This window comes from Aulonocara sp. 'chitande type north' Nkhata Bay, linkage group LG22 (assembly GCF_057382095.1).
Source record: "Aulonocara sp. 'chitande type north' Nkhata Bay isolate Kocher_YH1m ecotype deep benthic linkage group LG22, A_spYH_male_GT1.1, whole genome shotgun sequence".
NCBI classification, from domain to species: Eukaryota; Metazoa; Chordata; class Actinopteri; order Cichliformes; family Cichlidae; genus Aulonocara; species Aulonocara sp. 'chitande type north' Nkhata Bay.
In genome coordinates, this window is record NC_141364.1 from 35,436,197 (window position 1) to 35,580,375 (window position 144,179).

A 144,179-nucleotide genomic window follows, 5' to 3' on the forward strand; every position below is an offset into this window, starting at 1 on the left:
GAAGGCTATCTGGACCATTCAGAGCAGGATCCCATCAGCCCCACTGTCTGAGTTATGGTGACACTTCCAGACCACTGCAATGTTGTAGCAATGAGCCTGCTGGGGATTTATTAAAGCGCAACCCCCCGCCCCCACCCGCCTTTTTCTTTTCTGCTCACCTCCCTGCCCCGTCTGTTCACTGCCAGAAAGGATCCTATCTGTCTATCCACAAACCAGAAACACATGCTCAGCATCTAAGCAGGCTTCAGTCACCTTGACTCGCTTCTGCTAGCATGGTGAGCAGATACACAGAATGACATACAGAAACACGTAAACACACAGCCATGTTTAGGAGGAACTGTCCTTTGGGTGAGTGGCACTGGGATAGCGTGTTTATTCGAGTTTCATTTTGCTTTGGTTTTCTGCAAAAGTTTATTTTCATTGAATCTTTTACCTGCGATATGCTCAAACAGATTTAAAAAATCGTACAGTTTTAATTGTGATTTATTTGGAAGACTTTGGGTAATGTTAAGAATACTAATAAACTGATGCATCCCTAAGGAATAATAATAATAATAAAAATAGCAGATTATTCAAAAAATACAAGTGTATTCATTTGTATTAGTAATATTACAGAAGAAGCTGTAATGTAAATGTAAACTTTAGCTATAAAATGTGTTAAACTAGATTTTATACAGTGAAAATCTGAAGCCTTTTAACTTTTAATTTGTTCAGTCAAAGTAGTTTTGGTCCCTTTTTCATGTTGATTTTTGTGTTGTTGCCATGCTTGAATTTAAATTGCATTTAAATAAACAGGATGGGTGTTGAACAGTGGTTGAAAATCTTTTTAAAGAAGACTGCTAACAGCAAATATACAGGAAAAGGGGAAATTATAAACAACAGCTACAGTGCTCTGTTTGTTTAGGTTTGAGGCTCCCTTGTTGAAGGGGGGCTGCCTAAAGTTATTGGCATCATAGTTCAGAATGTCCACTCATTCATCTATATCAGACGCACAAACCACAACCAAGGTAACCAGCATTTTCTCCACAAGCCTCTGTTACAAAACACGAGAGAGGGAAACTTAATGTTTCCTCACTACATCTTGGAATTTACTCCCGTTATTTTCCCCCCTGCCTTTTTTGCTCCCCCTCATCTCGTCCCTCCCCCCTAGAGCGAGAGTCTCCCTGGTTGTGTTGTAGCAGCGCGTTATAAAGCAGAAAGCCTCGCCATTCCTTTCAGATCGGAACGCTCCAACCGCTGAGCGTGCTGTCCATTAGACAGTCAAGACCTGAACGTGCTCACAACTATGACCCTCCTGCTCCCTCTACCTGGATTAACTCTTAAGTAAGCGCTGGTTGTCGCTACCTGGTCCCTCTAACGTCAAGCCGCGGCAGCAGCCTCACCGGCCGATCGATCCTGTTCCCAATCTGCAACTCTCTGCTTTGTTCTCTTGCCATGGGGTTCGTTGTTTCCTTGTTGCCTGGGCAGCTGATGGGCTTGATTGTGCTGTGAAGTGGATACAAGGTGGATTTATGGTCGTCAAAGCCGAAACTACCATCCGAGGGAAATTAGTGGAAGTTTGAGCTCCGGGAGGATGCAGGTGACGTGTTGGTGCGCCGTGTTCCTTCTGACGCCTGCGCTTTACCTGGTGAGTTAGATTTTTCTTCTAGTTCAACTTTTCTGCACTTCGGTTTTATTCTGCCAGGAAGAAGAAAAGCCGTGTTTGTTGTTGTTTCCACACTGTGTGAGGTCTGTTACCCTTTCAAGCGTGCGTACTCCAAATGCATTTACATTGGCGGTGAGACTGGCGACTGTTCGGGGGATTCCACCTTATATTGCACTGCTTAAAGTATAGAAGTGGAATTCAAAGTTTAGATACACACTTTATTATAACTATGGAACAGTAGGACTTGTGACGGGTGTGCCTTACGCTCAAATTCGCTGTGCGTAATATGCGCGAAGGAAATTCCCTCAAATATATTACATGGTATGTTTTAAAATTATACTTTTCATTTTGAACAGGTACAAATTGTAACACCTACATGTTCGATTGCAGACAGACACAGCAGTAGAAATGTCTCATGAGGGCGCCCTAACAAACCAAAACTCCCGATCAGTCGGGTCGTCTTACGCAAACTGTGGAGCCTCTTAGGCTGGAAAGCAACGAGAGACGGAAGTTGGAGTTTGGGATCGGTTTTGAGAAATGTGACAAATGAGCTTTTCTGCATACTTTAGAATGATTTCTTTAGCTACTTAATAAATAAATAAATAAATAAATAAATAAATAAATAAATAAATAAATAAATCCTGTGAGCAGATTAAACAACTGAAACGTATTTCGCAAAAAACTAACAACGTGTTAGCTTGAAAAGACGCAATTCAGCTTCGGGTTAATATAATACAAGTCTAGTCATAAGTGGGGTTTTTATTTTGAGATAGCAAGAAAACAAAACAAAACAACAAACAACAAACAATAAACAAACAAACAAACAAACAAAACCAATACTGATTTAGGCTCATCTGGCCGCACAAACGTGATTTAACAAACTGTTGATGATTGTCTACTTGGAAAAGAGCGAGATATAAGCTTTATTCTCGGGCCTGATATTTCGTATAATTTGAGAAAACAAAAAGTGGAAACATAAATTTGATTCTATTTCATTTTTTTCTTCGTCTTCTATAACTCTTTAATTTAGCCGAGCAAATGCCATAACAGTGGAGTTACATATATATATTGCAGACAATATTCCGTTTCATTGAAGCAGAGCATTCACGGGGTAATTTCAGGTTCTCTGAAAACAGCTGTAGTCATTAAGAAATCATAATTCTTTTTGGTTTGTTTGTTTTAAATAAACAATGACCAACTAACTAAACACACAGCCGTATTTAAGTAACTTTCCCTTTCTTTGTCCCGGATAATATCTGTGTATCAGTTTTGCGGCGGTATTATGGGTCGTATCCACACACCCCCCTTCCCCCCCTTCCCCAAAATACACGACTCATTTATTTAAAATAAAATAAAATAAAATATAGGGGAAACATGTTTCGGAGGGGAGCTGGCCAAGGTGCTGAAATCATTGAGCGCACACTCTGAAGCATACACAGAAACACGGAGACTTCACAGGAAATATAACAGGCCTAAACACAAGATTATTTTAAAATTCAAATTGAAATGTTCACTGTGAACTAAACTTAGAAGCCTGTGTTGTGTGACCACTTTTTGACACCATTCTCTTCTTGACATTAATTTGCAAGTGGACTCCAATCTTTGGGGAGTACTCTCTGAAATCCCCCCTTAATATTTCCTTGTCCTGTTTCTGTTTCAAATTTTGAGGCATGGTATCAGTTATAGTAATTAAAAAAGATTGTGAATTTATTGTAGAATTGTCACACATTCCACAATATCCATTTTTAAATATTGTGGAATGGTAATGTCAATTCACAGTACAATAAATCCTGTTTGGCATGTTGAATTGAGTATGGAATGAACACACACACACACACACACACACACACACACACACACACACACACACACACACACACACACACACACACACACACACACACCGACAACTCGGCTAGGATAAGCAGAGCTTATAATAGAGCCCGTTAACTATCAGCCTTATCCACCGCAACGAGGATTAGAGCTGAACTTTGATGGTTTTATTTTGTGTTAAAGGCTCTTGTCTCTGCTTAAGCCTCTTGTCTGAGAGCTGTGCCTTGACCCTGATAACAACACAGTCTAGGTAAACCGCTGCACATGTAAGACACAGCAGAACTTTTACTTAAAATGACCACTATTTAATTTTCACGCGTCTTATTTCCATCTTATTATTACAATTATTTATGTAAGTGTAGTGTTCACATTGATTTATTTAAACAGTTGTTATGGATAATATTTTGAAGCTTCATTCTGTCTTTCTTTGACACCTTATGAAACGGTAATCTAAAACTATATTTAATTACAGTGCATTCATTTCATTAAAGTGTCATAGTTTCTTCATTACTGTTTAAATATGTCTACACACCCATCCTTATTGTCCACTTATGCAATTCAGGGACCTCACCTATGCCCGTTATTATATTATATTATATTATATTATATTATATTATATTATATTATATTATATTATATTATATTATATTATATTATATTATATTAATTACACAACCTTTCCTCTTGTGGTAATGATCTTATTATCTTGCTGGAACATTCTATTTATTTTAATTTTGTCTCATGTTGTATTATTATTTGATGCTGTAGTGACTCTTTTTTGTGGTTGGATGATCTCATCAGTTTGTCTTGTACTTATTTTTATAGTTAATAGATAGAAATTCTGACAACATGAGAGATTTAAGGATTTGAGTCACTGACAACAACTTAAATACCAAACTGGCCTCGAGACAGGATACTGTCAGACAGTGAGGTCTTTCGGGTCTGTAACTCCCACTGTCACCACTGCTACTGCCCCCCAATCCCCTGCTCCCTTCCCTCTCACCCTTGGGACTAAAGGATGCAGTGGTCCCATTGGCACCAGTCGTCGTAGTCCTATTAAAGTGTTATTATAAACCAGTGCATTGGATCCTACAATGTCAAACTGTCTGTATGGGAGGCAGGAAAGAAAGTCCCACTGTGATGACTACAGCACACCTTACACAGTGTGACCAGCCTTTTATCACTACCTCCACCGTTCTCCTGACCCCCTTCTCAGCACAAACTTCACATCTACATTCCTCTATAATCCCCCCCCCCCCCCCCCCCCAAAAAAAAAACAAAACAAAACAACAACAACAAAAAAAAAACCCAATATACTTTCGTTGAGCTGTTTGAAGCTTAAATCAAGAGCGGGCCAGCATTAATTGAATTATATAGCAAATGGATTCTTGTAAATGCCCACATGCTGTGCAACTGAAGATAAATACACACATACACACAAGTGGACAAGTGCATTGTGTGGTCATCAAGTAAGAGCTGCTGAATGTGTGAAGCTTTCCTTTTTCAGTCCAGATGTCGACTAAGTGAACATTTCTCTCAGTTCCTTCTTCAACCTTTGTGCTACTTAGCTTTTAAAGCAGCATGGAGGCGTCACTTTAGAGCTATGAGAGCTTGGCTGCTGGAAAGAGCCAAGTACAAAAGGGCTCAGAGTTCAGTCTCAGATAACAACAATGCAATTCCCCCACTGCTGCTGTTCCTGCCGCTGCCTTAGTGGTCTCAGCTCAGCCCAGCTACCCAGCTCTGTTACACTCACTGGTTTTCATTTAGTGACTCCACTGAGTCTTTAGTGACTAGTCACCAGCTGCTGTGAATTATTTCATCTACATCAGGGGTTTGCAATGTGAAGATTCACGAGGAGGTTTGGATTGTTCGGAAAAACGTTCCATTTGTTTTCGGAGAGGTTGAAGAGTGCTTCTGTAGGTTTTGTGGGAATTTAGTCCTTTATTATTTAGTCCGTTATAGTCCTTTTGTATTCTTACTGACCACTTGAAGGGCTTTAGTACAAGCCACATTCATGTAGCATTAATATACATCTATGGTCAGTTTAGAATCCTCAACAAGCCAACATGCAGGTCTTATTGGAGAGAACCCACGCGAGCACAGGGTGAGCACGCAAACTTCATACAAAAGAGGTCCCTGCTTGGATTTGAACCCAGGACTTTCTTTCTGTGAGTATTCATCCTATCACCATGCTGCCCCTAACCTTTTATTTTAAATGACAGAAATAAAACCTCGTGTTTTTCATGGCACCAGTCTCAAAGCACACACGTTTTGATAAGCCTTTGATATTTTGATCTTTAGCAGACAGGAAAATTTGATCAGTTTATCACAGTCGGTTTCATTCTTGTTTATACTGTCTGTCCTTCCAACAATAACACAAATCAGAGATGATTAAAATAAAAATCAGCACTATTTCTTTTTGCTTAATAAATAACTGATTTGAGGAATTTTAAAACCTTTTCCCCACTCCCCACGTTGTTATTTAGAATTTCAATTGGCATCAAGAAAGATAATTATTATGGTAAAACTGTATTCATTAGAGAAGGTTTAAAAGAATTAGTAAAACTAGATATATCTACCCATTAAAATTTCAAAGTAATCTATGAGAAAAGCAAACAATAAAAATATTCTTCTGGGAAAAAGATAATCGAAGGATAGAATCAAACTGTGATTCAAATCCAGACTTTTTCTCTGTTGTTTAAAAATGAAAATAGAAATAAATAATACATAAAGAAAGCTCGCAAATAAATGACTCACTTTTTCATAATTATTTTCAAGCCTAAATATATCAAATTCTTTATGAATTACTTCATGAAATTTATGAATGACCAATCTAATACTTTTGCCTTACAAGTTTATTTTATTCTACGTTTGAGATATTAGGCTGCATCGGTTTATTAGTCAAACAGGACAGTATTTTCATTTTTATGTCTATCAACCATTAAAATGACATTCAGCAGTGGTAATGAAATGGTTATTGGAGAATTTAGTCTATTTTATATATTGGAGCCAGTTTTACATCTTTAAATGAATATCATACAAATCACAAGATCTTGTGATAAATCATTGTTGTTATATATATATATATATATATATATATATATATATATATATATATATATATATATATATATATATGTATATATATATATATATATATATATATATATATATATATATATATATATATATATATATGTAAGGCCCATGCTAAAACAACTAGAAAATAATCTTGGAACCTCATGTGTGGAGTTCACCTTTGACCTTCAATCAGGACACTGCTGTGCGTCTGGGCAGGCAGACTGATTGTGTAGAACTTTAAATTGATGCATCAAGGAGACTCAGTTTTCACACTGCATGAACTGTAACCTCTGTGATCCTGCCTGTGAGTTCCGGATTGTCTGAGCTCAGACAGTTTTCTCCCACAAACAGTCAAAACAGCACTTGACCTTGGTGTTTTACCATAAAGTCAGTGGTAATCGCACCTACTGTGGTGCGTGGAATCGGCACTTAAGTCCGTTGCTTATTTCTTTTCTCTGCATGCACCATCCAGGGATGATTATTCACATCCAGATGAGGGCAAATGAGGGATATGTGCCTTAGATTTGCATCTCTGTTGATGTTAAAGGAGAGAGGAATCAACCTTAAATATTCCCACAACAGCCCCGCAGACTTTGCAGCCATAGAAAATGGTAGTATTGTCAATGTGTGTGTGTGTGTGTGTTGCTAGTGCATTATGTTTGAAATGGTAAGAGTGTGTGATTAATGACTACAGCCTCTATTCTCTGCTCCTTGCATTGCTCCAGATTTTCAATCGTGTTCGCAGTTCAAAGGTTAAAGCTGGAGCTGATCGTTGAAGGGTGTTGTTCTGAAAAATCCAGCCCTGCTTACGACCTGGGTTTGATCCTGAGGGAAGCCTCAACCCACCCCCCACCCAGCACTTGCTCCCCTCTCCACATAGAGCAATCCTTTTATGGCGAAGTGTGTGACACCTTGATAGCAGCACTTTGAAGCAGCCCATGAAGCAAAGTGTTTCTAAAGGAAAGAAGGGACTAGATAACCTCATTCCACCTGCTTTACATTTCCAGGTATTCATGTAACTCTGGAGTCTGCCATGTGTTTGGTTCATTGCAGCTAAAGAGATAGCACAAACCTACAGCACTCAAACTGAAAACTGTTTCACTTGGGTTGATTCAGATTTGTTGATGGTTTTTTGGGCCCAGCATCCAGGAGCTCATGTCACAGAGCTATAAATGGTGAATACAGCATCATACCTGTTTGTTAGATGCATCTCTTCTGCTGCCAGGTCATTCACAGTAGAAAAACAACAAAACAAGCTGTTAATGGTTTAATAAAATCAATGCGAAAACAAACAGCAGCCATGATGACCAGTGAAAGATCTGCATGTACAGAACTATCAATTATTTAAAATAAATGTTTCAGTTTCAATTTCAGTAGCAAACTGAAGTCAACATTATTCGTTACTTGTGTTATATATATGTATATATATACACATACATCCTTGAGCACAGGTCTTCTGCCAGAGGCCTGGCAGCTTGAGGGTCCTTGCTCTTCCAAGGACAGTGTTCTTCTAGACAGAAATCTCGGATGAAAGCAGGAGAATATGCAATTTGGTGTGTCATTTTTACTATTATTATTATTTATTATATTATTATAATAGATTAACTTTATCTATACAAATGATTTATAATGATTTATTTTATTATAATAAACACATTTCAAAGTATTCCAAGTTTAAAATGTATTAAGAGTTTAAAGTTTTATAGATTAGTTTTATAGTTTATAGTTTTATATATATATATATATATATATATATATATATATATATATATATTATAGTTATTATAGTTATTATAGTTTTATAGTTTAAAGTTTTATAAAGAGTTTTAAGTTTAAAATGTATTAAGACACTATTGAGACATCATGATCACAACATGTGACCTGATCACAGGTGGATATGGTACACACACCCACACACCCACACACGCACACACACACACACACCACAATTTTGTCCATATATACTTTATTAAAGATATATATATATATATATATATATATATATATATATATATATATATATATATATATATATATATATATATATATCTTTCATATATAGAAAATAAAAGGATAAAAGCAGAAGGAAGAGGAGAAGTGGTGGAAATAGTTAAAATGGCTGCGTGTGTGTGTTTGTGCTGGGGGGGGATGCTTCCCTCCACTGCCTCGGCAGTGATGGATCTGCCATCTGAGCTCTTGTCTGCTGCACAGTCCAGCAGTCACAGCATCCACTGATGGGAATTACGAGCCATGTCCGTTATCTTCTACTTTAGATCTTTCCATCCTGTTGGGATACAGTGCTCGAGTATGTGGGTGCTGTCACTTCACTGCAGACACATGTATAGATGACTTGTGAAAAAAGTGAGTGAGTGATGAATACCTATGTGTGCTCTCAAAACTTGGGATTAGCCCCATATATTGCTTGACATTATTGCACTATTTGTGTGAAATCATTACAGCAAAATCAGGGAGGATTTTACTTAACAGTGTAAAATCTAAGGAGCTGTTAAAGAATTGTGTTCATCTCAAAGTCAGTAGAGATTTTTATTTTTAAGCTGTTTTCTATATTACAACTTATTAAACCTCTAAGACACTCCTAAACTTATTAGAAAAACAAACAAACAAATGTGTTAAGCAACCTTTGACACAACCACATTGTGAGTAAACCATTTGAATCAATTAACCCTTAATAATCCTAACTCACTCTTCTTCACAAAATAGTCCAATCAAATGGAAGTCTTCAAATTAAAAAAGTTGTTTTCCCATTTTTAAGTCTCCCATTTATCCAGTACAAAGCTCCACTGTCCACAGGGTACTCATCCACTGAACTATCGGATTAACTGGTCTCATAATGACAACTCGTACTTAACTTTGATATCATCGGTAATCAGTTATGGAAATCAAAACACCATGGTGTGCTAATTGTTTATATTTAGAGGTAAGTCCTTTAACCATATCAAGCTTCCAATTCTGCCAGCAACAAAGAGAAATAGATATAGATGCAGGCAGATATAATGTGATATAATGTGAATGTGTGAGTATCATATAAATTAATGAGCTAGCCAGTTTCCGTCAAAAGATGATATACCATGCTCTGACTGAAGGATAAATAAACAGCAAATAAAGAATACATAGATCTCTCAAATCACTTTGGATGTAAATAATGACAGAAACAACAGCAGGTTTCTTTTTAGGGTTATTGAAGTTGAGCTAGTTTATACATAATGGTGTGCTACCTGGTGGGTAGAAAGGGAAATGTAGTGGGAGTCACATAGCACAGACAGATTAATGAACAGTCAGCAAGCAAGAAAAAAGAGAAGAAGAGAAAAAAATTGAACATATAATACACAATATGTAAAACATGATATAATACTCAAGGGTTTTAATTACAACATATTTCATTTCTTAAGCTTAGATACTCTTTTCTGAACTTTGCCATTAAGGCTGCACACAGGGCAGCTGTGGCTACAATGTAGCTGCCATCACCAGTGTGTGAATGTGTGGATGACTGAATGTAGTGTAAAGCGCTTTGGGGTCCATAGGGACTAAGTAAAGTGCTACACAAATACAGGCCATTTACCATTTAGGAGGTGTTAAATTTAGTATTTTGGAGTGAGAATTTGCTGGTGTGGATAAGAACCTTTCCAAGAATTATAAATTAATTAGCAACAACTATCACTGTCCTTAAGAATACTTTTATCTATACCCAATAGTAGGGCTGCAACCAAAGATCATTTTGGTAGCTGACTAATCTGCCAATTTCTTGTTTTGATTAGATGATTATTTCAGTAACTCTTATCTCCGCTTCCGGAGTTTTTCCTGCAAAGAGGCTCATGCACCTCTCAAATGGCTGAAGTCATGACAGAGAGCATCTTTAGTGTGGTTATCAGCGGCTGGGAACATCATCTGGAAGATCAGAGCAAGCCTCACTCCTGAGCATGTCTACTGCAATCGTGAATTCATGAACCGAATCATCTGTAAACTTTGGAAACTTTACAACTTTGGAGCCAGCCTTCCACTGGTGGTTCGGAAACCACTTACTGCTAAAGAGACAGAGTGAAAGTGGACAGCATATCGTTGATTATTGGTTCTGTTATTAGTTAGCTAACATAAATTAATATATGCCTATTGACCGCAACCAACCAACCAACCAACCAACCAACGAGGTGTTGTAATGTTCCGTACTGACAGAAGATGGCACTAAACATGTTTTTAAACTTGAAGCACTCAAATGTAGCTTCACAGACAGAGTTACATCTGTGTCAGTTTCTGAGAGCTGTCGTGTAAATGGTGTAAATTAACCTTTATATGTGTATTGTTTCAAGTCCTGTTCAAGGATATTTTAATCAATCACACTTGATCATCACAATTATTAAGAGGAGAAAAATCAAAAGTTCTTAAGGTTCAGTTAATGATTCTAAACGAGACTGCTTTTCATGGGATATTATATCTATATCTATTATTCTTCTCCAGTATTTATATTGAATCAAAGCAAAACCCTGGCATTTAATCTCCAATCACAACAGAACTGCTTTTGAAACCCTTGGTTCAGTTTCTGTAGTGTACAGATGAAACAAGAGAAATGTGAGTTATGGAGAAGAAGAGGAAAAGGATAAAGGGAAGAGGCTGCTTCATGAGTAAATGGTAAATGGTAAATGGTAAATGGCCTGTATTTATCAGTTCCAAATAAATAATTTACATTAAAAATTTAGTAAATTAAAAACAAATTCTCTCTCTCTAAGTCTTCAACAAAATGCCGAACATACACTATATCATTTCTTCTGTATAGGTTCAACTACATTAAATCCTTGTGTAACAACCACACAAATAAACTGACAACAAATAAACATTCTGTATTCAAAAAAAATTCAAGAAACTTTTAAATGGAAACAAAAGAGAAGAAAAACAAAACTGACATATCAATTCAACTGTGGCCGGCTTCAAGGGAAGCAATAAATAAACTTTTTTTTTTTAAAAGGCACAAGAAGTGTAGCACTGTCTCAATGAAGTGTGCAGAGAGGCTCATATATGGCTGGGTTGTGCAACTTGAACACAAATCCAATATGGCAGTGAAATATGACACAGCTGTCTCTCTACACTATTGTAGCTGGGAGGTGCCATCTGAAGGTAATGTTTACGGCCCACGAGGTAATTATGTTAATCATGCTCTCAAACTTGACATTTTTAACTGTGCTTTTACTGACATCATGGATTCCAGGATGTGCGTCTGGGTGAAATCACTGTGCCCTCTAGGCTGAATTTTATTGACACACTATTTCACCTATAAGTTACATTAGTTCAGTTTGGTAATGAAGAATTTAAACACCCATATCATTGACAAGTTTTTGCAGTGCAAACTCAGTTTAATCATTCAATTAACTGTAATTTAGTGTTTCTGGTAACCAGCATGACTGACGAGTACACTGAACAGATGAGCGTATGCAAGTCAGACTTTGGGAAGTAGCCCTCAATGTGTCTTTGAAACTAAAACGAGGTCATTCACCAGCTTGTGCAGCTAGTTTTAAAACATGATGCTACTTGTGAATTTCAAAACAAATGTAAATGTGTCGATAACATTCTGTGTCAGCAATCATTTATCTGCTTCTGTAACCAGAGAAAAGCTCTCTCCTGTTCGTCCAAGATTAAGTTTTAAAACATTTACATTTCTTCATGTGCTGCATTTCTTTATGAGTGTACTACGCATGTGGGCTTGCAATTGCATGTTTGTGCCATAAAAGATATATATATATATATATATATATATATATATGTGTGTGTGTGTGTGTGTGTGTGTGTGCGTGTGTGTGTGTACCATCTCATCTATCTATCTATCATCCATGCAGGATCTCAAGATGCAAGATGTCCACCGTCACCAAGAATACAATTTGTAAAACAACACCAAAATGGATTGAAATCTTGCGGTGCCTACAAGTGTCCTGTGTTCAAAAAGGCATATGTGCTGGCTCATTTTGCCAGTGAATATTGAAATGATTCAGAGAAGGCTTGGGAGAAAGCACTGTGGTCAGATGAAACCAAAATCAAACTTTATTGTATCAGCTCGACCCACCTGGTTTGGAGGAATAATGCTGAATATAACCCAAAGAACACCATCCCCACATTAAGCACAGAGGAGGAAACATTATGCTTTGGGTTTGTTTTTCTGCTGAGGGTACATGACAACTTCGTCACATTGACGGGCCAATGAACCAGGCCGTGTACTATGAAAACTAGGATAAGAATCCGTCAATCAGAACACTGAAAATGGGTTTTCAAGTACAACGATGACTCAAAACATACCACTAAGGTAACAAAGGAGTGACAAAAAAGATGCATGTCAAGGTCATGCAGTTGCCTAGCTAGTGTGCAAAATACTAAGGGAAATCTGTGGAGGGAGCCAAAGCTTTGAGTTGCCAAGTGGCAGCCCAAAATCCTAATCCCTTTATGGAATTTCTGTAATGAGGAGTGCACCGAAATCCCCTCCTGAGATCTGTGCAAGTGGTGGATATCCTGTCTCTCTCCATTAATATGAAACTACACACACACACACACACACACACACACACACACACACACACACACACACACCCCAGGGTGGCACTGTTGCACAGTATAAAAAAATTATTCAGTGCAATGGAATGATAAAATCAATGTCACTGCACACTTAAAAGTTGTTTATACTGCTTCATTAATCAATACATTACAGGCAAAGACATTTGTGTCCCTTTTGCTATGTGGGGCAAAGGGCTGTTGTGATGGAATAGGCCAATGATTGTCCTTATCAGGTCCCCATTGCAGCAAATGACAGTGCTTCATTACTTACTGCAGCCCTGAAGATTGTGGCCATATTGATTTTTAGATTTGATTGCCTCTGAATGGCTTCCAGTCACAGCAGAGGGGAGAAAAAACAGGTATGAGGAGTGTTTTTCTGTGGCTGACAGCTGTCAGTCAGCACAATGATATTCATCCTTTAAAGGAAGTAGAGCAGGGGACCTTCTGTTCCTTGCTTATCTCTATTCCTTATTTATCGACTCTCAGACTCCTTGTCTTGTTATCTCCTCTTCTGACTTTCTATTCGCCACACTCTCAGAGCCACATGAATAACTTCTTATCAAGATGACCCCTGACTTCAAATATTCCTTTCCTGCAATCAGATGTATTTCCCCTCATTGTTTGCCATATAGCACAAAAACGCGACAAAATGTTTCACTCACTGAAAACGTTACATCCAGATGACTAGAATGTAACTAGAAACTAGAAACTTTCAAGAAAGTGGATCGAACATTGCTGGACTCGGACATGCTGTCAGCTGCCCAGACATGAGAAGGCCACGGTGAGGAAGATAAGGATGACGTGGAATGGTGGAAGAGAGGGACATGAAATGCAGAATGCAAGATGAAATGTTGATGTCCATCTTGGTCACTATTCAAGACGGCTTCCTCATCGGCTTTTATTGAGTTTCTTCAAAGTCGGCTTGTGTGCTGGACCTAATCACATGCTGTGTCACGTGCCTATGCTGGCCACAGAGGGGCTACATGGGCATGGTTCCTGGAAAAGTCACGGGCTGCTGTGTTAGCACGTGTGTTAGTATGAGTATGTGTGTATGTGTAATTTGTGTATTTTGTGCTTAAAGGAGATTCAAACTTAAAGTATAGTACACTAAAAATAATAAATACATCAAAAATAATGTTACACTCAGCAAAATAGTTTGATTACACTGCAATTACATCTTCCAACAAATTAGTTCATTCTCATAAATTTTCATTTCATTTCCTTTTCAATTCTCTTAGAATTCATCCATTAAAAATATGTAGGAATGGGTGGTTTGTGGAAGCTACCATGTGACCCCACCACATTGAACACAGTGGCCGAGACGGACATTGGCATTTTGCCTAATTGTGTTTTGTTGTGAGATACCAGCTACTGTTGTCGTATGTCTTATATGTTACTTTACTGTAAAGCTAAAAAAAAGCTCTTTCAAACCACACTGCTCACAATAAAATAAAAATATAATGAATTAAAGGAAGGTTGGACATCAGACTGGTCATAAGTGATATGATGATCCAGCTCTGGAAGGAGGGGCACTATTCATCATCTCATTTGGAGCATGCCCTGAGGTTGTTAGGTATGCAAACAAGCGCATGGGGGGCATACAAAATACTGAGTGCCATTTTAAATTTCTGCTATAAAATTTCAGCCAAATGGATTAGCCTGCCATGACAGTTTTTCACTTTGATTTTTGGGGTGTCTTTGAATTCAGCCCTTTGCAGCTTAATAATTTTCATTTCCATCAAAAAAGGGGCATTCCAACACATGCCCCCGTCGATACAAATATCCATTATCATTTTTTCACATGGAGAGCTACTTTTTTCCAGGGTTACTTAGTTGTTTTAGCAGCAACTTGAGAATATTCATTTGATTGATGCATTTTCGAAATCCATAATCAAAATATTTCAGTTAGCAATAGCAACAAACATAATACAAAGTAGAAAAAAACGTCTTAAAGTGTTGAACTAAAGATAAGCAAGTCCTCTTTAGCACATGTTCCTTGTATTGTAATGTTTCTCTGTAAGGTTTGGGAAACTTTACAGAGCAAAAAAGGGCAGTTTCTGGCACACAGCATTGTGCCGCTACCTTTATCTCTCATTCTGTGTATGCTACAGCATTTATAAAATCAATTACTGCTGATGGGAGTTCCTCTGAACAGGTAGTGAGGTGTCTCTGCACTAATTCATCCTGTCGCTTTGATGGATTTGCTCACCTCTCTAAGCGGTGTGTCCGAAGCGCCGAGAGAGCACGGCCGATCTGTCAGGCTTCACAAGTCATTACTTAAAACATGAACAGCTCAGGACGCAGAGAGCAGCCCCACCATGATGATCTGCTAAAGACATGTATGTTCTTGTCTGTGAGAGTGGACAGCAAGCAGACTGGTGCAGTAGTTGTGATGCGTTGGGAATATGTATGAACCGGGAGATTTGGGTTGGACCCTTAGGAATACATTCAGTTTTCCCAGTGGTAGTGAGAAACCTTTGTTGAAGCTGCATCAAATTAGAATGTCACAGCTGTTAGAACAGCCACGCTTATGAGCCAAGGAAAGCAGGAAAGTAAGCCATATAACTGTGTTTAAACATTAGTTTAAAACCAAACATTTTGACCTGATTCAGTATTTGCTCTTAAACTGATCATTTTGCTCTTTGAATTCCTCTGTCTGTGTATCAGTGTTGCAAGTCTGTTAATTTAATCCTTATATAAGGTTTTCTACAAACATTGGTACATATTAACAAAATACTACTAATACTCATAAATCTATTAGGGATAGTCCGATCCAACTTTTGGGATTCTGACCTAAAACTTTGGCTATGAGTATCTTCCAATACAAAGTATAGATCTAATATCAGTGTTAATAATAATCAATTAATTATCGGTTTCCTCACTGTGGGGAAGTGTTTATGTGTAAAGAAACCTTGAACTTGACTTAAACAGCTTTCCTTATACTTTTTAATATTTATTAAAGATTTAACAAATAAAAAGAGTCCTGTGATACATAATGAAAAAATAAATGAAGTCACAGTAGCTTCTCCTGTTACACATGCAGGTGTGGAGCTGACAGGGTCAGTATTGGACCAATATCAGATAGATATCCTGGACATACAAACACAGATAGATAGATGTGCAAAGCAGCCAGTTTTTGTATTTGTTGAGGGGGGAAAAGTATTTGTATTTGAGTAAAATTCAAAATAGGTGTAAAAATCCAGTTTTTTTGCGTTACACTTCTAATTAACATTACAGTGTGAGTATTCTTTAGTAGTGGTGCTGGTGGGTACCAGGATTACGATGCTTTAAGTGCATGTGATTATGCATAACAGATGTTGACAGATGTTTGATATAACATGTTTGATGTGGGGTGGCTGTAGCTTAGGTGGCAGAGCAGGTCAGCCACTAATCAGAAGGTCGGTGGTTCGATCCCAGGCTGCCTCCTGGCTGCATGCCAAATATCCTTGGGCAAGATACTAACCCCGTGTTTGCCTACTGGTGGTGGTCAGAGGGCCCGGTGGCGCCAGTGTCCGGCAGCCTCGCCTCTGTCAGTGTGCCCCAGGGCAGCTGTGGCTACAATGTAGCTTGCCATCGCCAGTGTGTGAATGTGTGTGTGAATGGGTGAATGACTGAATGTAGTGTGAAGCGCTTTGGGGTCCTTAGGGACTAGAAAAGCGCTATACAAATGCAGGCCATTTACCATTTACCATAACTGCCTCTGCTGATCTGACTTTTGCACACATTACATACCAGTTTGGTTTCATGTGCAGCACTGAGTGTAAAATGCTTCCACACAGAACTTGATCAAGTTGTTTGGGCTGGTGCAGGACCAAGAGGTGGCTCAGCAGCAGCAACACTCTTTTCTGTTTGGCCAAATCCATGTGGGAAGTTTCAGCTAAGTTAATGAGTGACGGGAAGCTATGCTAAGGTTAACTAGCCTGTAGCCTATATCTTGCTGTCTGCAAAAGACAGAGTAACTTAAATGTACCATATAACTCCCACAAGTGCATACAATTTGACACAACTACAGAAGCATTGTTTTATCCTTTTAAACTGAACTTTAACGTTACTCTGTCAACATCCTATTGTCCAATTACCAAGCTAACAGAGCTACGTAAACAGAGCGAACATGAGAGCACCCGACGGCAGACGTCATTAATGCAGCGTAATTGATTAATCTCCTGATCCTCGCTAAAGTTATAAACTGCCTCTGGAACCCAGTTAAGGTACAAAAAAATCTATTTAACAAAAATAGTGATGTAGTTCAGTCTTTTACCGCTCAGCTGAGTCTTCTCTGTTGCTGTGTGGAGCAGCCTGTGTCATTCACCTTTTACACGTCACTCACTCATCTGGGCATGCACTGCGGTCTAATAAAGAAACTCAGCTTTTTGATATAAAGTTTTTCTTGTAAGTATTTGTTTGAAATAAGTATTCGTAAAAAAAAACACGATATTCGTGCCTATCTGAATACTGTATTCGGGTTCAGCTCCACCCCTAATCGATAGATCAATGAAGTACATTTTTAATAGATTTACAAACCACTCCAAAGCCTTTATTTTCTTGTTTTGCGTACAGAAAATAGCTGTGTAACACAATGTCAAAGCATGAAAAAGTATTTTTAATAAATAATACAACCAATAACTAATGTACAAATATGCACAAAAGTGAGTGAAATCATATATTTATTATGTTTTACACAGTCTTTTAGCAGCTGGTATAAAGGACCTCCTGAGGTGCTCAGACTTGCACTTAGGCTACGTCCACACGTACACGGGTATTTTTGAAAATGCAGATTTTTCTATGCGTTTGAACCGTTCGTCCACACGTAAACTGCATTTTCGGTCACTGAAAATGGAGATTTCTGAAAACGCCTGCCAGGGTGGATATTTTCGAAAACTCCGTTTTTGCATTTATGTGTGGACGAGAAAAATGGAGAAAACGCAGCGTCAAAGGTGTGCGCCTTTTTTGACGTCATACTGTGCGCCACGTTATTGTTTCGGTGAAATGAAGTTCTACAATGCTGTTACTGTTACTCTCTGCAGTGTTTAAATGCTTACATATACACACAGTTACTGTCCCTCCACACATACGACTCGGTTCTGCTTCTATGCCCCATCATTGTTTACTATTTCCCACCGGGGCTTCTAGACTTCTGATTGGCCAACATTTCTACACGGTTAGGAATATATCGCCACCTGTTGCTTTGGCATGTTCATAGCAGCGTTTTTCTTCATTTCTGCATTTACGTGTGGACGGGATTATTTTTAAAAACGAAAACGGAAAATCTCCGTTTTCAAAAATACCCGTGTACGTGTGGACGTAGCCTTAGGTGCAGCCAGTCTTTAACTGAAGGTGGTGCAGTTGATAACCTTCAGCTTTGAGAGCATTCTTTTCTCTGCAGCCTGCTGGGCTGTCTCAAGTTCAGACCTGACCACAGAGCTGGCTTTCTTAAAGTGTTTGTCTGCTCTATCCCAGTATGCTGCTGGGACATCTTCTCCACAGCAGATTGCTGTAAAAAAGAAAGCACTGGCCACCACCATGTAGAAGACACTGCATATGTTAGAATGTCCCTCTATACCTACAATGCTGTGAAGAAATATTTATCATCCTGATTCTAGTGTCATTGTTAAATTATGATTTCATTTATTATGGGAAAAAAAACTATCCAGAGCAACAGAGTAATGGAATGCAGTGAAGTTCTCCTGGACAGTAAACTGTAGTAAAATTGCTTTCTGAGCGATGACCCAAACACTAAATAAAGCTGGGCTCTACTGAGTGTCTCCTGCAGTTTCACATTACCCAGTAAAACCTAATTTATTAACCTTAACCCAGCTAAAATTTAAAAAACCAACAACAACAAAAAACTATCTGGCTTAAAGTTTTAAGTTATTGGCGCATGCAATAAAGTTGTAACTTTCCCCCACTACAGAAAAAAAGGGTTGTGACATTATCTGAATGTGTTGGAGTTAGCAGACTTCTTTTAGGTGCTCTCGCTGGTTTTATAGGTTGAGTCCAATGTCTTTTTTCTTCCTCATCTTTTCTTTCAGGTTTAGGTGGCAGTAGAGAGGATAGGATTGGAAATAATATTTTGATGCTTCTGTAATCATGAGAGGAGACCGATTTCCTTACAGTCCAACAATGTCCAATAATGAATGATGTTCTATCATTATTAAGACACGAGCAGACATTTTAAAAATTCTATACCCTGAAGGAGAATTTCTGTACTTGGCTGATATATATCCGTTATGGTTTCAGTTATCCCTCTCTCGCTCATCTCCGAGGTAGGCTTGGTTAGCTCGGACGTCGCCAGGATTAACAAGGTCCGCATCAGGTGTTGAGGAACTGGGACACACTGATGAAACAAGAAGGCAAAAGCTAATACGCAAGTAACCCCAGTGAACGGTGTTATGCAAACAAGACTAGAGGCCAATAGCACAAATCATCATCATCATCAAGTGTGAGATTTACCAAGGAGATGTCCTGTCCCCACTGCTATTCTGCATAGGCCTGAAACCCCTCATTGAGATCATTGACAAGAGATGCCACGGACAAATAGAGCGATTGTAGCCCACCTCTTCACCATTAGCACATCGGAATGTCATTCGGACTGGAGAAGTGTAGTCGGATGGTATATAAGAGAGGGAAGGTAGTCAGAATACCTGCAGCGGGTCAGGCAAGTCCTGAAAAGTCAGTAGAATGGAAAGAACAAGTTCTCCTAAGAACATAATTCCTAACTCTCAAACCCACACCCTAAGGCAGATAACTCGAAAGCAGGAGTGGAATGGCATGTCACTAATTTAAAAGATCAATATTTAGCCTGAAAAGCCATTTCCTGCTCTATAAAAAAAAGCCCAATGTAAAGCTAGAACATCTTACTATTGAACATCTTACATTTTTGTAAGATATCCTACAAAAATGTAGGATATGTAGGACTGCTTCCATCTTCCATCTGTACAATATCTCCAAAACAATTAAAAACATCCTGTCTCAGAGCAACATTAAAAAGCTAGTTCAGTTCGTGCATTTATTACTTCTAGGCTGGACTAGATCTACTTTCGCTATTGTCAGGATGTCCTAAAGACTCCATCAAAAGTCTTCAGTTGATCCACAATGCTGGAGCATATTTCTCTTATATCATATTGCCAATATTCATTGGCAATTTAAATCCAGAGTTCAGAGTCAAAATTAAAATCCTACTTCAAATCCAGGCCCCATCTTATCGTAATGGCCTTATAGTACCATATTACCCCATTAGAGCTCTTTGCTCTCAGACTGTGGGCTTAGTTGTTTTTCCTAGAGTTTTTAAAAGTAGAATTGGAGGCAGAACGCTCAGATTTCAGGCCCCTCTTCTTCAGCTTGCAGTTTTCATCTCTAAATCCTCTGTTCTGTCTTCAACCACTCACCCCCAACCATTCGCGACAGATGGCTGCCCCTCCCTGATCCTGGTTCTGTTGGAGGTTTCTTTTTCTTAAAAGGGATTTTTTTTCTTTCCACTGTCGCCATATAATTGTTGGGATTTTCTCTGTTTTCCTTGCATTATTGTAGGGTTTTTACCTTACAATATAAGGTGACTTGAGGCAAATGTTCTTGTGATTTGGCGCTATGTAAATAAAACTGAATTGAATATTTATTTATAAAATTCTTGTGCAGGTATATGTAATATATACATGTCATATGCATATCTTGTAAAAAGCATCAGATACTTGTTTGAAAGGTTGTATTACAAATAAAGGAAATATCGGAAGCCCTTTTGTTGTTTTTGTTGACTAATAAGGGTATTTAACACATTTATTGTAAAAGCCTTCTGTTAAACCACTGCATTTGTCTCATTGTTGTGCTATTTTGTTTCACTTTCTGTGAGACATCCTGTCACAGGGTTAGCCTGTTTATGCTGTTGCAACTATTACATTCTTCCAGACACATCTACCAATCTGAAATGGATGGGTGACTTTTCTCAGGTATGGTACATGCCTTACCTCAATAGAGTGCTTTGATACAATGACATTACGTGACCATTCTGCCATTTTAAAGCCACTGAAGTGCTCTAAAATGACATGGAATTATAGAACCAATTAGCTGTCAGGTAATGGATAACAGTTCAGTTTTCTCTGCTGCTTGGCTTTGATGAGGTGGAGAGAGAAAAGCAGATGTGGAAGCATCCCTCACTTAACAGCCTACACCCTCTGGGTTCAAATGCAACACTCGCCTTTGATTTTCCCATTAGCAGCCAGAAAAGAGGAGCCATCACCTAAACCAACCTGGCTTGTGCTGTTGAAAAAAATGAGCAGTGGAAACAGCATTGACATAACCCTGCCTCCCTTCCTCCTTGCCGCTCACACAGGGGCTTCAGTTAGGGTGATAAGAGCTAATCGTAGCTAGCTGTTGTTCATTTACAGCTAAAGTCCACAAGAATTCAAATAATTGTTGTATGGCAGTGTCTTAGTCACTCATTTTATCCTCTGATGATGCTGCAGCTCTGAGAAGAAGACCAGCACTTATTTGGATACACTTAGTTGAAAATGAACTCTCAGCACAGTAGTGTGTTTTAAGCAGAGGTAGGAAGTAACGAACTACAAATAGTTTGTTACTGTACTTAAGTCGAATTTTCAGTTATCTGTACTTTACTTAAATAGCCATTTTTCTGACAACTTTTTAGTTTTTCTTCCTATGCGTTTAAACAAATATATGTACTTTCTAGTTTTTATATTTTCAAAATGCCCTTGTCACTTTTGGTTTAATGGATTTGAGCAGTGTTATTATTCGTCACTACGGGCCTTCAAACATCAGAATGATTAGAGCCTAAACAGTAAAACATGACTATTTGTTAATTACCAGGGGATGTTGCATAAAAAGAGATGAAAGAGGCAAAACCATATGCTATAGTCAGGGTTTAAAGTGGGCCATTTTTGAAGAAGGCACTGCTCTCACAGCTAGAGATTGGTGAGGTACAACATAAATGCTACGGCAAGGGGGAGCCAGGACTCCAGGTCAGCCACCCGAGATTGGGTACCAAGCTCCAAGTGCGATTGAAGAAGGATCATTGAGTGTGAGAGGAACTGACCTGAAAGATATAATCACGGCATGTGAATGCAGCACTACGATACCTATCGCCACCATTACCGAAACTAACAATCTATACTACTACTCAGTGAGATGCTTGGCTATAAGTTGAACCTCCATGAAGAAGAAGGCTAGAGGGCAAGATCAAAGTAGCAAGGAGGGAGGTTAGCCAACTATCGGAGTTGCAGAAAGGTGCGACAAAGAAGGTGCATAACAAATACAGCAAGCTGTCCATACATGAGGCCGTGGAAACTGCCAAGCAAAGACTCACAGCCTTGGCCAACCGCTTGAGGAGAAATAGAAGACAGAAGAATAAACCAGCTGTTCTCCACAGAACCAGCCAAGGTGTACTCTCAGTGGCAAGGGAACAATACAAGAACGGCACCACCAAGGCTGGAGAGCAATACTGGAAGAGCATATGGGAGAAGGATGCAACCCATAACTGCAATGCTCAGTGGCTAGCGGATCTGAGGCACAAAACACCAGCTACTGGTAGACAGAACAGTCAGCCGAGACTGCAAGACCAGGCTGACCAACCTGTGCTCTGCCGGGATTGATTACAAGGAGGCCTATGACTCAATGCCCCACAGCTGGATACTGGAATGCCTAGAATTGTACAAGAACAACAGGACCTTATGAGCCTTCATCAGGAACTAAATGGGGATGTGGCGTACAACACTAGAGGCCAACTTCAAGCCCATAGCACAAGTCACCATCAAGTGCGGGATCTACCAAGGAGATGCTCTGTCCCCACTGCTGTTCTGCATAGGCCTGAACCCCCTCAGTGAGATCATTAACAAGACTGGCTACGGATACCGACTACGGAACAGAGCAGTTGTCAGCCACCTCCTGTACATGGATGACATCAAGTTGTATGCCAAGAGTGAACGAGACATCGATTCACTGATTCAAACTACCAGGATATACAGCAATGACATCGGGATGTCATTCGGACTGGAGAAGTGTAGTCGGATGGTAACAAAGAGAGGGAAGGTAGTCAGAACTGAGGGGATTGAACTACCAGAAGGCAACATTGCAGACATAGAGGACAGTTACAAGTACCTAGGGATCCTGCAGGCAAATGGGAACCATGAAGAGGCTGCTAGGAAAGCTGCAACCACCAAGTACCTGCAGAGGGTCAGGCAAGTCCTGAGGAGTCAGCTGAATGGTAAGAACAAGATCCGGGCTATCAACACCTACGCCCTGCCCGTGATCAGGTACCCTGCTGGGATAATAAGCTGGCCAAAGGAGGAGATAGAAGCCACTGACATAAAGACAAGAAAGCTCCTTACCATGCATGGAGGGTTTCACCCCAAGTCCAGCACCCTGAGGCTGTACGCTAAGCGGAAGGAAGGAGGCCGGAGACTGGTGAGTGTCAGCACCACAGTCCAGGATGAGACAACGAACATCCAAGAATACATCAGGAAGATGGCCCCAACTGACCGAATGCTCAGTGAATACCTCAGGCAGCAGAAACCCAAGAAAGAGGAGGGAGACGAGGAACCATCATGGAAGGACAGGCCCCTGCACGGTATGTACCACCGGCAGATAGAGGAGGTGGCTGATATCCAGAAATCCTACCAGTGGCTGGACAAAGCTGGACTGAAAGGCAGCACAGAGGCACTAATCATGGCAGCACAAGAACAAGCTCTGAGTACAAGATCCATAGAGGCTGGGGTCTATCACACCAGGCAAGACCCCAGGTACAGGCTGTGTAAAGATGCCCCAGAGACAATCCAGCACATAACAGCAGGGTGCAAGATGCTAGCAGGCAGGGCATACATGAAACGCCATAACCAAGTGGCCGGCATAGTATACAGAAACATCTGTGCCGAGTATAACCTGGAAGTTCCGAGGTCAAAATGGGAGACGCCCTCAAGGGTGGTGGAGAATGACCGAGCTTAGATCCTGTGGGACTTCCAGATACAAATGGTGGTGGCTAACCAACCAGACATAGTGGTGGTAGACAAACAGATGAAGACAGCTGTAGTGATAGACGTAGCGGTTCCGAATGACAGCAACATCAGAAAGAAGGAACACGAGAAGCTGGAGAAATACCAAGGGCTCAGCGAAGAGCTCGAGAGGATGTAGAGGGTGAAGGTAACGGTGGTAATTGGAGCACTAGGTGCGGTGACTCCCAAGCTAGGCGAGTGGCTCCAGCAGATCCCAGGAACAACATCAGAGATCTCTCTCCAGAAGAGTGCAGTCCTGGGAACAGCTAAGATACTGCACAGGACCCTCAAGCTCCCAGGCCTCTGGTAAAGGACCCGTGCTTGAAGGACAAACTGCTCGCAGGGGCGAGCTGGGTGTTTGTTGTTTAAATATATATATATATATATCGTTAGCTTCATAGCATAATTGCCTAAGTCATTTGACTAAGTCAATGACTTAGGCACTTATGCTATGAAGCTAACGATATATATATATATATATATATATATATATATATATATATATATATATATATATGATTAATTCGTGAGATTAGGGACAAAACTGGTTTTAATTTTTCGAAAAAATATTTTGTGATTTTTCAAAAACGTTTGTAGGGTTGCTGAAGTTGGGCTAGCTGGTATATAATGATGTGTTATGTGACTGCTAGCGACACAGATGTGTTAGCATAACATAAACACAGTGAAGCTGGAGGATGAACGCTAACTTTTTTCTACTTGATAAAAGTTAACACGAGGGTTTCTGATTGTTAGGCCAACAGTGATCACTGACTGTTTTTAGGGGCTTGTTAAGATTAAATAGAGCAAGATACAAAGCATTAAAACATGTTAAAAACACAACAGCTTTAATAAACACAGAGTAGTTTGGGCCCAAAAGCAGGATTTCACTTAAAAGACCAGATCTCAGGGCAGAGATAGCTCAGTAGATAGAGTGTTCACCCCATGATCAGAAGGTTGGGGGTTCAAATCCACCGAACAGCAGCTATCCTGATGTACCCTTGAGCAAGGTAGTGTCTCTATACCTCCCCAGGTGCTGGATTGGTAGCTGCCCACTGCATCACTGAGTGAATGGGTCAAATGCAGAGGACTAAGCAACAGGAAGTTGTAAAGGGGTCCTCAGAGTGTAAGCTACCCACAATAATTCCTGAATTTTTTGTACTTTTAAAAAAAATCTGATGGTGTTGACAAAAACTTTAATCACTTTAACTTTAATCACAATTTTAATCACTTAAAAAATATGTACAAATAAATTTTCAATTGCATATTTTGGTATATTATATAATATATTTTTCTGTATTTTAATATTATCACACCTACTTCTGGACAATGGACTTTTAAGGACATTTAAAATAAATCTATATCTATATAAAATGCAAAATCATACTTTTGTTGTATAAACATTGCCTTGGTTTGTCTTTTAGTCAGTTGGGTTAGTACTTGTATGCATATTTTTAACCCCCAAATTGGGTTTTATCTGGCGGACATGTTTTGTCCCTTATCTCAAGAATCACTGATATACATATATACTGAAATAAAATGAACTATGAATAAGTGCAATAGTATTGTATTTGAATAAAAATACAATAAGAAATAGAAAAGAATACATAGATACAATAGTACACAGAATAAATACAACAGTACACAGAGTGGAATACTGTAATACGGAATAGTGCTAGTATTGGAAGTGAGAGGAGAGGGTTATGTACAGTGTAGTCCAAAGAAGTGTGTGGAGAAGAGAGTCCAGTGTGGAGGAGGGCCGAATAGTGTTCAGGAGCCGGACTGCTTGAGGGAAAAAACTATTACACAGTCTCGCCGACTTGTTTCGTGGGTCTTTCAGGTCTTTCAGTGAGGAAGTCCAGGATACATTCCCAGGTGGAGGTGTTCTTGTGCTTTATGTAACTCAGGACTAGCCACTCAAAGCACTTCATGATGATTGGAGTAAGTAGTACTGGGTGCTAGTCATTGAGCTCCGAGGCTGTAGCTGTCTTTGGTACAATTGGTGGTTCAATTTAATTTTCAACAATTCAGAAATGCCGGTACCTGTGAGTGGTAACACTTAATGACAAGGGTATGAGTAACTGTTGTAGTGCAATATTATGCTTGTTTCTTTAGATTTGTTTTGTTTGATTTGTTTCTTTGTTTTTTGTAATGGCTATGAAGGTAATACACTGGTGTAACTGTCACTCAAGATCCCTGTTTTATTCTCTGAGTATATCCACCCTGTATCTTCACTGACTATTAACATTCATTAATAGATGTTAATTAGGAATTCCTGATTTAATGAAAGTATCTTAATTGGTTATGCATATGTATATCTGCATATGTTCATATGGATAGTAACAAACTGAAAAGCATTTTCAAATAAATGAAAACATCAGAATGACCCTCATACAGTGTGTGTTGGACTCAGCTAAGTTATTCATGCCTTCAGCTCCTATATCATATTGATTACACCCAGTCATAGGTTTGAGAAGGGGTCCTCTGGGGTCATGGAAGTATAAATGGTGGTTTATTGGATTATGGGATTAATTTCACTGAAGGATACAACTCTGCATAGTAATAAGATATGGCTGTGTTTGTGTGGCTTTTCTTTGCCTGACCGCTGCTTCCACCCAATCTTAAGACAGACTCCAGGTCAGCTCCAGCCACTAAATCCAGCTCTCTAAAACTCTGTACTTGAAAGAAAAACAAACAAATTGATGTTCATAAGAAAGGGTCAAATAAAACATTAGACTGGATCCTGTTGGTGAAGATCTCATTTGCAGATTGTGAAAGCAGGAAGTACGAACAGAAGTTTGAGGTTTGACATGGACAATATACCGGGGCATTTTTTCAGTGCTGTAGTGCTGATGGAATCTACTTGATTTTTCTTTTGATAAATAAAAGACATTTTAAATTTGCAGTTCAGTTATGCTGTGGGTGATGCAGAACTTTGTCTTATAGAATACAATACAGCTTTATTTATATAGCACATTTAAAACCAAAAGTACACCAAAGTGGTTTATATCAAGACAACAGGTTAAAACATAACAGATATAAGACCATAACAGAGTACAAATAAACTAACATTAAGAAACACTATTAAGGCAAACAATAGAGGTAAAATACGAAATAAAACATCTGAGCGTAATAAGAAGATAAAATCACTGAGTATTCATACGTATAAGGTGGGTGGGATTTATACAGTGTTACATCAATAGAAGGTAAATAACACAGAGATAAAATGTAGGAAATATGCACTAACTAACTGAAAATGCTCGGTCAAATAGGTACGTTTTTAATCGTGATTTAAATGAATGAATGGAATCAGAGGCGCGAATAGCAGCAGGAAGATTGTTCCAGAGGTTAGGGGCTGCCAGGACAAAAGCACGATCACCTCTGGTCTTTAGCTGAGATCTAGGCTGCACTAAGAGTGATTGTCCTGGTGATCTTAGGGCTCTCCTCGGGATACACGGACTAAGGAGTTCAATGAGATAGCAAGGCGTAGTATTATTATGATTTTAAAGGTAAGCAACAAAATTCAATGCGGTATTTGATAGGGAGCCAGTGCAGGTCAGCAAGGACTGGGTTGATGGAGGCAAACCTTCTGGTTCCAGTCAAAAGGCGTGCCGCAGCATTCTGGACAAGCTGCAATCTATGAAGAAGGGCAGAGTGGAGACCAAAGTAAAGGGAATTACATTAGTCTAGCCCTCCTGCTGTGTGCACCCCCACCCCTTCCTTTAGTGCTCCAGTCACAATTGACTGTTTTAACAGCTCATAAATTAACGTAAGAAACATTTTTCACCACCAAATTCAGTTCAGTGGGTGGTTTAGTAGGTCGTAAAGTGGGTCTTCATTTCATTCGGCGGGCCATTCAGTTGGTCAAAGACTGCTGGGGGGGGGGGGGGGGGGGGGGGGTTCTGACCAGGTACGCCACAGATGTAACAAAGTTGATTAAAACACTCAAGATTCTACTAAAGAGGTGCTCATCACTTTTATATGTTCAAGTGCATAATGTGAAGGATGTCATAAGGCCTCGAGGCAATCGCATGTAAAACACAATATTTATGAGTTTTTTTAATTTGTAAAACGGAACATGACAGGAAGCCTGGTGTCGAGGTCACAGAGGGATGGATAAGTATCTTGATTATATTCTTACTCTTTTCTCAAAAATATTGTAAGCTAGTCTTCAACACTATTAATTTATAGGTTTGCTGTGAAAGAAATGAGCAGTCTAATTTTTCTGGTAGTTTAATTTTAATGGAGAGAGACTGAATATGTCCAAAATAAATCCAGAAAAAAAACATCATATAAAAATTATAAATATATTTGCATGTCACTGAATGAAATAAGTATTTAATCACTAAGCAAAACATGACATTGTATTTGGTGGTGAAACCCTTGTTTGTGGTGATAAGAAGTTTATTGCAATTGGTCACTGGGTTTGCACATATCTCAGGAGTGGATTTTGGCCCACTCCTCTACTCAGAAATTCTTTAAATCCTTTCTTGGCTGCGATTTGACAACTCAAATCTTCAGCTCCATCCACAGATTTCTATGTGCTTGTGGTCTGGAGGCTGACAAGAACACTCCATGACCTTAATTTGCTACTTCTTTATTTATTGCTTATGTGGCTAAAGAGGATGTTCTGGTTGTTGCTTAGTAGTAACTGCCATGCTATAAGACCCATCTACAACCCAACTTCAGTTCAGAGTGAGGGAAGGAGATTCTCGGTCAGCATTTTACAGTATGTGGCCTGTATTGGGCCCTCACTGTCCTGTACCCTTAGCATACTCAGTCACCCTGTTGCAAAGAGCTCAATTTTGGTTTCATCTGACCACAGGATTTTCTCCCAAGGTTTCTCTGAATAATTTCAATGTTCACTGGTAAAATGAGCCTGTGCATGTGCCTTCATGAACAGAGGAACTTTATAGGCACTGCAAGGTTTCAGTCTATTACAGCATAGTGTGTTACCAGTGGTGTTCTTGGTGGCTGTGGACCCACCTGTCTTCAGATTATTAACGAGCTCCTCCTGTGTACTTAAGGGCTGATGCGCTACGTTTTTCATGAGGCAAGATCCAGCATTGAGCTCCAGACCAAGGGTGGCCAATGGTCATTTCATATTTCTTCCACTTCCAAATCACATCACCAGCGGTCATCTTCAATTTAATTTAATCTTATTTATATGGCGCCAAATCACAGTAACAGTCAACCCAAGGCCCTTCTCAGCATGCTTCTGTAATCTCATCCCTGATGTCCTTTTGAGGTCCTTGTTTTTGCCTATGGTGGTAGAGAAGTTGGAATGAAGGAAACTGATTCTATGGACAGGCTTATAGATATGATCAACTGTAATTAGAAGTATCTGTAATTGGCTGATTGATTGACTGTAATCTCCCAATCAGCCAATGTTTGGAAGCTAAAATTCAAATTCAAATTCAAATTTTATTTGTCACACACACACAACCATACACAGTATGACATGGGGGTGAAATGCTTGTAGCTGTACAATGCCCGACCATTAAATGACAGAAGAAAAGTTTTACAATATTTACAATTTACAGTTTACTACAAAAATTTACAAATTAACTTAGGAATTTACAGTAAAGAATGTGCAAATAGCAGAAGAGATTATAAAGATAAGGATTATAAATTATAGGAATTTTAGGATTATAGGAAATGTGTGGTGGTGCGTGTGGTGACGTGTGTGAGAGTCCAGTCTTATAGTGACGTGTTTGGGAGAGTCCAGTCCTACACCTGGTTCAGGCCCCAAATAGCCTGGGCGAAGAAGCTCCTCCTCATTCTCTCTGTTTTGGCCTTAAGGGAGCGGAAGCGCTTCCCAGACCTCAACAGTGAGAAGAGTCCATTGTTGTGATGGGAGAGGTCCATCATAATCTTCCTAGCTTTGGACTTGCACCGCTTGGTGTAGATGGGCAGCAGGTCAGGGAGCTCTGATTGAATGATGCGTTCTGCCGAGCGCACCACCCTTTGCAGATCTCGTCTGTCCTGCTTGGTGCTGTTCCCAAACCAGGTGCAGATTTTTCCCTTCAGAACGCTCTCGATGGTGCAGGAGTAGAAGTTCTTGAGCACCTTCAGTGGCAGATGGAAGTCTCTAAGTCTTCTGAGGAAGAAGAGACGCTGATGGGCTTTCTTAACCAGGGTGTTGATGTGACAGGACTATGACAGGTCCTGAGTGATGTGGACACCCAGGTATCGGAAACTGTCCACTCTCTCCACTGGCGTGCCACTGATGATGAGGGGTTTGTAATTCCTCGCCTGCTTTGTAGTGAAGTCCACGATCAGCTCCTTAGTCTTGCTGATGTTTAGGAGGAGGTTATTCTCCTGGCACCAGGTCTCCAGGTTCCTAATCTCCTCCAGGTAGGCCGTCTCGATGTTGTCGGAGATCAGGCCCACAACAGCAGTGTCGTCAGCAAACTTGACAATGGAGGTGGTGTCGGATGTGGCTACACAGTCATAAGTGTACAGTGAGTACAGCAGGGGGCTTAAAACACAGCCCTGAGGCACTCCAGTGCTGAGTGAGATGGAGGGGGAGACTTGTTTTCCCACCCTCACTGATTGGGGTCTGTCTGTGAGGAAGTTGAGGATCCACTGACACAGTGATGAGCTGAGTCCTAGATCCGTCAACTTGGTGAAAAGCTTAGAGGGAATTATTGTGTTGAATGCTGAACTGTAGTCCACGAACAGCATCCTAACATAATTCCCTCTGCCAGTGTCCAGGTGACTCAGGGATGTGTGGAGCAGGTGAGCTATGGCATCGTCTGTGGAACGATTAGTCCGGTAAGCAAACTGAAGTGAGTCTATGGTGGCAGGAAGTGAAGAAGTGATGTGATCTCTCATCAGTCTTTCAAAACACTTCATCACAATTGAAGTCAGTGCTACTGGACGGTAGTCATTGTGGCAAGCGGGCTGTTGTTTCTTTGGAACAGGGACAATAATGGACTGTTTGAAGCACGTGGGAACCACAGCTTGGGCCAGGGAGAGGTTGAAGATCTCCGTGAACACCGGTGCTAGTTGATCAGCGCAGGCTCTAAGGACCCGGCCAGGGATTGCATCTGGTCCTGCTGCCTTCCTGGTGTTCACCCTCCTGAAGGTGTTCCTCACGGCATGCTCTGTGATGACGAATGCATTTTCTTCACTGGTGCACTCCGAGCGCGCGCAGCCGTTTGTTGTTTTAATTGCTGCGGCGTCGAAGCGAGCATAAAACGTGTTCAGCTCATCAGCTAGTATTCTGGATGGGTTATGAGGGATTAAATACTTAAAGTATTTCACTCAGTGACATGCAAATCAATATATAACTTTTATGTAATGTGTTTTTTTCTGAATTTTTGGTTGGCACTCTTTAAATTTGTGAAATTACCACAAAAATTTTGAGATTAAGATTTAGATTGTCCCCAGAAATCGAGAAACCAGGTTGGCTGGTTGATAGTGAGGAAGAAGCATAGTCATAAACAGAAGCCCCCAGTACACTACCCAATTCACACTTCAAATAGTTTTCCCCCACTCATTAACATAACCTGCCGAGGAACAATTGACAATTCTGCAAACACATGAAGTTAGAGACAACAACGACTATACGTAATTGTCTTCCAGAGGCCAGAGCATGAGGTCACTAAAATTAATACTGATTTTTTTGTGTAACTTTGCCAAAATGATATTGTACTCTGTAGGTTTTTTCTTTTTGGTCCCCTCATTTAACTATTTTATATAACCTATTCTTTAATAATTCACATTTAACTGTGTCTAGGTCCTCAGTCATCCACATCTTGGTAGTCTAAGGAGCTTAAGCAACTGGACCTCTGTAAGTTTTTTTGTTTTTTTTGAAGATGTTTGACATTTCATCTAAGAAAAGAAATGTCTTCAAAAACACTTGACTTACGTAGACTAAAGAAGTTGCTTTCTTTCCTTAAAAAAATACATCTCATCCTTAGGTAAATGATTTAGTAATTGATCAACAATTAGTTTAAATTAATTAACACCTTCAAGTCATATTAAATCTCAGAATCCTTGAAACACAGGCCATGGTTTATTAATCAACTTTAATAATCAAATCCATTCCAGTTAATGAAGTACAAATATGTTATTACTGTACTAAAGTAGAATTTTCAGGTATCTGTAGTTTACTTCAGTAGTTTTTTTCTGACAACATTTTGCTTTTAATCACTACATGTATAAAGAAATCTCTACTTGAGGGTCTCTACTTTCTAATCCTTAGCTTTTCAAAACAGGCTCATTACTTTTGTTTTGACACATTTGAGGGGCGTTATTATTTCATGTCACTGCGGGCCATCAAACATCAAACCGATTTGAGAATAAACAGAAACACATGAAATGAAATCCTACCATTTTCTTTCTCTTCTGTTTTTTGGTACAACACCGGATAGACTAAAGATGTCCATAAGTTGTGGTTGCAGTACAGGAAATTATTGTGCATTATGATTACTTTCCCCACGCAGAGCCATTTCAGTCGATTTTGGGTATCCCCCACGTGTTGAATCCCACTTAAACTCTTCTCTTCTCATTTTGTGGTTAGAGTCAAAGTCACCCTCTACGACATAAGCAACAGAAAACAGAGCTACATTTTCCTCCTTTTTCTCTGCTCATGTTCTGCTTATCTGATAACAATATTTATTAGAATTACAATTTAGACCAAAATAAAGTTTGTTTTCTCATCTACTAGTACTATTTATTATTACATTAATACAGCAAGGTTCAGTTAGGTTTGCATAAAAATAGCTGGTAGAAACGTCCACCAAAGAGCTTTCTTACTTTGAGTACATGTCAGAGTCTGTACTTTTTCACTTTTACTTGAGTTAAAAAGTTGAATCAGTACTTCAACTTTACTGGAGTACTTTTCAACACTAGTATCTACACTACGACTTAAGTACAGAACAACTACCTCAAGCTCTACTCCCACAGAGGTAGATTATCTTTTATAATAGCGTTGCACCTCTAAACAGCATCCTCATTGTGTACTACTCTGGATACTGTGGCTTCTATTGGAAAAAACCTCAAATCAGAAGTATTTGACTCCCTGGTATAACTCCCAAACATGTACCTAAAAGCACATGACCCATAAGTTGGAGAGGAAATGGCATCTTGCTATTAAAAGATGTTCAATTACTCTGGAAGAGTTTGTTGCTCTATAAAAAAAAAAGCACCTTGTGTAAAGCTCATTTCACAATTTTTTCACTGACTGAAAAAAAAAAATAATATAAGAACAACCCCAAGTTTTTCTTCAGCCCTTTAGCCAGAAGGACAAAGAGTCAGAACTCTGTTGAGCCAAGGTTTCTTTTAACCTTAACTAGAAATGACTTCATGAATGTCTTCACAACTAAAATGAATGTAACCATTCATAAGTATCTCACCATTCCTATACAAAGGAATGGTTTATTTTCCGTTACGTTTCAGAACTCATCACAATATAGAAACAGTGTTATCCAGTGTTACAAATGATCTTGTTGTGGCCTGTGATAGTAGTCTCATCTTTAGACCTCACTGCAGCTTTGATAAAATTGACCATAATATTTTATTACAGAGATTAGAGCATGGCATAGGTTTAAAGGTACTGCACTGCAGTAGTTTGAATCATATCTATCTATCTATCTATCTATCTATCTATCTATCTATCTATCTATCTATCTATCTATCTATCTATCTATCTATCTATCCTTAACCCTAACCTCTTTTTTCCTACTTTTAAATTTAGATAAAAATGTGGTTATTGTACTCAACCCTAAAAATTCCAGTAACACTGTGAGGAATCTTGGAATTACTTTTAATGAGGGTATGTCCTTCAGTCGCACATCAAACTAATGCAGATGCACTGCATTTATATATCACTCTGCATTTAATCATTAGTTATTATTGATTTCTGGCTTTCTTCAACAGTGTTTCATGTTCTGTCTCCCTCCCCCTCAACTGCAGATGGCCCCGCCCCTCCCTGAGCCTGGTTCTGCTAGAGGTTTCTTCCTGTTAAAAGGGAGTTTTTCCTTCCCACTGTCAGCAGGTGCTTAGTCATAATGTGTTGTCTGATTGTTTTAGGATTATTTACCCCTATGTAAAAACAGTTACCTTTTAAATATTATATATGTAGCACCAAATCCTACTAACAATAATCTCTTACACTGCAATGCAGCCATTCACAAAATCAAAATTGCTGAACCCACTTAAAAAGCATAAGATCCAACCTAATCTTAAATCTTCACTTTACAAAGACGTAACTGTACACACTTTTTCAGATTGAATTTCTGTTATTACTACGGCCCACTAGTACCTTTTCAGCACACAAGGGGGCCCAGCCCCAGACTGAAAAGCACTGCTGTCAGATAAACGAGAGAAAGAGCAAGGTGAGGTTTTAGCAGTGCAGTGTTTTTGATCTCCTGCCTTCTTTATTTCACTTCAGTTCTGTCCTCAGTGCAGTTTCATGGTATGTTGTGCAAGTCACTTGATCAAATATCCCATGTTTAGCAGAGATTTAATTCACTAACATGAAAAATTTGAATAAATAAAATTTAATTTTTTAAATGTAATTATGAGACAGTGTTTTTCAGCTATTGAAACATGAAGGTAGTATAATGAATTACTTTCTCATTGGAGCAATTAAGTAATGTATTACTTTTAAGAAAAGTTTTCTGTGTAATGTGTGTAATAATTAGTTTGAGTACAGAAAAGAAGGAAAATACCTCCAACATGCAAAAAAATTTGACCCACTGCATGAACTTAATCTGCATGGATATAATGTCTTTGATATGCTGCTTAGCAATGGTGGAACCAAATGACAGTCGATAAGAGAATCGACAAGGAAACAAATCAATAAGTGATATTGAGAATGAAATTGAAATCACTATTACAATTTATTATCAATTCCTATCCCTAGCCATGATGTTAAGTAACTTTGAATATAACTTTTCACAAAACTTAGAACAAAAAGTACAGAGTGACAGAAACATACATGATACCTGTATGTTTCTGCTTGGCTCAGAAACATACAGGTATCAAGGCAGACTAGGAGATGTGCTAATAGCTTCCAAATTGCAAATTACCATGTTTATTCCATACAAAGGAACAGATTCAAAGCAATCTAAAAAAAACAGCATAAAATAACTTTAGACATTGTTGAAACTCGTTCGATTTGGGTAAGAGAAGAAAGCAGACTGAATCCAGGTAGGTGGCAAAAAATAGTGATCTTTATTTACACACTTGCGCAGAGTGTGGGAAGAAACTTTTCAACAACAATCTTCTTCGAGCAGACCGCTCCCCATCCTTATATTACCCTGATGACGTCACAGTTAGATCTTACTGGAAATGATAACAGTTCCCCACACTCAAAAAGTTCTCCTTATATAGACATCAGATGCCACTTTAGAGACAAAGTTCTCCTTATATAGACATCAGATGCTACTTTAGAGACAAACAAGTGTGTGATATGTTGTGCAGTTTTGTGAGACTGTGTGTCCAACAGAGAGACTGTCCTGAAACGACCTCCCTGTCCTTAATAAGTGTGTGTGTGAACGTGCGTGTTTTACATAATTCTATGTGCATGTTGTTATAGGCCTGAATATGTGTGCAAGTGAATGTAGCAGGCCCTACTGGACCCACAGCTTCAAGAGGTGTGGATACAATGATGTGAATACCATTTGCAACAGCTTAAGCAGATAGAAAGAATGATACAGAACAACAATAGACTGATTAAAGTGATGATAATCTGTGTACATTAATATTTGCTCAGATTAACCTAGATATAATTCAAAGATTATTCTGTCAACTGATTCGACAATGATGAATGATTGATCAATGATAGTTCTGATTATAAACTGTCACCATAAGAATACAGAATAAAATATCTCTTGTCCACAACATGCATAAATTTAAAGAATTTGTTTATTTGCATTCTGTTGATATCGATATCAGAAATTAATTTTCTGGAGGCAGTTACAAATTAGTACCTTCAATTTTTTTTATACCTTTACCTGCCACACTCACCTTTAAGCAACATGAAGCCTCCGGTATGTCTGGGCCTATGTCTGCGATGACAGACCTAAAGAGCACCAAAAAGACACAGAAAACCACACCAATACTCTTATAACCTCTCTGCAAATGTGATATTTACAGAATGGATCAGTCAGCAGACAACCACTAGGCCACGTCCCATCTAAAGTCCAAACATTACTACACTTTTGTTTCATGCTCTTACCAATGAGGCACTGATGACCTCCTAAGTCGATATGTTACTGTAATTACCTGAGAGGAAGAGAAGGTGAAATTCCACAGATGAAGGACTGGAAAACTATATTTTTGATCATAAGTTGTCATTTATGGTTGAGGAATGCTGGCATGAAAAATTCATGTAACAGCTGAGGAAAGCTTGCTAACAGGGTGCCGTCAGGACATCAAGATGTTACCATGTTAGCTTATGTAGCTGACTTTCCATCTTCTGTATCTTGTATTCTCAAATTACTGGCTTCAGGCAAAGTTCATGCTCTGTTGTCAAGAGACAATTAACAACTGAAAACTAACACACCTCAAATGATCTCCAAGCTACCTTATTGGTGCCTCCAGGATGGGGTTGCAAACAGAGAGAAAAAGCATCTGTGATGTTTCTTAAAAGCATTCAATGAGATGGTGAGGTAAATGATCTGATGTCTCACCAATGAGGAAACCACATAAACACTACTGAATCTACCTCTGGGTCATGTAGAGACCTGTGTAATGCAGGCAAAGCAGTAGACTAGGTTCCTCTGTAATGCTGATGCACAACGACAAAGGGTATTGTCTGGGTAGTTAAACTAAAAACTTTTGTGATCACGTAGTTCTTGTAATAAATTAAGTCTAAGGGTTACAGAGTGGGCACACTGATGTGCAATGTCAACAACAGTTAACTTGCAAAACAGCTCATGGAGAGGCCATTATGGGACAATGTTACAAGTGAACAGTGTGGAATTTTCAGTCTTTTGGAAGCAAAGGTTAAGACTTTTTGTTGTTGTTGTAAATAATCAGCAACAAGTCTCCAAAAGTTGATTCTGTTCATCTGGACGTAGCGTTTTGTGGGAGAAACGTTTCGTCACTCAAAATCAGCAACAAGGGAAAATTCCAGGGAGGCAAGTGTACCATTTATAGTTTGGACCAGAGATAAGATGGTAAATGGACCGTACAAGTTAACGTCTGGATAAGCAACACCCTGGACACAGGAAGTTGTTGTTGCAAAAACAATGCTAATTTTGTTGAAGGACAAAGGACCTTTCACAATCAGAAGGGGAAGAATGGAAAACACTGTATCTCCAAGGCAAGTATACTAAACTCAAGTTCATTAGCATTAGCATCCTAATATACGACACTGCCTTTGCTCCAGCTTAGCACCAAATCTCTATGAATAGTTATAAAGTTAACAGAGGTGTCAGCTAACTATTATTAAACTATAAACCAACTCTTAGTGCTAGTGATTTTGAGAAGAAAATGGGATTGCTAGCAAAGCTAATTACTGAGGTGATGCTAGCATTTTTAGCTTTTCCACACTTGTTAGCATTCAGTACTTTTTTGGATTTAGTCTGATTTATCTATTCAAGTGTCCACTGCATTCCCAAAGGTTTGCTTTTCTTTCTTTCAGGGGATTCGTTATATGGGTTGTTGGTGTACAGGGGCGTTGTAAAAAGGTGGGTTTGCAGCATAAGCATTTTAAGGATGTTCAGAAATTACACTTGTCATAAATGTGGTTTTTCTGTGAAAACCCTAACAGGTTATCTATGTATCATAAAGTATGTGTGTTGTATAGCAGTTAACTTCAAAAGAACAATGCTTTCAAATGTCTTGTTGTCACTATCAGCTTTCATCTTCTGTGTCACAATGTGAGACTTTTCATGGGCACTTTATAGATACATATGAAAAGTTCTTCTCGTCGTGTTCCTTCTATGTGGCCCTTCAGTGTTAAGTCCATCTCTGTGACTTCCTGTCTCAAATGATTCATTTTCTGTTCTCCATATAGTCATCTGTCTCCTGTGTGTTGCATTTAGTTTTGCTCTGACTTGTTATATATAATATATACATTTCCCCTAACTCCCTTGTATGTTTTCATAGCTTTTCTTTTGTTCTTTTTCAGGTCATTCTTTAACTTCCTCTCGTGTGCTTGCTGTTCTCCAAAAACTTTTTATTTCCCCCCCTGTGGATTGCATACATACTAATTAAAGGTTAGTTTTTAGCTTAACCTGCTTGGTTCTAAATACTGCATTTTCATTTCTCTCATTCCACACCTCATGACAGATCATAAATGCATTTCTAAATGCAAGAAGCTTAACCTAACCTCTTTGGTGCCACACACTGCTCTGGTGCAGGAATAACATGCACTCACCACAAACATGCTCTTTGTAAACTCCCGCTGTTTTGCTGTTTTTATTGGTGATACATTAAAAATCTGTACATTACTGTAAAGACTAGGATCAGTCACTGATTACTTACTGTTTTGTTTTGAGGATTTTTGTATTTGATTTAACAGATTCCTCTTCGAGATAAATCCTAGCAAAAGATGATAAAGAGAAGAAGAATACTTTGAGCATTTGGCTGCTGGTGATCTTCTCTGAAAAATTATGCAAACCTGCTCTCATCTGTGAAGAGAAGAGGATGCCAGTGGCAGACCAGCCAGTTCCAGTATTCTCTGTGGAATGTCAGTTGATTTGCATGGTGCTGGGCTGTGAGCGCAAATCCCACTGAGGGACTGGTGGTGTTTGTTATGTTACTGCTTGCCCAAAGAAATATTGGTCCTGAGGCTCAGTTGATGCTTTTCTACGGCCCTGTCCGGTCCTGCTTTCCTAATGTAATAGGGCATCTCCTGGTATCTCTATCACACAATTGCGGACATACAACCGTGGTAGACTACCTGTGCAACCTGTATGGACTCTTTGGATCATCTTATCAGTATAAGGAAACACTTGACTCTTTTTTACATTTACTGGTGGGTGGGCAATTATTTCATTGTGTTTCACGACAAACCAAAAGTCTACCAGGTAAACTCAACATGTTCAGTGTGATTCCAAATTCAGAGTACACTTGGTTTAATCGGAAGATGTTTGTTATTTTAATTTTGTTTTGTTTTTATGGCTCATTAAAAACCATCAAATTGTTTTTACTTTTTTCATTACTGATTATTAGGAATGTTCTGTTGTATATTTGTTAATATAATTACATGTTGAGGCACAGTGAGTGTGTCCTAATTGTTTTCCAGTTGCGAAAGTAAAATCAAATCCCAGCATTGCTGATGAATGTCATTCAACCACAATGTAGTTTGGAGTAACTGGAAAAATTTACTAAGTAAGGAATTGGGCTTGCAGCAGCAATAGATCTATTTTTTTTTTTAAGATGAGTTTAAGGACAAATATAGAAAAAGAAATGTAGTGATGTGATGTGGTAATATATGGTAAGGTATAAAGCAGTATTGTAGCATTACTGTACAAACCTAGTGTTTTATCATGTTAATATTAATATCAATCAGTAGGTACTCAAACTTCACAGCTTAATTGAATTATAATATATATTAGTAATGAGAAACAAAAAGTTATTATACTTTATCAGTATAAAACCACTTATTGAGGTGCACATGTCTCAAACTACAAACACAGTCAAGAAGATGGCCTTGTATTTATATACACATTCATACAGTAATCTGAAAAAGAAAGTTTGCACTGTCCCTGATTATTTTCCTGGCATGCAAGATACTGTATTTCTTTGGTCTCTTTCTGGTAAGCCTACGTGGATTTTGTCAAGTCATTTGGCAGAACAGAAACAAGACTTGATCAACCACCCTACAAGGAAAAAATATACATTTGTTTCAGAATCAAAGCTGGGACCGTATACAAGTACTAACGTTCTGTGGTGAAGTGCCTAAAGTTTACAATAACAGAAAAATAAATTTATTATATGTATTATTATTATTATTATTATTATTATAGGTGCCAGATTGACGATTGAGCTTATGTTTGGTTTATAATTCACAGATGAGCTACATAACTGATCTTTTCAGGATGAATAAATTTGAACATTAAGCTATGTTTACAGAAGGTAGTGATAGAATCTGAAAGAGCTGCCTACCACTTTAAGCATGTAAGTGCGATGGCAGCATAAAAACCTGTGTGGTTTAGGAAGAGGACGAGCACTGGCAAGGAAGTCTCATGGTTTTCTGCATAGGTTGTTCTGGAATTTTTTTTTCATTTTTTGGAATGTTCATGCTTATTTTGTAAGAATTTCATTGTTATGTTTTTAGTTTGTAAAAATAAACAATCTTCCAGTCATAATTAAACTGGAAACATTTCTGTTTGGAAACCAAGAACACCCATCAGCCATAGACTCCTTTTTTTTTTTTTAACTTGGTCTTTTGAAAATTTCCTTACAATTATTAACATCAGACTAAACAAAACAGTAATTACATGAAATAAAACACGCTTTGTTAATGGAAACAACTTTAACTGCATTTTTGTTATATTCTGCTCATGTTTATATGTATATTAATCTAATTTTCACTGTATTCTCCAGCACAAAGAGAAGCTGAAGAAACTACTCATTATAAAAAATGAAGTTAAAAAAAATGCTATCCATTCCACACAATCTGTGTCCAAGTATTTGGACAATGAATAATTCAATGTAATTTTTCATAAATAATAATCCTTCATAATGCATCCTTTAGTAAGAGGAGGAATAGAGAGAAAATGCAGAAGTAGTTGCTTAAAAGCATTCAAGGAGATGGTGGGAATGGTGATGCCAGTCTGGGCTGGGGGAGTTATTGCTCCACTTACTTTACAAACTGAAAATCTCATTAAGTGTGACACTGAAGATTAGTTGAGAGGGACCAAAGTGGAAAGAGAATGAACTCACACAGGGGCTGTGAGGAGGCTTTGGCTTTGTTTGCCATCATTAATTCAGCATTGAAACAGCTCTGGGGGAAGCTCAGAGCCACTGATCAGAAGAGCTCCAGATATGACAGGCGAACAGGTGCCCCTTTTCCTCTCCAAACACTTTTCCCTTTCAGCTTCCATTCTCAAGTCTTAATTGAGGTGAGCTGTGTATTTGAGCCATCTGTGTGCTGACAAAATAAAGCTGGCTTTGATTTATGGTACCACAGGACATATTAGCGTCTGCATTTCTCTAGGCAGAATCCCATCTCTGCCTGCAAACTTTCAGTAAGGAAGAGTAGCATTGTTATTGCTGAACTTCATCAATCGATGCTCATGTTATAATTTGTAAGACAAGTGAATGAAGGGAAAGGCTTAACATAAATCAAGAAAAATAGAAGGTTAGCAAATAACATTTGGACATGATATTTCCCATTTGTTAAATACCTTCATGTTGCACATGTGTCACGGTCCTGGGTCTGTTTTTCGTAGCTTCATTAGTTTTTGGACTTGGAATTGAGTTATTTCAATATGAGATTCCTGGTTTGCTTTGTGTTAATGTTGTGTCTGATTTTTGGACTACTTAGTCTTGTTCTTAGTTCCCACTTTTAGTCCTCCCTTTGTGTTCCTCTTCCCCGGGTTTCTATATATTTTGTGCCTTTGTCGTGTTTCCACTCTGCGTAGTTAATTTAGAGTTCCCAGTATTCCCAGATCATTTGTGTTGAGCAATAAAGCTGAAAGCGCAGACGACACACACTGTTAAAAAAACTAACCAAACAAATTAAAAGGTAGAACATTTTCTTCTTTTACAGTAAGAACGTATGGTTATTGTTGATGTTATGGTTAAAAATAGTGCTTGGGTCAATGTTTTACTGTAAAACAAAAATGTTTTAACTTAAAAAATATGTTTTTCCCTTATATGAACATGAAAATAACCTATAAAATAAAGTTTGTGCCACAAAAAACATTTTTCCCTATAAAATTAACTGTCAAAATAATAAAATTCAATTTTATTCTGTAAAAATTACCATAATTTACTTGTGTTTAAAAATGTATTGCAATTAACTTTTTTAATGGTTAAAAAAATAATAGAAAGCTTCCCTGTAAATATTATAGTGAAATAATTGAATAAATTATTTTGCTATTTACAAACACCAATTTTACTTTATAAATTAACATGACATGACAAACTCTCATGAGCTTTATGAAAGGGTTTACCTCATGAAATATTCATAGTATGAATTATCAACTACTTCATTTCATGCATACAAATATTGTGTAAGTAAGTAAAATATTTAGCCAGCTGTTATTGGATGATAACCTTTTTTAGACTAGAGTGCTTTTAATCGTTCCACTCTGCAAGCTTAATAGACAAACTATGAATTTATTCAAATTCCTGAATGTAACACAAAAATGTCCACCTTAAATTTCCAAGACAGTATTTTATTTCACATATTTGATGTTGTAAACATCAAATGTTTACTTTTTTACTCAATAAATCGCAAATAGTAACATTGATGACAGCAAGAGTGTCATGTCTGTGTGTAGGCAGGCAGGAAGAGAGGACCCAAAATGCAGGACTCACTGAGGCAGAAGTAACTCAAAACACACAGCTTTATTGCTGGTAAGAAGCAGAACAGAAAAACACTAACTAAACTGGAAGAACAGAATAACTAGGCAGGTAGGCTGGCGGGCAAACGGAACACACAGAGGGTGAACAGACGTTAACGGCGCGACAGCAAGTAGGGGAAGACAGTGGCTGTGTCCCAATTCAGGGTCTGCACGCTTGAAGTACGCGCACTACGCATACTACGTACGGTGTGTACTATAAGTACAAGAAGTGCAGAAGTGAGAGGCTTGTGAAATGGGACGGTATACCCTTCGTCGCGCTGTTCAGGTTGCCTAGCAACCATGATACTAACCGCAAGAAATGTTTCATACAGCTTTGTGTGACAGAAATGAAGGAGAAAAAATGTTTTGTTGGTCATTCATTTTTGTCATGACATCACTTTGATTAGTTGAGTATCAACTAAGCAAAATTCTCCACACCCACCGCTGCGCTATGAATTGTGGGATATATGGGACCACGAAGCGTGCACCGAACCACGCTTGATATTTGGGGAAATCGACGGCGCATTTGGAGTACGCATTTGAAGTACACTTCGAATTGGGACAGCCATCGTCGCGTGGCGGTGACATAATCGCACTTAAAATGCGTACTTCAGACCCTGAGTTGGGACACAGCCACAGACACTAAATACAAGAGGTGAACGGAGCGAAGAGGAAACAGCTGGGAAACACGGCTGACGCTGATTACACTGACAAGACAGGGAGAGCACAAAGCTGAAACACTGACATCAGATAGGAACAAGAACTTCAAAGTAAAACAGGAAACAAAACACACATTACTTAGACAGAGAGAAAGACTTGACACTGACCAAAGCCTACTAAATAATAATCATAATCAAAACAGTATCACTGATTAATCAAATCATAAATCATAATCTAGAAAAACACTAAAGCATGAAAAACAGAAAGCTGGGTCAACATGACCCAGAACCGTGACAAAGAGTAAAGAATCACTGAATTTTTACAAGTTCTGTTCAAACTGTGTAAAACCAATGTTGTAAGTTCAGCATACATTATATTTTACACTACCTGGAGCAGACAAATCAGACACCTGTACCATAAATTTAAGTGTTACTGGTGCTGTTCTCACTACATAAATGTCAGTACACATAGAATGTTGTCTTTTCAAACTATCCAAATGCAGACATAGAGAATGAAACATTTTTTTCTATAATTGAAAGAAAATCTGAATTTAAGAAATTCCACGAACAAGTTTACATCAACATATTTTACACACAGAACTCAGCAGTAACGCTGAAAATGTACATCTTAAAACTGCACCAGGTAATAAAACAAAAAAACTTCACACTTGTTTTGAGAACTTCATCTGCAATTTTTGGTTAACCACAAAATGTTAGCAATGTACATGCACCATACCTTTTTTATACCATTGGAATACAAATATTTTTAAAACTGTAGGAAAATTCAAATCCAAGTCACTCCTGGAACAAGCAGGTTTACCACATTTTCCAGATATAAAACAGTGATGCAAAAGTAGTACTTTTAGTTCTTTCTTAGTACTTTTACAAACTGCGCCTAGTAAAACTTCACATTGTTAAAAACTTCCCACTCAAAATCAGAAATGTAACAATTGTTTCATCAACAGAACATCTGTTGAGTATGTAACAGAGTATACCTTTATCACTTTGTCTCAAACAAGAAGGGCAGAACTAGATCCACTCATGGTCAACAATGTCTGAGATGAGAATGAAGACTGGGATTGACCGAGAACACAGTTTTCTTCTTGGACTCAACCTTTGTGCGTTCTCAGGATTTATGGAAAACAAACACCTTTATGGAAAAAAAGGGCGAGAGAGAGATTGAGGAAATTAACAACCTGAGGCAGGATATTAAATGGCTAAGTTTGATAAACACAAAAATACAGTGGGGCAAAAAAGTATTTAGTCAGCCACCGATTGTGCAAGTTCCCCCACCTAAAATGATGACAGAGGTCAGTAATTTGCACCAGAGGTACACTTCAACTGTGAGAGACAGAATGTGAAAAAAAAAATCCATGAATCCACATGGTAGGATTTGTAAAGAATTTATTGGTAAATCAGGCTGGAAAATAAGTATTTGGTCAATAACAAAAATACAACTCAATACTTTGTAACATAACCTTTGTTGGCAATAACAGAGGTCAAACGTTTACTATAGGTCTTTACCAGGTTTGCACACACAGTAGCTGGTATTTTGGCCCATTCCTCCATGCAGATCTTCTCGAGAGCAGTGATGTTTTGGGGCTGTCGCCGAGCAACACGGACTTTCAACTCCCGCCACAGATTTTCTATGGGGTTGAGGTCTGGAGACTGGCTAGGCCACTCCAGGACTTTCAAATGCTTCTTACGGAGCCACTCCTTTGTTGCCCGGGCGGTGTGTTTTGGATCATTGTCATGTTGGAAGACCCAGCCTCGTTTCATCTTCAAAGTTCTCACTGATGGAAGGAGGTTTTGGCTCAAAATCTCACGATACATGGCCCCATTCATTCTGTCCTTAACACGGATCAGTCGTCCTGTCCCCTTGGCAGAAAAACAGCCCCATAGCATGATGTTTCCACCCCCATGCTTCACAGTAGGTATGGTGTTCTTGGGATGCAACTCAGTATTCTTCTTCCTCCAAACACGACGAGTTGAGTTTATACCAAAAAGTTCTACTTTGGTTTCATCTGACCACATGACATTCTCCCAATCCTCTGCTGTATCATCCATGTGCTCTCTGGCAAACTTCAGACGGGCCTGGACATGCACTGGCTTCAGCAGCGGAACACGTCTGGCACTGCGGGATTTGATTCCCTGCCGTTGTAGTGTGTTACTGATGGTGACCTTTGTTACTTTGGTCCCAGCTCTCTGCAGGTCATTCACCAGGTCCCCCCGTGTGGTTCTGGGATCTTTGCTCACCGTTCTCATGATCATTTTGACCCCACGGGATGAGATCTTGCGTGGAGCCCCAGATCGAGGGAGATTATCAGTGGTCTTGTATGTCTTCCATTTTCTGATGATTGCTCCCACAGTTGATTTTTTCACACCAAGCTGCTTGCCTATTGTAGATTCACTCTTCCCAGTCTGGTGCAGGTCTACAATACTTTTCCTGGTGTCCTTCGAAAGCTCTTTGGTCTTGGCCATGGCGGCGTTTGGAGTCTGACTGTTTGAGGCTGTGGACAGGTGTCTTTTATACAGATGATGAGTTCAAACAGGTGCCATTCATACAGGTAACGAGTGGGGGACAGAGAAGCTTCTTACAGAAGACGTTACAGGTCTGTGAGAGCCAGAGATTTTCCTTGTTTGAGGTGACCAAATACTTATTTTCCACCCTAATTTACAAATAAATTCTTTACAAATCCTACCATGTGAATTCATGGATTTTTTTTCACATTCTGTCTCTCACAGTTGAAGTGTACCTCTGGTGCAAATTACTGACCTCTGTCATCATTTTAAGTGGGGGAACTTGCACAATCGGTGGCTGACTAAATACTTTTTTGCCCCACTGTAAATCCATAATAAAACAAATTTTACCATTCAAGGAACTACAGTGTTGATTGTAGTTCCACGGGGTAGTGTATGTTAAAGCAGTAGTAACTGCCAAACATTAGGCAGACATGAAGGTTGTGATGTGGTCATTAACAATCTTCATGTCGATGCTCAACATGAATGTCTCAGCAGCGAAGCAGGAGGAACCTGAGAATTTAAAAATTAAAAATTAAAAACTTTAATAACAATAATACAGAGATACTTTTTACATATATCAGTGGATCACTTAACTTGCTGGCTGAACTTCTATGTTTGTGTTAGCCACTCCTCAGTGTGAAAGCAACAGAACATGAAACTAAACAAGCCAAAAATACAAGAACAAGGCAGTTAGAGCAGAAAGAAACTGTTGAATTTTGCTATATCTATTTACCACAAACAACGACGCAGGGTGTTGGTGGCACTTTCTCCGTCTGAACATCTTCTGCAAGGCTTGTCATCTTAAACCAGTGGAACAGAAGCTCTTCCTTCTCATCAAAATGAGCCAGTAAGAAGCATCATCTCAAAAGTCATTGAGCATCATCTCAATGACTTCTTTCGAGCAACCACTGGACTGAACTCTTTCAGTCTGAAGCTTGAGAAGAGAATTCAGGAGTTATTTGCGCTTTTGTGCATCAACATATTTGAGGAACTTTAACAGACCTGCCCCCTTTTTGTCTACAATGGTGAGGAAGTTCTCCATCAGATTCACACCAGTCCGTTTCTAGAAAATGTGCTGTCATTCCTGGCATAGTTTCTGGATGCTTGCCCTTTTGTTGATATCTTTACGCTGCATGTAATAGGTGCACTTGACTAGTTTTTCCAGAATATCTGTACTGTACTTCTTCTTTTTAAACAGCTTCTTCATTTCTTCTTTTTTTCAAGCAGACTCTCCACGGTCTCAGAGAGTGGCAAATGCATGGCTACCAGCTAATACAGTCATATGTGTCTTGAACACTTGCTTTTTCTTCAGAAGGCATTTCATCTGTGTCATTGCCATCATCTGATGCCGCTTTGCATTTTCTTACTTTTGGTGTGTCAGGTCGCTTGATGTTTTCAACTCCTGCCTGAAGCTGCTTTACCAGGGAATGATATCCAGGTCCAATAACATCACCATCAATCACGTCTTGAAGAGACTTGGGATACTTGGCCACCATCCTTTTTGCTATCTCTGTAGTGTTGCGTTTGGTTGGATTCTGACAAATCTTCATCATTTCAGAGACCACAATCCTTACCTTTTCTCATCTTTGTCTTGCACTTGGTCTTTTCTGTCTTTCCAAGTTCTGTACCAACTCCTTGGGGAGCCTTGGTATCTCAAATCTCTCTATCCAGTTTAGCATTAATGGTGTACAGATTCCTGAAGGTGATGAAAAAGTCATGGATGATGCTGGTGAAGAAGAAATTGAGGTCGGAGAGGGAAGGACATCCACAGGAGAGGAATGCACAGAGTTTGGTGTCGAAGCGCTTGAGATGAAATGATATGAAAGCATTAAACATTGAGCCATCCTATATTTGCAATGTTGGGGGAATCGCTGACCCAGCAGAAAGAAAGGCCTGAAACATCTGATGTCTCTCTGAAAGAGTCAAGCACATATTTTTGAAATTTTTCAAATGCCTTGTACATTTTTTGAAGTAACTATGTTTGCTCTCAAAGCACATTGTCCACAGCCTGAGGAGAGGGCCACATTTTAGGATCAGTCCTGGATGATGTCGTACGTAATGATGTATAGGTCTTAAGTTGATATTAGGTAACAGCTCCTCTCTGGTTTCCAAATACAATATAGCATCCAGATGAGTAACCTGAGCACAAGTTAGGTCAACGATCTTCTTGAGCTACCAAGTTAACTTCCACACATTATCTTAAGGTTTCTGCATTCCGTCTCCAATTATGAGAGGTAAAGGTCTCGAGAAGTTGCAATTTTGAACAGCTTGTCCACTAAATTTCAATGTTTTTGGACTGACCTCACAAGGTTTGGATGAAGCATCTGGTTTTTTTTTGCATTTAAGTACACTTGATGTACTCTTTTCGAACTGTGTTGATGAAGTACTTGAGGTAAAGAGCAAGATCGTATGAGCAGACACCCTTAAGATGACATGACCGAAACATGGGGGCATGCCAGGTGTGCAAACATCAAAGCTTTGTAAAGAATTAAATGCAAACCTAAATTTTATCCCCTGTACTTCTGACAGGTCTTCTCTTTCCAGTTGTTCAGTGGCAGATCTATACGTTTCTGGGGTCCATTGAGGTCCACAGACTGCTGGATCAGCACCCTGAAATTCAGTTCAAGTTAACAGACAATAGCTGCATAAGTACACAGACAAACTGAAATTTTTTGTAGAACCCCCAATACAATGAGAGCTCAGGTTGTATCCAGCAATGCAGTAGAGCGGTCCTTTCACAACAGTTTTATCTGCCATTGTTATCCCATTCTCCTCTGGTACCTTCAAATCAGTCAGGTGTTCTGAAAAAAACCTTTTCATGGCCAAGTTAGCCAGAATCTGTCTCTCTACACAGTAAGACTAGCTGCACATGATCAGCATTTGACCGGGCATGGGGGAATGTTGAGTAGAGAGAAGTATACCACCAAAACCTCGTGTTACTTTTTTGCAGAACCAGTAGGTTCCCTACTTCATATGCATCCTGGTATAGAACCAGCTTGAGACAATGAAGATTTTCCTGAAAAAATGTGTTTGACACAAACACGTTACCATCACAACAGTCACTGAGAACATATGGTCTTGAAACATGATTAGAATCTACTGATATGAGAAACCTTGCCAAAAACTTGAATCCAGCAGACTCTTCAAGGTATTTAGCACTGTTCTCATCTCTGTCCACAAACACTTTGGGTTCAACATACTTGAACACATCTTTAAAGTGATGAACTCTTCATGGGCTTCTCATGGGCCCTGTGTGACAAGCTGAGAACAAGTCAGATTGTTTTACTGCGCCACATATATTTAGTGTCTCCATCTGAAATTAACATGTCTTAATGCTTTGTATCTTGTTCTATTTAATCTTAACAAGCCCCTAAAAACAGTCAGTGATCACTGTTGGCCTCTCTCGGTTTTTATTACCGCTAATCATTTTAAAGCTCAGTTTTTAAACCCTTACGATGTATACTATAGCCCAGCCCATGCAGCAGTATGTTAATGACTTCTCTCCAAACGTAACTTAGAAACTGTAATTCATGCTTTTATTACATCATGCCTGGATTATTATAATTCCATTTTAATAGGGAGTGGGCTGGGCACTTTGTCACGCTTACAATTAGTGCAAAATGCTGCGGCTCAATTTTTAACTGGTAGAAGGAAATTCGACCACATCACTCCGGTTTTGGCCTCCCTACATTGGCTTCCAATCAAATTTAGGATCCATTTTTAAAGTTCTTTTATTGTTTTTTAAATATTTAAATGGTTTGGCACCCATTTATTTGTCCGATTTGTTGAAGCCTTATGTTCCCACTCGTTCCCTCTGGTCAGCTGAGCAACTGCTGCTTTCAGTCCCTAAGTTATGGCTGAAACTCAGGGGAGACCGGGCGTTCTCCCCTGTGGCCCCGTTGCTTTGGAGCAATCTTCCTCTTCATATTAGACAAGCTACATCAGTACCGGTTTTAAGTCCAGATTAAAAACCTATTTTTATTCTCTGGCTTTTTACTCTGTGGGTGACTGACATTTTTATACATTTTTATTAATTTTATTGTTTTGTTCAGTTCTTATATTATTATCATTTATAGTTGTATTGTTCAGCACTTTGGTCTACCAGGTGTGTTTTTAAAGTGCTATATAAATAAACAATGATGATGATGACTAATCTCGTATTGTGAATGGATTATCTGTTTACAGCATCCTGCCATGCGATTGCGTTTGTCCCTAACCTTCGGGAACCCTCACGTTAACTTTTACGGAGTGGAAAAAAGTTAGCGTTCATTTTCCAGCTTGTATAGTATGCTAACATAGCTGTGTAGCACATCATTGTATACCAGCTGGCCAAACTTCAGTAATCCTGAGCATTGTCCGACAGATGTTGAAGGACCTCAGCCACCTCAGAAAATAGAGACAACTCTGGCATTTCCTGTAAAGTGCAGTGGTGTGTTTAACCCAGTCCAGTTGTCTATGTATACCAAGGCTGGACTGGGACAAAAAATCGGCCCGGGCATTTTGACTAGAGACCGGCCCACCAGGATAAATGTGACGTCATTCAGGGGTAAAACCGCAAAGGATTCTGGGAACTTGTGGCAAGAGGTACTAGCGCACGCAGGCTTTCAATTGAAATCAGTTACACAGCGATAAAAAGAAACACAAAAAATGGCAAGAAGCTGTTGTATTATTAACTGCAATAGCCGGTCGCATGACAGCCACGGGAAGCCGACGGGTAAAGAGATCGTTTTTTTTTTTATCGGATTACGTCGTTGAAGAGAAATGTTTTAAGCCATGTTTCCGAAGTAAGAGCCGACGGATGGTCTGGATATACCAAATATAACGTCTCAGAGCACTCCAGCTCACATGTTAGTCTGCTCCAAGCATTCCCACAAAGGTCGGTCTGCTGTTGTAGTTAATACGTCATTTTTCATAACATAATTGGTGATATAGGTTACAAGCAAGTCTGGCGCTGAACAGAAATTGTCGCGCTATGCTCCTTTATTTATTGTGCATAAATAGTGAATTGTCCTGACACAATATTGTGTTTCGCTTCTGTTATTACCATGGTACATTGACAAAAACATATACTTTTATTCACAGGATAAAACAGTTGTTTTGTATCACTAATTGCCCAGTACGATTACAGCATACAATATTATTGTCACTGCTACATTTCTGTGATGCTACCAGAAATTATTTCCACTACTAATTAATTACCGTTGAGCTCAAAGGTTATATTAATAAACGGTTAACGAATGTGTATTTATGATGACGATTTGTGAAACTGGTAAACTTACCTTTGTTCGTACGATGGTCTTTCGTTCTACGCGGTGCATTTCAAGGTCCTGTACCCATCCGTCGGTAAACTGTACCTGGGCTTGTTGCAGTGACCTGAAGTTACTAAACTTCATGAGTGTATGCACTCACTCCAAGAACCGTATAATTATAAATATGAGCGTGGTGAAAGTTGGGCAGCACGCTAACGTCTTTTGTCCACTCGTAAGGGTCTGACCCTTTCACTCCTTTGATTTTTTTCCTCGTATCTTTTCTTTGTCTTTTCGTCGAGTCTGTCTTTGTACGGACCGGCATTGTTCTCCTTTTGTTTTGTACATTCCTTTTTTGTGCGGCAAAGAAAAAACAAGAAGGTATTGGAACCGGAGAATGAACGTTTTGCGGTGCTGCAAATGCTTGCATTTGATGCGGTACTTGGATTGTTTTGCCACGAGTTCCCGGCATGCAATGCGCGAAAATCACGTGATTGCTAAACAAGGGGGAGGGTGCATCCGGCCTCCTCGGCTGTAATTGGTCCAGCCCAGAGTCGATCATGACCAATTGGCCAATCCAACACCTTTCATTATATATACCCTTCCTAAAAAAAAATAAAAAAAATCCATCGGCCCATAAAAACAAAAAATCGCCAGCGGCCCACCGGGCAAATGCCCGGTACGCCCGATGGCCAGTCCAGCTATGATGTATACTCCAAGATATTTATAGTCCTCCACAATGTCCACGTTGACCTCCTGGATTGAAACAGTTTTCGTTTGAAAACGCATCTTTTTCTCTCCGTTTTGGCCTTCCGTCCACCTTGAGATGGCGTTTTCCTTCAAGGAAAATGCAGCGTTTTGAAAATGCTCTCCAAAGCGGAATCATTTGAAAACACCATTTTCGCATCGCAGTGTGGACAGTGAACCCGGAGCCTTTTCGAAAATGATGACAAATTTTAGTCATGTGATGCAGTCATGTGACCAATTAAACTAAGATAGTGGAGGGCATTACACAGCAGTTGTCAATTTTTTTGACAGCCCTATTAAAACCCTTTAACGTTCTGGTCAACCAATTGCTAGAGCACATTTTCAGACCCTATATCTAACTGAGGCTTTCACTGAAATTGACCTACCTTGTTGAGTCTTTTCTACCAATTGGTTTACATCTGTAATGCCAAAAAAATCCACCAGAAGGCACTGTGAATGGAAACTGTTGGCTCTTCTTATCCTTCTCCCAACCAGGAACACGGAAACAAAAAACCATCCAACATATTTTGAGTGTTTTTGATTAAACTAAGACAGGAAGATATAATTTTTTGATATATGATAGTGTTAGAGGACTTACTGAACAGATGTATGTCACTTGACAGTAGGGGTGGGTTTTGATTATCGACTTATCAATTAAAACCGATTCTGGCTTGGATAATATGATATCAATTCATTAAAATTCATTTAAAAATAAATTTATTTTGAGATTCTGGCCGATTTTGCCCGAAACGCCAGAATCTCAGGTTAAACCTCACAAAATTTCTACAACCACCAAACAGCTAAAACAGTAAATGAGAGCAGGTACACTGATTCTGCACAAAGACATAAACACAAAACGTGGACCCAGCGCATCCGAATCAGTGAGATGTCACCTTTCTCACCCGACGGCACATACACGGACACGGACACGGCGTCTGAAAGCCGACAGCTCACTGATTTTGAAGCGTCGGCGGGCGCTTTGTGTTTACGTCCTTTTTGCACTAGATTCTGAAGCTGTGGTTGTATCTCTCTCCAAACAATTTTGACTGAACCAGCAGCCAAAGACGATCCAAACTATGCTTCACATTCGCTTCACATAAACATCGTCACGAATTTCCTTTTACTTTTGCTGTTTTGCTTCCACCAAGATAAAATCACACTTCATGTAGAGCTCTCTCTCTCTTTCTCTCTAAATAGGGTTAGGATAATCAAAACCCACCCCTACTTATTACCAGTGTTGCTCAAGTTACTTGAAAAAAGTAATCAGTAACTAATTACTGATTACTTCCCCAAAAAAGTAATCCCGTTACTTTACTGATTACTTATTTTCAAAAGTAAATAATTACTTAGTTACTTTTTAAAAACACGATTTACAACCCGAATAGGTGATAAAGCGATAGATCTTTCAGCCCAATTCTACTTTTTCTGCATAATCCATCATACAAAATGTAATCCAATGGAAAAGTATCTTTTTTAACTTGTTTTATCAGTTTTAATCTTTTAACTTTATGCATCAAGCAAAAATTTTATTATATGCAACATTCTCTGACTTGAATAAATTAGTTTAACATTTAAACCTATTTTCTACACATTCCAGCACATAAAATAAAATATTTTTTGTGTTTACACTCACTCTTTCAAATAGATGCAAGTAAAACACAGCAGAAAATAAATAAAGTCAAAGACTAGCGGTCCTGTTGCTCTATTTTCACCTGTAAAGCAGGACTGAGGTAGGCGGAGGTTTACCCTGCTCCATCTTCAATGGAAGAATCCGCGAGTTTCTCTGTGAATTTCCCATTACGTCGTAGCTACTCGGTGCTCGTTTGGAAGTTTAGGGGTTTTTTCGCTGTAAAAAGAAGTTTTTTTCCCACGCACGATGGACGCTAATGTTTTTGTTTTGCACATTCTGCAAATTCTGTGCGCCGATCTGGGTCATCCTCGTTGAGATGCTGCAGTAGCTGGAGTTTGTAAGGGTGCCATTTGTGAGTAGCTAATATCCGCCGAAGGGATGTTCAACTAATGCCACTCTCCAGTGACATGACTTTAATACCTGGTCTATAAGAGGGACAGTGCCCTACTGGACCAGAAACCGATGGCTCTCAAAAAGTTAACAAGCCAGCATCTAGAGTTGGACAACCATGATTCAGCTCTCCAAGACCACAGAATCAATGCTACACCATAAGACCCCAACGACCAAAACCACATGCAGATGTGCTTCATTTGCACTGTTTTTATTTATTTATTTTTTAAAAAGAAAAATGATTTTGCACAGTACCGTTCAATCAGAAGTGGCCTGAATGTGAGTATTTTGTGCTGTAGCACATTTTTCACATTTGCAGATTAAAAAACTATGTATTTTGTAGTTTGATATAATCCTGTCCTTTGATGGAATGAAAACAGCAATGTTCACTGGCATGCTACTAGAAATAAACTGTATCCAATGCGCTGGATAGTTTTTGTTATTAATTAAATTATAATTATAAATACAATTTCAACTGTATTATATAATGCACTTGTATTTGCATGACATTTCATACTTTTACCATTAAGTGACATCTCAACCATTTGGTAGAGATCAATATTTTAAAAACTACAGGGTCTATTGAAAAAAAATTATTGATTGTGGTTATTACTGGTAGGGATGTGAGATGGGCAAATGAATTGAATCATTTCTTCAACAGATTTGATTCAGCCATGAGGCAGTCTGCAACATCGGCTGCAGACTCACCCACCCCCACTGCTGCTGTTCCACCTCAGACACTTCACACCTCCTCTATTCACCCTGCTCACTCCCCCCCACCCCCAACTGCAGCATCCAATACACACTCAACACAAGGCTCCAGCCTGTCTCTCTCAACCACCCAGGTTAGGAGGGAACTGAGGAGGATTAATGGCAAGAAGGCAGCGGGTCCAGATGGCATCAGCTCGAGGGTCGTCAGGTCCTGCGCGGACCAACTGTGTGGGGTGATGGAGCACCTCTTCAACCTGAGCCTGAGGTTGGGAAGAGTCCCACAGCTCTGGAAAACCTCCTGTGTTGTACCAGTGCCAAAGACTTCACGCCCCAAGGACCTCAACAGCTACAGGCCGGTGGCTCTGACATCCCACCTGATGAAGACCCTGGAGCGGTTGGTCCTGGCTCAGCTTCGGCACCTAATAAGCTCATCACTGGACCCACTTCAGTTTGCCTACCAGCCTGGCATTGGAGCGGATGATGCCGTCATTCACCTCCTACATCGTTCCCTCGCTCACCTGGAGACCGCTGGAAGCACTGTGAGAATCATGTTCTTTGATTTCTCCAGTGCCTTCAACACTATTCTTCCCTCGGTTCTGAAGGACAAGCTGGTGAACTCTGGAGTGGACCATCACCTCACTACCTGGATCCTGGACTACCTCACCGACCGACCACAGTATGTGAGGACTCAGGGCTGTGTGTCGGACAGGGTCGTCTGCAGTACGGGGGCCCCACAGGGAACGGTTCTGGCTCCGTTCCTCTTCACCATCTACACTGCAGACTTCTCCCACAATTCCACCCAGTGCTTCCTGCAGAAGTTCTCTGATGACTCTGCAATAGTCGGCCTCATCACTGATGGGGACGACAAGGAGTACAGAGGTCTGACCCAAGACTTTGTGGACTGGTGCCAGCTGAACTACCTCCAGATCAACGCCAGTAAAACCAAGGAACTGGTGGTAGACTTCCGCAGGCACAAGCATTCTCCACTGCAACCACTGAACATCCAAGGTATGGACATTGAGGCTGTGGACAGCTACAGGTACCTTGGTGTTCATCTGAACAATAGACTGGACTGGACTCATAACTCAGACGCCCTCTACAGGAAAGGGCAGAGCAGGCTGTACCTGCTGCGGAGACTCAGGTCGTTTGGAGTGGAGGGCCCACTCCTGAAGACCTTCTATGACTCTGTTGTGGCTTCTGCTATCTTTTATGGTGTGGTCTGCTGGGGCGGCAGCATCTCTGCTGGGGACAGGAAGAGACTGAACAGGGTGATCCGAAGGGCCAGCTCTGTTCTAGGATGCCCTCTGGACCCAGTGGAGGTGGTGAGTGACAGGAGAACGGCGGCTAAGCTGTCATCCCTGATGGACAACATCTCCCACCCCATGCAGCAGACTGTGACAGCACTGAGCAGCTCCTTCAGTGGGAGACTGCGGCACCCACGGTGTGGGACGGAGAGATTTCGCAGGTCTTTCCTCCCCACTGCTGTCAGACTCCATAATAAAGACTTTAACTGATCAAGCACACACATCCATACATATGCAATAATACTAAGTGCAATAATCCTTTCTGTCATCGTTGTATTTTTACTCAGTTGTATATAGTATTTGTATTTGTATTCTATTTTTATCTTATTGTATATTTATTTTATTTTATTCTACTGTATATAGTATTTTATTCTATTCTGTACAGTTGTGTACTGTATTTATTCTTATTGTATTCTAATTTTTGCCTCATAACTTTTGCACTGTCCACTTCCTGCTGTGACAAAACAAATTTCCCACGTGTGGGACTAATAAAGGTTATCTTATCTTATCTTATCTTACTCACCCAAATCAATAAGAAATGCAAACAAAAAATCTTTCCATTGTTTTTTTCTTGGTGTGGACCTCAAAGGGTTAAAGATTAATATCAGTTTGTACATGCTTTAGATAGCTTTTCTTCAAATTCTTTAATTCTCACTCGCTTTTACAACTTTTGTACTTTTGTGTTACTCGCAGCAACAACTCCACCTCATTGTTAGTCCATTTAAAAAACTTTTCCTTGACACTTCAAAGAGCCGGAAAGTAAATAAACGGCAGACAGAAACGAGGCAGGTCGAATCGTCTTGCGTTTCACGCATGCGCAGTACTGGAAGGTAAGCGTTTTCGGCCGTTTCAATATGGACGCACAACTCTGTGAAAAAGACTGAAAATGATAGTGTGGACGCGGAGCATTTTGAGACGAAAACGCTGTTTTCAAATTTATTTGGGCTAGTGTGGACGTAGCCTCTGAAAGCCCTCTTCTTGTCACTGAGGAGGGCTTTGATGCCCTTAGTCACCCACAGCTTGGTATTTGGGAAACGATTGGACAGTCTGAGCTGGAACAATGGGGTTGGTGCAGAAAGTTATGTAGTCGGTGATACACTCAGTAAGCCCATTGATGTCCTAGGCGTAGTCTAATGGGGGACTTAAAGCGCATTATACAACATGTCTTATTAACCAGTACAAAAGATTCATACAAGCACTTTTTCTATATTTTTTCTTTTTTCTACATGTTTTCTAATTAGTGTTCAAACTGATGAAAATATTGGAAAAACAACTTGGGGTTCAATATCTTGCCCAAGAATACTTGCAAAATATTCCTGGCCAAGATACTGGTGCAAACAGGGCTTGAACCACCAACCTTCTGATTAGTACCTTAGACCTTGGGCTGCTGGTGATGTAATGTTGTGTGCATATTATCTTTACACACCATGAGCCCCTACTACTACCTGAGGATCATTTAATTTTTAATTCAATTCAATTTTTTTTATACAGTGGGTAAAATAAGTATTGAACATGTGACCAGTTTTCTAAATGTAAATGTATTTCTAAAAATGCTATTGACATGAAATTCTCAGCAGATGTCTGTAGCAACCCATTCAATCCACACATGCAAAGAAATTAAATCATAGATGTCCATAAATTAAGTTATGTGTAATCTAAATTTTAATTCAATTAAATGTAGTTGTTATAGCACCAAATCAAAGCAATAGTTTCCTCAATGAGCTTTATATTGTAAGATAAAGACCCTAAAATATAATGAGAATTGACACGGAGAAAAAAGTGTTGAACACGCTTACAGAAAATTATTTAATAGTTTGTACAAAAGCGTTTGTTGGTGATGACAGCTTCGAGACGGCAACACAAGACAACCACAATTAATGAAGGAGAGGGACAACGGCTAGGTTACAGTCAGGCAGTTTTTATTGATGGTTTACTGTGCCTTGACAATCATAAACTCAAACAAATCAAAATTAAGAAATTAAATTAAGAAAACAAAAAGAGGCTGACTTCTTTCCTAAGGTCTAAATAAAACAATACACAAAACAAAAGGTCTGTCTAGCTGCTTGACAAAAAAAGGTCAGTCAAAACATACAAAAGTGGCATCAAGCGTATAACCTAGTGTTTTTAACAATAAATGCCCAGTTGCAAGTGTATGGGGTACCCCAATCTTACCTGTCCAGCCTCCCACCAAAACACTCACATACACATAAGCCTACAAACAAACGTTTAGAGAACATCAGAAGCTGGCCAGGAAGCTGCTCTTTTGTAATGATCCCTGGCAAGCGATTGGTCTGCAGCCGTCCCCAACCCCTGGGCCACGGACCGGTACTGGTCGTTTGGTACCAACAAGAGTTGAGGTTCGGGCGTGAAATGTGTAGTTTTCAAGGGTTTTATTGATTTTTATCATTATTTTTAATAGTTTTTATTGTTAACTCAGTTTCCCTGGGTCTTTTCCTGTGTGTTATGAATAAATCTTACTTTTTTTGGTACCTTTACAGGTTTTATTTGTTGTATTTTTCCGCGACAACTTAAAGGCCGGTCGTGAAAGTATTGTCGGACATAAACCGGTCCATGGCAAAAAAAGGTTGGGGACCGCTGGGCTACTGTGCCCAGATTAGCCAATAGGCATATGCCAATTATCTTTGAATGGGCCAATAGGTGGAGGCTTGACACCTGAAAGACAAGAGCAACAGAAAAACAAAGTGCTGTGTATCATGGCATGTGACAGTCTTGCTGAAACATCCATCCTAATTTCATCTTCATCATCCTGTTAGATGGCGGCAGGTTTTGAGACAGGAATGTCTCGATACATTTTTCCATACATTCTTCCTTATATGAAGTGTGCCATTTGCAGAAAAATCGCCTAATATGTGTGTGTTTAGTTAGTTAGTTTAGTTAGTTAGTTAGTTGCTTGTTTTAATCAATTTTAAATCATGCTTTTTATTTGTTTTTGTTTCTAATGTCTCTGTAAAGCACTTTGAATCACCTTGTTGTTGAATTGTGCTATACAAATAAATTTGCCTTGCCTTGCCTTGCCTAATACCATGATGTTTCCACCTCCAAACTTCACAGTTGGTATGGTGTTTTTGGGTTGATGTGCAGTGACTTTTAAAATCCAAACACGGTGTGTATTAAGGCATCAAAACAGTTCAATTCTGGCCTCATCTGAACAGACTATATTGTCCCAGTATTTCACAAGCTTGTCTAAATGTTGATCAGCCAGCTTTAAATGCACCCCCTTTTCACTTCATGTGTTCAATATTTTATTATGGTGAAGAAATCATCATCATGGGAAGCCCCCAGCTACCTTGACCTATTACAGTGTAACTAAGGGGGAATTCAGTGACACCTGATCCAACCCTAACTATATTCTTTGTCAAAAAGGAAATTATGGGTAATTCACATTATACTGGGGCAACTTATTTTCAAAAGTAATTAGTTACTTAGTTACTTAGTCACTTTTCAAAAACATGATACACAACCTGAATGCGTCACAAACCAATAGACCTTTTGGCCCAATTCTATTTTTTTGCATAATCCAACATATAAAAGTGAATCAAATTGAAAAGTGTCTTTTTAAAAATTAGTTTATTACTTTTAATCTTAACTTAATAAACATTGCGTCCAAAAAAAAAAATTAAATTCAACAATCTTTGACTTTAATAAATTTGCTTAACATTTAAACATATTTCTGCACATTACACCATATTTTAAGAAAATAAAGGCTTAAACTGTATTTCTGCATATTCCAGTATATAACATAAAATTATTTTTTGTGTATACACACACATCCTTTCACATAAATACAACAAAAAAAATAAAGAAATAAAATAAATAAAATTAACAATAAAATCTTTTAACAGTTGGTAAAGTGCAGAGAGGAGTAATAATGAGATTACCAAAACAGAAAATGCTATTGCATGCTACATATAGGCTGTTAATCCAGTCTCATTTTGTGGCAACCCTGAAAAAGACCGATGTTTTATTGTTTTCTTTTGGACTGAAACAGTGGTTATATCGCATCAGCAGAAGCTTCTCAAACCTTCTATCAGACAGTCTGTTCCTTTTGGGGAAAGCACCAATCCACCTAAACTGAACAGCCGTTCCACTGGTGCACTGGATGGAGTTGGCCTGTTGTATTTCATGTACATCTTTTTGAGATTTGGAAACTGATTCAGAATCTCAAGCTCATAGTCTGACCTTAAATAGTCGGTTACTTCTTTTTCTGCTGAGAAAAAGCATTTGGCTGGCTGGCATTTGGGACACATTAGTGTTGTCAGTTGCAGGAGCAGCTTTACGACACTCTGTTATCAGGAGCTCCTTCACATACTCTCCTACACTCATCTCTCAACCAACAAAGTTTAAACTTGGGACAAGTGGCCGCTGCGAGAAGTCCTTCTTGGCTGTCCAGAACAGCATCAAGTCTTGAGGGCCTGTAACATACAATATGATGCATCTAAGAATAAAATTATTTTACTATATAATTACCTATTGTCATTATTTTGTGGGCTTTACTGCCCTAAACCATCTATATTTTCTATTATCAATACTGTATGAGATTTAATTTTGGTTTTGTTGATATTATGATTAATATTCATAATCAATGATGATCAATATCCCTGATATTTAACAAGGGGTGAATACTTGGTCTTTTATTCTATCATTTTAATAATTGTACACGCTGCTTAAAACTACGTATAACATCCACCCACTGTGAAGCGTATAATAAGTTTAACAAATCCACCCAAAGCAATTATCCAATAATAATCTTACCTTTACAGAGGTCTTTCTAGAGAGGTCATCTAGAGAGGTCATCTTTCAGGGCAAGCGTCTTTGACATCAGGCTTGTGAGTGTTGGTAGTAAAGCCCCATAGGTGCACTCATCCCTTTGTAAGATGTCCAGAGCCACTGTCAGGGGCTTCATCACAGCACAGTACTCTTTCAAGAACTGGTACTCCCTTTCATTAAGGCACTTGATTCCCAGTTTTACACAGAGGGGATTAAGTTCATTTAAGGGAATTGTGATGATTCTAGAAATGGCCTCATACAGGTAATTCCACCTTGTGGATGTCAGTACCATTAGGTTTCCTCTGGCTGACTTCCTCCACCTGTTCAGAGGCTAATGTTGATCGACTTCCTTTAGTCCAAAGAGCAGAACATTTTGCAATGCTACTCCTATATGCAGCCTTGGTGTCTGCACAGGAATTTAGATGTTTGTCAACATCGCTTGTTGAAATCAAGTTAATTGTGTGCGATGCACATCTGTAGTGTTGAGGGAGGCTAAACTGTGCATCACCAGATGTGGTTGAAAGAGCTTCTATGACATCAGTAAAGGTCGGTTCCTCGTCATCACCTTCTTCATTTTCAGATTCAGACTCCAAATGACTGGGCTGATATACTCTGAATGCTTTAGGAAAATTAGATGCATTATCCATTACAGTGGCAACAACTTTGTCTTGTAGTCCATATGATGAATGGATTTCTTCAATCTCTGCTCCGATTACATCATAGATATGGCTGCCTTTAATTCTCTTGCATGCTAGGGCGGCCTTGTTGCATTGTAATGTGGAATTAATCCAGTGAACTGTTACACCCATAAAGCTTTTATTATTTACCGTCCAGATGTCAGCAGTAGTGGAAACAAACTCTGCCTCTTCGAGTGTAGCCTTTAAGTTAGAGGCAAGGCAAGGCAAGGCAAGTTTATTTGTATAGCACAATTCAACAACAAGGTGATTCAAAGTGCTTTACAGAGACATTAGAAACAAGAACAAATAAAAAGCATGATTTAAAATTGAATAAAACAAGCAAATAAACTAACTAACTAATTAACAAACAAACAAACAAACAAACAACAGTATATAAAATCAAAACAGATAAAATCAGAACAGTAGATAAAATCAGTAGTTAAATGTAAGTTTTGAAATTTAAGCTTAAAGTGTGGATTTGGTGCTTTATTCAAATGCAGCTGAGAACAGGTGAGTCTTCAACCTGGATTTAAATAAACTGAGTGTTTCAGCTGATCTGAGGCTTTCTGGGAGTTTGTTCCAGATATAAGGAGCATAAAAGCTGAATGCAGCTTCTCCGTGTCTGGTTCTGACTCTGGGAACTGATAAAAGACCGGATCCAGATGACCTGAGGGATCTGGATGGTTCATACTGGGTCAGGAGGTCATTGATGTATTTTGGTCCTAAACCATTCAGAGCTTTATAGGCCAGCATCAGAACTTTAAAGTCTATCCTCTGACGGACAGGCAGCCAGTGTAAGGACCTCAGAGCTGGACTGATGTGGTCCACTTTTTTGGTCTTAGTGAGGACTCGAGCAGCAGAGTTCTGAATGAGCTGTAGTTGTCTGACTGATTTTTTAGGTAGACCTGTAAAGATGCTGTTACAGTAATCAAGCCTACTAAAGATGAATGCATGGACTAGTTTTTCCAGGTCCTGTTGAGACATCAGATCTTTTATCCTTGATATATTCTTGAGATGATAGTAAGCTGACTTTGTTATTGTCTTAATGTGTTTTTCTAAGTTTAGGTCTGCATCCATCACTACACCCAAATTTCTCGCCTGGTTTGTGGTTTTTAGATGTATAGATTGAAGTTCTCTGGTGACCTGTAATCGTTTTTCTTTGGCGCCAAAGACTATTACCTCAGTTTTGTTTTTGTTTAGCTGGAGAAAATTGTGGCACAACCAGTCATTGATTTCCTCAATGCATTTACCAAGAGCCTGTACAGGGCCTCGGTCTCCTGGTGACATTGTGATATATATTTGTGTGTCATCTGCATAGCTGTGATAGTTTATTTTGTTGTTGTTTATAATCTGTGCCAGTGGGAGCATGTAGATGTTAAACAGAAGGGGTCCCAAGATGGAACCTTGGGGAACTCCACATGTGATACTTGTCTGCTCAGATGTGAAGTTACCTATTGATACAAAGTATTTCCTGTTTTCTACGTATGTTTTGAACCAGTTTAGTACAGTTCCTGAAAGACCTGTCCAGTTCTCCAGTCGTTTGAGTAATATGTTGTGGTCAACTGTATCAAATGCTGCACTGAGATCCAGTAAAACTAGGACTGACATTTTTCCACTGTCTGTATTCAGACATATGTCATTAAACACTTTGGTCAGAGCGGTTTCAGTGCTGTGGTTCTGTCTAAAACCTGACTGGAAGGCATCGTAGCAATTATTCTGTTTTAAGAAGTAACTGAGCTGTTGAGAAACTGCTTTTTCAATGATCTTACTTAAAAACGGGAGATTTGAGATCGGCCTGTAGAGTTCATTTTGTCATATTCTCTCTCAAGGTATCCTACAAATGACTTTCTCTGGGGCAGCTTGACACCACTTTTAGTTGGTATTTTTCCTACAATGCTTCGGAATGATTCAGAGTCTACAGTGGAAATAGGCAACATGTTCTCGACGATATAGGCAGCGACGAGCTTCTTCAGTTCAGCGGCACTAAGTCCTGTCGCTCTTATGTCTAGTTTAATCTGTTTAGCAGGAGTGGGTCCATCTGAGCCACAGCGGTCATTTCAGTGGGGGGATCCTGGGGGTTTTCTGTCAATTTAACATTCTTGTGCTAGGTGCTTGCTCAAGTTGGAAGCGGAATTTTTTGATGTGGAAGTTTTCTTCCTATGCAGAGTGTACAACGTATGCTTATGTTTTTGTCGCTTTTGAAAAAGTCAAATTCAAAGTAATGTCGGTATTTCCAAGTATTAAATGATGCACGATCGTACTCCATCCCTCGCTCCATGTTTTCTATTGTTGATTTACATACGTGCTTCCACAGCCGTCGCACACGCTTGCGTCATTGTCATGAGACACTCTCTCAAACAAAATCACAGTTTAGTAACGCAGTAATGCAGCGTGCTTAAGGGGAAAGTAAGTGTAATCGAATTACTTTTTTTTGCAATCGTAATCCCTTAGTTTACTCGTTACTTGAAAAAAGTAATCAGATTACAGCAATACAGTAATTGTAACATGTTACTGCCCATCTCTGAATATTAATAAAATATGTTTGTTTGTTTGTTTTTGACAATTCTTGTAATCACACAACATCCACTTCACATACAAAATGTTACATATATTAAAAAAAATTCCCTCTTGCGCCCCTCTGTATCTGTAAGTCCAACAGGGTCTTAGCCTCAGTCATTCTCGACCGCCCTAGGGAGCTTTCCCTATTTTGCCCTCGGTATTTCCATACTCACACAGATGTTTCTGTATACTATGCCACTTGGTTCTGGCGTTCCATGTATGCCCTGCCTGCTAGCGTCTTGGGAATCTTTACACATCCTGTACCTGGGTTCTTGCCTGGTGTGATAGACCCCAGCCTCTATGGATCTTGTGCTCAGAGCTTGTTCCTGTGCTGCCATGATTAGTGCCTCTGTGCTGTCTTTCAGACCAACCTAGTCAAACCACTGGTAGGATTTCTAGATGTCAGCTGCTTCCTCTATCTACTGGATATATACACAGTACCGGGCCTGTCCTTTAGTGATGGTTCTTCCTCTTGCCCTCTTTCTTGGGCTTCTGCTACCTGAGGCATTCACTAAGTACACAATCAGTTCTGGCATTCTTCCTGATGTACTCGAGAGTGTTCATTGTGTCATCCTGGTCTGTGGTTCTGACACTCACCAGTCCCCAGCCTCCTTCCTTCCGCTTAGCGTACAGTCTCAGGGTGCTGGACTTGGGGTGAAACCCTCTATGTATAGTCAGGAGTTTCCTTGTCTTGATGTCAGGGGCTTCCATCTTCTCCTTTGGCCAGCTTATTATTATTATAATTATTATAATGCTCAAGGGTTTTAATTACAACATATTTAATTTCTTAAGCTTAGATACTCTTTTCTGAACTTTGCCATTAGGGTTAGGGTTAGGGTTAGGGGCAGCTGTGGCTACAATGTAGCTTGACATCACCAGTGTGTGAATGGGTGGATGACTGAATGTAGTGTAAAGCGCTTTGGGGTCCATATGACTAAAGCGCTATACAAATACAGGCCATTTACCATTTACCATCGCTCTGGCAGAAATGGCGCTAGAGCCAGAGTAGGGGAGAGGCAAGCTGGAACAAACCATTTTGGGAGGGGGGTATCTATGCTTTTGTTGTTAAAATGTTATGTCTCAATTAAGTACTGTATGTTTTTTATATTTTTAGTAGTGTTTACACAAACAGCAAATATTGTCAAAAAAGTGAGAACTCTTTGATTAATTTTGATTCATTGGGCTAAAATCGCCCCTGGTGAGATGGTATTTAGATTTGATTTGATATACCTTTATTAGTCCCACAAGGGGAAATTTCATAAGGCTGCCGACCTATTGTACGCAATGGCGGCGCCATCTTACCCTCCGACCATACATACATTACACAAAACATCACATGGGGAAGACAGGTCAGAGAGGTATAACAATGAAAAATTTGGAGGAAAGATAAGGAGAAAAAATAACTCCCCCCAGACTGAGCTCCAACAGGGAGATCAGTTTGAGAACAGAAAAAAACACCTCTGCACATGAAAAAACTCTTAATACACCAAAGAAACACATGACAAGCAACAGGGGTGGGTAAAGGGTGAGAGACAGCCGAATTAGACAGTACATCCGGGGCTGCGTGCACTGGTCTCCTTGATCCACCGTCAGCATCGGAAGGGAATAAGCGTCGAAGGCGTTTGGAAAGGGAGGGGGGATGAGTGTGTGCATATCAGTGTATATGTATGTGTGTGTGTGTCCAGAGTTCAGCTGAGACAGTGTCCTTCGCCCTGCTAGGCTAAGTAAACAGTTTTCCAGCCAACCCAGGTGGCCTTGCATGGAATGGGAAGGAACAGACTAAACACAGTCGTTATCAGGGTGTTGTTGTTCAGCTCCAGCCTTGAGACCGCAGCTGGCGCCGAAAGGGTATCCGCATGAAGTGATGGTGCTTTTTACTTTAGTGCGAACAGCTCATATGAATTTCAAAGCAGTTCTACAGTCCAACACTGGTCTCTCAATCTCCCGTTGGAGAGCCGTGAGCTTCGCCATACTAGCGTTCTGTGATGTTGTCATTTCTTGTGCTCGAGGAGCCGATTCTGAGAACTCACGACAGTGTGCCTCCCCGAGATGTCATCCAATTTGCACCCAGAGATGTTATTCTGAGCGAGCCCTTCCGAGATGTAATCCAGTCTGCAGTCAGAGATCTTATTCTGAGTATTCACAGCAGCCGTAGCCTCTCCAAGATCTTATCCGTGCTGCACTCAATGAGCCCATTTTGAGAAACTCACGCCTCTCCCATCGTTTCAATCCCAGTGGGCAGCCTTGTGGGGGTTTGAACAGCCGGTTCCGCTTTCTAAATTCTTCGATAAGTCAGGGCCAAGCCAGCTCCGATCAGCCAGAACCCTGTTATCATGGTTCCGAATAGGTAGATATCTTCAGCACTCAGGCTCACCCGAGCCCAAACTTCTCATTGAGAAAGGGGTGTCAATTGCATTTAGGGACCAGTTGATCAAATCCATAATTCCTCTTTTAGGTTTTAGAGAACAGACTGTGAGAGAGTTCCAGGGAAAAGTAATACAAAAAACACAAGACTAGACAAGGACATAAGAAGCTAAGCAGGGAAGCTAAGGGAGAGGAGGAGGAGAGGAGAGGAGAAAAGTGTGACCGCCTTCGTCAAGAGCAAGAGCAGAATTTACTAAGTTAGATCTGGAAACAATGAATGTCTTTTCAAAGCTAGGACTTTTTGGGTCTCTTTTTATTCCAAGCTTTGCTTTTATCTTGATTATTTTCAATTTGGTATGACACGCAACAATTTTCATCTTGTAAGCAGGCAGAAAAAAACAAACAAAGAGAGGAGGACGATCTCTTCATGTTTTTAAGTTTGCATTAACTATTCATTTTTTGTTGGTAAAAATTAATTAATGACTATTATTTTTGTATCTTATAAGAATTCAATGATGATCATTGCTTTTTTTAACTGCCGTTAATTCAAGGTAACATTAGGGTTACAATTAAACAACATGCACATTTACACTAAGATACCTTTCTGTAAAAGTATCTAAACTCTTCAGGATATTTTCTGGGCACTTATTTATTTTTAATGTTTGCATATTTGTCAAACTTACATGTTTCAGATCATCAAACAAACCTGAAATCTGAAGTAAATACAAACCTCTGGTTTTTAATCATGATTTCACTAATTGAGTGGAAAAAACCTTCCAAACCTACCTGGCCCTATGTCAAATGTAACTGTTCCCTAAACTTAACCATTGGTTATCCAACACTTTGAAGCTAAAACTACAATCAACTGCTTGATGAAGAAGATGATTGTGATTGTGATCGTTGATAATGAAGCTTTTGCATTGCTGTGGAGGAATTTTGGCCAAATCGTTGCAGAATTGCTTTAATTCAGCCACATTGTAGGATTTTAAACAAACATTATTGGCATAACCATAACTTTCTTCAATAGCAAGGTCCTGAATATTATTTATTAATTACTTACTACTTATTTTGTGGGGTCTTTACCTTACAGCATAAAGCACCATGAAGTGACTGTTGCTTTGATTTGGCATTAATTAAATAAAATTCAATTAAATTGTTATTGCGTTAAAGAGAGTTGAATTGAATGAATACTATATCAACTTGTGAAATGTGTTCTACATTTTAAAATGTTTGATTTTCAACAAAGAATATAAGTTTAAAAAAATTAAATAAATACAGACTTCCTGTGTGCAACTTGCATATTATTTCTGTCCCCATAGGTTCACTGTGGGTACTCTAGCATTCTCCATGGTTCACATTTATGTTGGGGTAGCTGGATGAATCTAAACTTGCTATAGTGCAGATCTCCCTGTTCGCCGACAGCATGTTTGCAAAAGCCAACATCTCACAGATTCTGAAGCTGCAGTTTTCATCACCCTCTGACCAAAATTCACTGAACAAGCATAAATAAAATCTGTTCTCTGCATTATTTGCTTGCTTATTACGCACCAGTCTACCGTTGTGTGCAGTGTAATTTAAACTTTTACAAATTATACCAAATTACAAAAGCTATGTCTCTAATAAAACCTTTCTTCAGTTTTTGATCTACTGCAGGGTTCTAATGCAAAATCGAATCCAATCAAATCGGGATCTTGTGAATCGGAATCGAATCAGTTATAGGAATCAGTGACGATACCCAGCCCTAGCTGTCACCCTGTCCAGTCTTCCTGTGGCTTTAATTGGATATGTGGTCAAGAAAATGGATGGATGGATGGAATAAAAGTTTCTTCCATTTGAAAAAAAGTGTCACTTTAATCATAAGCACACTTACATACACAAGTGGGTTCTAGTATGACAGCTCATTTTAAAGCAGAAGGGTTGAACAGTGTTTTCATTGTCAGTTTTTAATGAATTTGGTGTTACAATTTGGCAAATGTAACATCAGTACCACAATCTACAAAACAGTTTTAATAAAATATACAAATGTCAACCTCAAGTCATTAGAGAAGAGAGAGGATCACCACATTATTTACCCGGAGTGACTTGGCTGATTAAAGACAGACTTTGTACCTCAATTTCTCAGTGTAATTTATTTAGTACTATGTTAGATGTGATCTCTGTATATAGTACATGTCAGTCATGGAAAGGCTTGAAAGGGAAGAAAAATTACTCACATTTGTCAAAAACACAAGATAAATCATATAAAAAAAGGATTGCTAGATGTTTACTTTAAAATTAATATATAATACAGATTTAAATCTCCATCCTTCTGGCAGTCGAGGACATCTTTACGGTGCAGATGCATTCTTATTTTAACAGTGTGTGTAAAACCTTCTAGATGGTTTTGTGTGATGATGAGAATACATATGCATGTAGCATCCACGCTTTATCTATAGGCTGTTGTGTCACGGGTGTAAAAAATGAAATGTGTAGCCTACTTTTAGGTTTGACAATTTAGGATTTTTTTGTTTGTTTATTTGTTTTTTAACAGTGCCAAGTTGTAAAATGTTGCCTCAAGAAACATCATTTTGCACATTTTAAAAAACAGGAGGCATAGAAAGTATTTGCCAGTGGGACACAATCCTTGTGGTGAACTTTACACTGGGTTTTTGGGGGGTTTCAAATCTATAGAGACGCTGTGTTTAGAGAAACTGCATCTCAGCTGTTCTGATACACCAGACACATAAGCGATCAATAAAGGGTTTTGGCTGGGCAGCCGTTGACCTTCTCTCCTGGATCGCTTGGAGCACCCTTAGGTGTCTTACCAGTTTTGACAAATGTCCAGCTGGGATAACCACATTTACTCATAGCCTTTTTCATATGATGTTCTTCTGCTTCCCTGGTCTGTAAGGATCTTACAATGCTGTGACTGCAGCCATTCGCCAACTCTATGTGAATGGTATTCTTGGTCATTGATCAATAGCCATGACAATTTGCATATGATCATGAAACTGACCCCACAGTCCTCTGTTAATCAGTGGTGCCATTTTCAGTCATTAAGCAAATGTACAGTTTATCCAGGGGAACAGAAACAATTTTTTGGGGATTTCCTTACCCACATGATGGAGCATGCATCAAAACCTTCCATGTAAACACTGCATGTCATTCCATACAGTACCATGAAGATCGATCAGCCATAAAATTAAAACATCCTGCCAAATATTTTGTATATCCCCTGAGTACTGCCAGAACAGCTCGCTGACACATCAGGCATTACAAGCCAGGACCAAGGTGCAGGGACAGGGTGTTGTGTGGTAGAAGATCCTCTGGGTGTTGTGTTATGATGCGTATGGACTCTCTGGATGGTATGTGTCAAAGTAACATCCACATTAATACCAGGGTCCAAGGTTTTAATACAAAACATTAAATTTGAATATTTTCTTCACGTTTTCAATTTTCAAACTTTTAACGTTGTGACTAACTGGTGTAGATATGCACCTGGTGAAAGGAATGTTTTCTCATTTGCAATTTGCTCATTTCATAGATATCTAGATCCTAACGTAGCATCCTCATATTGATGTAAACTCTCAGCTAATAGATGTTTTTTACTCTCTTCCCCAGGTTACAAGTGCTCATCCTTCAAAGTCAGACATTGTCAAATCAGGAAATCTGAAATCCACACTTAAGCATATATGGACACAAAGTAATAAGGAAATGTCCATCAGTAGGCTGCTATCACAGACTCTACAAGGCAAGGAGAACAGCACAGCTTTGGATCTTCACTATGACACTCCAGAGCCCTATTTGGAGCAGGATCTTTGGGATTGGCTGAGAAATTCCACGGACCTGCAGGACTCACGACCACGGGCTAAACGGCGGCCTATGGTCAAGACAGGAAAGTTTAAGAAGATGTTTGGCTGGGGGGACTTCCATTCAAACATTAAGACAGTTAAACTTAACCTGCTAATCACTGGTAAGATTGTAGATCATGGAAATGGCACCTTCAGTGTCTACTTTCGCCACAACTCCACAGGGCAGGGCAATGTGTCTGTTAGCTTGGTCCCTCCAACAAAGATAGTTGAGTTTGATGTGGCAGCACAGCAGTCCGTCATTGATGCCAAGGACTCAAAGTCCTTCAACTGTCGCATAGAATATGAGAAGGTTGAGAAGGGTGCCAAGAACACACTCTGCAACTTTGACCCATCCAAGACATGCTACCAAGAGCAAACTCAGAGCCATGTCTCCTGGCTTTGCTCCAAACCATTCAAAGTCATCTGCATCTTCATTTCCTTCTACAGCACCGACTACAAACTGGTGCAGAAAGTGTGTCCAGACTACAACTACCACAGTGACACTCCCTACTTTCCCTCTGGCTGACATTTCCATACACTCACAAACTACATAGTGGTCGAGTGGAGAACAGACTAGGACTTCTATCCAGGCCAGAGACATTTGTATGTTAGCCCTTCTGTCCCTTAACATGTCCATATCAGAGTGTCAACTATGCCCAAATGATTCCCCAAATGATTCCCCTGTTCAATCTTCTGAAAGAGCAAAGAGCAACTTTCAATTCTTACAAAATGTGCTAATTGTAAACTGCTTAAAAGTAACCTTGGATTACCAGTTAGAATTTTATCCCTTAATTATGATTTATTCCAGCTGAATTTTGTCGAAAGCAATGGCCTTTGGGTCATCTTGGGTTAGTACTAGTATGAATTGTTCATTATTGAACTCTGCTCTTTCTTGTTGTTATTTTTACATCACACTTGTAGTCCAACTGAATGTTAATAACCTTGTTTTCTTTTAGCATATTTCAATATACAGTGTATTAACTCTTGATAGTATATGGACTGTTTGCCCCTGCTGTACCAGTTTCACTCTGCGTTTTATTCTGAATAATGGAAAAAAAATTAGCTCCTTGTTTAAAAAGAATGAAAACTATCCTTCAAATGTTATTAGAAAAAGAGGCTGAGGATGACAACAAAGATTCAAATGTGAGTGTGATGCTGTTAGAAATGTGAGGTAGTTTAATAAGTGAGGTTACCAGGCTGGCTTCTTCTACAGTCAGTTGAGAAAACCTGTTAACAACAGACTTTCAGATAGTGTAAGATGATCAGTCCTCGGTCATCATCAGAGAGCTTTTTGCGATAACGAACTTAACCAGCTACTGAGTCAGTTAGATGACTGGCCTATATTTTGAACTGACAAAATTCCGGATTAACTGACTGATCAGTGGGTTCTTGGGGATAAGACTTGTTCATTGTCAATTAATATAGCAAATGTAATGTATTGAATTCTATATATTAGAGCTTAATTTGTATGAATGGTTTGTATTGTACATAGTTTATCCAAATTATGCTGCTTCTGTATATGCCCCATGAGCTGTGTTTTTGACCACCTCTGCTAAGTCCTCTTGAAAGTCCATTTATGCTTGTTCTTGGTTCCTCTAACACAGAAAATGATGTTGCAGCCCTAGGTGTGAATGTCATGAAAACAGAAATCATGTACAGAAGATTTAGAACTGACTAAATATAATAAAAGTATTGACTTAAATTTTCTTTACTGGGTTGGGGGAAGGTTTGGGGATGAAGATGGATTAAAGAAATCAGAAATTTTATCAATTGAATTCTGGTATGTGTGAGTTAATTAAATCAGTAATGATTTGTTCAAGGTTTGTGGCAAACCATCATACCCATCTTTGTAGGACAATGGGCTACAATGGCAAAGGAAAATTTATTATAATAAACTGAACTGCAACAAAGTACAGGAAAAGACTCAGGTTTCACTCAAAATTCAAGCTTTCACAACATTAAGGAGATGTTATATGTTTCTCCATTATCTTGGATATCTGTGTGATGAGTCCTACCCCATCTAACACAAGATTTGTTGCCTAAAACATGAGCAACAGTGAGAGGCACAAAAAATGTAATTTTAAATGAATTGGTGGTATCTCATAAATACATATGTGTGTGCTTATTGAGGTTTGGTCACACATATATTAAACACCTCTAGAATAACTAATAGGACTATGTCATGGCTGCTGCGTGAGTCCCAAATGCAGGACTCTGGAGATCAGCGGCACAGATGGTGCAACTCTGAAGGCCGACCGGGAGTCCATTGGTGCAAATCTCAAGGAAGCCTGTGAAGGTGAGGGAGCAGGTTCACAGGTTTGTGATCACTTGGTAGGTGGCCAGTGATGGCAACAGCAACCCTTTGTCAGAGGCCGTTGACGAAAGAACGTCGATGGAAGTGATGGAATACCTCTGGTAGCATGGCTGATGGCTGATCTTGATGGCAATTCCAGTTTTTCCTCTGGCTCAAGTGGAGCAAGACCCACTGTCACTGGATGCTCAGGTGCTGGTTCAGATCAGATGTGGGACCCACAGGCTCAGGCTCCGGTTAAACGCCCAATGGATTCATTGGGTGTTTTGGCCATTATCACTATACACCCTCATCCAAGGAGGCCTTGCCAGGGTTGATCAGGCCCCGGAGTGTGTCACTGGTTTATGTTAAATTATTATTTCTCTTTCTTCTGTTTAGTTTCTATAGTTTATTTTCTTCTATCTATTCACTGCAACTGAGAAATAATACTTACATCTTTAACATTTATGTAGCCTTATGATGCCTGGAGCCTTCTCTCTTATGATAGAGAGGAGTAAGACAAAAGGGACAAGATAGGAGAGAGCAGAGAGGAGAGCTGGAAGTGGGGCGCCCGATCTGGCTTCCCACACCGCCGCGCTGGGTTGTAAGCTCTACCCCCCACTGCCTCCCAGAAAAGGGCCTATTATCAGGCTTGGAAATTAAACAAGTAGTGGCCGGTTCAGAAACTGAAAACAAAGTCTGGCATGGAGACAGAAGAGAATGTGTTATAATCAGCCATCTCAGGAATAAAACTATCATTCTTAGTCTCTACAGATTTTGTGGCACAGCATAGTCTTTTTTTTCCCCCAGACTTGAAGAGAGCAGGAGGCAACAAGTCCTTCTCACTCAGCATTGGATTTTGCTTGGTTGGTGTAGAGTGATGGAGAGAACCTATGTTTATCTGGGCTGCGTTGCTGGGACAGCTGCTGTATCCAAGGGGACAGCCACAGAGACAGGGCACAAATGATAATTAAATATTCCAAAACCTTGATTAAGTTGAATATAAATTGACAACGAATAGAATATAATTTAAAGGAAACCTACAAAATGTTAATATAAAAATGAAGAATCACAAAACATTACAGAAATGCATTGTCCTGGTTCCAAGACCCAGAGACCCTGACAGACTGTAAATTATCGACATACATATGATACATATCTGTTATAATAGAGTTAGTTGGTGGATGTAGATCTGAAAACAGAAACCAGATTATACTGAATGACAGGTTATACTGACAGTTTTCTAGAATGTGTGATAAATGTGTCACAATCAGCGAATGCAGATAATTTGTTATGAATTTGACATTAAAATGGAAACTACAGAGATTATCATGTTAAAATGTAACAAGAAACTGCAGAGATTCTTATTACACTTTAGCGTGACACTCTGCAATAAGACAGTTTTTATGTATTATAATGCAATGAAGTAGTTAACGGTAATAATCTTTAGTAGCAATTAATTATCTTTATGGGTTTACTAATATTTTTTTGAGCAGTATACAATATTGTGTTTTTCCTGAGGCTAAAGAAATGACTGATTAAGCACTTAGTGTGCACTGTGCTAAATTAAACAGCTTTGGATTTTCACATTTGTGCAGTGTACAAACAGTGCATGTGTAAACAGTCTGTCTCGACATTTCCTTCACACTAACAGGGACAACATAAGAACACATAAGCAGCGTGCCTGACTATAATTAATCTAGTGCCATGTGTGATCAAGCAGATTTGAATGATCAGACATGGCAGAAATTTGGACACACAGAGGCAAGCTTGTAATTCAGTCCCCGGGAGATGTGGAGATTGGGATGCAAGACTGATAGCGTCTGTTGTGGGACTTCACAGTGGCACCTGCTATCAAATCCTCCAACTCGGCAGTTAGGATCAGTACTCAGCTTTAAACAGATTAGAGCCTCTAGGGAAGGGAAATCCATTGCCTTTTGCTGGCTCACAATTTATCAGTAATTAAAGTGGATGCCAGGTTTGTGTTTTCATTGGAGGTCTGTGGGGTACTTTTATAGCTGTCCTCATTAAGAAGCTGCCTCCCAAAACTTTACCCTCAATCCTCAGTTTTAACAAGCAAGGGAGAGTATAAACGAAATACCATCAGTGTAGAAGCAAATATATAAAAAAGCAGAACTTCTTAATTCCAACTGACACTAGACACTAATCAGTTTTTTAATGAAGCACAATTGCTTAAGGAAAAAAAAAACAAAACAGTATAAGCTGTTTAATACAATTGTTATAATTGTTCTCAGAATTAACAGGCATTATAATGATATGGAGGCCTTTAAAAAAATAAAACTAAAAACCCACCTAATGGCCTGATCTCTTACATACAAATGCACCTAAAGTGATCGTCATAAGTCACTCTTATATCTCACAAGTTTGCCACTACTTCAGTTTTGTCATGCAACACCTTGTTTTTCTTTTAAAATTATTTAAAAGAAAAATTACTAGCTGTGCTTCCATTTTTGTTGTTAGGTTGTTACGTCTTTCAGTTTCTGTGGTACTATGCTACTGTTACTTTATTGTAAATGTACAGGTACTTATATACAAATTCAAAGCTCTTTCTATCATAATCCTTATTCACCCACACATTCACATAACCATTTATTCTATGTCCGTTAAGCACTCTGTAACTATATCCTGGGGCAATTTAGGACACTATCTCGCTCACTGACATTTGACCTTTCCATAAACACACAATTCATGCTAATTCCTGAGCCCCAGCTTTCCTTTGAGAGCCATTTTCTACTCCGTTTTTCTTTGCATTTGATACCATAAAATATTTGTTAGTTGTTTTAAATTCTTTTATTACATTTTAGGTTATATATAATTTATTTTGACCCATGGTAAAAAGGAATTTTCCCTGTGGGGATTAGTTACATTTCCTGATTTTATTTTCATTAATTCTGACTATTAATAAAGCACATAAGCACATGTCATACCAACTGCGAAGCAGGAATCACAGTATATACAACCACAGTCTATGTACACAGAGCATTAGTATACCTGAATTACAAGAAGAAAGATTCTCAGAGCTAATAAATCTCTGGATTTGTATTGTTGAAAACAGTATAATCATTACCCTCTTACAGTTTCATAGCCAAGAACTCACCACACTCTTATGGCAAAGAATAGAACTGTACATGGTGTTGTTGGCACTGTTTACACATACATTGTGTATCTTATCAGACGCTTGAAATGAGAAATATGTTAGTGCAACAAAAGAAAGCAAATTTGTATGTCTGATCTTTTTTATTACACTGACATTTGGTAACTGCAGTTTAATGATGACATGAAAAGGCAGCCATGCAACATACAGAACAGTATCGTCATGTGCTTGCTTGTTTTGCTCTTTATTTTGTCAACATCTAAATTCTGTCTATTGGTTACATTTATTTGTCTTGGTTGGTTTTATTTGTCTGGATTGTCAGAGCCTTCCCTTCTCTCCAGTGTCAGCATTTTAAACTAGAAAACCAACCACTTCACTTTTGATCAGTTAGTTTAAGATAAGAAATGGACTCTGTAGTAAGAGGTCACCATTTTCAGTCTACTTAACAGCGTATTCAATTTTTTAAAATTACTTTTTTACTTGCCTCACAAGATAGAATGTTCAGTTAGTATAATTTTGTTGTAGTCAATTTAGGAATAAATTCAAACAATGCTTCTAAAGAAAACTTCCCCTTGTTAGAATCAGAATCAAAATACTTTATCAATCCCCAAGAAAATTATGTCTTTACAGTTGTTCCAAGACAATAAGAACAGTTGTGATAGTCTAAGAGTGATTATAACTCTTTCTAGGACTCTGGTTGATCACAAGCTTGGATATACTCCGCTATCCAAGGTATTGAGCTGCAGCCTTAGTTACCAACTCCTCAGCTCTGCCATTGTGTCCATATCTAATGAAAAAAAAGAAAGAAAGGAAAAAAAATGGTAACATTTGAAATTCCAGACTTGAGGCTTCACAGTGACACTCGCACATTTGCATTCCCTGGGGACCTTTTTCTCTAAATACAAGATAAGGTGCCAATCTTTTTTGAGATAGTAGTGTACCAATTAATAACATTTACTCACTGTACCCCACAAGGCAAAAAGAAAATATCATCATTTATTGCAAAATACAATACATTTGACAGAAGCTTAATGTATGGATCTATTTTATACAATTGCGGTCCATCAAACACAATAAATTGAGTTCAGTTGCAGTTCTGATTGTGTTAAGGCTTTGTGATTATAATCCAGACAAAGTAAAAAAAAAGTATATGATTGATGTATTATAATAATATGAATGCTAAAATATATTGTTTTTTAACTATGCAGGTAGGTTGACTATGCTATGTCCCGTATTCTTTGATGTTGGGCTGAGAACAAACAACTAATACTTAGAGCAGGTCCAGTCAATCAACAATCATTTATTTAGCACATGCATGTGGAGATGTACATAATACCACCTTCCGTGTCTATCTCAAAGAGTAAGCACTTAGATACACAGTTTTATATGTCAGGGTTCACGCCCCTTCATGAGTAGGCAGATAACATAACATGCATCAGTTACACACACTTAGTGACAGTTAGATATAATTCCTTTTTTGGTAATCTTCTATAACCCTTAGAAAGCTATCTCAACTGTCTCTCACCCCAGCTGTTTCCTGTTGTTCTCACTATGGGGCCCATGATGTATATAGCACATCCTGAGCACATCCTGTTCTGTGCAGGCACGTATGCTGTTACAAGCAGATCACTTATAATAATAACCTATGATTGTGCACGTTTTATTAGCTGCTGGATTAATATGACATTTGCTAATATACTTTTACAGAATATATTTTCCACAGCTACTATATAATATCACTTATGTAATATGCCTATTTATTTGCCTAATCTTTAAAACCAACAACTTTCACTTTTCTGGCTTTATAATCACAATTACAAAAAAAAAAAAATTACTGGTCTTTGGACTAAAAAAATCCTTACCGTTATGTATTTATCAATACATAACGTTATTTCATGTCAGTGTTTTTTTTTAGAACAGGTTGGGTCCTTTTCAGCTGTATGAAAAATGCTGGTAATAACTGCAGATCTGATATAAATCCTGGTATTGTGTCATGTTCGTGACAAGAGTTCTTCCCTTGAGAAGAAACACGTTTCTGTGAAATAGGGGCTTCAGAACAATGAATTTGGGTTCCTGCCCACATTAAGCCATCTTTGCCAATCCCATCCTGACCTAAACTGTGCTTTTCCCTGAAGAGAATTTCTGCTTTAATCAAAAGCGGAATGGAAAAGGACCTTGCGTGCCTCTGGGATATTTTTCCATTAACCATTTTGACACATGACTGACTGTAGGGGATTATTGGTTTTTGAAGAACTATTAACAGATGTACATTTGCATTTTAATACAGTTCTCCTCAACTTACTAATGCAGTTTGCTTCTCATCTTCTTTGCCACCTCATTCCTGGTGCAATTCAGACTAACAGCAAAAAACCTTCCAGCTTTAATCATTTTAATTGCCATAAAATATTACTTTTCATTAATCACTTTGAATCTCCATTCTTTAACAACAGCCATGATAATTCCTCTCCAAACTGTTGATTGTTGCTTCCCATAAGGTTTTGGTAAAGAAGACAGTAATGGAATTCTACATGACAAGAAAACCTTTATCTTAAGCCGGAAACAGTGATTACTGTGATGAAATATTTGTTTTCACTGTGTCTGTTTTTTTTTTCAGAGAAATTCTGTAACAGGGATACTCTAAATGTAAGATTGATTTATAAACTCTTCTTCTGAGAATCAATTAAAATTCTACAATGTAAAAATAAACCTGAAATAACCAATATAATTACATGCATTTTAGAAAAATAATAGCTCGTATTTCCAATTTCTGTTTTTCATTCCTTGCTGGCCTTGCTGGATTGTGAAATGAAAAGGTTTCTGGAACCTGTTTGATAGATCTCCCTGAAATTGTGTATGCCACAAATAAGTAATGTGGGGATTAGAGAAATTTTTGCTGCTATTGTTAATAATCATCATCATTACCATTGCATTAATAATTAATATTGATATTGCATTCAGATGTTTAAGCATATTGGTACCCAATTAGCCTTTATTACAGGTGCAGTTATAACCATTTTAAACTGTTGAGTTAAATCAATAATCTTAAATGCTTTTGAATGCTTGTTATAATCTTAAATGTGTATGTGCTAATTCTGTTGGGTTATAAAAGAAGGGCCTAACTCTGAGTACACTCTGTGCAAAGTAGACACGAAACTGCAGGCTTTTGAGCGTGTTTGTGAAAGTGAAACTAAAGCACTAGTGTAAGTTACTTTGAGGAGCTGTTGGGAGGATGCTATTTGAATAACCAGGTTATTCATTATTGTCCTTTATTCATTTAAATCTTTTGATTAAGCTTTTAGTAGTGGTTCTTGATTAAAACATTTATTCAACATATTACAGATATAGTTTCAGTTAGGTTATTATACACATGAGAATTGGCCTCTCTTCTCATAAGACAAAATTCGTGTGAGGTCGAGCCACACACACACACACACATACACACACGTACACATACACACACTTACACAGCAGTTAGACTCAGGGGTAGGTGAAGGTTCAAATAATATTTTGTAAAAGCTTGCAACTGCAAAATTGTGCCTGCAAAAGAACAGTTTGTTGCAGAATGTGTGCCTGATGTTCCAGATGATAAGCGAGCGTCCGGGAGCGACAGGAAGACACCTGGCATGGAGGCGAGGCGATGTTGCTTTTTCAAACTGTGTTAAAAGTCATTGTGGTTTTGGTTTGACGTATGCATATATTGTATCTGCTTAACGCATGAGGGGGCGTTATAAATTTCCCTGATGGTATAAAAACAACTTATTGTCTATTGTTTGAGTGAGATCGATGCTGTCTGCGTACAGTGTTCATCTCCCACGCGTGTTCATTAAAATCAATTGTTTGACCAAGCTCTTCTGGACCATGGTTGTTTTTACTCTCGTCCTCAATATTGAACCCTTAACATTTGGGGGCTCGTCCGGTGTTTGAGGAAGGAGAGAGTTGGAGGTGTAGACGGAGAAATTTGGTGGTCCGTGGTGGTCAGACGGGCAGGCGTGACCTGGCAATCGAACTGAGTGGACAGGCGCCTTTATAAAAGAGGTAGGCACAGGCCTGTTGATTTTATCCGAAGTGTGCTGAATTAAATGATAAAATTAAAAATCTTATCAGTAAAAATTGCTGGTAAATGTCTGTTTTGATTTTGGTGAAAATCTCATGAGGTTTGACAGTTGAAGTAATGATAATGGAAGTTTGTAAGTTACAGTACTGGGTTGGAGTCCCAAGGAAAAGGAAAACAGTGAAATTGGGTTGGAGTCCCAAGTAGGAAAGTTAGGGAATTGGTCATTTTGTGGGTTGAAGTCCCCATTGGTCATCAGGTCAGACCTGTGTTGTAAATATATACACACATTCATACATAAATACACAAATAAATAGATCATATCATTAAAATTCTTGCAGCTTTCAGCCTTCATGATAGAGACACAAACTGTACATCAGTACATCAGATGACACAAGTATTGCATGATATTTTTAAAGGGCAACAGTAAACTGAAAGTGTATTTTTATCACTACTTTTTGGCATTTTGTAAATTGTTAGAAAGAGACATTTTATCAAAAAAATAATTTCAGTTGAGAATCTCTGCAGAAGGGCAGTACAGTGATGTAGTGGTGAATCGTCACAGCAAAAACATTCTTGGTCTGAATCCAATGGCTGACTGGGCCTATTAATGTTGTCCTTGTGCCTCTCCATCCTGCGCTTTGCAGATGGGTTCTCTCCCCTGCCCGATAGCGCCACTTTTGTAGAGCACCATTTTGAGATCCGCCCTGGGGTGAGGTCACAGCCCAAAATATTGCCTGAACACAGGCAAGGAAGGAATTGGCTGATATGCTAGAGATGGTAGTAATAGATGAATCACACAGTGTTTGGTGTAGCCCCATAGTTCTTGTGGTAAACAAAGATGGGTCAGTATGGTTCTATGTGGACTATGGAAAAGTAACTGATGTGTCACAGTTTGACGCTCACCTCATACCTCAGGTCGACGAGCTCCTGGACTGGTTAGGCACTGCTAGTTTTTCCTGGACACTGTGTTTGACTAAGTGCTACTGGGAAATTCCCTTCTCTCCAGGGGAGGGATGAGCAGTGTTGGGGAGTAACAGAATACATGTACCTGTAGCTCCCGTCAACCACCATGTGGACAAGTTCTTGTTTACAGATGATTTATTCAACATTCAGCGACAAGATCACTCAGCGTTGTCATCATCATCGTCGTGAGAACTACCCAAACAAAACAATTACAATCAGCAACATGTTTACAATAACACTCTTATCACAGTGAACCCAAACAAACAAAGGTATATGCCTATTTATGGCACTTTCATTGAAACTCAAATTAACAGAGGCACCCTGAACACACCTCATTGCCTGCTGTAGCCAAACAGGAAAAACTCCGAGGAATGGTAGTCGAATCCAGTTACTTTGTTGAAATAAATTACATGGCAGTCTTTTTCTGTTTCATATGTTAGGCTATCCCTTCTCCCTCTACTCTGTAATTTTGGTAATTCCACGCATTGCTGGAAACCCAAACAAACATGGAATAAGAGGTTCTAATGTAAGCGTCCTGCTAATGCTGGTGGAGTTTGCTGCACAATGGACCCGAAGCCAGCACAACAGAGCCAGCAGGGCACGGGCAAGAATGCATTTCTTACTTGGAAATTCCAACACCACTTCATATTTAAAGGGATGGGCGAAATCTAACTGTTCAATGCAAACTCTCTTTGCCAGCAACCAAGCTGCTCTCAGTCTCAAAAGATTCCAACCCTAAAGAAATATCTGGAAGTAATTTCTTTTTTAAAAACTAACGTTAGCCTACTGCAACTACCTTGTTTTAGTTGTGGTAGCTACCAGGGTTATATGTCACTTCAGTATCTTCAATGTTCTATTGTTGTGTGATTTATTGCTATTACTCACCACCGAGCTAACATTGTTAGCTGGCATTAGCTGAGGTTAGGTCATAGGCTGCAGACTTGATGGATAGCATTAGCAATCTGCTTGCTGCAAATAATCATGTGTAGTTCTGAAAGCAGTCAATGATAAATCACACAGCAATAGTACAAAAACAAAAATTGCAAAAAACTAAAAACAAAGACATCTATCACTACAACCATTTCCCTCTGCTTGCCCATCTCTACTATGTCCAGTTGGTTACCCATCACCAGTTTGTCCATCTGTATCTGGAAGTCCCACAGGATCTTAGCTTCTATTTCCTCCTTTGCTGCTTGACAGGAGTTTCTATGTTGTTCTGAGGCAGACTTTTTGTCCAGTAGTTGAACAAATCTCTTCTGGAGAGCCTTGGAGATCAGGATTGTCCCGTATTCGGCAAGCCATGCTGGGTGTGTCTCATCCATTAGTAGCTTAGTAGAAGCTAATTTGTGCTGCCAGATGCTTATGAAGTGTAGTTAGTTTCTTAAGCCCTGAGGTGTGAATAATGTCAGGGCCTGGCACTATCCAAGTCTTCATGCTTACAACTCTTCTTTTGGATGTTTGCAACTGTACTGATTACTGGATCCAGTATTTCTCCATCTCAAGCCTTGGTGGGGCTATTCTCACTGAGCATGCACCTTAAATGGTTCATATACACTACTGGTAAAATGTTTTAGAACACCCCAGTTTTTCCAGTTTTTTATTGAAAATTTTAAGTTTAATGTTTCATTGCGCTCTGAAATGAAAGCATAGTAGAAATAAGTAATTGGAGTTTAAAAAAGAAATCATGGAATCAGTTTATAGACCAAAACGTATTCTAAACTTTTGACTCATCAAAGGAGCCACCTTTGGCAGATATAACAACTGAACACATCCGTGGCATTACTTCTACAATAGAAATCAAAAAGTCTTCAGAAAGTTATTCCCATATCTCTTGCAGAAGTTCTCATAAATGTGGCACTTGTAGGTTGCTTTGCCTGCCTAAGTTCCACTTTCCAGTTCATCCCAAATCAGCTCGATGGGGTTTTAGTCTGGAGACTGTGCTGGCCGCTCATATTTTCATGTTTACCGTCTTGTTCTTTTTTCCTGAGGTAGTTCTGGCATAGCTTGGACCTTTGGGTCTTTGTCTTGCTGTGCTTGAAGCTGTTGTCCTTTGAGCTGTTTATCCTCCAAGCTGTCCACTGATTCAGTTGTGGCTTTGGGTCTGCCAGACCTTTTCCTGTCAGTTTTTTTTTAAATGTACATTATTTTTCAGTTTTGGGTGGCCACATGGATGACATCAAGCTGTATGCCAAGAGTGAATGAGACATTGATTCACTGACCTTCACCACCAGGATATACAGCAAGGACATTGGAATGTCGTTCATATTGGAGAAGTGTAGTCAGATGGTAACAAAGAGACATGAAGACAAGGAAGGAAGAATAAAGACCGCCCGTGTGTGTATATGTGAGAACCACAAGAAGGCAGTGAAAATATTCCACAGATTTTGCTGCAGATTTCTCAGCTGCTCATCCAAATTCCCCATTCAAGCACATCCCGTTGATGTTTTATTGGACTGAGATCTGCTTACTGTGGAGGCTAATGGAGTACAGTCTTTTTCTTCCATTGTCCATTTTTGGTGAGTCGTGAAATGTGAAATGTCGCCTCAGTTTCCTTACCTTCTTTCTTCACCTGAATTTTGAATGTGTGGGATTCAATTCTACTCGAGATTTTTTGGGTGTTATTTCTACCATTGTCTAAGATTAAATACAATTTTCTCTAATACTCAGCATCTGATGCTGGTTAATGTAGATATAAGTTCTGGGAATTGGGATAAGTTAAAAAAAAATTTTTGTGATTCATATAATCTTACTGTCACATATGGTTCCCATATAAATGGTAAATGGTAAATGGCCTGCATTTGTATAGCGCTTTACTTAGTCCCTACGGACCCCAAAGCGCTTTACACTACATTCAGTCATTCACCCATTCACACACACATTCACACACTGGCAATGGCAAGCTACATTGTAGCCACAGCTGCACTGGGGCGCACTGACAGAGGACAGGGACACATAGGTATGAATAGAGCTGGGCGATAGAACGATAACGATATGTATTGCGAAATAACTTTTTCTCCATAGAAAAATTAAACTATTGCGATAGACCTCACCGCTCTTGTCCTCTTAAAAAACAAACAAACAGCCAATCCAAATTAAGTAGTGCAGAGCCGAAGCAATCACAGCCGCAGCGTCACGTCACATGACTTATTACGTACAGCACAAGTGCCAAGCTGCACATGTGTATTTGTTTTGGGAAGCAGCCAGCCACTTTGCCGCCTGGGTAACGGAGGAAATGAGTGTGCCGACTAGAGAAAAATCAACCGAGAGCGTGACCGAAGGTTACTGAAGAGAAAACAGATGATGGTTCCAATGCCGGAGAGATTGTCGAACGGAAGAGCCATAGAAGTTCCGTAGTGTGAAGGTATTTCGGCTATTTCAAGTCTGACAAAAAGAGTAGCGCGCACTGTAAATTGTGCCGAAAGCCAGTCTGGAAATGCAATAAACCGGTGCATGCTCAATCTCTGACTGGAAGCGCTAATTCATCATTCGGCTTTTGTCAGACTAAAGTAACTGTTAAAACTGTTTGAAAAGCTAAGCTATACAACAAGGAGAGATTGAGAATTTCCTTTTAGTTCTCAGTTTATTTGATATTGACAAAAGTTAGTCAGTTTTTTCTGTTCTTCTGTAAAACAAACTAAGATTTATTTTTAGAATTAATATTTTGTTTCTAAGTGGAACTGACAATGTAGTAGTCTGTTTTGTTTGTTCTATTTTGAAAATTAAATGGTTTAGCGGCTGCCTTTTGTGTAGTTTGCAAAATTTGCCTTTATTTATCTGAAAAAGTCTCATGTTTCTTTAGTACATCTACCCTGTTGAACTTATTATGGGAAATAAATATTTAAATCAAAACAAACTGCTGATTATTTCACATTTTACTTGTGAGCAACGGCACATTTAAATCTTACAAATATAGTTATTTGGCTTATATCGTGATATATATCGTTATCGCCTGAAATGAAAAAAACATATCGGGATATGAAAAAATCTCATATCGCCCAGCTCTAGATTTGAATCACGAGAATTAATGTCATTTTACTAACTTTATCAAAATTTTAACACTTACTCCTCCCATGCTCAAACTCCATTAGACCTATATCAGTGAATATGGACTGAACCAGAGATAAAGGCTTACTCTCATATTTAATTTCACACATTTCTCAAGGGACTGAGACAGCTATAAGGGCCTCTCAAAGGATGTTTGTTATCCTTGTAAAAAAGTTCAAGAACACTATGGAAAACAATTTAATTAATACTGAATGTGTCTAAACGAGCACTGCCCCAGGGCACTGGAAAATGTCTGATAAAACAGAGCGCTTTAATTTATGAGAATTAATTACCTGCTAAAGTACACACCCCTCTATCCATATCCCTTCCAGGCCTTGTCTTTGTAACCTCCAACACCTCTTCTTATATCTAAGTGCATATTTTGATTTAAGTTTATTAAATAGAAAGTTTTTTTAAAGAAAAGTTTAAAGCAGGTGACAATAAGGGAGGTATAAGACTACTGACTGGGTCAAATGCAGGTCACTTTCTCCACCTCTGGGGTCAAGCTAAAGTGTATGGTAATGTCCTACAGTGATAAATGCATTTCAGGCAATAACAAGTAACATTTCATTTTTGTTTTACTTGCATAGCAAATCTATTTTACTATGAGTTAAAACTAAGTTCATGATCTGATAGAGCCATAAAAAGATAAATGATGTCACAGCCTTCCTTCACACTCTCTATAAAATATTTGCCTTTAGACATACCTGCAGCTTAAGTCAAATTTAAACAACAACAACAACAAAAAATAAAGCATTTAAAAATAAACATATATTAATTTTAAACATCAACAGAATCTTTGCTAAATTAGGTTATACTTTAGTACAGTGACTGTAAATTAATTCTATTTTCACTAGAAGATAGCATTTTCACACTCTTTAACACACTGCAAATATAGGGCTAACACTAAATATACAACAGTGGACACTCATTGTTTAAAAACTGTGTTTAATATCAGTAGTTGCTTTTATATGATAAATCTGGCATAAATATAATTTTCTTATGTCAGAAAATGTCACATCTACTGCTTTATATTCTGCACATTTCTTCTCCTCAGTATGAGTAAATTTTTTCCCGTCAAGTTGTCCATTATGCACAGAATTCTGGAACTTCTGGAATGCCTGATGAGGTCTCTGATGAGCCAACTAAAGTAAGGGCAAGTGGGTGTTCATCTCTCTGATTAGACACTAGACATCCACTCAAGCAGATACTCAATCAAGTGAAGAGTAAGAAAGACTGAAAAAACTCAACTTCTCAGCTTCAACCTTATTTCTAAATATCATTTAATGTCAGAGGTTTCCATAAACTCAAGCTAAAAATGTATTGTTTCTGATAACTGGATCAATAGTAAATTTTATTTTATTCACGAGAAAACAAAATCTTAAAGTAAATCTTAAATAGACAACTAGATTTTCTAGACTGAAATCTATTTGTCACAATATATTGTGCAGAAATTTAAGTTTCCTGTAATTTTGTGAGACGAGAACAAATACTAGGGCAAATATACAATGTAGCAGGTGAGCTGGCTTCAGGGAGGGGGTACTTTGCCTCCCCCAATCCTTTCCTCCCCATCCCCAATTGCCTCCCTCCTCACGCTCCATCACACCCCTACACATGCAGGGCTTTGAGTTCTCGGGAGGGGCCGTGCTGACACCAGCTGCTATCTAGAAGAGAGTCGTTGGTACCATGACCCTCCCATGTTTTAAATGCAATTTAGAACAGCACATATGAGTGGGCAGAGTGAGGGATGGGGTCTTCACACCCCCATTCTCTGTTCGCCATCTGGGGCGGGGGGGGGGGGGGGCAGTAGGAGGGTCTGGGATGTTGGGCTTCCCTGATGCTGTAGGACCGCGGGCAGTCTGCTTGTCTCCACCCCAGGGCAAAGGGCAACATCTTCTGCGTCTGGGGGTGATGGTACCTGGACCTGGGAGTATAGAGTATGTTTGGGGAGTGTGAGTGTGTGTGATGTATTCATTTCTGTGTGTCTCCATGTTGGACGAGTGCTGAGTATTTGCATATGTGCACATGAGGTTGGGAATGCATGTTTGTTTCTTTGTGTGCCTGTTTGTCTATGTTTATGTGTCAGATTGCATCTTGGACTGCCCCTCTCTTGGAACATCTCAGTGTAGGTGCTTTGGTGGTTCTCGCTGGCTGGACTCAGGTGTTCACACATCTTGGTTGGCTGCTGCCTCTAAACATATCTTTCCACACTCCAGTGTTATATATTGCTCCTCTGGACTAGTCTATACAGGGGTGCACATAGGTGGTCCGCAGGTGCGCATGCGCTGTCAAAATAAAAGACGCGCACCAGATAAGAAGTTGCAACACACATTTGCGTACATAAGATTTTCTGGAGGAGGACAGACATTTGTTTAGAAATCTTAAAGATGTCAAAGAAGCTCCTTTAAGCAGTTACTTTGGTTTTCCTCCACCTCCAAAGAAATGTCAGAAGGAGTCCGAACCGCAAAAGAAGCGCGTATTCTCGGAAAAGTGGTTGCAGGAGTTGAGCGGGCTTCAAACAAATGCCAGCTCACCTCCTGCAACTACTTATGTACGTGGTTGTGTACGCGCGTTTGGGTACAACTTAAACTCATGTACGCAAACGCGCGTTGCAACTTCTTATCTGGTGCGCACCTTTTACTTTGACAGCGCACGCGCACCTGCGGACCACTTGTGTGCGCCCCTGTATATATATATGTATGTGTGTTTATATATATATATATATATATATATATATATATATATATATATATATATAAAGAGACATTTCTCTGTAATAAACTCTCTTTTCCAAAGATGAGTGATTCCTCAATCAGATACAGGGCTTGCAAAATCGCTAGCCCGACATCCTGGGGCTAGCGATTTTTCCAGTCGGGCTACCAAAATCTATCTCTGCCCTGCCCGTCCGGCTATTGTAGGAAGGAAAAATATATGTCAATGCTTTTGCATTCTTTCGGAAATGTAGCTGGGTAATTATGTCATTGGCATCGGTGAGCCACTGTCAATATGTGACATATTGAAATCGCGTTTGAATTTGCGCTTGTTTTTTTGCTTTCACTTTGCAATCGTGCGAACTGTGTATAGAGAGCGACAGCACTGATCTGTGAGTGATGATAATTTGTGCACCAATTCCTCTGACATTGTCTTATTAATCGTTAGCTTACTACGCATACATGACAAGTGAAATCTCCCGCAGCTTAAGCATGTGAGAGGTTGATCGTGCAGAGAATCGCTGAGCTTATGTGAGTGCGTGTGTAAAAGCAGCAGGATATATATTTCAGTTCTGCTGAGCCAAATAAGACAGGTCAGGGTGAAGAAGTGACAGCCAAAGAAAAGCTTACCGCAAAACAGGAAAGTTATGACAAATCAGACTATAAGGCAAAAAGAAAGTGCAGCTTTATGGTTTCATGGACAAAATAATTTCTGTGGCTGCGATATGATGAGCTAAATAACCAGGGCTGCACATAAGTGGTCCGCAGGTGCGCATTCGCTGTCAAAATAAAAAACACGCACAAGGGTTAGGGTTAGGGTTAAATTTAAAAACTGTACTTTTGAGTTAAAATATATATTTATAATTTTAATAAATGACAAATTAAAAAGGCATGAACATTTTATTTTGTATCGAAAAAATATCGAACCGTGACACCAAAGTATCGAACCGAACCAAATCGTGAATTTTGTGTATCGTTGCACCCCTAATATATATATATATATATATATATATATATATATATATATATATATATATATGTTGGGTATCGAAGAACCAACCTGTGCACTGCCTGGATTGATTACAAGAAGGCCTATGACTCAATGCCCCACAGCTGGATACTGGAATGCCTAGAATTGTACAAGATCAATGGGACCCTAAGAGCCTTCATCAGGAACTCAATGGGGATGTGGCGTACAACACTAGAGGCCAACTCCAAGCCCATAGCACAAGTTACCATCAAGTGCGGGATCTACCAAGGAGATGCTCTGTCCCCACTGCTGTTCTGCATAGGCCTGAACCCCCTCAGTGAGATCATTAACAAGACTGGCTACGGATACCGACTACGGAACGGAGCAGTTGTCAGCCACCTCCTGTACATGGATGACATCAAGCTGTATGCCAAGAGTGAACGAGACATCGATTCACTGATCCACACTACCAGGCTATACAGCAATGACATTGGAATGTCGTTCGGACTGGAGAAGTGTAGTCGGATGGTAACAAAGAGAGGGAAGGTAGTCAGAACTGAGGGGATTGAACTACCAGTAGGCAACATTGCAGACATAGAGGACAGTTACAAGTACCTGGGGATCCCGCAGGCAAATGGGAACCATGAAGAGGCCGCTAGAAAGGCTGCAACCACCAAGTACCTGCAGAGGGTCAGGCAAGTCCTGAGGAGTCAGCTGAATGGTAAGAACAAGATCCGGGCCATCAACACATACGCCCTGCCCGTGATCAGGTACCCTGCTGGGATAATAAGCTGGCCAAAGGAGGAGATAGAAGCCACTGACATAAAGACAAGAAAGCTCCTGACCATGCATGGAGGGTTTCACCCCAAGTCCAGCACCCTGAGGCTGTACGCTAAGCGGAAGGAAGGGGGCCGGGGACTGGTGAGTGTCAGCACCACAGTCCAGGATGAGACAACGAACATCCAAGAATACATTGGGAAGATGGCCCCAACTGACCGAGTGCTCAGTGAATACCTCAGGCAGCAGAAACCCAAGAAAGAGGAGGGAGACGAGGAACCATCATGGAAGGACAGGCCCCTGCACGGTATGTACCACCGGCAGATAGAGGAGGTGGCTGATATCCAGAAATCCTACCAGTGGCTGGACAAAGCTGGACTGAAAGACAGCACAGAGGCACTAATCATGGCAGCACAAGAACAAGCTCTGAGTACAAGATCCATAGAGGCTGGGGTCTATCACACCAGGCAAGACCCCAGGTGCAGGCTGTGTAAAGATGCCCCAGAGACAATCCAGCACATAACAGCAGGGTGCAAGATGCTAGCAGGCAAGGCATACATGGAACGCCATAACCAAGTGGCCGGCATAGTGTACAGGAACATCTGTGCCGAGTATAACCTGGAAGTCCCGAGGTCAAAATGGGAGATGCCCCCAAGGGTGGTGGAGAATGACCGAGCTAAGATCCTGTGGGACTTCCAGATACAGACGGACAAAATGGTGGTGGCTAACCAACCGGACATAGTGGTGGTAGACAAACAGAAGAAGACGGCCGTAGTGATCGATGTAGCGGTTCCGAATGACAGCAATATCAGGAAGAAGGAACACGAGAAGCTGGAGAAATACCAAGGGCTCAGAGAAGAGCTCGAGAGGATGTGGAGGGTGAAGGTAACGGTGGTCCCCGTGGTAATCGGAGCACTAGGTGCGGTGACTCCCAAGCTAGGCGAGTGGCTCCAGCAGATCCCGGGAACAACATCGGAGATCTCTGTCCAGAAGAGCGCAGTCCTGAGAACAGCTAAGATACTGCGCAGGACCCTCAAGCTCCCAGGCCTCTGGTAGAGGACCCGAGCTTGAAGGATAAACCGCCCGCAGGGGCGTGCTGGGTGTTTTTATATATTAAAACACCCAGCGCGCCCCTATATATATTATATATATATATATAATATATATATATATATATATATATATATATTATACATTATGGCAGACTTAGTGGGAAGTAAGTTCCTATTGCAGCTAAAAAAAAAAAAAAAGAGGCTTGTTTTATGTTCCTTTTGGTTCATTGATGGAGATATCAATTACAGACAATTGCAAGGGAGCAGATGGGTGGGGAGTGAGGTGACAACGGTAAAAGAGCTATTTGGATTTCTAGAGCCACACTCCAGTCTTTCAATAACAGGATTAATGTAGCCTCTGGTGCTGCTGTTCCGGTTGGAAAAGGATCAATTGGGAAAAGGCAAAAGTATATTAAAAAGATTATAGATTAGCAATTACATGTATTCTGACTGCATGTTAGAGTGCACTCTCACACAGCATTTAGGTCTGAAGGTGAGGTTTTTGATGACTGGTGCTGTGATCTGTTTCTCACACGTTTTCTGCTCTTCAGCATTCATAAGCCCACAGATCAGATCAGTATTTCTACATGTCTGTCTTTGTTTAACTCAGTCACATTTCTTCAATAAATGTATTTTAAAATTTCTTATAACTTATTTTATATGTGTTCACTTTGATTTCTCTGTGTGTATATAAATAATACATTTTAATAATATAATGAGAGATCTTTGCTAATCTTAATGGAGTCCTGAAGGCTAAAAGGAGAAGGAAGAAATCTTCTTTTTGCTTATGAGATCAGAGAATAGTCACCCAGTTAATAACAGTTACTGACAGTTAATGACAGTTACCATTAACTAATCCTTCAGTCTTTAAATATGATGAATCGATCTTTATTACTGGGCAACATACCACAAGCCTTTAAGCTGGCAGTAATTAATTACTTAAACCTCACTAGACCCAGCTGTCTTAACTAATTATAGCCTGATTGCCAACCTTCCATTTACCTGAAAAATTCTTGAAAGAGTAGTTGTGAAACCGTTAATTGATTAATTTAACGGTTCAGTTTAACCTTCATTTAGTTTTCAGAACTCCTGGTTCTGTATCCAGAGGTACCACCCCTGATCTCGACGCAACATGTCAACCAAGACACACCTGTATTATTGTAGGGTCTACGTTACAATATAAGGTGCCTTGTTTCGACTGTTATAAATAAAATTGAATTGAATTGATTTGAATTGAATTGAAGACAGCCCTACAACATCCAGAGCCTTCAAGAAGTCAGGGAAAACCTCATCCATCCCAGGGCCCTGCCAAAGAGTTGTTTAACTACCTCGGTGACCTCATCCCCAGAGATAGATGAGTTGTCCCCCTCATCCCCAGACTCTGCTTCCTCCACAGAAGATAAGCTAGTGGGATTAAGGAGGTCCTCGAAGTATTCCTTCCACAGCCCGACAATGTTCTCAGCTGACGTAAGCAGCTCTCCACAAGCAATATACACAGTGCAGGAAGAGCACTGCTTTCCCCTCCTGAGTCACCTGATGGTTTGCCACAATGTGTTTGAGGCAGTCTGAAAGTTTTTGCTTCCTCTCCTGCTTGAGCTGCATTCTGCTCGGCCTGTCGATACCTATTTGCTGCCTCCAAAGACCCACAGGCTAACCAAGCCTGATAGCAGTCCTTCTACAGCCTGTTGGCTCCCTTCACCTTGGTGTCCACCATTTGGTTCGGGGGTTATCACCACTGTGCTGTTTCAACAGAAGAACGGAGACGGGGCTTGGTTTATAATGGAACGTGTATTCAGCAATAGTTCGCCATCCAAAACATATCACAATACTCTTTTCTTCTTCTATCCTTCTATCAGTATTAGTCACAGAGCCCCCTACTGGTAACTGAGTATATGTTCGTATTCAGTCCCCCCTGTAAAGCAACCCTTCACCATCTAAGCAGTGTATGTAAACATAACAACCACGACAGGCACCAACCACCTTGTGGCCGCAGCTCAGTGCAGCAACGGCAATGGAGGTGCTGAACATGGTCCATTCAGGTTCAGTGTCCCCCAGTCTCCTTGGAATGCTGTTGAAGCTCTGCCAGACGTGTAAGTTGAAGATCTTGTGGACCAGGGCCTCTGCCAGGTTTTCCCAGCGCAGGGGAAAAGTGTCACACAGTCACTTTTTCTAGTGCTCTTTTTCACAAGATTCTTCTTGTGATAGTGTGTCTTGAGGGAGGCTCATATATGCCGTAATGTTTTGCAATCCTTAAAACATTCCTCAGACCGACATCTTTGACATCTAAGTGGCTTGCAGTTTGTAACCATCCATTTTGCTATGGTGCCTTTTAAACTTTCTTGCTATGGTTTTTCTAAACTTCTGTCATGGTTCTGTGTCATTTTGACCCAGTATTTTGTGTTTCCATTTGTGTCCTCTGTGTGTGTCTGTGTTTATGTGAGTCCTTTTGTCTTGTTTCTCTCTACTATTCCCATGTTTCCCTCCCTATGTGTCATGTTCTCCTGAGTGCCGTGTCTTCCAAGTGGTGTCATTATTGTGTTGTGCTTCACGTGTTCTTTCTCATGTCCTCTCAGCTCCTGTGTCAAGTTATGCCATGCGTTAGTCTATGTCTCAGTGTTTCCCGTTTCATTGTGACAGTCTCGTGTTTCTTGTTCAGTGTATCTAGTTTTGCTTCCCCGGTGGCGTCTTGTTCATTTGTGTCAGCTGTGTTCCCTGCCTTCTGTGTATTTAAGTCCTCTGTCTCTTCAAGTATTTCTAAGTTTTGTGTATTTTAGGTTTTCCTGGTTCAGATGTTATGTTAGTCTCTCCTCTAGTTGTTTCCCTCATTTGGTTTACGTTTGTGTATCCACCGCAATAAAGGCTTACCTTTTGTTAATTTCAGTTCCACATCTTATTGTCTGCTTTTGGGTCGACACCTCATTCACTGCACGCAACCTGCCACTGCAGATCATGACAACTTCTCCCACATGCTGCATGCAGCGTAGTCTGCTGAAGGGTAGGTGATTTGGGCATCAATTGTGTGTGATGTATTTAAGTGAAACTTCAGACTTGAAATAGACAAAAAAACCTCTTTGCAGTGCTTACAAACAACTTTAGTTCAACACTGCCGTCTGGAACAGTTTTAAAATGAAAATATCTATGTTAATGACCTGCACCTTTCTCCATTTTTCTATCCTAGCCACTTTTTTCTTTTCAGGTTCATGTCAGCATTAATTAATTAATGTGTTAAAACAATAATAACGAAATCATACGGAGCACTTTTCATCAAATTAATTCTTGTTTTTATAAATTCAACAAAGTGCTGGAAACCTTCCTCAGAGACTTTGGTCCACATTGGCATTATAATACCACACAATAGCTGCAGGTTTATCAGCTGCTTATCCTAATTTTGCCTTCCACCACATCCAAAATGTGTTCTACTGATCTCAGATCTATGACTGTGGAAATTGTTGGGTTACAGCAATCCAATCTTGTATCGTCCAATTTTGATGAATTTGTGAGAAATCTAGCCTCAATTTCACATTCTTAGCTGAAAGGAGTGACCCCCTGGCATGGCCTTCTGCTGCTGTAACCCATAAGCTTCAAGGAGCATATGGGTTAGAGTGTTGGTTGTTCGTGAGAGCTGGATGTGTGGGAAAATACTAGTAGATCAGCAGTTTCTGAAATACAGAGACAAGCCTGTTTGGCACCAACAACCGCATGCATCTGTGCGTCTGAATCAGTTCAATCTTTTAAATCACGGTTTAAAACCCATTTATTCAATCTAGCCTTCCCTAGTTAGTGTCTGTATCCTGCAAATGTTCTTTTATGTAGTTTTAATCATTTTATTTTATTTTATTGTTGAATAATCTCCTAGTCGAGTTGTGTTTGTATTTTCTTTTACATATTTTCACTGTGCTGCAGCTAATTAGTACTCTCCACCTGTTGGTGTATTTATTCCCTGTTAATCTTTCTATAAATCATTGTATTACTGTAAAGCACTGCGGTGTACCGCTGGTTTTAAATGTGCTATGCAACCGTGGCGCAGGAGGTTGGGAAGCACAAACTCAAACTCAAAAACAAATTAAAATGAGACTTTCATAGTAAATCAAATATATCAACATGTCAAGCTGTAAGTCAGAAGTGAGTGAGATACTGACTCACTGATTTACCTCACCGGGATCTATAGGGAAGATACTTAGATGTTAGTCAGACTGTATAAGTGTAGATGAATTGTTGCAAAGAGAGTGTAGGGGGAACTGGACTGAAGGGGTGGAGCTAAAAACGTATAATAAAATAAAATTACAAATAACATTTAAATACATTTCATTTAATGTAACTGAATTACAGTATCTTGGAGCCTTATCAGCAATGGAAAGTGGGAGGGAGAAGATTAATGAGTGTGAAGCCACAATCAAGGATGAAACACATCTGCCAATGCACCAAGAAGATGGCCTCCAGACATGAGCTGCTCCAAGAATTCCTTAGACACCTAAAGAGAGACGGTGATATGGAACAGCAAGAACTAATCGCAGGAACGAACTAGGTAAATCTAAACACATGGGAAAAAATGTACCAAAATAAAACAGTAAATAACTAAACTGGGGAACAACACAGACAGAGAGTTGATATTAGACAAACATGGAAACAGACACAAAAGCTTTAGAGGTCTCAGCTCAATAGGCTTTTTCTCCCAGCATGCTTTTCTGCCTAAAAGGAGAACTGAGGGTGAAACTGAACTGTGTCCAACCTTTATTGACTTTTTGGGTTATCTTGCCCACTGTTCTGGTATTAGTATGAGTGCACAGGGTGGAAATGTCTAGAAACAAATGGGCTCCTTCATTGGTTGTGACAGCTGCGTTTGATTTGATGGACAAGAACTAATTTTTCCATCATACGCAAATGAAAACAAAGGTAGAACAATGAGTAAGTGGCTTATTTGAGGCAGGTGTTGAGTACACCCTATAAATGCAAATATCAGTCAGTATTGATTTTTTCCATTTGAAAAGATTTTTTTTGATTATTCTGAATAAATCCTATATGCATTTTTTTAAAACTTTTTTTAATCAAACCACTTTGTTGTAGTTCCTAATTAAATCAACAAATGCTATAATTATTTAATTGTAAAATATGAATGATTGTCACTTTTCTGTATTAATAGGGAAGAACCAGAACCCTTCCTCAGGATAGAGACTTCAGGTCTCATGCATACTGCTTTTTCAAGGTTCGCCATGCTGTATAATCAACAACAGGAACAGAACATGTAATTGAGGAAGAGTTTATTTAGAAGCAGAAATGAGGTGATAGCAGTATGAAATTTCCATTTCCATAAAATCTCCATTTCATCAAAATAAGAAGCTCTAGGAATTCTATTAGAACAAGGTATTTTTTAAAAAAAAACTTATACAGAACAATTTGTGGATATATATATATATATATATATATATATATATATATATGTATATTTAAAAATCACCACTTACACTGCTGGCAGTCATTTTTCAGTATCTTTGCTGTTCCTAGGACTGCGCTCTTCTGGACAGAGATCTCGGATGTTGTTCCTGGGATCTTATGAAGCCACTCACCCAGTTTGGGGGTCACTGCCCTGAGTACTCTGATTAGCACAGGGACTACTGTTGCCTTCACTTGAGGCAACAGTAGTCTTCCTGAGCTTCTCTCTCAGCCCTTGGTATTTGTTGAACTTCTTACTTTCCTTCTTACTGATGTTCCTTGTCACTTTACATCACTCTACATCAGCGGTCCCCATCTTTTTTTGTGCCACGGACCGGTTTAATGTCAGACAATATTTTCACGGACCAGCCTTTAAAGTGTCGTGGATAAATACAACAAAATAAGTAATTACACAGTGAATTTGCCTTTATTATTATATTTTCAAAATACCACAGTTTTTTCTATCATTTTAACTTTATTACCTCCTGAAATGCGGCAACAACATTGAGAGTATTATCCTCCTCTCTCCCCCTTAATGCTCTCCGGTTGCTATGGTAACATGTAAATATTTCTTTCAAAATAAGACACACAACTACAACACGGGAAAAGACCCAGGAAAACCGAGTTAACGATAAAAACCCTAAAAACCATAAATTTCACACTCGAGCCTCAACTCACGGCCCGGTACCAAACGACTCACAGACCGGTACCTGTCCGTGGCCCGGGAGTTGGGGACCGCTGCTCTACATCTATCAAACAACCATCTTACTCTGCTTTTCCACCACTTCTATGTCTGGTTGGTTACCCATCTCCACCTTGTCAGTGGACATAGTCCTGGAGTCCCCGAGGCACACTGTAAAAAAAACAAAATGTAATATAAAAGTATTTTACTGTGTATTTTACAGTTTTTTCCTGCTTTTTTAGAATATCATTAAATTTACATAAATAGACTGTGATTTTACATGTCAACTGTAAAATAACATAAAATCACTGTGAATGTAATAAAATGTAATAAAAAAATTGATCATAATTTCACAAATATTCGTCTGTTATTTGAGAGATTGAACTGTTAAATACAAATTTAATACTATGAAAGAATATATAAAATGATCTAAAATTAATTAGAACAATTAATAATCAAAGGAGTATTTGGATTATAATTTTGCTGAAAATGTTATGTCATCTATGTCTGTGAAGATTCTCAGTCATCCAGGTCATAGTCTAAGGAGCTTGGAAAGAAAAGCGTCTGGAATTCTTTAAGTTGCTTGACGTTTCACCTCTCATCCGAGGAGCTTCTTCAGTTCAAGTCTGGGACTCTCCACCATTTGACCCTAGAACTGAAGAAGCTTCTCGGATGAGAGGTGAAACGTCTTCAAGCAAATTAAAGAAGTCCAGACCCTTTTCTTTCCAAGCTCCTTAGACAGTTATGTCATCTAGGTCTGTTTCAATAATCCAGAAGTAAAGAGTGAAAATATAATTAATAGGAATAAAAACTAAAAAAAAACATATAAAGCATTGTATGGCCACGCTGTGCTAATTATATATTTTAAAAAAAATAAATGCAGCTGTAGGAACTGCAATAAATATAAATCTCAAAGTATTCACAGCATTCCTGAACAGAAATAGGCCTAGTTTTATCAGGAGACATTTGGCTAAAACTCTCCGCACCTTGGATGTTGGGACACATAACAACATGACACTGACACATGACATCGGCCAATGAATTTTAACTAACAACCACTAGGTTGCGGGTATGGCTGTGGAAAGCGCGGTGGAAGAGAGAGGTTGATGAAAGATCATCCAAGCAGTGCTGCAAGGCAAGTGTATCAAACTCAGCTTAGTAGAATTAACTTGGTATTGCTTGACCACTATGGCTCGGAGTTTACTGAGACGGTAAGGCATGGAATCCCTAGCTAGGGAAGGCAAAGCACGTTGTCTGTCAGTATAAGGTGCAGTTAGTGTACAGCTAGCTCGCTGGCTAGCATTGTTGTTGTTCGCTAATTTGTTAGCTGCCAGCTTTCTGTGACCGTGTAAACACAGCAGCTGCTACGTGGATAGTTTCTACACCGCTAATACCCGTTACGGTGCGTACACACTGAACGCGATAGACGCGACCAGAGCATCAGGTTTACATGTAAAGTCAATAGAGGAGCGCGATGACGCACGACTGGGGGTCCTGCTAAAATTCAGAAGCAGATTTGCATGGCGAAAACGTGACTGACGCGTTTGAAGCGCAAATAAAAATACGTGCGGCAGTTTGTGTGGTGCATTTTGTGCATTCGCACGTATTGCATCTACCACTCGAGTTGGAAAAATCTGAACTCCAGCTTCAAGTCGCACCGCGACAACCAATCAGGAGCCTGGTGACGTGATGCTCTGACCTAGTTCAAAGGGGCAGGTCCAGCCAAAGCTCCTTCTCTTCCACTTTAAGCTGGGTCCTTTATATTCCTTTCTCTCTGTAAATAGTTATATTTTATATATTTAAGTGTAATGTTTTTCTGTTTGAGAATTTTTATATAATTTCAAATAAATTTTTGTAATGACTAATGTCTCAGTTCTACTACACAGCAAATATTGGCACACAACTTGACACATGAAGAATTTATTTCATATTATACTATTGAAAAAATATACTACTATATAGGAACATAGTGAAGACCAATTATTTAAGAGCTTCATTTATTAAGAAAATTTTAAAAAGGCAGGAGCGTTCTTTAGAGGTTTGTGGGTGGCTCTTAAAAGAGCCGTTGTGGGGAAGTCACTGGGACTTCAAATAGGCTATTCTTTTGTTTGCCAAGACACTGCTCCCTCCACCGAGAAGTGGGCCATGAACTTCTCCCTCACCAGGACAGCCTCTCTGGAGGAGCTGTTGGCTGCTACATGACCCAGGCCTCGCAACCGCCAGAATTAAACCAGGTCTAAATAAAACAAAATAAGGACTTTATAAGATAGACCTTCTGAGTATCAGTACAAAGATTACCAACAGTGGCCCTCATACCACAGTTTGATATCAGCAAACACCGAGAGCATACATTGATATGACACCACAGCCACGCTATCATTGCAAACACTGATAACAGCATAAATCGAATTAAATCAGGACTTGATGAGACCTTTATAATATTTCTAGTGATACTCGAAACAGTTGTCTCCATACCACAGTTTGCTATCAGTAAACACAGACGGCATTCACTGACAGCATACCACATCCATGTTATCAGTGTATAAATGGATAGTTTAGCATATATTAGCACAGGTATCAATAAAGGACTACTGTATTAAACACTTTTACTAACCGCAGGCAGACGGACAGGTGCTCTGCAGGTGGGATTGAGCGCCTGTAGTTGGTGTCTAGGCGGGCAATGCTTGGACCGACGCACGACAGCAGCTCCTCAAACTGGGCGAAGGAAAGACAGTGGTACCGCTGAACGCGGCCATCATCCAGACACAGCTCCTGGAGCAAGTGGTGAAACTCACCAAACTGCTCGCGCTTCTGGAGGACCTGTTGGACCCAGGTACGGCGAGGACGTCCTTTACACCACTGCTCTGCTCTCCACAGTAAATAGAGAAGGAAGACTTTCTCTTCAAACGCTAGCTCGACAGCTGCCATCTTGCAAACATACCGTCTGACACCACTTTCTCCCACATTTCCACTTCACGCGCGTGAAACGTGCATATTTTGAAGTATGACCAATGCGAGGTGCGAATGTGCAAGCGACCAGCTAGGGGCGTCTGGCGCCTTTTGGTCGCGTCTGTCGCGTTTGGTGTGAATGCACCGTTAGGCGGCCGCGATGACCAGCTGCCACTGATGCATTTGTCTTAATGTGATTTTAAGTATGGAACATAAGAACTGTTCCACTCTAGCAACACACCTGCACATCTTGGCGCAATCAGAGCTCATGTGCGCCAAGATGTGCTGTGTGATTAAGTGAGAGAAATAGGAAATAGAAGTAGCCCACTGTGCTAGCTTTGCCCTGTAAAATGTAATGGACATGTAAAGGATAAGTGTTAAGTCTAATTGTTGAATGTCGCCATTGTGTTTCTTAAATTTGTATAGTCTTAGTTTAAGCAGTAGGATCAAAGCCATTCCTTTGATCCTGACCACCTCTCCAGCCACTCTGTGCTGGGGGAGGTTTTATTGTAGATACATCCTAACTTGAAGATCTGTTTGATGTTTGGTAGAGCTTCCTACCCTTTGTATGGTTTCACTGTGTTATCTTTGGTAAACCATACATTGGGTGTGGGGGAAGACTACCCTCTTTATGACCAAGGATGTTGTTCCTGCTTTTAGGTTTTATGACCCTTTGACCAACACACATTCTCACATAACACACACACATTCTCACACACACACACACACTCAGTGTATACATTTACATACAGTGCCTTGTCTTTGTAACCAAAGGGGGGTTGCAAGGGGAGGTGTTTTGTAAACTATTGTTTGAAGTTTGTCAATAAAAGGCGGCGAGAGGAGGCCACCAGTGTGGTCATTTCAACGTGCTGGTCACAGACGAGAGGCCTCCCTTGCGCAAGAAATCGATCGAACACTGTTGCCTTGCTTTTCTTTCATGGGAATAAGTCTTGGATACAGCGGGGTCTGAGTTTAGACCCAACATTTATTTGGTCCTTCGGAGCCGGAGCCTAACACATTGCATCCACCGAGGAGAGGGAGAGGACGCCACCGCAACGTCTGGGATGATTGACGTAAAGCCCTGGTGTTTTTGGCTTGCCACCAGGCCGGGAAGTTTGCGCCTGACCTCCCCTCGGGATGGATGACGATTGACGGGATCCAGAGACTCTTCCCATGAACGTAAACAAACAGTGAGTACAGAAGGCCTTAGAGAGCGTCTCTATAACCGTGTGAATGAATGTGGATCCTAGATATGCGTCACCGTGATTCTGCGTGAAACGTTTGAGTCCGGGGGAGCGCTGGTCACGAGAGCGCACGTGACCCAAAACAATAGAGAGCGGCTACGGGCTGTGCGTTAAACGTGAGTCCGGGAGCGCGCTAGCCGCGTGAGAGAGACGCAGGCTTCTCCGCCATTTGGGGCGTAGAGAGTTCTCCGCCATTTGGGGCGTGGAGAGAACCTAGGTTCAGAGTCCGGAATCTCCGCCATTTGGGGCGTTGGAGAGTGTCCGAAGGTTGAATTCTCCGCCATATGGGGCGTTTGAGAGTTTTCAACAGAGAGCGCTAGCTGTGCGTGCAAACGCAAGCGATAGGCCTATGTTGTGTGTGTGCGGGCCAGACGTGGTCTGCGTGAGTGTGGCTGATTGTTGTCTTGTAATGGAGAATAAAATGTGTAAGTCTGCCTTAGAAGGAGATGTAAAATTTATGCAGAAAGTTTTACCAGGCAGCACGCAGTATGTAGGTTGTTGGTATAAGAAATGTGGATTTGAAGGGACATTAGTGGAAGTTAAGTGTAAAATGCTGGTAGAAAGAATAGCTGTAAGTGTAGCAGGTAAAACAGGTAAAGCGAAGCAGAGGAAGGAATTGCAGTTAGCAGTTGCTAAGTTGTGGCTGGAGCAGGTTCAGAAGAGGAGAGAAGCAAGAATGTTAGCAGAAAGTAGAGTCAGAGAAGAGCGTGAGAGAGCAGAAGTGGAGGAGAGATTAAAGGCATATTAGGAGCAGCATTGAGTCCAAGACAGACTAGGCAAGAGAGGAGACAGAAAGGAAAGAAAGTGAACACAAACGTTACAACTACATATCCATCCCTGACACAACACAAAAAAAAAAAAAACCATATGGTGTTTCTGTAACAGAGTGTGAAGATGAAGAAAGTTTTTCTCCTGATCAATTCCGCGAGTGTGAGAGTGTCTGACGTCATGGTGTGTGTGAAAGGTATCCAGCTGGGGCAGACGTGATTCTGCATGTCACCTGCCCAGTGGACAAAAAGAAATAAAATAGTTGTGTGGATGAATGATAGCATGATGAGTGTTTGGTGTTTCTCAGTCTGAAACAGCTGTAATGCTATTTTCTGTTTTGGAGAAAAGTACAGTTAAAGAAAAAAAAACAGAGAGATGTGTGTTGTTTTAAGCAGTGATGAGAATAATGGAAGTGTGATGAGAGATGAACACAAAAACATACTGAAAATGCATTAACCATACTAACCCCACATGCATATACACATACAATGATACTCATGAGACCAGACAGCATCTTAAGCATGAGATTCTGTTTGTCATCTTGTCCAAGTCACTAGTAAGATGAAAGTGATACATAGACTAGTGGACTGAATATTATAGGAGGACAGATGGTTGCATTATAGAGGAGAAAGCAGAATGCTGATGAGAGGTCTTAAATGAGTGAGTTGAGTGAGCTGATTGTGAGTTTCTGGTGTGTGAAGAAGTTTTACCATGGCACACATTTAGTTACATGAGAACTAAAACTTATTATGTGCTAAGACAACAGGGTTATGCTGTATGTTGTGTGTATGGCTGATTGGATGAATGTTTGAGATTAAACTGGCTGTTTGATTTGTCTTTATTACTAAAGTTGAACCTGCCAATTGGGTTGTTACGATTTATCCCCCTGGCATGAAGAACACGTGTCATGACTTAAACAAGGCCTTTCTTTCCATTATTTTCTTTGATTTCTTTTATTTTCTTTCTTTTATTTTGTTACTTTCATGGTGCACTGAAAGTTTTGTTTGATGATCTCTGTTTGAGCAGATCTGCACGATTAGAATCGAAGCGTCGTCGAGAAAACTGTTGCAAAGTGAGCTTCCCCAAAATTAAAATGGGCTCTTATTTGGGACAATCAGGAAACAAGTTCCTGTCCAAAAGGATTCAACGAGGAAATCCAGTCTAAATTATTTTTCTTTTTGAAATGACGTTGTTTTGCTGAGCGTGGAAACGGATGCGACGATAATTTCCACAATTAGCTAAAGAAGGAATCACTGAGTGAATGAGTAAGAATTTTAAAATAAATGGGGAACTGACTGACTGACTTAACACCATTGTGTGAAGTCAACCCCCGCTTGACAAAGGTGTGGATGTATCTCTGTGTGTGTCTCTGTTACAGGAGCAGAAAGATGATAGCAACATCTGAGGTTGCGTGATGGTTTAACCTTTTAAATGCCATTTTTATGTTTGTGAATCTATCAGAGGTGTGTTATTCATGGGCTTGTGGTACTCACAGAAGTTACTGTGAGAAAGTGTGTACACACCTGCGCAGCGCTAACATTTGCATTTTTTCTTACAGCATTGCAGTTTTTCATGTGATTTGATGATGTGGTTTTTAGCAGAACAACTGGTGGATGTTTGTTTCTTTATTTCAGGTTTTGTTTTCTTTAAGAGTGCATGTAGCATTCAGCAGAAGTGGACAAGTGACATGAGTAAAACAAATAAGAGATTACGATATTTATGGAATAGTTTATTATGGGCTCATTTGCTGGCCACTTTTGGACCCATAATAATATATGAGTGGAGTGACTTTGCTTAAGGGAAGTCACCGATTACATTAATGTTAACTGAGCACATGGGATGATCCATGTTTGAGGCGAATTATGGTAACAATAGTGATTTAATGATTTGAGAAAACCTGCACATGACACTTGTCTTGCTGATGCTGAATGCTTGTTACCCTTGTGATATACTTGTTTATAAGTGTGAAGTTTGATTTTACTTCCAGATCTTGTTTTCCAGGCCATGATGGTGAGTATGCAGGCTCCTGGTGGAGCCAGTTTTTAAGGCAGGGATCCAGGTTTGGTGAGTTGACGCATGAGAGTGTCCATGCGTCAAGAGGTGGGGTCCAGAAGTAACATTAAACAATGTTTTCTATTATTGTTGCAGTGATTTGTGTGATTAGCTGTTTATTTACAAGTATTAAACCTATGCAAGTGGTGCATCCTTGTTCAGATGAGGCTTTGATGGCCTATAAGTGAAGTTCACTGATTACAATGTGGAATAACATTGAGATGTTAAATAATTTGGAATAAATTATGGGAAAACGTAGGAGTTTAATGAGTTTAGAATAAACCTGCAATGATACTTGTCTCTGTGATGCTGAATACTTTATTACTCTTATGATCTACAGTTGGTTGCGAATGTGAAGTTGTTTTAAATTTAAGACTTTGTCTTCTGTGATACAGGAGCTGGGAGCTAAACAAGCTGAACATTTAAGTGCTGATTAATGTTTTTACACAGGGTTACAGCTTGGAGTGAAGCTGCTCCAAGGGACAAACCCTGGAGATTGTTTTAGGGAGACTGTGCAACACTCTTGTACATGTCTCATTGGGGAGTTGACACATGGCGAAAGCCGTGTGGCGAGAGGAGTGTCATTTTTTCAATTTGTAGATGTCGTGAGATGCCATGATGAGAAGGAGTGACTGAGAGGATCGCCCACAAAATGGAACCTGAGGGAGCGTGCCAAGCTCCAAAAAGTGACAGCGCAGAGGAGGTCCAGCGATGGACTTGTGGTTCTGTGAACAGCACAAATGCAAGGTGACTGTAAAATAACTAACAGCACTTTTTCCACAAGTGAAGCCAGTAACTTACTATCCTAAAAGATTAGCTCTAGTTGCTCGTGCTTTACCTCCATGCGTGAGATCAGTATGTGCAGCAGCTTAAGCTGTACAATGTTTCAATAGTTTATTTCACCTTTTGCAATTGTTAGTTCCACACGAGGTAGATGTCTACTACTGCAGACTAAACTTACATTTCTGTCACCTACAAGACACTTGTCTTTAATGTTACTGTTACTCTCACAACCACACATATTACCATAAAGTGGTGCAGAATTCTGAATCTGTCCAACCCTTTTTGCCAACGGAGGAGGGCACTTCTCATGAGTGTAGAGAGCGCGAGGAGAAGACGTGTAAGCTGAGGGATGACTTAATAGATGTGCCACTCGTTGAGGGAAAGGTTTGGTTTGTTGATGATTTGAGTTTTACAACAGCAGAGGGACAGACTAGAACAGGTTTTACTGTAGCAGACAGTGAGAGAGAGTTATCTATGTAGGACAACTAGCATGTTTCATATTTGCTTGAGCAGCAGAGATGCTAGCTTTAACGGAAGCGTGTAAAGCTGTAGAGAGACAATATACACTGATAGGTAGTATACATTTGCTACTGTACATTTCTTTGTAGTGCAGTGAGTGAGACGAGGTGTGACAACCTCTACAGGGAAACCTGCAGAACACACCAAACTCTTGCAAATTCTGCTGGATGCAGCGTTATTAACCAGTGGAATTGCCGTTTGTAAATGTGCAGCACACATGTGAGGGAAAGATCCAGTTGCATTAGGAAAAGATTTTGCAGATAAGATCGCAAAAGAGGCAGCTGTAGTTAAACATGGTGTTAACATTTTAGAAATACAGCATCAGCAGACATGCACATCCACTCACCTACAGCAGGAAAACAGTTGTGACTTACAGAGGGAGCAAGCTTGCAGGATGATTTTTTTTATCTGTGTGATACACCAGTACTGCCTAATAATTTGTATAAGACTGCTGCTATTTTGAGCCATTGGCTATGCCATGTCTCAAACAGGAGGGAGATGAGCAGTCGTTATACTCACTCTAGGATTATTAAATACTTTTTTAAAAAAAAGCTTTTTTGCAGAGAGAACTAATGGAACAGTAAAGTTAAGATTTAGGAAGACAGGCAGGACATGGTTAGACTGTATAGAATAAGTACATGAGGATTACTCCAACAGAGAATGGTCTGACTCTTTGAGATTACACATGTTAGAGCATTTAGAGTTCCAGTCTTCTGTAGTGATGATAGAAAAGCAGAAGAGAGAGCATATTAGCGGATTAGATGCTTGAAATGTTTAAAAGTAAAGTAGTCATGAGAACAAATGATCTGCCAGATGATTCTGTTTCTTCGCAGGAGCAGAGCCTGAAGTCTGGAGATTGGATGATGATAAGGCCATGGAGAGGAAGTGCTGGTCCAGTCCACGATGGGAAGGTCCATATCGGATGCTGCTGACGACGACCACAGCAGTGAAGATTGCCGGAAGGAACACTTGGATATATCAAGCGCACTGCAAGAAGGTGACACACATCCAGGCCAGCTCGGAGTAAGTGGCAGGAAGACCGGGAACAAAGGGGGGGAAAGCCTCCAGGGCCCCTCGTCTCAATCCGGTGAAGAAACCAACTGAGCCACAGGTACTCATCAGAATGGCTGGGAATGTGCTGTGCATCTTCTTGTGCCTGTGGACCCTGAGTGGGATGACAGGAGCGCATTGGGACAGAGCAAATCACACCCAGTACCCGCATGGGTTTTCAACCAACTACTGGTGGCAGTTTAAGAACACAACCGGATAGCATCACTTGGAGCGAGACAGTTTGTTTGGTTGCTTTAGCAACACATCCAGGAACACTGCCAACTTTTCAACTGCTCTGAACCTGAATGGAAGGTTGATTCACCAGTAGCTGGGAAGGTGAACTGCTCTGGTGAGACAGACCTGCTCGTCTGACTCAAAGAATATGACTTGTTGCAGGACATTATACAGTTAAACGAACTGGAAACAGGCCAATTGCCTATGTGTACGAAGGACAATGGATTAGCCCAAGTTGGAGATTAACCATGGAACATGGCAACATCACTTATTCTTTTGTCTTTTGCAAGAAGGATGTAAACAGAGAAGCCTTTTGTCTACATTTACATCATGAACACTTGAGGTTTTGAGCCAAGAAGATCAAAACAGCTTGATCCAATTTCCTTTACAAAGCTTTTTCTGTGGTGACAACAGGACAGGAGAAGAGTTGTAAATGCAGATAATTCACCAGTTGACTCTAACCCCCACAGGATGCCTACAGTGAAAAGATTTGGGGGGTTGATAGGAGTCATAAAGAAGGGTGTTGACCAGGCTGCAGCTTTGAAGTTAGCTGAGAGCCATATGGACAAACAATAAAGTCAACTGATGCGTTTAAATACCTATGTCTGTATACAGTTGGATTGTAGAGACATATGATTTTTGAGAATGATGATTCTTCTTGTTTGACCTTTGACATTCAGTTGTGTACTTGAAGAAATACATAATGAATTGCACGACAGGAGTAGATCCGCCACAAGGCTGGATAGCTTGGTTACCGTCTGGTCCTTGGTGGCATCTTCTTTTGAAAATATTAATTCCTGTTTTTGAACTGTTGATACTGATTTGCTTATGTATAGGATGTAGTTTACTGTGCATGAATGAAATCTACACTGACACTGTCAAACAAAGGGTGCATAAGTTGAAATTTAAGTATACAATGACAAAAAGGAGGGAAATGTTAAGTCTAATTGTTGAATGTCGCCATTGTGTTTCTTAAATTTGTATAGTCTTAGTTTAAGCAGTAGGATCAAAGCCATTCCTTTGATCCTGACCACCTCTCCAGCCACTCTGTGCTGGGGGAGGTTTTATTGTAGATACATCCTAACTTGAAGATCTGTTTGATGTTTGGTAGAGCTTCCTACCCTTTGTATGGTTTCACTGTGTTATCTTTGGTAAACCATACATTGGGTGTGGGGGAAGACTACCCTCTTTATGACCAAGGATGTTGTTCCTGCTTTTAGGTTTTATGACCCTTTGACCAACACACATTCTCACATAACACACACACATTCTCACACACACACACACACTCAGTGTATACATTTACATACAGTGCCTTGTCTTTGTAACCAAAGGGGGGTTGCAAGGGGAGGTGTTTTGTAAACTATTGTTTGAAGTTTGTCAATAAAAGGCGGCGAGAGGAGGCCACCAGTGTGGTCATTTCAACGTGCTGGTCACAGACGAGAGGCCTCCCTTGCGCAAGAAATCGATCGAACACTGTTGCCTTGCTTTTCTTTCATGGGAATAAGTCTTGGATACAGCGGGGTCTGAGTTTAGACCCAACAATAAGCTAACTATTTTATTTTGTGGAGAGGAAGTAGGCTGAAGCAGCTGAGGTGAATTATTTGACAATATATAAACAGACATTAAGATGTACATTAAGATGGCGCCGGTGAGGTCGGCTGCCGTCACGACTGCTCCGACCACTTTTTCTTTGTCTTGTTTGGCGTGAGTTTTCGAGTTTATTCAGTAAGCTGTAAAGGTGAGTATTGTGCTGCATTTAAGGATGTCAAAAGATTGCTTTAATGAGAAAAGGGTATGTTCAGCATCAAGGACTTCATAAAAATAAGCCACATTATCAGTTTGTGTGTTGTATAGAAGGTTGCAAATTTCAGTTCAGAAATTATAATGCTTTTAAATGTCATTTTTACCACCATCATCAACGGTCATCTGCTGTGTTACAGTATCCGACTTTGCAAGCACGCTTTATATGTGAACAACCTCATTGTCAGAAACAGTTGATTGTTCTGAAAGACCTATTCTGTCATCTAAAATCTCACATTTCCAGAAGAAAGGAAGTGCATTGCCCATTTAAAAACTGTGATAAAACTTTTTTGGTGGTGTCGTCTTTCATAGCCCACTTATCTAGAAAGCACAAACACTCTACAGCTGTCCATGTCTCTGGTTCAGACTGTCTTCCTTCAGTTCCTAGTGAGGTTCAGTCCCCTGTTGCTGAAAGCCAGTCAGACGAAGGGTCACGGGATGATGTCCCTGAGGAGGATGTACTAGACGTTGCACAAATGAAAAGTTTGTACATGAAGAATCTGCATGTTTTACATGAAATTGCTCATCATAGAAGAAAGGAATAGTCTTAATGGAATGTGCCTGCAATACACACAGAATCAAAACATTGTTACAAACAAAAACCGAACTATCTGAGGCAGAAATTAAAGATGTGTTGAAGACCCTAGATGAGGTAGATATCCATGCATGCTGCAGCTCAGCCCTTTCCACAGAGTACAAAAGATTTTGAGGAGAATTTTCCTTATGTACATCCGCAGCCGATTTTTTTTTTTTTTTTTTGGGGGGGGGGGAAGAGTCTGACGAAAACAGAAAGGAGCAATATGCTCAATATTTACCCATAAAACATACATTGAAAGCTCTGCTAAAAGATGCTGGTATACTGGAACAGGGTTCTACATCAGGGAATGAAAGTGCACCTCATATTTTAAATGATGCGTGCAATAGATCTGTATTTAAATCCAATCTTCTTTTTATTCTGAGTCAGGTCTCACTTTAAAAGTGATACTGTATCAAGATGCTTTCGAGGTGGTTAATCCCCTTGGATCGGCAAACAAAACAAAACAAAACAAAACAAAAAAAAACAAAACACAAAATGCTTGGTGTCTGCTTCACTTTAGCAAAATTTGATGCTTTTCATCGATCCACTGTTGACAACTTGCAGCTTTTGCGCCGAGAAGCTGATTTCATACATTTTGGCCATGAGAAAGTTTTTTTCTCAATTAATAGCAGATCTTAGAGAACTGGAGAGAAATGGACTGAATGTTCATGGAAACATTGCTAAGGCAACTGTCTTTTGTATTGCTGGTGACAATTTGGGGTGACATAATGTTGGTGGATTCACAGAAGTGAGCTAGAAAATTTTGAACACCATGCTCCAATTCGTACAGTACAAGAGTACAATGACACTGTTCAAGAACTGCAAAATGGTGATGCAAGTATAGTCTGAGGTTGGAAATTTAACTGTCTTTAATTCACTGGCATTTTTTCATGTTTGCCAGCCAGGCCTCCACCCTGTATTGGCCATGATGTATTTGAGGGTGTAGTGTCATCTGAGCTTTCCATTTACCAGAACGTTGCAGGTGGTGACGCTGCAGGCGACGGTGTGGACGTTGCAGGTGGTGGAGCAGGTGGTGGCTGAACGGACTCCCCAGAGCTGTCAGCAGACATGAGGATGTGCTGGCTGGGTCCTCCAGGACCCCCAGCTGACGAGGCCTGATGCTGGACAGGCTCTTCGGACCCTCCAGCTGAAGAGGCGTGATGCTGGCTGGGTTCTTCAGAACCCCCAGCTGACATGGCTTGATGCTGGCCGGGTTCTCCTGAACCTCCTTAAGGGAGGATCGAGCAATTTGGCAATAAATAATGACGGGAAAGGCCGCTGATGCTGAGAATACCAAGTGGTGAGGGATTCCAGGAGGGCAGCTAAATTGTCCTTACCCGGACCGCCCATGCCAAACAGTTCAAAGCTGAGCCTCGTTCTCAGATCAATTATTATTTATTTTAATATTTTTATGTCCATAAAACTAACAGTGGAGGTAGTGGACGACAAATAGTTATCAAAAACCACTACCTCCAGTTGCCTCTTGAAGTGATCCACAGAGTGAAGTATGCGCCGGCAATAATCCCTCAGCTGCGCGAGATACTCCTCTGAGGCAAAACGTGAGATCCATTACTGGTCACGTTGTTCTGTCAGGGCTCTGTGTACGGGTAGGCGGAGGTGAGGATCTAAAAGCAGGACTCGCGGAGACCAAATTGCAACTGAAAACCATAGCTTTATTGCTGGTGATAAACAAAACATGAACTGAACACTGACTGCAGAAAACAGAAATCAAATCGGGGGAAAAAACACAAACTAGAACACACAGGCAAAATGTGATGGTACGACGCAACATTGAGCAAAGGCAAACACAGGGCTAAAATACACAGGGGAGTAATCAGGGAATGGAAAACAGGAGGGAGACACAGCTGGGAGGGATTAGGGCTAACGAGACAGGGGAGAAGTAAAACTGAACACACTGACATCACACATGAACATGAACCTTCAAAGTAAAACAGGAAACAAGACACACTTTACTAAGACACGGACTAGACAGAGAGAGACAGACCTGACACTGAACTAAAGCTGCAATAATAACAATAAACAAAACAATATCACTAAATAATCAGAACATAAATCATAATCCAGAAAAACACCAAAACATAAGAAACAGAAAAAGCTGGGTCAAAATGATCCAGAACTGTGACAGTGGGGAGGCAGATGAACATTCGAGGTGGCAGTGTCCCCTTCTTTTGTGCTGAAATGTGCGTTTGAATTAGATTTTTTTTTCTATGTGTCTTTGTTCATGCATAAGTGTTAGTTGTTCTTGGGTTGTTCCAGGAAGGGTTATCTTTTTGTCAATAAAACCCATGTTTATGGTTGAAACCATGTGTCATGTCTTATAAGCAGTGTTGGGAAGGTTACTTTTAAAATGTATTTCATTACAGAATACAGAATACATGCCCCAAAATGTATTCTGTAATGTATTCCGTTACGTTACTCAATGACAGTAACGTATTCTGACTACTTTGGATTACTTAATATATTATCATGCTTTTTACAACAACGTGAATGTACTATTGCTGTGTGATTTATTACTGTTACTGAAGGTCCGCGACTCCGAACTGTAGTAAAGGGACCTCTGACTAATACGGCGGGGTCCCTGTCGGCTCGTAGCCGAAAAATAGCTTTACTTTGTTGTCTGGGTCAACTTTTCTTGCGAGAGACAGAGAGAGGCGTTGAAAGGCTGCTCCAACGGAACTTATTGTTTTCGGAGGAAAACACGAACACAGTGTACAGTCGAGTCTTAATAGCTTACTTACAACTGGGCTCGTCAGGCTCTCTTCTTGGCTGCAGTGGTTATTATTATATTTACATGCTTCCAGCTCCCGTTTTTCCTTGATGACAACTCGTACCTTTCCACTCCCCTTTTTCTCCCTCCTCGCGCTCACAGACCCATAACGTGTATGGCAGTCCATTCTCCCTGCAACACGGACTACACTGCCCATGATGCTACATTCTTTAGAGCTATGCTTGTAGCATTCTGCCTGTTAGCTTAGCACAACAACAACAACAACGAAAAGGCGCTCTCTCACCCAGGAAACACACAGTCGCAGAGAGAGAGAGCGTCGCCCTGTAACCATGGCAACCATAACGCTTCCACCTGGAACAACAGAACGTAGCTGTCAAACAAAACCAAACAGTCCTGACCTGCGACAAAATGAAATGGGAAAGTACCGCAGTGTAATCCATTTATTTCAACAAAGTAACTGTATTCTAAATACCACCTTTTTAAACGGTAACTGTAACGGAATACAGTTACTCATATTTTGTATTTTAAATACGTAACGGCGGTACATGTATTCCGTTACTCCCCAACACTGCTTATAAGTAAAATAAACATGTAAAAACTGCTCATACACAACATGTGATCAAGAATTAACATAATCTTGATGTAATTATAATCAGGGGTTCTTTGGATGCTTTGTTACAGATAAAACCAACAGTCTCTTACAGTAAGTTGTAATTTCAAACCCAATATATAGTTTTTTGAAAAGTTTTTGACACATTTTGAAAGTGGAATGAAATTATTTTGTGTTGTATACTGTAGTATTACATCAAATATAATTGAATATACACCTTTTTTACATCAAATAATGTTATTTAAACCAACTTTTAACTGTATATTTCTGTAAATTTAAGCATTATTATTCATATTGCCGCATTCATTTACCTTGTTTATAGGTAATGTCATTGTTTAATCACGTTAAAATGTTCCTAATTTAATGTTTAAAAGCACTTGAAAAGGCAAAATTCCATGCAAAATTAGGGCAACAACCTGTATTTTAATTACTGAAAATACCCTTATTTTTATGAGAAAGTTATTTTCTGTTATTTTACGGTATTATTTTAGCGCCCCAGCTGCCGGAATATTAGGTTTTTCGGTTTCTTTTAGGTTTTTTTTTTTTTTTTGTACAGTGCAGACGGGGCTCACGGTCAACCCGAAGAAGTGTGCAATTTGGACGGAGAGAGGTACAGTATGTCATGAATTTAATATATATTCTTAATGCTTATTTGCTGATTATATCGTTTTATGTACTCTAATAATGAAGGTTTGTAAAGCAAGGCCGGTGTCATGGTCCTGGGTCGTGCGACCCAGTGTTTTGTGTTTAACCTATTTTGATGATTATCGTTTATTGTTTGTTTAGGTTCACTAGGTAGTCCAGCCAGTTGTATGTGTTACCCTCGTATCAAGCCTCCCTTGCCCTTCGTGTGTTTATGTCTGTGTGTCTTGTATTGTCAAGTTCATGCTGTCAGTTATGTCATCTCCCCTGTACTAAGTTTCCCTGGGTCGTGAGTCATGTCTGCGTGGTTATGTTTAGTTCTTGTCATGTCTAATTTCCATGTTTCCTGTTTTACTTTGTAAATCTGTATTCATGTCAGTGTATTCAGTTGCACCCTCCTGTCCTGTCGTTAGGTTCATGTGTGTCAGCTGTGATCCCATGTGTGGCCACTTCCCCTGATCATCCCTCATGTGTATTTAGTCTCTGTGTTTCATGTAGTCTGCGTTGCGTCGTCTGTGTTCCCACCCTCCGTGTCTCCATGCCCGGTCTGTCGTATTCCAAGCCATAGCCTTCCTTAGTTTGTTCCCAGTTTAGGTTTCTGTTTAGTTACTGCTTTTGTGCTGCCCTTATTCTTGTTTGTTTCTCTTGTGTCACCAGCCACAATAAAAGGCTCACTTTTGTTTAAGTTCACTCTCGTGTCACTTGTGTCTGCGCCTGAGTCCTCCACGCACTCTCCACACGGTCTGCCACAGCGGACTGTGACAGCCACTTTTGACTCACAAACTAAGTGCTCAGCCAGACTGAAAAACAGGAAGTTAGTGTAGAGCTATACAAGCATATTAATAAATACAGGAAGCCAGACGGAAAAGAGGAACTTGTACCATATAAGGAGTTGTTGAAACTATGTGTGACATGTGAAGTACCAAAATAACACCATATGAGACACATCTTGAGCTTCTAACGTTAGAGATTCTGCAACTTGCTTTGGGCTGTGCAGGGCGCTCTCTCTTCCGGAAGATGATTGAATAAATATATAAATGTTTTGACACTCTGAGTCAGTTTTCTCTGTTCTATCATGGGGATCAAAGAATCGGGTTTAATAAGTATCTGGGGTACCACTTGGAAGGCAGGTAGGTGTGCCCCCAAACAGATAAAACACAAATATACGGATCCCCTGTGCTGTTCTCACTATCCAGGTCAAGTTCTGTCCTATTTGGTGCAGTTACCATACCATATTGTTAGAGTGAGACAGAATATAAAAGGAAAGATGGCGCGGCCACGTCCAGACGCCTTCCTGACCGCTCCGCTCCGACTATCCACTTTTCTTGTTTTTTACTTATTTTTTGCTCTGGTTTTCATCCCAAAATCCTCTAGTCTTATAGTTTACGACAGCGGATCACTTGTAAACATCGGTGCCAAGGTTGCACATCTAATCTTGGACACTTTTAAACCTGACCCTTCCTGGCCGCCAGAGATTCTACGCGGCGCGGAGAACAACAAAGGACGGGCCGCTCATCCGAGGCGCAGAACAAAGAAGCGCCGGGGAAAACGCGCTGGTATTAGGAACAGACTGAGACAGCAGGCACATCGCGCACCACTGCCCAGTATCCTACTGGCCAATGTACAATCCATGGAGAACAAGCTCGATGACCTAAGAGCAAGGGTCACCTTCCAACGTGACATGAGGGACTGCAACATTCTGTGCTTCACGGAGACATGGCTGTCCCCCACCGTGCCGGACCAGGCCGTAACTCCGTCGGATTCATTCTTTGTGCTCCGCGCGGACAGAACGGCAGAGTCGAACAAAACCAAAGGTGGAGGAGTGTGTTTCATGGTAAACAGAAAGTGGTGTGATGCCAGGAGCATTTCTACTCTCTCCAGCGGCTGCTCGCCACATCTGGAGTTCCTGAGCATTAAGTGCCGCCCTTTCTATCTGCCCCGTGAGTTCACCTCAGTCATCGCCACGGCGGTCTACATCCCACCCCAAGCGGACACAGGTATGGCTTTGTCCGAATTACATGATGTGCTGAGTTCGCTTCAAAACAAGGACCCGGGCGCAGCCCTCATTGTAGCAGGAGACTTTAACAAAGCGAACCTCAGACAAGTCATGCCAAACTTTTACCAGCATGTCTCGTGTCCAACGAGAGGGGATCGGATTTTGGATCACTGCTACACGCCATACAAGCAGGGCTACAAAGCTGTCTCACACCCGGCTTTTGGGAAGTCTGACCACAACGCCATCTTCCTCATTCCCCAGTATAAACAAAGCATACGGAGGGAAGACGTGACCACGAAGGAAGTAAAACGGTGGACTGCCCAATCAGAAGCTACGCTACAGGACGCACTCAACGACGTAGACTGGGACATGTTCAGAGCATGCGAAGTCGACATCAACGAGTTTACGGAAGTAGCAGCATGCTTCGTCAATATGCTAGCGGAGGAGATTATCCCCACTGCGAGAGTCACCACATTCCCAAACCAGAAACCGTGGATGGACAGATCGATCCGCACTGCAGTAAACGCCAGGACCGCCTCCTACAACGCGGGTCTCGCCACTGGCGATATGAGCGCCTACAAAGCGGCCTCATACGGCGTGCGGCGCACGGTGAGAGATGCCAAACGCAGGTACCGGGAACGTGTGGAGTCCCGCTTCCACCAGGGCGACACACGGAGTATGTGGCACGGACTACGCACCATTACGGACTACAAAGCCAGGGACACTGCGCCGATCAACGCCGACTCTGCATTCACCAACGAGCTGAATCGGTTCTACGCCCGTTTCGAGGTTAGCCAGGCGGCTAATGCTATCTACCGCCTGACTACCGAGGACAGTGACGTCATCAGCGAGAGACCGGTGACCAGCATCGCGGAGCATGACGTCCGAGCGGCACTGAGGAGAGTGAACACAAGGAAAGCGGCGGGGCCAGACGGCATCACCGGCCGTCTGCTGCGCTGCTGTGCTGACCAGCTAGCAGGTGTGTTCACTTACATCTTCAACGAGTCCCTGGCGAAGTCTGTGGTCCCCACATGCTTCAAAAGATCCACCATCATCCCTGTGCCCAAGAACAGCAAACCCTCATCCCTGAACGATTACCGGCCAGTTGCACTGACCTCGGTAGTAATGAAGGTGTTTGAGAGGCTGCTGAAGAACATCATCTCCTCCTCCATCCCAGACACCACAGATCCGCTGCAGTTCGCCTACAGATCCAACAGATCCACAGAGGATGCCATCGCCCACGTCTTACACACCACTCTCAGCCACGTGGACAAGAAACAGGGTAACTATGTGCGAATGCTGTTTGTTGATTACAGTTCAGCGTTTAACACAATAGTGCCCTGCAGACTGTTCACAAAGCTGAGGGATCTGGGACTTAACAGCCGTCTGTGTGCATGGGTGTTGGACTTCCTCACTGGCAGAACTCAGGTGGTGAGGGTGGGCAGGTGCTTCTCCAACAGCATCACCATCAACACAGGAGCACCTCAGGGATGTGTCCTCTCGCCACTGCTCTACTCCCTCTACACTTCAGACTGTGTGGCCACCCATGGCTCCAACACCATTGTGAAGTTTGCTGACGACACAGTGGTGTTGGGTGCCATCTTCAACAACGATGAGGCAGCCTACATGGATGAAGTGAAGAATCTGGCATCGTGGTGCCAGGACAACCACCTCCAGCTGAACGTCAGCAAGACCAAGGAGCTGGTGGTGGACTTCAGAAGGGGTCAGCACAGAGACTACAAGCCCATTATCATCAATGGAGCTCCAGTGGAGAGGGTGCAGTCCTTCAAGTATCTTGGTGTCCAAATCTCCTCAGACCTGACATGGGCTGCCCACATTCAGGTCCAGACCAAAAAGGCTAGGCAGCGCCTGTATCACCTACGACAACTGAGGAAGTTCAGGGTCTCTCCAAAGATCCTCAGGATTTTCTATAAAGGCGCTGTGGAGAGCATCCTCACACAGAACATGACATCGTGGTTCGGGAACAGCTGTGTGAAGGACCAAAAAGCTCTCCAGAGAGTGATCCGTACAGCAGAACGCTGCTGCAGGATTGCTCTCCCCCCGCTTCAGGACACCTACACCAGGAGATGCCGGACTAGAGCAGCGCAGATACTGAAGGACCCGTCCCATCCTGGCAACAAACTGTTCCAACTTCTGCAATCTGGTAGAAGGTTCCGCATCTTCCGGGCAAGGACAGAGAGACTCAAGAGGAGCTTCTATCCCCAAGCCATCCGTGCCCTAAACACACACACCCGCCCTCTCACATCATCTATAATTGACTGAGATAGGACTCTTCCAGACACTAAACCAAGGCACAATGTACATTTCAATTCATTTAATTTTAAATATGTTTATATGTTTATATTGTCTATCCTGTAAAATAGTCAGATATCTATTCATATTAATGTACAGAATTCACCTGCTTGCTGCTACTACTGCACATTCACCCAGTGTATATACTATATGTGTGTGTATATATATATATATATATATATATATATATATATATATATATATATATATATGAACAGATGAACAGGCACATGGGTCAATACATGAGCGGGACACAGAAAGGAATTGGCAAGAATACCAGAGGCGCAAAACACCAGCTACTGGTAGACAGAACAATCAGCCGAGACTGCAAGACCAGACTGACCAACCTGTGCACTGCCTGGATTGATTACAAGAAGGCCTATGACTCAATGCCCCACAGCTGGATACTGGAATGCCTAGAATTGTACAAGATCAATGGGACCCTAAGAGCCTTCATCAGGAACTCAATGGGGATGTGGCGTACAACACTAGAGGCCAACTCCAAGCCCATAGCACAAGTCACCATCAAGTGCGGGATCTACCAAGGAGATGCTCTGTCCCCACTGCTGTTCTGCATAGGCCTGAACCCCCTCAGTGAGATCATTAACAAGACTGGCTACGGATACCGACTACGGAACGGAGCAGTTGTCAGCCACCTCCTGTACATGGATGACATCAAGCTGTATGCCAAGAGTGAACGAGACATCGATTCACTGATCCACACTACCAGGCTATACAGCAATGACATTGGAATGTCGTTCGGACTGGAGAAGTGTAGTCGAATGGTATCAAAGAGAGGGAAGGTAGTCAGAACTGAGGGGATTGAACTACCAGTAGGCAACATTGCAGACATAGAGGACAGTTACAAGTACTTGGGGATCCCGCAGGCGAATGGGAACCATGAAGAGGCCGCTAGAAAAGCTGCAACCACCAAGTACCTGCAGAGGGTCAGGCAAGTCCTGAGGAGTCAGCTGAATGGTAAGAACAAAATCCGGGCCATCAACACGTACGCCCTGCCCGTGATCAGGTACCCTGCTGGGGTAATAGGCTGGCCAAAGGAGGAGATAGAAGCCACTGACATAAAGACAAGAAAGCTCCTTACCATGCATGGAGGGTTTCACCCCAAGTCCAGCACCCTGAGGCTGTACGCTAAGCGGAAGGAAGGGGGCCGGGGACTGGTGAGTGTCAGCACCACAGTCCAGGATGAGACAAGGAACATCCAAGAATACATTGGGAAGATGGCCCCAACTGACCGAGTGCTCAGTGAATACCTCAGGCAGCAGAAACCCAAGAAAGAGGAGGGAGACGAGGAACCATCATGGAAGGACAGGCCCCTGCACGGTATGTACCACCGGCAGATAGAGGAGGTGGCTGATATCCAGAAATCCTACCAGTGGCTGGACAAAGCTGGACTGAAAGACAGCACAGAGGCACTAATCATGGCAGCACAAGAACAAGCTCTGAGCACAAGATCCATAGAGGCTGGGGTCTATCACACCAGGCAAGACCCCAGGTGCAGGCTGTGTAAAGATGCCCCAGAGACAATCCAGCACATAACAGCAGGGTGCAAGATGCTAGCAGGCAAGGCATACATGGAACGCCATAACCAAGTGGCCGGCATAGTGTACAGGAACATCTGTGCCGAGTATAATCTGGAAGTCCCGAGGTCAAAATGGGAGATGCCCCCAAGGGTGGTGGAGAATGACCGAGCTAAGATCCTGTGGGACTTCCAGATACAGACGGACAAAATGGTGGTGGCTAACCAACCGGACATAGTGGTGGTAGACAAACAGAAGAAGATGGCCGTAGTGATCGATGTAGCGGTTCCGAATGACAGCAATATCAGGAAGAAGGAACACGAGAAGCTGGAGAAATACCAATGGCTCAGAGAAGAGCTCGAGAGGATGTGGAGGGTGAAGGTAACGGTGGTCCCCGTGGTAATCGGAGCACTAGGTGCGGTGACTCCCGAGCTAGGCGAGTGGCTCCAGCAGATTCCGGGAACAACATCGGAGATCTCTGTCCAGAAGAGCGCAGTCCTGGGAACAGCTAAGATACTGCGCAGGACCCTCAAGCTCCCAGGCCTCTGGTAGAGGACCCGAGCTTGAAGGATAAACCGCCCGCAGGGGCGTGCTGGGTGTTTTTATATATAATGTTCTTCCTCTACACCCCCCCCCCCCCAATTTTTGCACATGTCGAGGAGCGTGTCAGGCTACATTTCACTGTGTTTTATACTTGTATAACTATGCATGTGACAAATAATAAAGAACCTTGAGAATATGCTTTCTATTATGATCCAATAGCACCAGAAGGCCAAGATGGGATCCGCAGCCTCATCTTGTCTTCCTTGTTGACCTGAAGTTTGTGATAAAGACACTTGTAAATGCCATTTTATGTGGGTTAGCATGAAGCCTTGCACACCCCACCCCTAACTCTTGCCATCCTTTTGCCTTTGCTCGCTCCTCTGCTTGCAACAACACAAAGGTGGAATGATAGTTTCTGGTACTCTGGTACTATAAAGTGCAGTTCTGGGGTCATATGAAGTTCATACTGTCCCCAAAAATCCAAGAATTCAGCCTTTCCATATTGATTTGGAGTTTGAAGTAATTAAACTGACAGAAGAAAAGGCAAAAAATAAAAAACTGAGAGCACTATGTCACATATAACATGACCTGAGATCTGTTATGATGGCCTGAGATCTCGTAATTATGTGATAATCTTACATAATTACTAGTGAATAATATAGGGCACAGGCTATAATACCACACCCCACAATTCCTGTGACAATGAGGACGTACAACTAGAAACTATATGCTAGTATGCTATAATACTACTACCTTGTGTAGTAGTGCCATGGTGACTGGTCAACACTGCTTCTGTTACCTTTCAAAGTGTCTTTGAAGGTTCTCAGTCATCCAGGTCATCGTAGTCTAAGGAGCTTGGAAAGAAAAGCGTCTGGACTTCTTTAAATTGCTTGAAGACGTTTCACGTCTCATCCGAGAAGCTTCTTCAGTTCTAAGGTCAAATGGTGGAGAGTCCCAGATTTAAACCCTGTGCGAGTATCCCCCAAAGAGGGACAGAAGGACCCCCTGATGATCCTCTACCTAATCACATGAGCCAAGGTGTGAAAACGGTTGTTGGACACAATCAGCCAGGATTTCGGGTGAGCTCCTTGTGAAACCTAGACTCACCCTATTAACAGAGGCAGTGGCTTACGACACCAACTGTCTGCCATCTATAATCCAGTTTTGAGATCCTTTCCCAGACACCTTAATGACCACTCACAGCCTGGGCCATCTGACCTCAGGAAATCACATGATAGAGTGGGGCTAGGTTTCACAAGGACCCCTCTTTGGGGGGATACTCCCACAGGGACTGAAGAAGCTTCTTGGATGAGAGGTGAAACGTCTTCAGGCAACTTAAAGAAGTCCAGACGCTTTTCTTTCCAAGTTCCTTAGATTACCTTTCAAAGAAGAGGTTTTGGCAGCAGTGATGGAGATAGTTGGTGAAGAGTGACTGAGAGGAATAACCAGCCTCTAAACCAGAGTGATTTTTTTGTTATTTGACTTCTTTGCTAGGCATGCTCTGGCCATAAGCTGGCTAGTGGGGATGAACTGCGGATGTCTGGTAGAAGTGCATGGCCTTAGACCTCCATAGCCAAAGGGATTTCACTTGCATCCCAAGGAAGACTGTGATCATAAAGTAACCTGTACTTATAGTTATGACAACCTAAGGTCTTGCTGCAGGACATTAGCAGAAAGTGAAGCCACCACACTAAAATAAAAAAGTTTTCAATGGCTTGGCTAGCCACGGTTGCTCCTGATCCAGCACCTGTGTAACCTTGAGCTAAAGGGGGATACACTTTTGGCAGTTCCAAAAACAAACTTGGTGTGGGAACAGACTTTCGACTGCCCTCAAGGAAGTTCCAGCAAGCCATTTGACTTCAAGGGCTTGGCTCATGCCATGTTTTGTTGGGGATGAGAACTGCTGACCAGGATTAGGACTAGTTTGCATCAGGTTCCCTAGGTTGTTTACCCAGACTTTTTACTTTTTTGTAGATTTATGGTTCTTTTGGTTTTGAGAATAGAACAGAGTAGAATAGAATTCAACTTTATTGCCTTTGCACATGTCACAAGTACAAGGCAACGCAATGCAGTTTGCATCCATCCAGAAAGTGCGTTAGCAATAATATAGATATATTACAGAATATGGATCTATCTATAAAGAATATGTATTATTCTTCTAAAATAGTTAATTGTATTTTCATGTGTTCATGAATTTTGACTATCACGCGCACCTCTGATATGAATTTTTCTATGGTTTATTTATTTGTGCCTTTAATCTTTAGTTATTGATGACCTTGGCTTTTTAGTCCTCCTAGCATTTCATTTCTGTGGCTTCATTTGCAGCTCTGTGTCAGTCCCCATGGTTGTCCTTCTGTCAACCAATTTCTCATATTATTGTAGGGTCTACCTCACAATATAAAGCACCTTGAGGTGACTGTTGTTGTGATTTTTCGCTGTATAAGTAAAATCGAACGCCAGCTGGAGGCTCAGCCGAGCCCGCCCAACATTCCTCTGTGCCAGCTGGAGGATTTGAAAAGGCCAGCCAGGAACTTCATGTTCCAGCATGCAGCCTCCTGTGCCAGCTGGAGGCTCAGGCGAGGTTGTCCAGCTCCCTGTTCCATCAGCTGGAGGATCAGCTGAAACCATTCAGCCACCACCAAAAGTCTGCCCCGCCACCTTCTGGTCCTGGCTTGTGCGAGCCATTATGTTCATTTCAGTCAGCTGCTTCCCCATGTGTTTCAACATCCCCTGATCACCTCCTGTGTATACTTTTTTTTTTTTTGTCCCGTTTGGATCTTTAGCCATCAGAATTGTTGTCTTAAGGCCAAGAAAGATGCCAAGCGGACTTATTTTACCAAGTGGATCATCATGGCCTTGCCATATTGGTCCATTTGATTGACCTTTATTATAATTATGAATTTATTTTATTTTCAGTTGCTACAAACGGGACAGACATGACTGGGTGATAGGACAGGGAGAAAGAATGAAAGAAAGAGAGGGAGAGAAAGAAAACCAAAGGGGAGAAGAGACGGTGAGAAGGGGGGGAAGAAAGAAAAAAAAAACAAAAACAAAAAAAAACACCTGGGTCACCTGTATGGAGAAAAAAAAACAGAAGAGAAAGCAAACAACAAAGAGCAACATAATAATAATAAAAAAAAGAACAGCACCATCACAATAAACTAGCTAGCAGTAGATATCAGTAGATACTAAATAATAAACGATATTGTGCAGCACGCAAGACAGACAGCGCACAATGTGCTTTGAGGCAGCAGCCAAGAAAGCTGTAGTCCGCGTCTGTGAATACCCGTGTGTACACCTGTGTGCATACCTGTGTGGATCAGCATGCTTGCATTCCAAAGGTTTCTCCATGTAACGATCTGCTAGGGAGTGTGGGGAGCCACAGCCCCGTCCTCCAGGGCAGGTATGGAGGAGATCAAAACTCCAGACATCCAGAGGCCCCCAGAACACAAGAGACCAAGGAAGACCAACAGAGGGGCAGCCGCGCCACTGTCCCAGTAAGAGCTGAGGAGAGTTCCAGATGAGGGCTCACTCAGCAGCCGCGGAGCAGAAGCCAGGGGGAGTTGCAGTGACGCGCCCGTGAGCTCCGCCGGCAGCCAGCTGTGCCTGAGTGACCGAGCCCCAGGCCGAGAGGTCGGGGGCACCCCACCTCCGAAGTGGCCCGAGCGAGCCCCAGGCTCCAGGCCCCGATAAGCGGCCGCCAAGGAGTGAGCCAGTGTGTACCTGGACGTCCACCCCCAGACACAAAGAACCACCAACGCACCGACACCTGAGGGAGTCCGCCACTGGCAGGGGAAGTGGTGGTGGGTGGAGATAGGCCTCCATACCTTGGAGCGCCTGAGATGTCCCCAGAGAGGTGGCGTCTGATACCCAACCTGACATATAGACACAGACATACAGGCACACACAGATACAAACATCCATTCCCACCCTCACGCTCTCATATGCACTTACTCCACACTCAACCAACGTGGAGACAGACATAAAGAGGCGCTGTACATACGATCACACTCCCCAAGCGTACTCTACGAACCGGGTCTAGGTACCCTTGCCCCTGGAGGGGGGAACTGCACCCAGACCCAGGTGGTGTTACCCTTTTCCCTGCGGTGGGGAGAGGCAAACCGTCCCGACTCCGCAGCAGCAGGGAGGCCCCACACTCCAGACCGCAGTCGGACGGCCAACTCCTCCTCCTAGCCCCCCCGCTCCAGCAGGCCGCAGAGAATGGGGGTGAGAGAAGACTCCAAACCTCCCTCCACCCGCTCATTGTAGTGTTGATGCATGTGTGTTCTAAGGTGCAATTAAAACCCAGGAGGGCATGGAGCTACCTGCCAGAGAGCAGCAGGTAAGCACATAGTCCCTCCTGCTAGTCCTCAATGTCTACGTGTATTGAGAGGTGGGCAACGACGCCAGGGGTGGGGTGTACACCCTGATGGTAATTTGGACTCCGTGTATCGTGCCCACCCCCAAGATCCTATATGTATGTGTAATGAGAGTGTGAGTAATGTGAATGTCTAAGTTGTGAGATACAATTGAGGCAGAGGCAGCCAGAAGGGGACAGAGGGGGGGGGTAGCCTCCTCTGCACCCTGGTGACATACCCCTACTCCAAGGCCCTGCATGTGTGGGTGGTTGTGGTGGAGCGGGAAGAGGGAGGCAGCTGGAGATGGGGAGGAAAGGAAGGGAGGGGCAGGTGACCCCTCCCTGGGGCCAGCTCCCCCGCTGACCCCAGTAGGCACTCCCATACTCCGTGACCCGCCAGGGAAAGGGGGCCCAGGCCCATCCAGACCGGGGCCCAGCGCAGCAGGGCCCCCCGGCCCCACAGAGCCCGGGACAGTCCACACAACCCCACCACAGAGAAAACTGCACCCACCCCACCATCCACTCATCTCCCAGACTACATGAGACAATAGACGCCCAGGCTGAGATCTTCCTCCACCTCTCCTGTATCTCCCCCTCCTGCAGAGAGTTCCTGAGGAGAGGAAAGCTCCTGCAAGGTGTGACAATCTTCCCCACCAGTTGAAGAACCCTCCAGGTGGCTCGACGCACCGGCGGCACCCTGCTCCAGGGATGGGCCCCCATGCACCCACCCGCCCACAACCCCGGCAACACACAAACCAGGACCCAAGGCCCCGAGGCCCGGCCAGGGCCCTGGCCCAGAGACGGAGCGCCCCCAGAACCTCACGCCCATCCCGGACCCACCCAGGGGCAGCCAGGCTACCAGGTCAGTAACCCACGTCCGTCAGCACAGACCCTCCCCTAGCCCCGCTGCACGCAGCCACGAGGAAACAGTCACCCGAGAGCCAAAAGAGCCCCCAACCGGACATGACCGCTACCCCGGGTTGAGCCCCCCAAGGAAGATGCCTCCGGGGAACCCCCGACGCCCTAAGCCTGTCCCTACCCCCACACCAATCACAACAGTGAAGGCGGGACCAAACTATGACCCCCCACCCCCACTAGGTGATGGAGCTGATCAAAGGAGCCCAGAGCAATTGATCTGATGTGGTGGCAGAGGCTGTATCAAGACTAATGTAATCTAATAGATAATTTCTATATTGGTTAGAATTAAGATTGTTTTTATTTTTCCAGTTCATGAGGACAGTCTTCTTGGCTATGCATAGGGCAGTGAAAACCATATGGGCGATATTCTTTTCTGAAGTGACATTATCTAAGCTGCCCAACAAACACACTAAGGGGGAAGTTGGAATGTTACATTTCAGACACTTTGATAAGTCTTCACATATCTCGCGCCAAAACTTCTGCACTGGTGGACAGAACCAAAGAGCGTGAATGTAATTGTCTGGTGTATTGCCTTGACAGTGTGAGCAGTTGTTGGAAGATGTAAAGCCCATCTTGAACATCCGATGACCTGTATAGTGCACTCTATGTAGTATTTTGTATTGTATTAATTGCAGACTGGGATTTTTAATCAATTTAAAGGTTTTTAGGCATACCTGAGACCAGAAGTTTTGGTCTAAACTGACTGATAAATCTGCTTCCCACTTTGCAATAGGAAGGGATATTGATTCATCTAATTTAGAAAGTGTTCTGTATATTTTAGATAATAATTTGGGGGATTTAAGAGTAAGGAAATGTGCCGCACTTGGTGGTGTTTGTAATTCAACTTGACTGAGGTTAAATTTCTTTTTTACTATGGATTTAATTTGTTGATATTCTAAAAATCTTTTCTTGTTGATCCCATATTGTGCAACTAGTCTGTCAAATGGAATAAATTCTGTTCCCTCTAATATATGTTCTAAGTATTTAATTCCTTTACAACTCCAATCTGAAAAGTTTATCATATTATTGTTTTGTAATATGTCAGGGTTATTCCAGATAGGTGTACGTTTGCATGGGATTAATGAAGACTCCGTTATTTTTAGAAACTCCCACCATGCTGTCAGAGAGAAGCTGATGTTGATACTTTTAAAGCATTCATGTCTTTTGATGTTTGAGCTACTAAATGGTAGGTCTGAAATCTCTAGATCCTTGCATAGTGCCTGTTCAACATCTAGCCAGGGCTCATCTAAGAAGGTATGAGAGAGTGATATTATACCCCTCATGTCAAACTGTCAGGTCATGAATTATTCATGAGCTCTGGAAGTAGGAAGTAATTAAGGAAGTAATAAAAATATGATATTCATAAAAAATATGATATTCATAAAAAATATGCTAGTTCATAGCTCATTGCTTCCCTCCCCCTAAAAACAACTAATGGATTATTTAGATACTTTCTTATATATCAAATATCATTCTTTTATTTCTTTAAGCCATTAATTTTTTTTTTTTTTTTATGCTCAAAAAACGCCATCTGGTGGCAGGTCAGTGTGTGGGCGCGCGCGCCCGAGACTGCGTTTCTGGGCGCGCGGGGGCGCGCCCGTGTCTCCGGACCATGCTCTCTCGGGCTCCGTGCTCATGTGTTTAAAAATGTATTAAACCATATTAAAATTGTTTAGTTAAACTTGTGCTTTTGTAACGTTCAGTATGGCCACAAACACAGGCTGCATGCCTTGGGGGAAAACTTTATTTCGATTTATATGCATTTGTAGATTTAGAATAAAACTCATACTCAGAAAAAACTCGCGATCCCCGCAGCCCCCTTAACCTAATCCTTAGAAACATAAGCAGGGAAAACTCCTTAAAAAACCCTCCGCGTTTTCTCCAAAAACCCTACAATAACTTGTTAGGGTACCCCCTCTATTCCCAAAACCTTATATTCGATAACAGGGAAAATCCTGAAAAAATCCTTAGTCTTTTTTCTCAAATTCAGCGCCCCTGCGGCTCCCGAACAAAGCCAAAACTCCTTTAAAAAATCCTCCGCGTTTTCTCCAAAACCGTAACCCTAACTCTGTTAGCTACCCCTCTATTCCCAAAAGCGTTATAATCCAATATGCATTTTTAGATTTAGAATAAAACTCATACTCAGAAAAAACTCGCGATCCCCGCAGCCCCCTTAACCTAATCCTTAGAAACATAAGCATCGAAAACTCCTTAAAAAACCCTCCGTGTTTTCTCCAAAACCCTACAATAACTTCTTAGGGTACCCCCTCTATTCCCAAAACCTTATATTCGATAACAGGGAAAATCCTGAAAAAATCCTTAGTCTTTTTTCTTCAAAAACTTCCCTCTTACTAGCAACCTCTAAAATTCAACGCACACTCTAAGTTCTACCTCGCTCTTAATCTCCGATCCACAACTTCTTGCAGAGCACAATTTTTTCCTGCTTGTTCGCTCCCCGCTCTGCTCCCAAATGCGCTGCTTACCTCGTTCGAAATTTGCGCCGGAGACCAACTCCGCCTCACTTCGCCCCGCTGCCAATCACATAACTATTGCACCGCTCCCTTCGCACCCCGGTTAGCCAATCCGCTCCGGGTCCGATTTTTATGATCTCCCGCTCAGGTTAAGACTACCCTCGAGCTCCCAGAAGACCCCTGCCTTCAGCCATATCAACAACTGGAACCGCTCAGACTGCTTGCGAGTTCGCATAGGGAGCGGCCGATTTCAACAGCAACTTACGTCTCTTTCCTTATCCGCATATCATTCGGTAAGTGTTAATCTTCCTCTCTAACTACATTTTTGCATTTTCCTTTTTACCATTCTGTCAATCCTTTCATTAAAAAAAAAAAAATATATCACAATGGTTTGTAACACGTACAATACACCATCCGTCCATCCATTCGCCTCCACTTATCCTTTTTTCAGGCTCGCGCAGTGCGCTGGAGCCTATCCCACGTACAATACACTTTAAAAAATATATAAGCTCGACTTTTAACTCCCATAAAAGTTTATACATTACATGTCTGCATCACCTATCATGGCCTCATCAGGTATCTCATATCATCTTGTTATTGTTATGTTATGCTCCTTTGATATTTTGCTAGTTTGCGTGTTTTAAAACTCTTTTTGTTTTTCTTTATATTTTTAGACCCAGATGTGTTAACCTGATCCCTGCGAAACACCAGCTCTGCGTGGATTTTGACCGCGAGTGACCGGATGTTGTTTCCGGCCTGAGGTTGCCTGAAATGCCGTGAGGCTCGTTTGAAAGATTGCGCCCGAGACCAACTCCACCTCCAAGGCATGCCTACCTTTAGCTGCCACCAGTGAGATATCAGAGCCGGGCTCCACATATCCAATCAGGAGCACGAGCAAGACAGCTTTTGCAGACTCTCCAGAAATATACAAGTCCTTACTGCAGTGAATTTTTAAAATTTTTTCAAGATAAGATTAGTTGCCTAAGACATAACATAACTCCCTCAGGAAACCCCACCAACCATGATCGTCCACACCCCATAATTATGGAATCTTTCCTCCCAGTTTCTTTAGAGGATTTATTGGAAACACTGACTCAATTGAATCCTTCAACGAGTTTAGCTGATGTCTTACCTACTCGTTTATTCTGTAAAGTTTTTGAGACCATCGGGCCCTCTGTGGTCACGCTGATAAACCATTCATTGCTATCTGGCTCTGTCCCCAGGTGCTTTAAACAGGGGGTTATTCAACCTCTGCTGAAAAAGCCTAACCTGGATCAAACACTTCAGTCAAGCTACAGGCCCATCTCAAAACTTCCTTTTATCTCTAAAATCCTAGAAAAAGTTGTTTGGCTACAAGTAAAGAAAGCGCTGGAGAAGCATAACATTCTTGATAAATTTCAATCGGGTTTCAGAAAGTTACACTCTACAGAAACAGCTCTGCTGAAAGTCACAAATGACCTCTTGATGGCTGCAGACAGGGGTGATTGCTCAGTCCTGGTTCTTCTGGACCTTAGCTCAGCCTTTGATACCGTTGACCATCAGATCTTAATCCATCGCTTAAACTGCACGGTAGGGATATCAGGATCTGTTCTAAAGTGGTTCACCTCATTTCTGGAAGATAGGACGCTTTTAGTTTCAGTGGGAAACTTCCAATCAGACGTGGCTAAGTTTCTATGTGGAGTTCCACAAGGTTCGGTTTTAAGCCCCCTGTTATTTTCACTATATATTCTTCCCTTAGGCCGGATCATTAGCGGTTTCAAAAATATTTCCTATCATTTATATGCGGACGACATCCAATTATACATTTCTTTTAAATCTTGGGAATTAGACAAGCTATCCACTCTTATGGACTGTCTTAAGGAAATTAATCTTTGGATGACAAACAATTTCCTGCAGCTGAACGCAGACAAGACCGAGTGCTTAATCCTAGCCCCAGAGAATATCAAGCCCCAGATTAGTCAACATCTGGGTGCTTTTTCATCGTTGATAAAAGCCACTGCTCGGAATCTTGGGATAATTTTCGACCAATCTTTGTCCTTTGACGTTCATATTAAATCCGTGACCCGCTCCTGCTTTTTCACTTAAGAAATATTGCCAAACTCAGGACTATTGTCTCCACAACCGAACTGGAGATGCTTGTCCACGCCTTTATTTCCTCCCGGCTGGACTATTGTAATGCACTTACTAAGGCCTTACTAAATCGGCTCCAAGCGGTTCAAAATGCTGCAGCAAGGCTTTTTTACCCACAGCAATAAATTTTCTCATATCACTCCTATACTAAAATCCCTGCATTGGCTTCCGGTTGAGTATAGATATAAGTTTAAAATCCTCACCTTTACGTTTATGTCTCTACAAGGTGAGGCCCCCATCTATATCTCGGAGCTTCTCCAGCCCTATTCTCCAAAGCGGACTCTTCAAATCAAATCAAATCAAATCAAATCAAATCACTTTTATTGTCACATCACATGTGCAGGCACACTGGCACAGCACATGCGAGTGAAATTCTTGTGTGCGAGCCCCACAAGCAACAGAGATGTGCAAACACAACAACACAAACGAGCAAAATACAAGAATGGCCAACCTGAAACTAATAAATATATGTACAATATATAATAGTGTATGCATTTCTGGATGTGTATACTAAATATTTTCCTACGTGTGTGTGTGTGTGTGTGTGTGTACACATTTTTACAAATTAAATAGTAAAAAAAATAAAATAAAATAATAATAATAATAATAATAATAATAATAATAATAATAATAATAAAATATATAAAATATACAGAGTTGAATATGTGCAAAACAAGTGGCATTTATATACAGTGTGGAGTGCATAATGTTGAAGTTCCAGTAGTGAAGCTGAGGTGTCTATGACGTGTTCAGCAGTCTGATGGCCTGATGGAAGAAGCTGTCTCTCAGTCTGCTGGTTCGGGACCGGATGCTGCAGAACCTCCTTCCTGATGGAAGCAGTCTGAACAGTTTATGGCTGGGGTGACTGGAGTCCTTGATGATCCTCCCCGCTTTCCTCAGGCAGCGCTTCCTGTAGATCTTAGATCCACTGATAGCGGTCGTCTATCTATTCCACGGACTCGTCTGAAAACAAAGGGGGATCACGCTTTTCAAACCCTGGCTCCAATACTGTGGAACGGTTTACCCTCCTCACTACGCACCATCGACACGGTGGCCTCTTTTAAAAAACAGCTTAAAACTCATCTGTTTAGACAGGCATTTGGGTAATGTTAATGCGTAATATGTTGTTTTATTTTATATTTATATTGTACTATTGCTTGTTTGATATTATATTGTTTGTTTGACATGTCTTCTTGTGAAGCACTTTGTAACAGCGTTTTTGTCTTAAAAAGTGCTATATAAATAAATTTTACTTTACTTTACTTACTTACTTACCAACTGCTCTGCAACCCAGTGTTTCTGGTCCCCTCACTAACATCGCTTTTTGAGATATTTTTTATGAACCACCAAAAAAGCAATTTTACCCCACAGTACAGAAGACTGGGTCTGAGGGCAGCAGCGGGGACAAATGATTGTAATGAAGCGACGGACATTTCATGGCTGGTCTTGCATAATCGTGAGTTATTATGTCATATGGTGATAAGTACATAGTTTTGCAAGAGGCATACAAGCACTGTGGAAAAAGTAATCATAAAACTGTTTTTGTGAACACCCTACGTTATGCTTTAAAAAATGTGATACATGTAATGTGATCATCAAAGAACATGATTTAAAAAAAAAAAAAACTTTTATTCTTATGCTTTTAAAGTATGTCAGATTATCTTAAAACACTTATTTGTATGTTATAATGTTTTTCTTACACCATGTGTAATTTTTATAGACACCTTATTCATTGTATCAATGTGTAATTGTCATGGTTGGCTGTGTGGCAGGCGGGCAAGCAGGAGTGGTGGATCCAAAATGCAGGACTCAGACACAGAAATTCAACTTAAAACACAGCTTTAATGCTGGAAAACCTCTTACTAACTAAACTCACCAAAAGACAAACAAAAACGCTGGTGGACTAAAACACTGAAGCACAAAACACTGAACTGGAACTGGAAACAAAACACTGGCAACACGGAGGCAAAACACACACAGCTTGTTGAGGGTACGACGCAACACTGACTCAGAGAAACACAGGGACTAAATACACTGGGAAGTAACGAGGAGAATGAGACACAGAAGGAGAGCACAGCTGGGGGAAATTAGAACTGACGAGACAAGCAAAGCAGGACACATTCACATAAGACACGGACCTTCAAAGTAAAACAGGAAGGATCACACAGAGACGCGAACTTGACACAGTGGAGACAGCAACTAAGAAACACAGAGACATAAACCATAAGGCAGAGGACTCTAAGAACCGAGAGACACAGAGGGGAAATCAACATGCAGACACAGACTTACACAGAACAGAGGGGACACAGAGAAACATGAAGGGCAAGGGATCGAAACTAGAAACTCACACCAAGTACAATAATACAAAAATCACAAAGAACTAAAACGCTGGGTCAGGAGACCCAGGACCCTGACAGTACCCTCCCCCCAAGGGCTGGCTCCCGACAGCCCAACACAAGAAAACGAAAAAAAAACCCCAAAAACCGCCCAAAACAGAAAACAACCCGACCAGGGCGGGCGGCGGGGGCCCAGGAAGGAGGGCACGAAACAAAAACACCAAAGCACAAGAAAGCCCCAAAACAAAACACGAGCCCAGAAAAAAGAACAATGCAGGGGGCTGGCCAGGGGGCCGACAGCACAGGAGTCCAAACAGGTCAGGGGGCCGGCCGTGCGGAAGCCAACGGCGGCGACGAAGGAGACGGAGCAGTGCAGGGGGCCGACCGCGCGGAAGGCAGCGGCGGCGACGAAGGAGACGACGGAGCAGTTCAGGGGGCCGGCCGCGCGGAAGGCAGTGGCGGCGCCCCAGTGTCAAGCGTACTGGCTGAGGCCCGGTGGGCACAGGACCAGGCGGGGCAGGACCAGGCGGGGCAGGACCAGGCAGGGCAGGACCAGGCGAAGCACAGGCAGAAGCTGGACCAGGCGTGGATGAAGACACGGAGGCTGGGCCTGGTGAGGCTGAAGGCTCTGATGAGGCTGGGCCTGGCGAGGCTGAAGACACGGAGGCTGGACCAGACGAGGCCGAAGGCTCTGATGAGGCTGGACCAGACGAGGCTGAAGGCTCTGATGGAGCCGGACCAGGCGAAGCTACTTTGGTGGGCTACTTTTATGTCAAGAAAGTTAACTTATTTAGAACTGTGATCAAGGATAACACATAAACCCTTGCAAATATGATGGTAAAAGAGTCTAACATCTAGGTGTTACATGGTGTTGCAGGTGATAAAGATCAATAAACTACTTCCATTTGTTTAGAGGTGATTGCCAGTTTTGTTGGGATTTTTAGAGATACAGAGATCCTGTTCTGCTTTACTTAAAAAAAAAGGATTTTCAGAGCTGTTGATATATTAATCAGTGTTCATAGAAACATGGATCAACCCTGTTTTTGGCAGTGAGAGTGTTACATTGTGACAGTTTCCATAAAAGTCTGCAAATTCTCTGAACAGGTAGCCATGAAGCAGCCATTTTTTTTTAAGATTAATTAAACTTAATATTATTTGTATGGCCATATCACAACAACAGCATAGCCTTAAACCAGGTTTGGAGTAAAGAGAACTGGACATATAGTTTCTTTTTTGGGTTACTTTGAAGTGAAGAAAGTTAACTTGTTTAGAACTGTGATCAAGGATAACACGTAAAACGTTGAACGTTTCAATATAAAAAGTGTACAAACTCCAGAAAAGTGGCAACTGAGGTGGCAAAAGTGCAGGCAATTTTTACTTACGTAGAAGTACAGCTGCTAGTGTCAAAAACACTCGAGTAAAAGTTTGATAAAGTATCAGGTCAAAAATGTGCTCAAATTGAGGAAGTCAAAGTAGTAACCTAACTGAACCTTGTGCTATAATAAAAAATTTAATAATATTAGTAGATAGGACTACAAACTTAGTGTGGTGGTAAAAAGCACAAAGGCCTCAGTGGGACATTTGGCAGCCAGGGTTAGAGCTCAGACACCTGGAGCCTGGGGGTTGGGGCTAACAACACTGACTGGTAAAAGAATCTAACATCCAAGTGTTACATGGTGTTGCAGGTGACAAAAAGCCATAAACCACTGTTTAGAGGTTGTTGTGGAAGTTTTCCATTTAATAAAGCCTGCAGACAAGCGATGAGCGGTAGCTAACATTCTTTAATCAAGACAAAGAACAGAAATCGAGCTTGGTGAGGGACTGCCATCGCTGGGGCAGAGGGTGAGCAGAGTCTCTCACTGAGCATGGCTCTCAGTTAAATACCTCCTACAGGAAAGAAGACAGTACACAGCTGTTTTCACACCTTTTGTCTTTCCCGCAAAGAAAGTTTCACACTGCCTTGCTATCTTTTACAGTGGAGAAAAGACAAAAAGACTCTTCCTGTGGAGTTGTCTGCTTCCCCCCAACTTCCTTACCAGACCCCACTATCTGTCAAACTGTTTAAATGGAGTGTGAGGCAGACATGCTAAAACAGTGACCTAAAAGCATTACCAATAAACAATGTGATCAATACATAAATGAAAGAAATGCAGCTGATAAAAAAGCCATAAACTACTTTCATTTGTTTAGTGGTGATTGCCAGTTTAGTTGGGTTTTTTTGAGACACAGAGAGTGAGAGATCCTGTCCTACATTACTTTAAAAAAAGAAGATATTTTCAGAGCTGTTGATATATGAAGCTCTGAGCATTGAGTGTTGCATTGTGAGAGTTTCTGTCATGGTCCTGCGACCATGACTCAGTGACTTTATGTTTATGTACTTATTGTTATTACTTTCATTATTATTCATGGCTGTTTTGGGATGGTTTGTGTTTGGGATTTTAGACACTGGGTTCTGGGTTTGTGCTCCCTCTGTTGGTCCCTGGTGTTAGTGTTCCCCTGTCTCGTCAGGTTAATCAGGTCCAGCTGTTTCCCCCATCTGTGTGTGATTTCCCAGTGTCTCTTTGTGTATTTATAGCGTGTGATTTCCTCTGCTCCTCGTCGCGTCGTCTGTGTTCCTACCTGTGTTCATCCTCTGTGTTACCCTGCGTACTCTGCATCTACCCTGTGAAATCCTCTGCGTGCTCTCCCTGCTGTTCTCCCTTCGTGTTCAGGTTTGCCACTCCTTTGTGTAGTTTCACCCAGTTTAGTTCATCCGTAGTTCTGTTTTGCCATCTCCTCTTTATGTTTGTTATTATCAATAAATCACCCTCGCACCTGAATGAGTGCTGCGCTTTGAGTCCTCCTTCCACTCTCCACACGGCCGCTGCCCCGGACCGTGACAGTACGACGCGACCACAACATGGACCCAGCAGCGCTTAATCCATCCAGGGAACTACGGGAAAATCTCATCGATGCCACACAGGAGCTGATCGACCTGTGGCTGGAAAGCCCGGGTGGCACGTCCCAGCGCGCTGTAGAGAGGCGGCTACAGCGTCTGGTGACCGGTCTCCCATGGCTTCTGGGCTTGCTTTGTTCGTGGGAGCGGGAGTTCCTCCTTCTGGACCTCGGTCTTCACCCCCCGTCTGCTTTTACTTCCGAGCAGTCCGAGGCGGTGAGCGAGCGACATGTTCTGGCTTCCCCAGATTCCGAGACTCTGTTTTCTGGGGCTATCCAGAGCGGGATGGGAGACTGTTCGGATCGCTTACCCACCTTCGTGGTAACGGACCCTTCGCAAGTGGGCGTGTACAGACCCTCTGTGAAACTGAGAGACTGTTTCTCTGCCGCTCCTTCTGAGCCAGGACTCTATCACCATTCTCCGGCTCAGTTCGGTGTCCAGCCACAAGCTTCCCAGTCTGTAGCTCAACCATTAGCCTCCCTTAAGCCACAATTTTCACACTGTTTTTCCACCGCCGTTTCTGAGCAGGGAGACAAACTGTTACATTACGGACCTGTTCCTCAACAGCTGGCAACATTAGTGACTGTTACTCACTCCGGGGCTTCCCCAGAGGCGGGGTTGCTGCCCTCAGCTTACTCTGGACCCCTGGTGGCCAAGATGCCAGCTGTGAACTGCACCGGGCTGTCACTGCCTGAGCAGGGTCAGTGCTCTGCGCAGCTGCAGCCCTCCGTATGTGTGCCAGAGGCCCACGTGCCTACTGGTTTTGTTTCACATGTGCCAGAGGCCCACGTGCCTACTGGTTTTGTTTCACATGTGCCAGAGGCCCACGTGCCTACTGGTTTTGTTTCATGTGTGCCAGAGGCCCACGTGCCTGCTGGTTTTGTTTCATGTGTGCCAGAGGCCCACGTGCCTACTGGCTTTGTTTCATGTGTGCCGGGGGCCCCGGTGCCCACTGGTTCTGCGGCTGTTTTCGCTGGGGGGCCCGAGGAGCCCGTCCAGTCTCCCGCTTCGCCTGCTTCGCCTGCTGGGGGGCCCGAGGATCCCGTCCGGCCACCTGTGGCTGCTTCTCCACCTGTGGCTGCTTCTCCACCTGTGGCTGCAGCGCCGCCTCCTGCAGTATCATCACCTGCAGCGCTACCACCTGCTACTGCCACGCCTCAGCCTGAAGCTTCAGCCTCGCCTGGTTCTGGTCCAGCTTCATCCTCACCTGGCCCAGCTTCAGCTTCAGCGTCTGCTTCGCCTAGCCCAGCTTCAGCTACAGCTTCATCCACGCCTGGCCCGGCTTCATCCACGCCTGGCCCGGCTTCATCCTCGCCTGATTCTGGTCCAGCTTCATCCTCACCTGGCCCAGCTTCAGCTACAGCGTCAGCTTCGCCTGGCCCAGCTTCAGCTGCAGCTTCTTCATCGCCTGGCCCGGTTTCATCTTCGCCTGGCCCGGTTTCATCTTCGCCTGGCCCGGTTTCATCTTCATCTTCGTCTGGTCCGGTTTCATCTTCATCTTCGTCTGGTCCGGCTTCATCTTCGTCTGGTCCAGCTTCAGCTTCATCAGCATCGTCTGGTCCATCATCAGCATCATCAGCATCGTCTGGTCCATCATCAGCATCATCAGCCTCGCCTGGTCCAGCCTCAGTGTCTGCATCCTCGCCTGGTCCAGCCTTCGTGTCTGCATCCTCGCCTGGTCCAGCCTTCGTGTCTGCATCCTCGTCTGGTCCAGCCTTTGTGTCTGCATCATCATCTCCGCCTGCTGCGGTCCCGGCTTCCGTGCCCTCAGCCTCGCCTGGCCCAGCCTCGTTTGGGTCTGGAGCTAAACGGCCGTTTTCTGGACCGCTGGCTAGGCTACTGGCCGAGCGCCGTCGCCTGACTGGCCGCCGTTGCCTTCCGCACGGCCGGCCCCCGGACCGCCATCGCCTGAGTGGCCGCCGTTGCCTTCCGCACGGCCGGCCCCCGGACCGCCATCGCCTGTGTGGCCGCCGCTGACTTCCGCACGGCCGGCCTCCTGAACTCTTTACGCGCCGCCGTTGCCTTCCGCACGGCCGGCCTCCTGAACTCTTTACGCGCCGCCGTTGCCTTCCGCACGGCCGGCCTCCTGAACTCTTTACGCGCCGCCGTTGCCTTCCGCACGGCCGGCCTCCTGAACTCTTTATGCGCCGCCGCTGCCTTCTTCGTGGACGGCCTCCTGAACTGTGCTTTGGACTCTGCTCCCCTGTGGGTTTTGTGTTCATCTTTGTTTTGGGACTCTGGGGCCTCCGTCCGTGGTCGTGGTCCGGTCCCTCCGTCCTGGGCCCCCTGCCGCCCGCCCGGATCTGGTGGTGTGTTTCTGTGGCTGTCGGGGGCCAGCCCTTGAGGGGGGGGGGGTACTGTCATGGTCCTGCGACCATGACTCAGTGACTTTATGTTTATGTACTTATTGTTATTACTTTCATTATTATTCATGGCTGTTTTGGGATGGTTTGTGTTTGGGATTTTAGACACTGGGTTCTGGGTTTGTGCTCCCTCTGTTGGTCCCTGGTGTTAGTGTTCCCCTGTCTCGTCAGGTTAATCAGGTCCAGCTGTTTCCCCCATCTGTGTGTGATTTCCCAGTGTCTCTTTGTGTATTTATAGCGTGTGATTTCCTCTGCTCCTCGTCGCGTCGTCTGTGTTCCTACCTGTGTTCATCCTCTGTGTTACCCTGCGTACTCTGCATCTACCCTGTGAAATCCTCTGCGTGCTCTCCCTGCTGTTCTCCCTTCGTGTTCAGGTTTGCCACTCCTTTGTGTAGTTTCACCCAGTTTAGTTCATCCGTAGTTCTGTTTTGCCATCTCCTCTTTATGTTTGTTATTATCAATAAATCACCCTCGCACCTGAATGAGTGCTGCGCTTTGAGTCCTCCTTCCACTCTCCACACGGCCGCTGCCCCGGACCGTGACAGTTTCAGTAAAAAGCCTGCAAATTATTGCATTTATACTGGAGAGCAAAGAAAAATTAAATTCTACTTGTACTATGGAAAATCAGTTTCATAAAAGCTACATAAACAGAGCTGAAGAAGACTGCGTTTGTAAAACTAGCGGTAACGTGTGAGAACTATAAGTTATAAGACTGTTTCTGCTATCGATACAATTTGTGTTGTTAATCCTAAATGATTCACGGTGACAACATCATAAGAACAAGGTCATTTTACTCCACACACACACATTTGGAAAATCACATAGTTTGACCATAAAAATTCCCAGAATAATTAGTATTTGAGATTGCTGAAGCAACATCACTAAAGAAAAATATCCTTGCATGTCACTTTCGTTTAAAAATATAAAAAATGTGAAGTTTTTTTTTTGTAAAGCATAAAAACAACAAAACTTAAGACCTTAAGAATCTCCTTGTGAATTTTGTGAATATCTACATCATTGGTGTTTGGATTTGAGGGTGAACAGGGCGAACACTGAGGCTGGGTATTAGAAATACAACATGGCAACATGAGACATGTTAACTCTGAGAACACTAACATCTAGATTAAGGTGTGAGAGGTAAATACATAACAGAAGCTAAAAAGGAGTTGCTTGTCTCTAGATTAGTTAAAATAAATTGAAAATAAACTGATTTGAACACGTTTGATGCATTATACAAAAAAAGGTTCATGATATAGTTCACATGATCTAAGCAAGAGTGACTCGGAATCTCAAATGTTAAAGTACACTTACTGATTGTACTTTTACTACATGAGCTAATGTAGATGCTCTAAAAGCACGCTGGCTGAAAAAGAACCACACGTTTGGAGAAACTGTGCTGTAACTTCTCATACTGTGAAGTTTTCTGACAAAAGTGAATTGAAAACTTATGCTGTACAGCTTACTAAGGGGTCCTTTGCTGGGCCATGTGCAATTACACAAAAGAACAAGTTAAATTTCACCATAACACTGACTGGAGAAAAGCCCATTTGGGATTCTAATTGAGATTACAACTGAAATCAGTGCTGTGATAGTTAGTTTAAGATCACAATCTGATTTAAAACACAGTCTAACATCAACATTCTTGCCCCTGAAAATAGGTCAGGATGGCCGAAAAATGTACTTTAAAAATGAGATTTTCTTTTTGTTTCATTGGAACAGTAAAGTACCATTACAAAGAAATGAGTACACCTTTGTAGATATCACTGATATGGAGTTTTTCATGTTTTACATACAGACTTTCTCATTTAAACCATGGTCACTTAAAAGTTTAGCAGCAAGACACTTGTTTCCTTTGTTCCATCAAACATTTCTTTCAGCCATCTGTGTTTATCAGAGCGATATGTGACTAATTTTTTATTGAATCACCAGAAAGTACACAAATACAAGATTAAATATTTTATTTATTTATCAAAGATACATAATTACACATTGATACAATGAATAAGGTGTCTATAAAAATTACACATGGTGTAAGAAAAACATTATAACATACAAATAAGTGTTTTAAGATAATCTGACATACTTTAAAAGCATAAGAATAAAAGTTTTTTTTTTTTTTTAAAAATCATGTTCTTTGATGATCACATTACATGTATCACATTTTTTAAAGCATAACGTAGGGTGTTCACAAAAACAGTTTTATGATTACTTTTTCCACAGTGCTTGTATGCCTCTTGCAAAACTATGTACTTATCACCATATGACATAATAACTCACGATTATGCAAGACCAGCCATGAAATGTCCGTCGCTTCATTACAATCATTTGTCCCCGCTGCTGCCCTCAGACCCAGTCTTCTGTACTGTGGGGTAAAATTGCTTTTTTGGTGGTTCATAAAAAATATCTCAAAAAGCGATGTTAGTGAGGGGACCAGAAACACTGGGTTGCAGAGCAGTTGGTAAGGACTTGTATATTTCTGGAGAGTCTGCAAAAGCTGTCTTGCTCGTGCTCCTGATTGGATATGTGGAGCCCGGCTCTGATATCTCACTGGTGGCAGCTAAAGGTAGGCATGCCTTGGAGGCGGAGTTGGTCTCGGGCGCAATCTTTCAAACGAGCCTCACGGCATTTCAGGCAACCTCAGGCCGGAAACAACATCCGGTCACTCGCGGTCAAAATCCACGCAGAGCTGGTGTTTCGCAGGGATCAGGTTAACACATCTGGGTCTAAAAATATAAAGAAAAACAAAAAGAGTTTTAAAACACGCAAACTAGCAAAATATCAAAGGAGCATAACATAACAATAACAAGATGATATGAGATACCTGATGAGGCCATGATAGGTGATGCAGACATGTAATGTATAAACTTTTACGGGAGTTAAAAGTCGAGCTTATATATTTTTTAAAGTGTATTGTACATGGGATAGGCTCCAGCGCACTGCGCGAGCCTGAAAAAAGGATAAGTGGAGGCGAATGGATGGACGGATGGTGTATTGTACGTGTTACAAACCATTGTGATATTTATTTATTTTTTTAATGAAAGGATTGACAGAATGGTAAAAAGGAAAATGCAAAAATGTAGTTAGAGAGGAAGATTAACACTTACCGAATGATATGCGGATAAGGAAAGAGACGCAAGTTGCTGTTGAAATCGGCCGCTCCCTATGCGAACTCGCAAGCAGTCTGAGCGGTTCCAGTTGTTGATATGGCTGAAGGCAGGGGTCTTCTGGGAGCTCGAGGGTAGTCTTAACCTGAGCGGGAGATCATAAAAATCGGACCTGGAGCGGATTGGCTAACCGGGGTGCGAAGGGAGCGGTGCAATAGTTATGTGATTGGCAGCGGGGCGAAGTGAGGCGGAGTTGGTCTCCGGCGCAAATTTCGAACGAGGTAAGCAGCGCATTCGGGAGCAGAGCGGGGAGCGAACAAGCAGGAAAAAATTGTGCTCTGCAAGAAGTTGTGGATCGGAGATTAAGAGCGAGGTAGAACTTAGAGTGTGCGTTGAATTTTAGAGGTTGCTAGTAAGAGGGAAGTTTTTGAAGAAAAAAGACTAAGGATTTTTTCAGGATTTTCCCTGTTATCGAATATAAGGTTTTGGGAATAGAGGGGGTACCCTAACAAGTTATTGTAGGGTTTTGGAGAAAACGCGGAGGGTTCTTTAAGGAGTTTTCGATGCTTTGTTCGGGAGCCGCGGGGGCGCTGAATTTGAGAAAAAAAGACTAAGGATTTTTTCAGGATTTTCCCTGTTATCGAATATAAGGTTTTGGGAATAGAGGGGGTACCCCAACAAGTTATTGTACGGTTTTGGAGAAAACGCGGAGGGTTTTTTAAGGAGTTTTCCCTGCTTATGTTTCTAAGGATTAGGTTAAGGGGGCTGCGGGGATCGCGAGTTTTTTGAGTATGAGTTTTATTCTAAATCTACAAATGCATATAAATCGAAATAAAGTTTTCCCCCAAGGCATGCAGCCTGTGTTTGTGGCCATACTGAACGTTACAAAAGCACAAGTTTAACTAAACAATTTTAATATGGTTTAATACATTTTTAAACACATGAGCACGGAGCCCGAGAGAGCACGGTCCGGAGACACGGGCGCGCCCCCAGACACACAGTCTCGGGCGCGCGCGCCCACACACTGACCTGCCACCAGATGGCGTTTTTTGAGCATAAAAAAAAAAAAAATTAATGGCTTAAAGAAATAAAAGAATGATATTTGATATATAAGAAAGTATCTAAATAATCCATTAGTTGTTTTTAGGGGGAAAAAAGCAATGAGCTATGAACTAGCATATTTTTTATGAATATCATATTTTTTATGAATATCATATTTTTATTACTTCCATAAGTACTTCCTACTTCCGGAGCTCCGGAAGTAGGAAGTAATTAAGGAAGTAATTACTTCCGGAGCTCATGAATAATTCATGACCTGTCAGTTTGACATGAGGGGTATAATATCACTCTCTGGTATGTTTTGACCATTCTGAGATGAACTGAAGCCTGTTGGCTAAGAAGTATTGGTGAAAATTAGGCAGATCTAATCCTCCTCTATCCTTGGTTCTTTGTAGCGTTTTTAAGCTGATACGCGGGGGTTTATCTTTCCAAAGGATTTTGGAAATATATGAATCCAGAGATCTGAACCAATCTTGTGATGGTTTGTTAGGGATCATCAAAAATAAGTAATTTATTTTTGGCAAGATCATCATTTTTATAGTGGCGACCCTTCCCATGAGTGATATGGGTAAAGATTTCCATCTAGTCAGATCGCCTTCTACTTTCTATAGAAGTGGGATGTGGTTTAATTTAGTTAAGTCTGAAAGCTTAGGAGAAACATTAATACCTAAATATTTAATATTTCCAGATTGCAGTGGGGCAGAGGAAGAATTATGGAAGGAGCAGTTAATGGGGAGAACTGTAGATTTTGGCCAGTTAATTGAATAATCTGAAACTCTTGAAAACCAGTTTATTAGAGTAATTACCTCAGAGAGGTTGGTTTGTGTGTTTTGCAGAAAAAGCAACACATCATCCGCATAGAGACTGATTTTATGTTCTATGTTCTTACATTTTATGCCCTTAATTGTTGTAGCCTGTCTAAATGCTGCTGCTAGAGGTTCGATAAAAATTGCAAAAAGTGAAGGGGAGAGTGGGCATCCCGGTCTGGTGCCCCTCAGGAGACAGAAGCTGGAGGATGTCTGGTCATTTGTTCTGATACGAGCTGTTGGGGAATTGTATAATTTTCTTATCCAGTTTATGAAAGAGTTTCCAAAACCAAATCTGTGTAAAGTTGCAAATAAAAATTTCCAGTTAACTCTGTCAAATGCTTTTTCTGCATCTAGAGATAATATTATGGTTTCGATGTTTTTATTGTATGAGTAGTCTATTAAATTAAGTAATCTACGAGTGTTTGTTGAGGAGTGCCGACCTTTTATGAAACCAGTTTGGTCAGGATGAATTAAGAGGGGGGTTATTTTCTCTAATCTCTTTGAGAGAGCTTTGCAGATTATTTTAAGGTCTACATTTAAAAGAGAAATTGGACGATAGCTTGAGGGAAATAAAGGGTCTTTGCCTGGTTTTAGCAGGAGACTAATGTTGGCAGAATTCATATTTGGTGGTAGTCTGCCCTTTTCCTCGATTTCCTGCAACATTCTGTGGAATACTGGTGCCAGAATTGACCAGAATTCTTTGTAGAATTCTGCAGGGAAGCCGTCTGGACCTGGAGCCTTATTATTGGGCATACTTATCAGGGCTTCCTGGAGTTCACTTGGCGTCAGTGGCGAATCCAGTTCCATTGCTTGACTGTCTAGTAATTTTGGAAGAGTTACGTTGTCAAGAAACAGATCAATTTCATTTTTAGATGGGTTTATTTGTGGTGAGTATAAAGTTTCATAGAAATCCCTAAAAATGTTGTTTATTCTTCCAGGGTCATATATTGTGTTCCCCGATAAATCTTTAGCAGCACATATAGTTGTTTTTTCTTTATTTATTTTTAACTGGTTAGCTAGAAATTGACCTGCTTTGTTACTGTGTTCAAAATTCTGCAAGCGAAGTCTTTGTATAAGGAATTGTGTTTTTTTATTAATAGTTTCATTTAATTCTAGTTTTGTCTTGCGTATTTTGTTCAATGTTTCCTGATCTTGGTCGCACGCGTAGGCTTCTTCTAGTGATTTGATGGTTTTTTCTAATTCCTGAATATTTTTGTTTTCTTCTTTCTTTTTGTGTGATGAGAAAGAAATTATTTTACCTCTCATCACAGCTTTCCCTGCTTCCCATAGAACAGAAGCAGATATTCCGGGAGTGTCATTAAAGTCTAAATATGAAGTCCATTCCTTTTTAAAATATTTAATAAAGTCTTCATCTTTAAGCAATGATATATTAAATCTCCAGTTTTTACTTGGCGTAGTATTATTCTTGTGCATTAGTGTTAAAGATACAGGAGCATGATCGCTGACAGCTATAGGATGAATCTCAGTGTCTGAAATGTCATTCAGCAGTGAGCTGCTGACCAGAAAATAATCCAGACGAGAGTAAGAGTGATGAACATGCAAGAAAAAAGTATATTCCTTACTGTTGGGGTGAAGAGAGCGCCATGCATCGCGAAGGCCAAAGTCGCTCACATACTGTTTGATTATATTTGTGGATTGCCAATTGCGCTGAGTTCCTGTTGTGTTGAGCCTATCCATTTCTTCATTTAGTCCAAGGTTGAGGTCACTGCCAAGAATGAGTGTGCAATCGAGGTGTTCAGAGAGTGCACTAAAAAATCCGTGGAAGAATGAGGGTTCATCAACATTTGGACCATATATACTTACAATACATAGTTTGTTGTTCAATATTGATAGTTTAATAATTAGAAATCTACCCTCTGGATCTATAACTGTATCGAGTACTGTAAAATTAACATTTTTATGTATTAAAATTGCTACTCCCGTTGTCTAGAATTATAACAGGCTGCAAACACGTTAGGAAACTCAGGTGTTTTAAGTTCGTTTAAACCTGTGACAGGTCTGTGAGTTTCTTGTAATAAAACAACATCTGCCTGTAGTTTTGTAAGCTGGTTAAATATCTTTAACCTCTTTCCTCTGGTGCCAGCTCCATTTACATTCCATGTGACAAACCTCAGCATGCCCATAATTGTGTGTGTATGTCTAATGATGTACGCTGGGTGTTTCGTTTAGACAGGTGGAGAGAATGTGGAAACATCCCTTGTTTGTAAATAGAAAGAGAGAGAGGCTCCATGACTCTGACTATGTGTGTGAATATTCACTAATATGAACAAGCGTGGCTTGTGTTATGTGTCCTGCAAGTCTGTGCATGCTGTGAGGCTGTTGTGAATGTGCTGCCGTTGAGCGGATGTGTTTGCGTGATCGTGGTGTGAAAATATGGAGAAATAGAGGGTGTTGTTTGTAGGTGAATGGGGAAGTAGGTGATCACAGCAGTGAAAGACAAGAGAAAGAAAGAAACCACATGAACTGTGAGCAACAAAAAAAAAAAAAAAAAACGAAACGAAACTAAAACATTCCAATTAAAGCAATGACGGAGGGTGACGGTGTTATATCTGCTATGACATCATATTGATATTACTAGGTTAAACCCATGTTAAAGGAGAAAGTGTGAATGAATAAGAAAAGAGTGTAGCGGGTTCTTATCTGGAGTGCAGTCAATATAACCACGGTGTGGTGCCGGGTTCGCAGTAGAGCTGTCCGTCCACGTAGAGCCGGTCCACGGCGATGACAGCACGGGAGCCTTTCTGGATGAAGCTACGTCGAACTGGGAACAGGACCTTGCGTCGTTCCAGGATCTCTTTGGGGAACTGGCCGTTCACGCTGAAGTCCGTTCCTTTCAGCTCTCTGCCGCGACTCTTCACCTGTTCCTTCTGTTTGAATTGACCAAATTTGGCCACAATAGGACGTGGTCTCCCGGTCCGCGACCTCACGCCCCCCAAGCGATGTACTCTATCGAAGTCGATGTTCTTTACGGTGTCCTCCGGCAGCTTCAGGTGGATTTTAATGAAGCTTTTCACCGTTGCCTCCGCGTCCTCTCCGGCAGATTCTGGAATACCAGAAAACACAAGATTATCTCTCATGCTACGGGCTTGTAGATCGATAATGGACTCTTTTATTTTTTTATTTTCAATGTTTAGCTGGGTCACGTTATCGGTGAGAGATTTGACCGACTCCCGTAGCGTGGTATTTTCAGCGGCAAGCGTTTCCACCTG

General features: G+C 41.1%; 1 protein-coding gene and 2 pseudogenes across 1 annotated transcript; 2 read left to right on the forward strand and 1 right to left on the reverse strand.

Moving 5' to 3' along the window:
• The first annotated feature begins 1,207 nt into the window (after positions 1–1,207).
• Positions 1,208–71,844, forward strand: nxph1 (neurexophilin 1). The gene is made up of 2 exons (XM_086279216.1): positions 1,208–1,627; positions 69,780–71,844. The coding sequence occupies exons 1-2, from the start codon at positions 1,574–1,576 to the stop codon at positions 70,533–70,535; spliced, it is 810 nt and encodes a 269-aa protein (XP_086135342.1). The 5' UTR covers positions 1,208–1,573; the 3' UTR covers positions 70,536–71,844.
• On the reverse strand, positions 44,270–47,102 carry LOC147304586 (uncharacterized; annotated as a pseudogene).
• Positions 71,845–133,787: 61,943 nt separating the features above from the next.
• LOC147304587 (uncharacterized) lies at positions 133,788–137,443 on the forward strand (annotated as a pseudogene).
• The last annotated feature ends 6,736 nt before the right edge of the window (positions 137,444–144,179 follow it).

What these genes read in the sequence shown, in the direction of transcription:
- nxph1 (XM_086279216.1), top strand. Translation starts at nt 1,574, where the DNA reads ATGCAGGTGACGTGTTGGTGCGCCGTGTTCCTTCTGACGCCTGCGCTT. An exon ending in TGACGCCTGCGCTTTACCTG is followed by an intron (nt 1,628 to 69,779) that starts GTGAGTTAGATT and finishes TCTCTTCCCCAG; the next exon opens with GTTACAAGTGCTCATCCTTC.